We start from the raw sequence: 115,717 nt of genomic DNA, 5'->3' as shown, positions 1-115,717 counted from the left end.
GGCTCCTTTGCAACATGCTGCAGCAAAGGAACATTTGTCAACACAGCTCTAGATTATATCACAGCTGTTTGCAAAACACCTTACACAAACAAAGCCCTAGAAATGGGGGTGGCTGCTACCTTGCACCCCATCTGGGAGCGTGATGGAAAGACAATGCCTCCTGTCCACACATGGGCACAGAGCTCTCCACTGGAAAAGCAGAGTCAGAAGCCCAGCGTGCTGCAAATATCCTGTTTATTTGTTTTCATAGGGCACTGTACGGCTGATTTTTTGCTACTATAGCAGCAAAACAAACATATTGAAAGCAAGTTTTGTTTCAAGTAGATCTAAACATCTAATTTCAATATTTGCAGTTCTCCAGGGCTTCCCTGCTTCTGACTGAAGTTCTCACAAGTCATGATGAAGGAATGAATCTTAGGCCCCCTAAAAGGAAGGGATATAGGAGCTCTTCAGGCTCTGTCTGAACACTCACCAAGCAGTAGAGACCAAGAGAAAATGGATGCAGGGTGTATGTTAAGATGCTTGCCTGAGGGAACAGCAGCAGTCAGGTTTCCAGATGCTTCTGAACTTAGAATGTACTTGTAAAATGCTGAAGAAGTCCAGCTGGAGGGCTAGAGATATCCCCTTCCACACACCCTGCAGCCCAATAGCAGAGGGTCTTGAGACTTAAGAGACATTCCCATAAGGTCTCTGTATCAAGTAAATGCCTGTTAACAAACTGCAGTAAAAGATGGCCCTTTAGCACCTAGATTTGTCACTGAATGTAGCCTGGAGAATACCTCTATTTCTAAGAAAATAATCTGCTTTGTGAGATTGCAAATTAAGTATTTGAGTATTTTAAAAAAACCCAACCAAAAAAAACCCAACAAATCCAAATAACACTTGATTTTCCTTTTCAGATAAAGCATCTATTGAATTTGACCCAGCTGTGGACATGGTGTTTCTAAGTTTTCAGCCTCCAGCAGAGAAATTACTCCCCTATAATTCTTCTCACATGATGTTCTAGTCTCTTTTAGGGCACCTGTTTCTACTCCAAACTCTTCTGTACCTTATGTATGTGTCAGACCAGTGCATGTCTGACCTCGTCCTCCTCAGAGGGTCACCCACCCCTCATCCATTTCTCCTTCCCTCCCAACACCCCTTGTTTGGCTCTTTAGAAGATTAAAACCCTATCATTTTCCTATGCAGGACTAAAAAAGTCTTCCCAGCCATCACTACAGCTTGGGAACCTCCTGGTTCCCAGGGCACTTTGGTGGTCCATCACTCAGGGGGGCATGGCAGGGCTCCAGGGACACAGCCCAAATATCTGCTCCTACAAAAGCAGCACTAAGAGAGAAAGCCCCAGATCTTCTCCTTTCTATTGAGTTCCCCCACCACTCAAACATCAGGCAGCATGGATGAGCAGTGGTTCCCCCACACCCTCCTTCCTTGGACAGATGCTCTGGCACAGCTACTTTCTGGACACTCAGACCCAGCTGATCCTAGTTTGAAAAAGCTTCTGCCAGGTGAACTGGCAGGCTGTTAAGCTCTGATTTTAAAGTCTCCAAATTGGCTGGCTAGACTTCCTTTTTTCTCTCTTTTTTTCCCCTTTCTCTTGTTTTTTTCTTCTATCTCTCTTTTTCTTTTTGCCCTCTCTTTTTGTTTTAAATTATATGAGGTTAGAAAACCTTACCAGCCTCCTTGGGGAGTCACAATATTTGAAGCCCAGCAATGCATATGCTAGGAGACATCTGTGGGTGGTGATGCCTCTTTGCCCTCAAGCCAGAAGCAGAAGAAAGGTCTTTGGGAGGCTTATGTAAAAAATAGGCAGGCTGCTAGCTTAAGGAAAATATCAAGGAGGGGGTAACAGGAAGAATTAATTCCCCACAACCCCAGCTATTTCTTTCAGCTGAAAGTCAGCCCAAGAATTGCCAGGAAGGATGCCTGCCTCCCCACCCAGCTGAGAAGGACCATTCCAGTCCTTTTCAGCTGGCACACCCCTGCATGCCAGCAGCATCTCTCCTGAGGCAGCCCACACAGCCATGCAGGGACCTGCAGTCTGTGCACCTGGGAACAAACCCAGTGGGAGACAGAGCAGGCACCAGGCAAGAAAGAACACTCTTTTCCAGTAGAAGAAGCAAAGGGGAATAAGAATAGGCTGAAACACTTATTTCAAAATGGATTTTATTCCAGGCATTAAACAGATTCTGGCACATGCTTTTTTTTGAAGAAAAAGGAAAACTAATTTGGATTCCACATAAATTACATCTGGCAAAGTGCAACTTACAAGTGAGTGGGAAAAATAAACCTTTTGAATCCAATTTCTGTACAACAGTAGATTCAGCTCCTCTTAAATAAACTCCCATTGGTTCACAGCACAGGAAATTACAGGGGATGCTCTGATACAGTAACAGCTTTCTTTAAGGGTATTACCAATGCAAATTCTCTGTCTTGACAGTCTAGGGGGCTGTTTAAAATAAACAGAAAAACAAGAATGAGCAGCTGCTTGGTCTGACTGTTACATATAGTCAGTTTTCTTGAAGAAATCCTAACAGACACCTGTTACAAAACATGGCACTGGATGGACCTCGGGGAAAAAATAGAGATAACATTGTTCTTCCTTCCCTTCAGTGCAAGGGAAGTGTAGAGTATACTAATAATGAGTTTGAACAAGACTGTGTTTATTCCAAGAAGAAATTCAGTTTGCCCACACTTGACATCAGCCTTTTGTAATGTACCTCCTGTTCAGCAACTGCTAAAACACACTGGAAACCAACAGCTTCCAAAAGATGATGTGTGGGGAGGTCTGAGTTGAGCTAAAGCAATGCTTTAGCTGACAGAAGAGTGAGCAGTTGGGAGGTGACCTCAGGTGAACATGTCCAAAACCAGGTAGAATTAAAAAATGAAATTCCAAACTCCACAAGCAATTTGAGTTATTGACATCCAGCATATGTCCACCTTTGCCCTTCCTCCCCCAGGCCACAGCACCTGAAGAAGGAGTGTTCCATCTTCAGCAGCCCCAGCTTACAGCCCAGAAGGGTGCCAGTTCACGCTCTGCCAGGAGAGCAGTAGGAAAGAGGCACAAATAAATCAGCACAGCCAGTCCAGGTGTGTCTGCCCCAGGAGCAGTCAGCAACCTCCAGCACGGGGGCCAAACACACAGCCAAGGGCAGCAGCCACTGTGCTGGCAAGAGCCCTTGGCATTAGGGCTGGCCCAGAGCTTGGGGACTGTAAATAAGCAGAGCTTCTGTGGTCTGCAGCAGTCAGGAGCATTGTTTGTAGAGGAGCTGGGTCCTGGTCCCAGAGTGGTTATGAAGGAGGAACTGCAAGAAAGCTGCACACACACAGTGGGAGCAGGGAGCAAGGAGGCAGTACCTGGTAGAGGAGTGAACATGCTGTTAGCTGCAGCACAGAAGCTGCCAGAGAGTGAAATGGGGGGAGGTCAGATGGCCCACTTGGGCTGTGCTTTGATGAAAACATGTAATGCTTTCACACTTCATTGTATACAGAGCTTACAAACAGTACCTGCTCAGTGGCCCTTCATCTGTCTTTGCATAAATATTTTTCAAGTCAGGCAGGTAAAAACTTGACTGTTCCTATCTCCTACAGCATAATGATGCTATTCTGAAAGGACCATCTCCTGAAGATTCTTGTTAAAAATGCAGTAGCTAATAGGGTGGCATCTCTGCCCTCAATGGGTCTGTCTGGCCCGCTCTCATTCCATTCCTCAGCTATTTTCCTTCCTTCTCTGCCCTCTCCTAACCTCAGTGGTTCTGGCCCAAAGCATCTCTATATAGGAAAGAGAAATCACTGCAGTCAGTGCCCTCATTTCCACAGAGAAGAGCAGCTGCACCATTCTGTAAGGATCAAAAGGAACTCCCTTGTGAGTTTTCACAGTGCAGGCAGGTCATTCTTCTGGCTAATCAGGGCTGAGATGGGGATCTGATATCAAAGTGAAGGGGGAGACAGGATAAGAGCTCCTGCCACACGACGGATTTAATTTTTTTAAACCAAGAACAAAAAAACATTGTCCAGTTTTCACACTAAGCACATGCAATATACGAAGAACATTATCTGTTCTTTTGTCAAATGTTTGGGCTAATACCAAGCTAAGAGAAAGAAACCAAGCTAAGAGAAAGAATTAAAAACAGATACAAACATGATCAAAAGTAAACAGCTATTCAGAATCCAAATGAACAACCTGTTTCTTCTACACAGATCAGAAAGGATCCAGGCAAGCAACTGCCTAATGAAGATGGTCCCACCATCTGGTTCCCCTGTCAGGTTCTTGGAAAGGAGGGTTGATTTACAAAATCAGTCTCAAGAGGAAACTTTAACAGATGTAGTTAGGAGAAAGTAAAGTTGTGGGGACTTTATTTGAATAGGTGAGCATCCCTTGGCAGGTTTGAAAACCCACATGTGGCTAGAGCTGATTGGTAACTGGGAGCAGGATTTGGGATGCTAGCTAGAGACCACCAGTGCCTTTGGTATTTCCAGAACACAAAGGAGCCTCTCTCAGGGCAGCCCTACACTGTGGCAGCATTTGTGCAGGGGGCAGTTTCAGCTTCACCAGCTAACCTCTCCCCAGGGTGCTCATCAGGAAGAGAGGGGGGTGTCAAAAGTAGAGCAGCCCCAAGCCTTTTGGGGTTTTGTCTTTCTCAAAGAGAGAAGGAAAAGCAACTAGACAAGGGAGTGGGTGGTTTGTCACGCCAGGCTCTGTTCACAGGGGCTGTGCAGAGCTGGGGAGACAAGCATGAGAAGTGTGGCCCTGCCCAGCCAGCAGCAAGAAGTCTGCTATGGCCCCTTCTGTCTCTCACAGTGGGGATCTGGGTGGGCTCCTGCCACAGCCTGAGCCATGTGCAGCACCTCTGTCTGCGTGTGCTGCCCACCACCTTTGGGCAGTGGCTGGCAGCACCAGGAAGAGCAGCCAGAGAACAGCCCCAGCTCCCCTAACATCCCCAGGGGCTGGCCCCTGTCTCTGGCTCCACCAGAACATGGTACCCTGAACCTGTAGGATTGGGCCACTCTTGGAGGCAGGGCTGGCCTTCCACACATAAAAAAGCTGGAAGGAAGACTTCAACAGGGAATAGTCCCTGAAACAATCCCTGGTTAGGCTGGTAAAACAGTGTCCCTTTTCAATCTCTCTTGTCAGCACTGCCCAGCCTCAGCAGAGGAAGGAATGGGCCCACCAAAAAGAGGTGACAAACCTGCCCCCAGGATCTGCTAGCTCCTTCCCAGCCTCTCCACTGATCATGATGACTCTTCTGGACAGTCCTCACTGAGAGACATATAGGTGCATGACATTAGAGCAAAAAGCCAGGGAAGCCAAAGAGCTACCAGTGTTTGTACAAGCATAGCCTAAGCTGCTGGACTGAAGGTTGTGGACTCTGGATGCAGAGAAAGGAAAGGATGGGGAGAGCTGCAAGTATTGGGCTGGGTCCTCCTCCATCTCTAGGTGCAGCTGCGCACAGGCATCAGCTACAAAGGAGAACTTAAGACAAAAGATGGGAAGATTTTGACAACTGTCCTGATTGCTCTCACCCCCAGCTTCTTCTCTGAAAATCTCAAAACCATCAAGTGCTCAGCTGAAGTGGTGGCTTACTGATGAGCACAATGAAAACATTTAGGGTCAGACATACAAAACCATTCCTGCCTCCCTGATCCCCTCTGCTCCCAAAGTCTCATGCACAATGAAACAAGGAGATCTCTGTGCTACCATCATGTTGCTTGTAGCAGCTCCCACTGTTGGCCAGGTACACCTGCTTGGCAGGGGCTGGTCACCACTCTTCCAGTCTGGTTTTCCAGGCAGAGACCGCTGACAAAGTGTTGAATGAAACTGCCTTTCATCTTCCACTTCTGTGAGAAGACAGAAAAAACAGGATGTTACTTCCATTCCCCAACAGAACTGTGACTTCAAGTTGAGGGTAATCCCAAGTCAATTCCAACAGCTGGGGAAAATGAAAATCTGGGCACAGGGCAGCATCTCTAAATCACTGAGCTCCTGTACTAACAATAACTGCAGTTAGGTAGGGTTGGGGTTTAGCTGAGTTACAGGGCTGGATGCTCAGAAGCATCTAGAAAGCAAACAAAACTAGTGGTCACAGCACCAAGCTCGGGCTGAATTCAAGAGGCACCTGGACAATGCTCCCAGGCACATGATGTGACTCTTGGGGTGTCCTGTGATGGGCCAGGAACTGAATTCAGTGATCCAGATGGGTCTCTTCCAACCCAGTGTATTCTATGATTGTGTGATGCTTTCAACACAAAAATCAGCAAGCAATGGCATTTTTAAAGCACATTATAGTCACAATTTCTGGGTCATTCTCTGTCCTGGACACCAAGATACCCACCAAAACTTGAAACCCTCCTATGGTTGCTTCCCAGTCCAGGGAAAGCAAAGCACTGACATGCCTCCCAACAGTGAAAGCAACCTGTCCATATAAAGCAAGAATCACACTTCCTAATGTTTGACTGGATCTCTCTCTTATCCATTGTTCCCTCATCTGTTCTTTCATCAAATTCAAAAGGTCTCATATACAACCTTTTCCTGAAGGTCCACTTTGGCTGTGCTACTGACCAGGAACCAAGAACAAGTCCTAACCTTGAATTTAAAATTCTGCTGGGAAAGGGCTGTACCTTCCATCCCTGCTGGAAAAAAACCCAAACTGGGAACACTGTGAATGATAATGAAAAGTAGAAATGAGTCTGTGGATTTGGGATCTCCCAGATGAGGCAGTATAATTCATCTCCAGTGGGGCACAGCTGAGCTCAACAGGTTGAGAAGACTGAGGGGTCCAGGCTCCAGGGACCTTCCCTTTATTCTTTTCAGTCACAAAGATGACCTAGTTAGAATTGTGGTCTGAGTGCTCAGTCAGTAAAGAGCTCAGGAATATTATGAGGATGTTTTGGCTAACTCATGAGACTGATGAAGAAAAAGAAACAGTTTGACAATACTGATGGACTTCAAGAATATTGCAGAAAAGATATGCAATGGAATTTTAGAATTTCCTGCAATATCTGGACAATGTCAAAACCTACAAACATTTTAATTCTTGGGTAGCATAGCAAAAGGACTGCCACATGCTGTGTGGTTTCAGATATTCAGTTATGTTCACATATTGCTGGCAGCTGCTATGTGTCTTGGAGGGCAGGGCAGTTGCAAAGCCCACAGTAATCTGTTGCTCCTGTATCACATATTTCATCAAGTCTAAATACCAGAGGCAGCATCAATTTGCAGTATTGCCAGCCCTGTCTGACAGGACAACACTAAAGAAGAGCTGTTTGTGCAGCAGGAAGAAGCTGATTTTAACGGAGGAGGGGGCAGAGGAATGCAGTGATGATGGACAGGAAGATACAATGCAGTCTTTGCACTACAATGCCCTCACCAGCTGCTGCAACTCATTGCCTACACAGGTCCCAGAGCCATCTGGCTCCCATCTGGCAGAAGCCTCCCTACGAAGAGCTGAGGAAGAGTTAATATCATGCAGCAGCAGCTGTAATGATGGAGTGCAAAGGAGGGGGTCTCTCCCCCTGCAAGCTGTGCTCTGTGCCTGGCTGGTGCCATTGCTGCACAACAGCCTCCCCAGCAGCGTCTCCCAGTGCCACAGACACCCCACTGAAGAGCCTCTTGACCTTCTCCAAAACACACCTACTTCCCTGCCCTCCACTTTCCCACCACCTCTGTATTTGTGAATCCTCACTCTCCATGTTCCACTGTGCATGTGTGAGAGGAAGCTGCCAGCTGCCTCTCCCACACACCCCACAGCTCACCAAAGACCCTGCTGCAAAAGAATATGCTGAGATTTGAGATGGAGGACAAGGCCAATTAGCAAGAGGCACTGGTTTTCTTCTTTCTTAGCACCACTGGAGGCTTGCTCAAATTACTCCTTCAGAGGAGAGCCCTGCTCCTGTGGCAGCCATCCCTGCAGAGCAGGTACCCACTGTGACAGGGAGAGTCTGCAGCAACAGGCTCATCAGGACAGCAGCAAACACTCCCCAGAGCACATCTACTGCTGCTAACAAAATCAATCAGCTTCTCAGTGAGCCACACCACTGGAAAGCCCAGCATGTCAAGCCACCCCAGATCTTTTTGTTCAAAGTAAAGTGGGGTGGGATGGGGAAGGGAAGGAGGAGAGGGCAAGAGTTGAAGGTGAGGCTCATCTGGGCTGTGGGGAGGTGCCATGTATGTAGCTGTTATAAAGCACACCCACAGTAAAAGCCAAAGTAGGGCTCCTCATCTCAAATACATGGGTTACCAGAATGACAAATTTTACCTATTCTGATCACACACTCTGCTTTTCTGCCCTTCATGAGATACCAGAGCAACTCACCTGACTTCACCTGAACTTTTCACAAGGCCTGACTGCAGACCACAGGACTACCAAAGACAGCCCAACATCCTCCCCTGCAGGTACACAGGATATCTCAGAGCTCCCAGGAGGGTGGGCAGTGGCAATGGATGGAAACAGGAACCAGGACACTCATCTCCCACTGTCAGCCACCTCAGAAAGGAGCCATTTAGTCTAAACCAGTTACCCGGTGACAGAGTTATGGAGGGGTCCCATAGGGACAAGCCCCTTCTGGGAGGGCCCAGCTTTCTCACAGACCACAAGGGAAGCTTAGACTCGTAAGTTTTAAATGACAGCAGTAATGACCACCTTTAGCAAAAAAAAAAACAAAAACAGAGTAGACACCTCCTGCATACAGGGAGTAGTCTCTTCTCCTACACCCAGACATTATGACTGGACTGTACGTGGAAGGAAAGCTTTTGGAAGATACAGGCATTGCACAATCTGAGAAATTTTGGCTTGAAAATCTTCTTTGGTCTCCCTTTCTTGTACAATGGAGATAGTACAGTTTACTGGTCAGAGTAGGTTTGGAGTGAAGATGGAGGAAGAAAAAAAAGAAACCATTTTTTCTTTGAAATATTGTGTTTTGATCCTCTTCCCCAGTGTCAACTCAAAATTCCCCCCAGTTTTTTTGAGTATCTCTCCCTCCGTCTTTTTTATCTATCATTTCAAATTGGTTTTAGGTGGCTGGATAGAAGCATTCCACATGCAATAACTAAGAGAAAAGTCAGAAATAGCCAGTCTTCTTCTATCCAATATATACAAGAGCTGAAATTGTTTACACTAGTTTAATTTTTCAGGGTAATCAAAAGGTTTCTTTTAACCCCCAGTAATCCAGGTAGTGCAGGGTTTCTCTCCAAACCCTAACTGTGAAACAATGGAATTGGCCAAGTTCAGGAGGCACAGCTGAGAAAGGCAAATTTTGCTCATGAGGACTGAGATGCTTCAAACAGAAATGTATGGAGAGCTGATAAGTGGACTAGCCAAGGATGCTGTAAGTTGTAATTGACTGTATTTGCAGAGCCATGGGCAGCCTGAAGCTGGTCTTGAACACTAAATTTTAAATACACAAGCAGAGACAGAAGATGGAAAAGTTCACATCAGCATCCAGCAAGTACTGTCTTCCTTTGAGCACTTAAATTTGTAAAACTAAATCACAACTAAGAGAAACTCTTGTCTCCTAAAAACTACTTTCAAGGTATGGCACATTGCCAGTATTGTTTTACCTGCTTATTGTCATGAAGGTGCTGAGTCAGACAGGCTTTCTCTGCTTTTCTGTTTGGATACTCTATATAAAGTTGCATTCATCTTCAGGTAAAATTCACTGAGAAGTAAAGTGGGAAACATTTCCCAATGGCATACAAAGGGACACAGGATTTCAAATAGTGTTTGTCTCACAAGAACACTTAGTGTCCTCATTTTCAGGCTGAGGTCACATTCCTTCAGAACATTTTAATGAAATATAGCTGTTTAATAGGATTTCTCAGCATTTCTTGTTCTGTTGGGAAAAATTGTGCCAATGTTTCTCATTTTCATTCTCTTGTTTTAGAGTCTGACTCTCACTTTGCCTTCTATTTGTCCTCGCTATAACACAAATTAAAACACCACTCCTACTGTCAGTCAGAGCCAAAAACAAAGCTGAAGGCAATAATTTATTGTGCACTCAACTAAAAACGCTATTCTCCAAATAACATTATGGATAACATCCATCTGCTTTGAAATCTAGTTCTGATTATGCAGAATAGCTTTTGGCTGGTCTTCTGCTAGCAGTGCCAGCTGTTGCTGTTGAATGATCAACAGGATCATGTTGCCAAATAGATTTCATTTCTGGTTTCTTTCAGCCCAAGGGAGTCTGAGAGCACCAAAAATCATCTGAAGTGTGACTATTGTCTCATATCCTCCTGCTTAAAAATTCTAGACTTATTTTGAGGTAATAGTCTAAACACAAATCACAATACTCTAAAGTCTCTGCTAGAGTATTACCTATATGTCAAATGGACTGGTTTGAGTACTCAAAATTAACAAAAAATTATCTGTCCTTGGGACATGCTTAATGCAGAACAGCTGTGTAGCATGGGGACAGCTCCAGCATGTTTGAAGGCAGAAACCAACTTTAGGAGTTGTGTGATGCTGTCATAATGATCTAACCAATCTACTCCTGGGACACTAAAAACCAAAGCTACCACATATACCATCTTTTGTCAGAAATGTTGCTTTTTCATGACTCAGACACAGACATGAAATCTACATCCAGAAAAATCCAAACATCTTTCACCACAGATCTCTGATGACAGTGACAGGAAAGATGTTCAAAGCTGGACTTCCATTATTTAGGATGCTGTATGTGTGATGTGTGTGATGCAAGGTGCCCACGCTCACCCTCCTCCACTCAGACCACACCACATACTCAGGGCTCTTACTTGTCATTTCCAGCTCTGCAAAGGAGCTCAGCTGCCCTCCCTCCACCCAGCTCCTCTGACTTTCTGAGAAGCTCACTTGAACTGAGAAGTGGGTACACTCACGCACAGTTTGGCAGCACTGCTCTCCCCCAGCACTTGCACTTTGGGCTGTGAGTATCCGTGGGGAGACAAGGCAAGCTGCAGGGCAGCTGAGGGAATTTGTTCCTTCCAGCTTTGCTCTTTCTTGGAAATCAACCTCTCAAATATCAGGAGGAGAGAGAAAGGAATAGTTTACAAGATGACTGACTTCTAGCTAATTAAAATCCAATGTCAGTGTTAACAACAATTACTGCTGTGTTTATGAAAGAAAAGAACCATAACAACATTCCCTAGGAACATAACAAACTTGAGCATTGCAAGTAAAATTGGCTTTATAAGCAGAAATTTGAAATGGGAGTTTGGGACTACAAAAACGACCCAAATGTTTAAGAACATTTAAACTCAAATTACATTAAAAATTCAAATGCACCTCTCCCACTTCACTCCACCTTATCCATTCAGTTGCAAGGCAGTTAGAATGGCAGCTGTAATTCAAATCAGTCTCTAATTATTTGAAATGCTTAAACAAAATCCTTGCTTAGAGTCAGTTGGTTAAATCATCTGCTAGGTCGAGTCCTTGGTGTAAGTGCAGTTTGCTCACATAAGGTAATGGAAAACAACAGCTCACACTCTTAAGTGTGTGTATGTCTTTATAATGAGCCTGTAAATAATCAACACGTCAAGACTCAATAAATCCTATTCCAGCAGCAGAATAAGCCTGCTTGTGTTACTGTGAATTAATCTCTCTTCTGGCTTCTGATGCAGCCTGTCTCCACCCTCCTTGAGGGACCCTTGTCCTTCCATGACAGAGGAAGCAGGGAAAGGCAGCTGATTTTGGCAGCTGCTGAAGTCCTCTCTGCTGCCAGGGAAGAAAATACTGTGAAGCACATAAGGAGAAACTGAGTGACCTAATTACACAGCAATGGCATGAGTGATTGCCAACAAGAAAAAGGAGCAGGCAAGCACAGCCCACCTGGGATACCCTTGCAGATTAATCCAAACTCAGAGTTTTCCCAGTGTATTCATGGTGACAACTCTTCAAGGCATTTCTGCATTAACCAACCCTCCACAGGTCTACACAGGTTTTCCATAAATGGGCAGGACTGAATTTCAGTGCTTTCTTTCAGGAAAAACTAATTTCAAGGATTCATATAGTATTAGAAAGTACTGAAAAAATAAAATGCTGATGAGAACTTGTCAAAGCTGAGCTGTCTTCTACATTTGGGCTATCAAAACAACAGACATGTCAGAAAGCCGAGTCAGCACAGCCTTAGATGACAGAAAACTTGTTCTCTCTTGCTGTAGAGGGAAGCATGGGAACTTGGAATGAAACAAGTCCAATCTGCTGTCTGCCACGGTTGTGTTGCTCCCTTTTGTGCTTTGCCCAGTTCTGATAAAAAGACATCACATCTCTGCTGAGGGCACCCCAGCCATTGCAGAGGCCATCCCTTAGCTAGTGTTGAAGGCAAAAGGACTGATTTGTCCTGACAGATCAGGGATGCACATGTTGGAAACAGCACAAGTCAAAGAGCTGCATTTTGTTGGGAACATTGCTGCTGTGTATTTTTCCTCTAGGGAGCAGTTCAGGTGGAACATGCAGTGCTTTATGTCAGACAGTATCTCTTAAATGAGTTACATGCACTCAGTTTTAAAGGTCTGCTCAGCATGTCCAAAGACAGCACAAAGAATACAGGTATCTCACTTCAAATTAAATAACCAAATGATAGCACATACCACCCTTCCCTTAGGTATCCCAACGCAGTTGCCACACCTACCTCTCTTTGGTGCTATGCTTCACCCATGCACCAATCTGGCTGCACATAAACTCACCCAAGAAGCAAAGCTGGGGTGCTGCTGAGCTGGAGCCAGCCCTGCTGCCGAGGGCCCAGGCAGAGCACACACCCACACACTGCACCTCCTGCTTGGTCACACACTCTCTCATGCATCCAAGCTTACAAAACACACCAGAGAGGGAGATGCAGAAGATGGGAAGGACTTGAATGTGCTTTGGTAGTGCTGGGTTTGCCCCTGCTGAGAGAGAGGTGCACAGTTACCCACCTGTCTGCCGTCTTTTTGACTGCAAGCTTCCAGTGTGATTTGAGAACCAGTAGAGAAGGAGGCAATGGAAAGACACTTGTCCTGCTGTCTAATTAAAGGGTCACTGAATATCCACTCCTTTGGAATAAGAAAAAGGAAGGTTAGATTAGGATCCCAACAGTGATCAGATGAGGGAGAGAGAGCTTCTTGTATCAAATATTTTAAAAACCTCCATCTTTTATTCTCTTCCTACAAAAGGCTCCCTGGGAAGCACCTACCACAGCAGATGTCACTTGATCAGAAGTTTATGCTCAGGCTTGGTGCATCATCACCATTTCAAAGTCTGCAGCTGACTCCCCTCACTATCTGAGGTGCCTGATTAACCCATGATCCCATGCAATTCTCTGCTCTGCAGCTCTACAAAGCAAGGTGCCCTGACATACATGATGTGCAACTGCTTCTGCATATTTTACACACCAGATATGTTCTCTAACAGGTATCTGGGACCTATAAATTGTTAAGCAAAGCAGAACACATGCAAGCATATCCATATATCACCAGCATGCATAAGGGACATGTTGATTAATGTTTTCCTTCCTCTGACTAGATGAATACCTGATCCAATCAAATGTTACTACTATACTTTCCCCAAGGAAGAGATACAAAATGCAGTAGGTTTCAAAGATTTCAGATGGTAATGACACAGACCAATGAGTCAGGCTGAATGGCACACTGAATGCTGGCTGCAAACTAGTTTCCAATTGTTAACAGATGTGCATATGTGATAACAGATGCGAGTATGTATTTTCTGGCATAAAATACCCTACTGTGACCCTTAACTTTCTCAAGCTGCTCCCAGTCACCAACAGAGAGTCTGAGTGCAGATCTTCAGCTTGTATATACCATCACAGCTCCACTGCAGTTAGGAGAACTGCACCACATTACTGCCACTGGGGTCAGCTATCTAATTTCTATTTGTGCTTTATACTGGAACACATCTGCAATACAGCACAATTCAAGTCATCTGCAGCTACAACTGAGCTGGCAGAGCAAGGAATGCTGCTAATCCCAAAAAATCTCATACCCACATGCCAGGGTAGTAGCCACACACAGCCCCAAAATGATTCTCAATGAGTCTGTCACTCCCTGAGCATCTGAGCACCTGTTGTCCCTGGGAGATGAAAAACTTCACATTCTATGCCTGACTGCTGAGTCTGTTGAGCCAACAGAGCTCTGAGAAACGGGCTTCTTTTTCTGCTTACTACTGAAATCTTTACAGGGTCATATTCCTCCTTCCTTCACCTCCATATCAACCCACCAAGACCAGAGATGCCTCTTCATTCAGGTAATTAAAAGGGAAGGAGCAAACCAGCAAACTGAAGCCTGCCTTACCTGAGAGACAGGTGGATTGTTCACTGACCCTTTACAGTTTCCCATGCCAGCCAACACAGTCCCTGTGGTATCCTGTGCCTGAGACTCCAGACAGTTTCCTCCTTGTCTAATTATTCCTGGAATCAACTCTTTTTCAGGAATCCTTGAAATAAAATGACAGTTGCATAGTACTTCATACTAGAAGTGACCAAATTACTTCCACATTTATAAGGGCTTAATTGGCCCGACTGAACACAGTTCCCTATATTTGACAGAAAATGAACAATATCATGCTGTCCACTGGAAATATCTGGAGGAGGCAAAAATCAAGGGAGAACTTGGTCAGAGGACTAGTACTTTTGTTTCAGAAGGCATACCAAGCTCTTTAGGGGTACCCTAAGCAGTTTCATGTTATGATTCTGAAATTCTGAAAGAGGCTGTTTCCAGCAAAAAGCCATATCCACACTGATTTGCTCTGCTTCTTCCTCCCCCCTTTCCAGTCTTCTCCCCAGCTAACACATATTCTTGCCTCATTGGTAGGAATGCAGGAAAGATCTGTCAAGGCCAGACTGCAGCTGGATGTTTCAGCCTCCACTCACAGCCACAGACGGAGGTGTAAACATGTGTTGCCCTTCCTGAGCTATGCACATGTGTGCTGGTTTGCACATGCCAACAACACAGCTCTATCCAGGCTGCCTCCCAGCTGGGCAAGGACACAACACTTCTGTGTCCTGACCCAGGGCAGGGGAAGCCACAGGAACAGCTGGTTCTGGCATTCCTTAGAGCCTTCTCTGAACCACCCAAACCCCTGCACTACGGCTGTCCAGCTCTACATGGCTCAACTCCCTCCAGACTGAGCATCCAATGGGCAGAGACCAAGTCAAAACTGGGAGGGGTGTAGTGGACTGGCTCTTGTCTCCACCCTACATTCTGAAACCGCCACTGTTGCACATCTCCAAGGGACAGCTGTGTGGGGCAGAACAGAAGGCAGACCTTTTGCAGAGCTGTGACAATACAAGCCAAGAAAACACAGGAGGTTTCTCACCGAAAAGAAGAACAGAAAAAACCTTTTCCAAGCATAAGTCTCTCTTTTGCCCACTGCTGTCAAGGCTCACGTTTCCATTGTGACCCACTTCCCAAACCCCTCAGAGATTTCTACAAGCAAAGAACTGACTCACTTGAGCTCAGGGTAGACGTTCTCCAGATACCACTGGAAGGATTTACAGTTCAGTTTGTGTCGCAACTCCACTCGGTCTGCAACGCTGGAAACACAGGCAGTTTGCTGAGGATAAGGCAGTGAACAGGAGGGAGGGGAACCATGAACACTGGCCAGGAGGTTTGGGGGAAATTACATTACTTTTTGCCATTACTCATTCTCCCACATAACTGTTGCTGGTTTCAGAGCACTGGCAGTGACCTGAGGTGAAGACGAGGAGAGAGGCAAGTGGCAGGGAATAGAAATGGAAAGCAAACACCTTCAGAGAGCTGTTCTTGCACTTCCTTTGGCTCAGGGCAATGGCAGGGCCCAGGTCCTACCTCATTAAATAATACATTGCAGTAAAACTGCCGTAAGATCAGGAAAGTGTTTGTGCCTCTGGGTGTCCCTGTAGAGGCATACCATGAAACCTGCACAACAATCAGCTGCTGAAAAGGCCCAGAAAGCGTTTGTGCTCAGGTACATTCAGATGATTCATCCATGTGTGCTAAAACATGTCTCTAGCTCATGGCAGCAGGTCTAAGCTGAGGTTGGAGAACTGAGACCTGAAGAATTTAATTATTTATTCTTAACCAGTTTGGGGAGAGGGTGGGAGTAAAAGGGGACATTAACTCAACATCTCAGAAGCTGTCTGCTGTGGCAGTCCTGCTGATTTGTCTGGCTTTAGCTGGCTGAAGAAGAGGATTTCCCTCCAGCAGTCCTACTGAGCAGTGAAACCAGGAACTCTTGTCTTTAAGCTATAATACTACAATTGTGTGTTGGGAAGGAATTTCAGTGATACCTGTGTACCTGTCCATCCTCAGCCCACAGAGGCCACTGTACATATACATGAGGTCATATACCTCAGGGGAACGTTCTGAGATTTTATATCCACACTGGAATTGAGGGGAAGGAGGGTCCATTTTAGGGCCAATTGTCAGTGATGGTATCAAAGGTATTTGCACACTAAAATCTAAACTTAATGCAGGTTCACAGAGCTGTTACTACAGGAGATTACCTGAAGTCTTATGCTCTGCTCCAGCTTTTATTCAGCCAATGCTGCCAGTAAAGTCACTAGGAAGTCTGTGCAAACAAGAACTGCAGATTTTGCCACTACAACACATGAGCAATAGATCCACACACAATATGCAATAGTCTGTTTCCTTCACAAGCAGCAGGGTTACTTGCTATGTGGTCCCAAGTCCAGCTGCTGCAGTCAGCTCAAGGACTGATAAATTAGGTAGGCAAAGCTATTTTTATGAAGATATGTAATGCATCATGATAATAAAGCAAAGTGTACAGGAATAAAAGTGACCTGGTTATCATAAATAAGTAGGAGATGCATCATTATCCTGTGCAAACACATTTGAGATACAACCACATTTGCCAGGTCCCTACACTGATACAACAATAGCCTTTTGTTCAGTGGCAGATAAAACCCACAGAAATGCAGCACTCCTGGGATCTTTACATTTATTTGGGAGTCATTGGGAGTTTGAGAGCACAGACAGCAAGCTCTCCTCTCATCCTAGGTTTGGTGTCCATCACTGATTTCTGGGTCACAGAGAACTGTTAAGCTGATAACAATGAATCCCATGTGGCCTGAAAACAGCTTTAGCAAAGGTGCTGTAAGAAGCACAATTCTGCAGATTGTGTTTCTAAATCTTACCATCAGCCATGCTCTCTCCTGCTCTACAAACCAGGCAAACTGCCCTCCATCCATCAGGAAAGTGGGGAGTGCACCAAGTGCAACATGCCCCATGTGCCAGCCAGCCATGCTTGCCCTGGGATTCTCCATCTGCACAGGAATTTAGGCTCAAGATACAGCTCACATTTCCAAAACAGCTGCATGCTGTGATAGAAAAATATTCCTGTCTAGCCACTTCAAATGTCTGGTCTTTTAATTTCATTACAGATCCCTTTGGCCTTCTGCTAACAAATGATTTATGCAATGTTATCAGGGAAAAAATTAAGTGAATTAGAAGCAAACCTCATTAGCCAGACACTCAAGCTACAACCTCCTTGGCAAGGCAGGCATTTCAGAGCACCTCTCTTTCTCACACTTAGCCCCAGAGAAGACCTAAAAAGTGCTTCTTGCTACCAAGGGGTTTACCAGAGCCCTCCTAGCAAGGTCTGGGGCAGCTTACCTTCCAAAGGCCTTGCCGATAGCCGAGGGCCGGGCCTCGTAGTAGTACTGCTTGTACTCATCCATCCACACCTCCGCTGTGCGCTTGGTGTTCCTGCACCAAGGGGGAACAGATGCTGTGCTGAGGAGAAGCTCTGCCGCAGAACCTGCCCTCCCAGGAGCAGGCCCTGCATGGGCAGACCCCCTATACCTCAGCAGGTAGTGGGGGACAGTCCCAAACACAAAACTGAGTAGGCAGAATGGGTGGGTAGAGATTGATTGTGTTAAGTCTACGAAGCCTTGCAAGAACACTTCAGAAATTAAGCATTTATTAGCCATAGTTTACCATTACCTTTTTGCATGTACTTCCTCTGCAGAGACACCAGGCCTGATTGTCACCAACACACTTATTTACAGTATCTCTTTTCCCAGATTAGAATAACATTTTGGGATACTGTTTGGAAAGCAGCTCTGTCTAACCTCTAACCTCCTGTCCAAATCAGACTAGCTTCATATTGGGTCATGTTGTTCAGAGTCTTCACTGGTTGAGTTTTGAGATGTCCAATGATGGAAATTTCACCATATCCATGGGGCCCTGAAGCAGCACTTGACCACTTTCATTGTCAAGCCCTTTATCTCATCTCTCTTCTCTTCCCAGCTGTGCTGCAGTAGAAGCTGTCCTCAGGGTGTATCTTAGAGCATGTACAGCTCAGAGACAACAGAGATATCCAAGGGCTGCTGATATCTCCACACATGTCACAGGGCAGTATCTGTGAATGGCCAGGGTGTCTCTCTGGCATACTGTTCCCCATGCCCCTCACCAGAGACTGAGAAGGAATGAGAAACACTAATAGCAACAGCAGAAAAGGGAACAGGTTTTGTTCGCAGAAAACAGCAACTCATCCTTCCCTTGAGAACAGATGCTCAGCCACAAGCTGTTCTCCATTACCAGGGAAAAGCACAACAGAGAATTCAGACTTATTTAGACATGCCCAAGACAAAGGTGGCCTGGCTGCTCCTGGGAAGTACCCAACACCTACTTGATGTAAGTCAGCGCGTTGCCCTCAGGGAAGTCATAGGGATGGCGCTTCCTGAACACGTGTCCCACTCGACTGCAGGGAACAATCTCCAAGCTGCCACCACACATCCACACTCGGAAAGAGAGCTCTGGAAGAGACCCCAAGAGTCATACAGCTGCAACAGTCCCAAGAAGGGCAATTTTCTTGCCCTTCTGCTCTAGGTGTATTGCCTGCATCAGTAAAATCAGGGAAAGCAATGCCACGGTGAGAGCAGAGAAACTGTCCTCCCTTTGTTAAAACGGAGGCACCTATTGCAGCTCAGGGACTTCCAAGCCTTCTCCAGTCCTGCTCCTCTGTGGTCTCATTTCAGTGAGACACCTTTGCATTTGACCAGATCTTCAAGGCTGCTCAGGATGGCATCTGGCAACTGACTGAGACCAATCCTACACACAGCCCCTGTTTCAGACTTTGTTACAGTCATCCCTGCACACAAATAGAATTAGAAAGGAAAAACTTACTGTGTAAAGCAAATCATGTGAGGAAGAAAGGGAATTTAGAAGATCAGGGGAAAGAACAGAACAAGAGGGTACAGGGAGTCAATGTCTAGAGCTAAGTCCTCTCCCTCATACCTGTATGTTATCCACCCTGCAATAGCTCCTTCTTCTCATTTTGGTTGGCTCTATTACTAACAAACTAGAGCAACTGACTGTGTTGTAGTTGCCTCTGCTGGGGGAACTGCTCCGAGCAGATACCAGTCTCATATAGTATGACTATGAAAACACAGAGAGAATCCTGCTACTTGAAGAAATCCACCCTATCCTGAAACTAGATTCAACATTTTGCTAAAAGATTAGAAGAGCATGGAGCTTTGATGTGCAGGCACTTATTTGCATCACAGAAGGTATGTGACCTTGCTCAAGCTTTTGGGTCTGTCCTCACTGCTTTAATCACTGCCACACCAGCGGGGTTTTCCACTTTCAATTCATGTGGTGATGAAAAGAGAAGGAAGAAGGAAAATGAAAATTAGCTGGGTGGTTTGGTTGTCTTTACCAAGGGGGCTTCATATTGTATAGACTGATTACTTCAAAAACTTGACTCAGCGGGGAGCCCCCTCCAGTAATGCCCGATTTATGCAGCCCTGATGCTTAGAAATGAAAAAGAAATTATGTATCCAGATCTAATGGATGTTTGAAACCATGTATACACACTAACATCTTCCCAAGATCTTCATCTTTCTCCATAGCTTTCCTCTCTGCATAATGACAGTTAGTTTAAACAGTGAGTTGCAGGGTGGGGGGAGATGGTGCATCTAATGCAGCCTCTCAGTAAAATACCTCATTTGGTTAGAATGCATTTTGTAGTATTTCTTACTAGCACTTTTCTCTCCTGACTCTTATCCAGAAGTAATTATTTTCAGATTCTTTTTAACAGGGAGTTCCAGATTTGAAGAGAGGAAGGGTTTTAGGAATGAACAAGTTAAAAAAAAAAAACCCAAGACATAAGTTTCTGTGTGGTGATGTGTCCAGCTGACATCTGCTCTTCCTGGAATGAGCTTCTGACTCACTCTGGCCTACAACAAAACCAGAACTCTCAGTCTGGTATGTGTAACTTGAAAGTGATGTCCATTTCCAAAGAGAGGATTTCTCACACCATCTTAGACAGAACCACTCTCTCTAATGAGACCTAAGTCAAACAGTCCCTTTCCACCCAAAACTGTAGTATTTAGTATAAATAATGTTTCAGAACATAATCAATATTTTTCCTTGATCAGAAAACCCAGTTTTCAATTAAGTAAGGTAAACTGTTTTTTGAGAGGTTAAATTAACCATTCTGAATTCTTCAAGGAAAATTAATACATTTTGTTGTCAAATCCAGGTTGGTCTCTATCCCTCTGCTTTCAGCAGCAACAGACTTGATGGAGGATGAGGGACAAGTGACAGAAGACATTGAATTTACAAAAAAACCTCCTAACAAGGCAAAACTGGCAAGCTGAGTCACACATAGCCTGGCCCAGTCACTGCCAGGCTTTACAGGAGCTATTTCAAGGAGAATGAAGCAAATTTTGTGGAGTGATTCTGTGGTTTTGATCAGCTCTGTATAGAAGAATGGCTGTGAGCATGCAAATAATTTACTGCTGCTTATGGCAGAGAGCTCTACTTAGCATCATGCTACTGACATATGGACCAAACCACAACACTGGACTCCCAGGTGGGCAGAAGAATATTAAGAAATATTCCTTCTCCATCTTTGGGGTTTAGAGCTTCTACACAGTCCCAGCTCAGAGGCTGGCAGCATGGCCAAGTGGCTGGCTTTGCAGCTGGAGCAGGGCTAGTGATGGCAAGGAGCTGAGCTTGACTCTGCTCCTGAGGGACATAAGGGAGAGGATCTTCATGCCTGGGTTAAGGTTTCCTGTGACTTCTGCCACAGTGCTCAGCTGATGCTACTAGGACTGCTGAGATTCCTATGCAAGCACCATTTCATATCTCTTTTTAATATAATGAATACCATAAAACTGAATCAAGATTTGGGAAAACAGAACACTCATTATTAGACTTTTTTTTTTTAAAGGTGATACCTTGAGAGTGTATTATCAGCCCAAGATATTATTTAATGGTTTTAGAAAGCATCTCAGAAAGAGGCAGCTCTCCCAGCTGTGTTCAGAGAAACAAAGGTTTCCTCTTCCTATTTCATTTTTTCTAATTGGTTCTCCAGGTGCTACGAAACACCATACAAATCCTTCTTTGAGAGGTTTTATTTACATATCTGTGACATTTATGGAATCTATACAAAGAGATTTTTTTATTTTTTGCAGTGTCAGCTACAGAGAAATCTACTGAAGTTGGTTATAAAAAGCAAGGCTTTTTTCTTCTCAGCTCCATCTGCACCATTTCTAAATTAATGCCCCAAATACTTGAGGTATCCATGAACCTCTCTTTAACACTCACCTTGCTTTTGTCATTAACACCTGGTGACATTGCAGCATCCCTTCACGCGGGGCCAAGAGAGATGCCTGGCATATCTGTGCCACTATTAAGTGCAAGGAGATGGGTTTAAGCACCATAATCCAAAACAGCATGTGAGTGGACAGACTACACTGAATTCCTCAGATGTTTGTGATGCCCTAGTCTGCTTCTAAATTTTTGCATTCTGAGTCTATTTGTAACCAAACTCCACTTACAAAGAGGCTTGTTAAATTAGGAAAAATATCTCTCTGAGCTGTCAAGCTGAGAGAGCAATTCAGATTTATCTGCAAGAGAGGAACAGGTATAAGAAGAGGCTGCAGGAGTGGCAACACAGAATGTCATGTGAAGAACTGGAGGAATATTTTCCATAAACAAGCAACAATTTAAACATCAGGAGGCTCCTCTTTCTTTCTTGTACTGTGGAAGCTCCTGTATAATAGCACACATGCCTTTAGGAGAGTGTAGCCCTGACCACACACACTTTATGCTGACAGTGATTCAGATCTGACCCCCTTGGGGATTACCTGACCAGTCCCTAACCTTACACTGACATGCTGATTAGATCTCTCACAAAAAAAAAAAAAAAAAAAAAAAAAAAAAAAAAAAAAAAAAAAAGCTCTGGTAAGCAATGAAGACTGGGAAGCAGTTCTGCATTAGTGTGTCATTTCCTTGAAACATCCTAAACTTACCAAAATTTTCTCCTCCCCAGATGTCCATTTGAGTATCATATTTTCCCAGGTGGTTAAACCAGGACTTGTCAATCACAAAGATGCCTCCTGCTATGACAGGGGTTCTGGAGGAGAAAGCAGAAATCCAGAAAAAATAATCATGCTTATATGTAGCACCACAAACCTAATTTTAAGGGGCAGACAATTTGTCCAGGCACCACTAATCATACCTCATTTAAAAGAGAAAAACAGTAGAGCTGGAACGTGAGCCTGCTGCAGGTTTCTGAGATGCCTCTCACTAGATCATCCTCATGCCTTTGTTACTTGGTCTTGCAAGCACTACAAGAGTAATGCTGTGTCTTTTGCATTTATACAAATATGCACAGTGTGAAGGAATGATGAGCATTGTTTGATGACTGTGTTCACCAATTAGACATGGTGTGACAGGCTGCTGCATGTACTGCTCTGCTGTTAGCAAGCTGGTTGCCTCTGGAGTGTAAAACAGAGGCTCACAAATTACACAGAGGAATTAAATGATACTTTAAAATTACAAACAGGGAGCTGTCTGCCTATAAAGACAAGCACCATAACTCTTCATATCAGGATTTGTTACATTCTACATGTCTCAGAGCCATGTACCCTGCAGTGAGGCTGGCAACAACCGCTCCAGCCAACAGAACCTCTTTTGTCTGTGTACATGCAGATTTAGTAGTGGGAGTAATTCTATGCCCACATTACTAGGTAAGACTCAGTTTTCTGATCTGCTTTACCCATGCAGGATGACTGTTTATCTGCTTCATTCTTTAAGTTTTCATCTGAAAGATGGAGGCAATTAAAAACACCCAAAGCGATTTCTGAGGCATTCAGAGTGTTGAGTTAGGGAGAACACAAGAACAAACATGCACAAGAAGAGGTGGCTTGTAGAGGTGGTGTGCATGACAGTAAATAATCACTATTCTTACAAAATTCAGAGAGCAGTACTCTCACATTTAGGGTATAGACCTCAATGTATTCAGAAAATAACATGAAGAGTTTGTCATCATCAACATCACCAACACTGTGGCATTTTGTCCTCAGCAAGGCAGTCCCTGTACTCTCCTTGCCACACTGGTGAAGGCTTAGTAAAGGTATTTGGAGAAGTGTACCCCACATGTCAGGGTGTACCTTATAGACTGAGTTGGGTCTGTTCTGGACATCTTCTGCTCTATAGGAATCTGTTCCCACTTAAAGTGGAGGCTCCAGTCAAACCCTGAAAAGGAAAAAGACAAGCCAAATTGGTTTTCTTATTGTAAAGACAGTACTAATAGCTTTCAGTGATAGCCTGCACTGTTATATCACTGGCTGTCCCTACGTTCCTTCCCTGACCTCCCTCACAGACTTCCCAAAATGGCAATAGCCTATCCTAATGTAGACCTCTCCAGCTTCTGTCTTGGCACCATCATTCCTTAGCACTACAGATCTCTCCTCAACTTCACTCCACACCTTCAGGAGAGTGTTGTCAGGCTGAGATGCAATTCTGTTCTAGCCAGTTTGTTTTACCAAAGGCAAACCCTGCCTGCCAGAGTTATGAGGCTCTAATAAAGGACTTTGTAGGATGTGATATATTCTGGGAACAAATGCCTGCAGATCACTGTACCCACCATGTCTTTCAAGACTACAGTGTACTTACAGATGGCCTATGGTGGATAATACAGCACAGCACAGTCACTAACTTTATATCATTGTTAAGGATAGCCAAAGAACAGCTAGCCTTTGGCTGGCAAGCAGTGCAGAAGTGAGCCCCAGCCATAAAAGATGTAGAAGGGCACCAGGCAGTGTGGTGAACACAGGAACAGCTGCAAGGGGCTCAGCAGTGAGGGGAGAGGCGTAAATGTTTTCCAGGAGATGCCACGAGATAGCCTGGCAGATCAAAGCAGCAACTGGAAGCACCTGTCAGACTCCAGGGTCCATGCAACATAGTGAGGACACAGTGAGATATTTCATCAATTAACTAAGTCCTGAAATTGCTAAGTGTTATGACAGTGATTCAAGGTCAAGAGGAAAATACTATTTGAGTTTTGTTCTAACTCTTCAAAAGATCTGACTTTGCAAGTTGCAGAGAACAAGGGAGAGATAACCCATCAGAAAGATCATCACTCTATTTTTGTGGAAAGCTGAAGAGAACACAACTTATTTATCATGCACCATCCCTCAGGTCAAACTTACATAAGCCATTCATTATACCCACCTCCCCTCAAATCTGCTGATGCTGCCAAGTAGGCAAAATTATCCAGGCTGATAACATCAATGATTGGACTCACCACTCGGGTATAATCCTGAGGGAAAGAGAGAAAGGAGGGGGAATAAAGGGGTCAGGCTTTCTTCAATGTCAAGGAAAGCTGCCAGTGATCAGGAAACACAAAGTTGCACATGTAAATCTTTGTCTGGTTTCTCCAATATGGTTCAGGCAGCTGTGCAAGGGATCTGTGGCCACTAAATCCAAACATGGAGATGGTGGGTACCAGCCAGCTGCACTCCACGGATATGGGAAATGGAGTCAGACTCCAACACCTAGGGATGCTGCTAAGAAACAGCTCTTTATTTCCTGTGCAAGTCACAGGGCACCAATCACTGTCCCAAGGGTTTTGTGCTCACTTCTGATATCTATTGACAGCACATCTTCTGCTCAGCCATCCAAATTAGTTCATTATCATCAGCCTTGAAATTATCAAACCCCTAATAATGCATTTAGCTAATAATACATTTACCTAGGAAGTACTAGGAATCAAGGCCCCACATTTAAGATTCATAGTGCAAACTTTATAATACATATGACACATTGTATACATTATAATACCAAGATATTGTGAGTACTTTATTGCCATTAAGGCATATAGACATTTACATTTTTCTTTTGAAATCCTTTTAGTTCATAGAAGTCAAACAATTTTTCAACATCATGAGACAGAGCATTAAGGACAGTGTTGTGACAGCTGCCATGTAAGATGAAACTGAGCTAGAAATGCCAGAAACAGCACCTTGTTACTGGGCAGCTGCCAGTATCCATGCCCTTCCTTATCAAACCTTCATTTTGTGCCTTGCAATAGTTCCTCATGATGTACCACACTTGGCTAGCATGGGACATCCTTGGTAAGAGGATTCATGCTTTTTCCCCTCTGAGCTGTGATGGTGGCCCAGCCAGATGTGTCTGCCCAGCTTGAGAATCCAGCACCCACCTGGCAGCCTGGTGTGCCAGCCACTACTCCAACCTAGCGAGGACTGGCTAGGGCAAGACTGAAATCTATAACAGGATCTACATCAGAAATGTAGAAAGTAGGTCAGAAATAGGTTGACTTGAAATCTGCTCACTAAAAAATTTGTATACTAGAGTTAGCAGACAGGCTTTTGCATTTTAGATCCTTCTCTAAAGAAATGAATGAGCTTCTTTCTGCTTAGGAACCCCTGTGCTGGTGCTGCAGCTTGACTTAAAGACCAATAAGTAAAGTAAACACTTATGGGCTTTATTGAACAAGTATGAAAAGCAGAAGCTTTTAATTCATCAATTCTGAAGTTTCATCTTCTTCTGCTCTCTCATATTAAGCTAATCGGACATGCTTACAAAGCATCATTAAAGCCTCCATCCCTTCTCTTAAGGCCCATTACTTCAGGGTATCCTCCTTTCAGAGGGGAACAATCACAGCCACGTGCAAGCAGGACTTCTCCCATCACCTCTCCCCTGCCTTTTCTTACAGCAGAGCCTGTATGATCTCTCCCTCCACTCTGCAGTGCAGTCAGGGTGACAGCTGCTAATATTTCTGCCTCATTTTTATTCTTCCAGCCTTCCATCAATCCTTTGCCAAGTGAACCATCAAAGGGAACATCCCTGCAGTCACAAGAAACTTCTCTGTGACAGGAAGCTGCCTGCATGCAGGTGATGTATGGTGGCAGCTCAGTGGGAACATTAATAGAAGGAAAAATTTGGCAGTGACAAGGCAAAGAGGAGGGTCCAGCAGCAGGGGAGATGGAAACTATGGAAAAATTGCACCAGGTATGCTGCCCAAGGGGATGTCCTACATACAGGTGAACATGTCAAGGAAGCACAATGCCTACGAGGGACAAGAAGTACAGGTTGCTGGTTCCAGCATTCAGCATTGCATCCCATCACTCTGGACCTCCTGCCTTGTCACAGTGGCTGAACAGAATCCCATCAGGGATCTCTCACCCACCTAGCTCAGGCTGTACCTTCCTCTGCAACAGCCTGCCTGAGGAGTACCTTGTTCTCACCAGTTTTGCTGACACATGTGAGGGCAGAGGATCCAACAGCACAGGCCAGGCAGCTTCACCCATCCCAGAGCAGGACATGGTGCTCACCTCTTTCACTCTCTGAAGCATTGGCTGCAGCCACTCGCTGTTGACTTCACAGTGACTGTCCAAGAAGGTGAGGATGTCAGCAGCCGCCACTTCAGCTCCTCGCACCCGAGAGCGAATCAGCCCTACGAAGGGAAAAGGACAGCAAAGGAGCAGGAAGCTTAGAGGAAAGGAAACATTTGAGCCTCCTTCAGAAAAAATACTTTGTGTGGCCATACCCTGGGGACAGTCAGATGAGCCCTCCCAGCACACAATGAATGACCTCTCCTGTCACTTCTGTCCATAACACAGAACTTCCACCTGGCTCCTTGCCCTTCCCTTTCAGTCGTACCCACAGACACCTGGCTGCTGCCTGCTCACTCACTATCCCATTGAGCACCCTGCTGCCTACATTACCAATTCCCCATGGCCAAATTCTTCTCTCTGTTTTCTGGCTTCCTTACTGCTTATTTGCTTTATTCCCATTTATCCCTTATTCTGCCCTGCAGAGAGATCAGCCTGGCTCTCAGATGACTCCTTACTTTCTTACAGACCATCCAACTATGTGGGATGCTCTTTGTGAACTAAACAGTGATTTTTGTCTCTACTTCTAGATCGTAGCTCCAAACCGGCTGTGCATTGACAGCTTTAGAAATAAGCCAGCACATGTGGGTCAAACTAAAGAGCAGCTGGGAAAGTCATTTATGCATGTAGGAGATAGATGAGAAAAAACTTTCCTTAATTGTATCTCTTTATGATAGATACGTGATTGTTTTTCCTTCTCCCATGCCTCCTACACAGCTTGTTATCTTGCACTTGAAGGTGCAAGAGTTAGTTTGAGTTTAAAAGGATGAGACTTACATCTGGATCTTTGTTCATGAAGATCTTAAAATGTGGTCTTTGTTCCAGCCAAGGCCTCAGAACACCACTTCTCATTATTTAAGTATTACATGAGACCCCTGAAGCCTGAGAGTTGATAAGCTGTGTTCTCCCTCCACAGAACTTCCAAACGCTTAAAATGAAAAAATAAACTCTAATTGTAAGAAACAACAGCTGTAAGCAGCTGGGAGGCAACCAGGGCCATGTGGAAAAATAGGCAAGATCTTTGTACTTAGAAAGCTTCCCACGCTCACCTTCTCGATGGGTGTTTCGTAGACACTTGACCTTTGGGATCTTGGTAAGGAGCTGGCAATCCTCAGCTTGGGGAAGGCAAAAAAGACATTTAGTATACATGCATGAATTATTTGGCTTCAACAGAGAGCCCCAGCTAACTCCTGCTTCTCCATGGGAGGGGAAATTCGGCTTTCACTTAACATCGCAGTAATCGGTGTGATGGCCTCAATCCTGTTGTCTATAGAGCACACAGAAGAGCACTCCCTGCGGGCTGTCCTCCTCAGCAGTTGAGCCTATGTTTCCCAATCCTCTGAGCAGCCAGGCCTCCATCTCCCCTGCTCAGCACTTCCCAAGGACAATGAGACATGTGCTGGCAGCATGGCACTGGGCACTAATAAAAAGGAGGGAACACAGGGAAGTGGGACTGCAAATCACCAAAGTACCAAGGAAAGGAGAGTTCTGTAACATAAAGTGATCTTATCTGCTCTCTTTTCCTACAGTGGCTCATCTGGGCATCTCCTGCCATTTGTTCTCAGGGCAGTTTCCATCTGATTTATTTAATAAAGGCCACTGGGATGCAGCTTGCTTCCTTGGAGACACCAGCACATTGACACATGGATGCTTGACCAAGGACTTTGCTGGCAGCTTGCTAGAAACTCCTGGCATCCCTCATTTCCATTACCTAGGGAAGATGAGGGAGAGGAACAGTTACCTGCTCCAGCCAGACACCAATAACCACTGACTCTTTAATTCTCTGTCATCCTCTCTATTCCTGCCCCAGCAGATATCATAGGAACAGCAATTTCTAACTTGCTCTTTTTTCTTGCTCCATCAAATTCACCCCTATTTCCATGTTTATTCCATATGCCTTTACATGTCTCATGCCCCCTCTTTCCTGCTGTCATCTTCACACAGACTGAGCACTCTGGGGAGAATGCAAAGGCCCTTAGTCAAAGTGCACCTCTTAGCACGTTCCTGTACAAGCACTGCCATTCTCAAGGATCTGTGCAATCTGAAATACTGCTCTTACATTGGCACTTTGGCAGATGCTGCTTCATCCAAGGGAAGTGGCAGGTGCTCTGAATTACAGAGCATCAAGATTTTGCTGGAACTCTGCTACAAGGGAAGCCAATGCTCTTATCTTGGCCAAGTCACAAGTTCAGGTATGAGAATCCTTACTCAGTCGTTCACTCTGCAGGAGAGGAGCACATGGCTCTGCCTGTAGATACTTGCCAGAGATAACAAACTCTCAGTACATTAGGAGAAACTGAGGCAGGTATTAAAGCAAAGTGTCAGACCTCAAACATGTGCTGAAGTGCCTCCATGAACATGTCTCAGGGATGTGGCTATATCCATAAATATCCAGCTCCCAGTGAAAAAATAAGAGCTGTGACAGGATGGAGCCTTTAAAAAATCCTTCTATTTACTGAGGAGCCTAAATGGGAGTTTATGGTTGAGCCCTGTGCAGAAAAGGTACCAGAAATCCATCACTGTTTATCTGGAACACTTTCCCCCTTAAGAACTGAATTTTTAGGTGCAGAATGTGGAACACTTAGGATTGTTGGAAGTGCTCAGAAACACTAAAATTAAACAGCTGAGCACAGCTTGGTACTTATTCAAAACATACTGTAAGGCCCTCAGAAACTCAAATCCCTCATCTCAGCATCCATTTAAAAACCATTTAAAAAACCATTTAAAATGGTTTTTTGTGGCCAAAGCTACATAAGCATTGCAAAATCAAAACAGCATTGCTTCCTTACCTCAGCAGGCCAAGGTGGGCATTCACAGCTATCTGTAAAGTGTTCTGAAGGAGTAATTATTGGCCACTATAAATGGTACATAAGTAGATAATCCTTGAATCCAGAACACATAATGGGGGAAGCAGGAAGTCTTCTCTGCCCACCACCTCTGCAGCTTTGGTGGAACTGATGCAGTAGACACTCCATCCCCGTACCAAGCTGCAGAACAAAGTATGGGGCTGTCCAAAGCAGTAACTCTGCCACAGCTTCCCACAGGGACACGTGGGGTCCCAGGCACATGGAGACAGACAGCCTCAGCCTGCCAGCAGGACCCCAGGCAGCAATTTTCTGTATGCTCCACTGCATCCTCTTCTTGCCTCTTGGTCTGTAAGTACCTGCTCTGCTCACATACAGCATTGCTACATGGATATCTGTGCTAAACGGCTCACCAAATGGTGCATAATGAAACCTGACAGAGATCTCTGGCAACCTAGCAAAAACTGCCACACTGACAGAAATGGAAGACCCAACGGAAAGAAAAAGAGAGGAAGAAGCTCTGGCCTCTGCCATGCAGGGACATTAAACACACACTTTCTTTTCTTTTTCTCCTGCATACAGACATGAGGGAATCTGTGAGGAAGGGGGACTCAAGAGAGCAAACAAAAAATGGAAAAACAGAAAGAAAGAAAGAAATGTCAAGGAAATAGGTGCAGACTTACGATCTGAGCTGAAGTCATCTACCAAAATGATCTCCTGGATGAGACTGGGAGGGGTGCGGTTCAGAACACTGCAGGGACCCAGGAAAGAAAAAGCCACTTTGTGAGCTGCCATAACAATGACAATGTTAGGACTGATAGAAACCTGCTGTGCTATGCAATACAGCAGCAATCCTGAACTCCAGTAAAGTGGAAGCAGTGACCTTGCCCTTGTAACAGTGTTCATTGGCAGGACCAAACTACAAGTGAGAATATCCCAGAGAGCTGTGGCACTCAGCCAGACCTTACAAGGACCCACAGCCAGGAGCTGACTGTGAGACTTGCCTGGGACAGCTAGCAAATGATGCTGCAGCATGCTCTGCCCCTAAGCAGAGGTGAAATGGAGAGAACCACCTGCCCCAAGGCAGCCCAATGGCCATTCCCACCTGCCAGCCTCTGGGTGAAAGTCATCACGGCTGGAGGGCATAAAGAGATGCTACTTTCCCAGCAAGGAGCTCTACCTCAATGCAACAGGTGCAACCTGCTCAGCTTTCTCACCAATTCCCTTCTTTGGAAGGAAGCACTGTCCATATTTTGGATTTGGATTTTTTCCCCTCCTTTGCTTGTTACCTGTCTGTCTTTCAAACCAGCACCACACCCGCTGAAAGCACTCCATTTCCTCAGGCTGGTTGCACCATACCATGTAATACCCTTGGGTCTGCAGTGAGTTTGCATCTGCAGGACACACATGAGGAAAGCACAGAAAAGCTTCTGCCCTCCCCAGACACCAAAGCATTCTAGTACTTTGGAGTCTGAGCAGTTCAGTTCCGACCTCTTTACCCAGTCTCATTCATTTTAAATGCTTGAACTCTTTTTCCATGAGCTTCTTCAAATCTTTCTCTTGGCTTTACTACCATCAGACAGCATATTCCCCTCCAAGCCTCCTCCAATGCCTCTGTAGACAGGCAGGTCCTCATTACCTTCAACAAGGTTGCTCAGTGATGCTTAAGCAGTCCAATGAAGAGAGCAGTTATGCAAATTTTAATACTAAAAACAGAGGCAAACACTGTCCTCCTAGTTCTAGCAATCTGTCTCATTTCAGTGGCACCTGCTCTTTTGAGCAACACTGGAGAAAAATTTCTGGCTTTTTTTCTCTTTTGGATTTTGTTGTTGTTGTTTGATATAGGAAACAGACAACAAGAATAGTCCCATTCTCCTAGGAATGAAGGTGTAAAGAAATAAATTGCCATCTTGTTAAGTAACACCACCGATGGCTTTGCATACAGAGCCAAAGTTCCCTCAGTCTGGAAGTGTGTTCTGCTTTCTCATACAGCACAATTCTGACTGTTCTGCTGCTCAGTATCACATCCCACTCTACTTCAGATTCACATTGCTTTATACACCTCTCATAGTATTTGTATTTTGAGCTGACATGTCCCTAGATGACTGAGCTTGCATTTTCCAAAGCTGAATCTCATTTGCTTCTCTTGGCTTATGTCTCTCTGGATCCTTTAGTATGGTAGGGTGGGAGGTGGGGGGATGTTCCTGTGCCATTCTAAGGGCAGCTTCTCTCAGCACAACCACCATCTGCATATTTTACAGACAAGGTTGCCCTGCACTGAAATTCTTGTCTGTGCAAACACAATGCAAAACAACCCAGACAGACTGCAGTATAATGGCTGCAAAGTGGTATTCTGCACCTTCTTCCACTAGCTTGACTATTGGCAATGCTCACATTTTCTCCACAAGTTTCAGGTCTTTCAACTCAACATAAATGGGAAAAAAAGCCCCATTTTGTTCTCTGTTCTCTACCTGCCCACTGATTCCCCAGTAGAGAGAACACATCCCTTGAGGAGTTCACAGCTCATTGTACAGTGCCCTGTTCTCTCAGCTCTGCAATCACTTGCTGTAGATCCCTGGGAAAGGTACTTAATCTTCTTTGCACTTAGTCATACCTGTCCTTTTAACAAGGAACACAGTAATCCTAATGTTTCCCCTCACTAAGGTGCAGAGAATGCCATGACAAACACTTTCAGGCACAAAAATGTATTAGTAGAATTCCAAAATCCAAGTGACAATTGCCTTTTACAGCAGAAACATGGACTGTTCCCCCCTCATCTTTTGGATTCCCTATCTCCTTTGCCTTTTCTCACAGCTTCCTTCTTCTTTCAGTATCAGAATCCTTACTCTCTTGCATGAATGTGACATCAGCACTGCCAATGAGTTTCTCTCCTCTGTCCAGCCCCCACTAAGTTCCCAGATAATCTTGTTTATTCTGGATGTTAGCAGAAGAGTATATTTTTTCCCTTTGCTCTAACATAATATCCTTTTTTGCCATTCTTTAAATTGTCATTGTAATGAGATGCTACACCAATGCTCTAGCATTACAACACAATCCTCTTAATCAGGATTTTCACAGGCTCTCTGCATAGTCACTGACAGCTGTTCAAATCCAGTGACTTAGAGCCTCACAACTCACCTCCACATTTGCACCAAAACCAAAAGGCCACTGCAATCATGACTTTCTGAGATCAGAAAGAGAGGGACCAAACAACAAAGCACTTGACTTTTTCTTCTGCAAGAATGCTCCCAGCAGCAGACTGAAGGTATGGCTTAAAGATTAATCATGCATAGACATCAATGACATAAAATGCCTTTTGAGTGACAATTGTTTCTGAAGGAGCACAGGATGCCAAGCAAGTGACTGATTTGAGAGTGACAGCTATGTCGTAGCAAAGAAAAGAGATCAAAACAGGCAACAGCTCTTGACTGACACACATCTCCTGCAGGACTGAGGATGCCAGCAACAAGCCATTTGAACTGACACCTTCACAGGTTTTGTCTGATGGCCCATTTCCCATTTTTTTTCCACTATTCCCCTTCTTTAAACTCTTGCTGGATATTTTTAACCAGTTGTCTCCCTCTACACTGAAAACATATGGCTGGAGCCCACACTAGAAGGCAGGTATGCAGCCCATGCTGCCTCTGAAGACCAGGAGGAATAAGCAACAGGGTACTTGAGGGAATCTGTTACTCCTCTTCAAGGTCACTCTTCTCTTTCCCCCTCTCCCTCATACACAAACATTTCCCCCATCCTCAAGGAGCAACAACAGCACATCATTCCTCTTGCTTCCACCCAGCAGCAGAGATCCCAGAGACAGAAGGGAGAAGAAGGCAACTGCTGAGCTGCCAGAGGCGTTTAAGTCCATGTGCATGTGAGGTTAGCAAGAAGGATATGCAGATTAGGATCTGGCTCCTAGAGCTGCCAGGTTTAGATGACCCTGAATGTGATGCCTGTGATGCAGCAGTATCATCCCTGGGTCACTTCCCAAGACCTTTTGTACTAGCATTGCCACTTGGTTGAATTACCTTGCAATAAGGTAATTCTGGCCCAGGGGAGTGCATTTGGGCTCTCTCTAGGTTTAAGATCAGTTCAATCCCAGTACCCTTTTCCTGTATTTCATTCTAGAATTTCCCAAAGTCTTATGGCTGGTTTTTGAGTGCCTAAATTCAGATACTCAAAAGCCACATTTGCAAAGACCTCTTATGAAAATTTCAACTGGTAATACATTTTCAACCCACCTCAAAATATTAGGCCTCTAAAAATGTTTTCAGACAGAAAATTTTGCTTTTAGTGCTGCTCATTTTCATCACTTTTCCTCCTTCACACCCATTTCTCTTATAGCATTCCCACAGTGTAATCATGATAACTGAACTTGGGAAAAGGCCCATAATAACAGTGGAATCACATTTAACTTTGACCAGATGCATCCCAAATGGTTCATTCTAATTATACAAATAATCATGCTCTACCTGGTTTAAGAAAGCTCTTGCAGATGTAGAAATAACGACAAGCTGCAAGCTTGACTAGTCAGCAGGTAAGCAGGCAGAGCAATTTTATGCTTCCTGCTGCTTAATATTACTGTGGTCCTCAGCAGACTCACAGCCAGGTCATAAACCCAACAGAACAGAACAGTCCTGTCCCTTTGATACTTGACTTATCCCGAAGTGCCAGGGATGCAAAGTAATTACATAGTACTGGTGCACTGACTGTGTGTGTGACTTGAACAACAATTACTCTCACAGCAGTAATTCAGCCTGGCACATTCAGATGAGTTTTGCTGAAAGATGGGACTCTCAGGTTACAGAAGAGGCCCTGAAGAGCTCTGTCAAATCCCTCTATAGCATCAGTGTCAACCTGTAAGTCAGACTTATGCCTATGCCTCTTCTAGCAGCGCAGCCATGACGTGAACATTTACTTCTGTGTATGTATGTCAAATCTTCAGTGCTCAAAGACAAGGCTACTAGCCAATGCTTGCTTGTGTGGCAAATACTGTAGAGCCCAAGAAGGACTCAGCCTTCAGGATCTCTCATAAGACAGGGATAAATTATTGACACTTCTGATGTGATTTAAGGAAGGAGTAAATCCATCACATGCACTGGCCGTAAATCATCTGGCAGTGAAGACCCCATCTGTAGCCAGAGGTCTGGGAGGAAATCCCATTCACTACACCATTCACAGCAGAGTGCTGCCAGCTCCTCACAACAGCAGTCCTCCAGGGACAGCAGCATTGCAGGGATCAATCTGAACAGATGGGTCACCCATTTTTCAAGGTCTTTTTTGGGGGCTCTGGTTGCAGGAGACCACATCTGAGAGACTGGTAATACCACATCTTAAGTGCTGTATCCAGTTCTGGGCTTTCCGGGACAAGAAAAAAGTAGGACATACTACCATGGTTTTTCAGCATCTATCTACTGTCTGACCTATTACTGAAAAGGCAGAAATCTCCAGCAGCTGCTCTAGCAGCACCATGATTCCAAATAAGCCTGCTCATTTTCTGGACAGTGACTCTGCAGAACTCATTGTATGGTTCAAAGGAGAAGAAAATTATAGAAATAAAAAGGCAAAACATGTCAATGCAATATATACAGGTCTCTGGAAACACAATAGCACCAGACTTGGTGGCAGAAACCCAGCCTTCTAGACATGAGGCAAACTTGAAAAAGCCTGTTTCTTTATTCACATAGCACATTTCTTTAAGTCCACAGGACCTGTCAAGGGAAGAAGTGGCAATGATGAATAATGCATTTCTGTTAGTGATACCATCAGCTCAAACTGCTACACAGACAATTCACTCTTCCTTCAGCCTCAACGGCTATTCCCAGGCCTGCTTGCAGGCTTCAGAGACCCTCTGAGAAATTACTCAGTAAGTCAGAGGGCATTTTTTCCTGTGGGAACTAAAAGGAAAAGAGCCTCCCTGGGTTCTGTGGGGGTGATGGAAGAGGGCAGTGAAGGAGCAGCTGGAACATTGCTTTGTGGTACAGATGACTGCAAGCCTCCATCCATTTGGGCTTGCTGACAGGCCCTATGCCACCTATTTACTTAGCTAGATTTGGCCACTGCTGTTACTCAGATATGAGGAGACCAAAGTACAAGATAGCAAGTGTTCTGCAGGCTCAGCAGGAGCTGCGTGCAAAGCCCCAGGGTACACCTGGTGGGCCATCAGTTCAGCAACTGATTACCAGCAAGGGACCACGAGCAAGGGCTTGTCACTGCACCTAGCAGCACACAGTGTTCTCTTTAGTCCCCCCTCACTCTTCCAAACCAAGCTCATGTTTGGTTGAGACTTAAGACTGCTCTCACCTGTGGATGCAGGCCCAGCTACCTCTCGTACTTGCAGGGTGCCCCGAAGAAGGAAGGAATGATGAATCTGACTCCATGTTCTCAGAAGGCTAATTTATTATTTTATGATACTATATTATATAATATTAAAGAATACTATACTAAACTATACTAAAGAATACAGAAAGAATACTTACACCATGCTAAAAAGATAGTAATAAAAACTCGTGACTCTCCAGAGTCCTGACACAGCTTGACACTGATTGGCCAATGAGTGAAAGCAACTCACACCAGAACTCAATGAAACAATTACCTGTGGTAAACATCGCCAAAAACACTCCAGACAACCAAAACACAGGAGAAGCAAATGAGATAATAGTTGTTTTCCTTTTTCTCTGAGGTTCTCAGCTTCCCTGGAGAAAAATTCTGGGCAAAGAGATTTTTCAGAGAATGTCAATGTCACACTACCCTTTCTTGCTGCCTGTGATTCCCCCGATTGGAGCCCTACAGTGGCTAACTGCAGATGTGCTTCACATTTGAAGATATGCCCACAATGCCCATCCAAGCCTCTGGCCCATCCTAGTGGGCCATCTTGAGAGCAGAACGCTATCACTTGGGGAACTGCAGCCACCCTGCTTGTCTAGCTTGTCTAGCTGCTGTAAAATGCCTAAAATTCCCCCAGAGCACTCCCAGGCCCGGCACCCCAGCTGAGCTCACCTCTTCACCGTGCGGAGCAGCGTGGATCGCGCCTCGTTGTGGAAGGTGATGATGACACTGGTGGCTGGCAAGTCAGTGTCATAGCGTACAGAAGTGCACCTGCAGCACAGGACAGCAGGAGTGTAAGCCAAACATTACCCAGCAGTAGTACTGCAACAGTGTACCTGGAATTTCTAAAAAGAGAGTAACTTGCTAAAATCAGAACCAGCACAGTTGAGCTGCAGCATGGGAGGCCTCAGCAGCCCCTGCACCAAGGATGGCAGAGCTTTAAAAGAACTGCACCCATTGAAAAGCAACATTTGGAGGCTGTGATACCTAAACTCACAAACCTGCATGCTAAGGAGGCCATATGGGTTTTACAGTGAACTAAGTTCCAGTTCTGGATTCTAGTCCCTGGATTTACCTGTGATTTACATAAACTCTTGTTTATTCATGCACAGGACACGGACATGCTAAGGATGCATAGAGCTGGTAAACCCAGGCATTGCTGCATAAAGCACTTCAAATTCTTTGGACACAAACTTCACAGAAAGGAAAACACTAGCTAGTTCTATGATCTGTGCTGGGGAGTTGCTGAGGCTCAACACTAATGGACCTGCTGGCAATGAAGAGCAATTCTTTCTATCTTCTCATCTGACTTTGTGATGTTAGGTACATACACACATTCTCACACTCAGAACCAAGGATTAACCTGCACCAGGCTGCTTCTGCCTGTGGAGAGCAAAGTTTCTGTGACAGAAACAACTCACAGACCTGAATCCAACTCTGAGCACGGCTGATTTGGGCTGACCTGCTATCGAGAGTCCCTGTAAGATCTATGTGTGGGTCCTAGTTACTCCAAATGAGCCGCAGCTGCGAAGTCCTTAGTTGGGCAGCAGCTGTAGCTCGTGAAGGTAACTGGAAGAAATAGGGGTGAGTCGAGAGCCCAGGAGGAGCCCCTGAGAAAACATGAACAACTGTGCTGCAGAGAAGAACAGCTTGGTACAGTATGGGACTTGAGAAATATGAATACAACAACCTGCTCCTCCAAAGCATCTGCCTTCTTAACTTCCAGATGGTGCCAAACTGCAGTCAGTGTGCTCTAATTTCCTGTCTGATGAAGAAACTACACCTACTTTTAACAACTCAAGGCTTTGCATAGACTGAATCTCCATCCTGACAGGGAATGCAATTCACTTCTCAGACCCACTACTTGTGCTTCAACATTTACTTACTATTCTTTTACGGCTACTGCTGAACTGCAACTAGACTTTCATCATCACTTTCAATCCTACTGGTTTATGACTTTCATTGCAGTGTTTTATTAAGGGGACAGCTTCATAAAGCAATTTTCAAACATATAGAGAAACCTGATAAAGACTAAAGTGGACAATGTGAGAACAGACCTGAGACAGATCATATTTATTATTGTTTCAAAATAATTCCATGATGTAATGCACACAAAATGTATTAAGGAATCAGGAAGTGGAAAAGCAGAAGAGGCTGGTGTATGGGTTGTTTGGGGAAGCTTTCCCAGTATTTTAGCATTACCACAGCATCCCAGAGAACAAGGACAAGGTTTGTGCTTAAAAGTTGACCCTGTCTTTGCTTTGGATCAAAGAAACAGATGCATGCTAAGTCAGAAGGTGCTTGTAGAATGTAAAGTCAAGTATGTCCATGCTCTGGCTTGGGTGTCTGAAGAAAAATTTATGTTAGTGATCTACAGACTCCTCCCATTCCTTAAACAAAGAGCCAAGTCCACAATCTAACTTGTACCAGCTGAAGTAAGTTCTCATCCTGAGTTGCCATCCTAGCAACTATTCCAATATTGGTATAACATAAGACAGTCAAACACAGATTGCTCATTCCCAAATTACTCCCTGCAAAGGGGAGAAACATGGAAATAGGTTTATTTGTTCTGATTACATCCGACTTTGGACTCTCCTTTACTCAAAGGAATCCTTGAAAAGCTGGGTCTGAAATAGCTATACATTTGCAGGGAATCACATATATTTTGTTTTTCTGACTGAAGTGCAGAGATGAGGCTCTTCACAAAAAGCATGCTCTGCATGCTACCACAGATCAAAATAAACAATAATTTATCTTTGAAGTGAGCTGGTTTTAGGCCAGAACATGACAGCAGATTAACAGAAAACAGCAATTCTGCATTGCAGGGAGACTTGTCAGCAACATAGAACATGGCACTATTGCCTCTGGGTCACTAGGAAGCCAGTTCCAAATACTATGCTGGAGAACAGCAGCACAAGACTTGGATCCCACAACCATGGTCCTGACTGACTGCCTTCAAAAAACACTCTGAGGGCTGTCAGTGCTGGCAGGCTCACAGAGCTCCATGTCTCCTGGCATCCCTTTCACAATTTCAATCAAGTTAGATGCCTGGTTTCCTGCTCCCAGCTGCTGGGAAATGTTGCTTTGCAACCATATCATACCTAGAACCATACATATTTCTAGGTAGAGTCTAGGACTGAAGTAGACTATTGTACACTATCCTATTACTATTAAACCTAGAGTTTTCAATAATCTTTTTGTACTAAAGCATTACCTTTTTGTCCTCCAGAAACTACAAAATAGTTACCCAAGCACCATTAGCAATGTAAGGACAATTTTTTTTAGTAGAATAGATGACACAAGGACAGAATGACAAGCACTTTGCAAGGTACAGAACACTGAATTTGCATGTTAGTTTCATCCCTACCCCAGTAGCCCTCAGCCAGTGATGTTCAGGACAGAAATAAACACAAAACTAGCTTCCAACAGCCAGAGCACAGCAGGTGAGGAACACCAGAGCAAAGCAAGGCTGCAACAAAGGTGCACTTGGCAGCCAGGACAGAAGGATGACAAGGGAAGCCATGAGTGTAGGGGCAGTTGGGCAAAACACAACTGTCCAATGAGCAATCTGAGCTGCAGTGGAGGGGCTGTGCTAAAACAAGATGATGCTTGGACCTGAAAAAGAGGTGTTAGAAAAGTCTCAAGCTGGGACTGAATTTGTCAAGGCTCTCCAAGCATTTGAGACCTTTCCAGATAAACCATGAAATTCAGTGAAACAGTGGACCAAAGGAAAACCCCAAACATGCTTTGTCAGCGTTACAGACCGACAGCAGAGAGCAGCGGGCTCCTGCAGCAAGCCGCAGCACGGCTCGGAGCAGGGCTGCAGGGTACCTGTAGTGCCTGGTGTCCCGGATGGGCCGGTCGCTGCTGAGTTTGTCACTCTCCAGCTGGTTAAAAGCGTGCTGCCGGTAGGGGTCCTCTCCAGCCTTCAGCACCTTGGAGGACAAGTAAGCCTTCTCGTCAAAACCCCGCCGGCTGCTCTTCTCTCCCGGGGGAGCCCTCGTCATCTAGAGCAGAGACAAGCATCAGAGCATCAGGGACAGCAGCTGGCCCATGCTTAGACAGAGGTAATAAGTTCAGACATTGCCACACATCTGGAAGTTGCTCAGGTATGGGGGAAGGCAGGATAGGCAAGAGCTTGGAAAGGAAAGCAGGAGTCCCCACAGACAGGGTGTTAAAACTGCAGGCTTTGCTGTTTGCTGTCCTTACTGACTGAGCTTGGGATGGAAGCTGCTGTTCCTGATAGCACAGGCAGAGCCAAGTTCCCTTTAGCACCTGTTACACAGAATGTGTGAGACTGCAGGCATTTGGAAACCCTTCCAGGCAATGAATGTCTGAGAGCAGTCTCCAGCCAAGGTGGCTGAGACACCACATTTTGAGGAAAAGCAGTTTCAGCCATTCAACAATCATTGCATACAAACAGAGAGGCAGCTGATTAAACAGGTTCCCTGCTGTGCCTTGCTCAGACTTGCCCAGTCTCACAGATGTCCTTGACAGAGTTGAAAGCTGTCCATGACTGTCGCCAGTACCCAACAAGAGTTACAAGACCAGGGCTGTCCCTCTCCCCTCCTAATTTTCCCCTAACTTTCCTAGGCCACAGAGTTAGCACAATATCAGCACCTGAAAACCATTCCCAGGGTCATCAGGAGAGAGGACAGGCACAGCTCTGCCTCTCTCTTAGATACATGACTCTATGCGGAAACAACCCACAAACTCTAAAATACTTTCTTATAAAGCAATCAAGATTGTTTATAAAATAAAAGTAGTTTAACAAATTTTCTGTGGTAGCTGTTTGATAAACCAAATCATAAAGACAAAATACTCCCAGCTTTGCAAGGTAGTGCTCGAGCTCCCTAAAACTGCTGCAAGAGACAGATACTTGCACCTACAAATCTCATCCAAAGCACTGGGTAATTCCCATATCTTGAGATCCTTCTATGTAAAATAGCTTGATCGTGTTTCTCCTTCTGCTAAAGGTCTCCTTTTAGGAGTTACAGAGAGCAAGAGACCAGAAAACGGTCCTGAGTATCACAGAGCATGTTGGTTGGGCCAGAATTCAAGAGACCCAACACCACAGCAAATTCCTTAAGCAGGAGAGTGCTTAGAAGAACATTCATCTCTGCAACTTTCTCTGATAAGGGCTACCCTTCAGTGCAGACAGCCCTAGGAGAACCAGACAGTCAGATAAGATGATGGCAAATGAAATTCACCATAAAGAAGGGCAAGACAATGAACATTAGAAAAAATAAATTGAACTACTCATGTACATTGATGGATTTCAAATGAACCGTGACCACTCACGCTACAGATCTGAGCATCCCTGTGGACAGCTCAAATGAAACCCTGCACTCAGTCTGCCGAGATGGGAAATGCAGCAAATTGAGTGCACTGCAAATGGGACAGAGAAATCTGAAACCATCGTGAGCAGTTATATGGAATCAGTGGCAGCCCAGCAGCTGTGGCCAGAGCACAAGCTTTGTCCAGCCTGTATCTGGAAGGAAGCTACTGGAGGATGAAGAGAAATTAGAAGTTAGGACTGTTCCATTTGGAGAGGAGATGAATTAAGTCAGGGAAAAAAATTAAGCTGGGCCATAAAATTATGCCTAATACAGCCAAAGTTAGCCTGAGTTCACATTTCCCTTTCTCATCATACAAGAATGAGGCAAACATCTTTTCATGGGGGAAAGAAAAAGAGCTACTATTTTTAGCACTGAGAAATTCCTTCAGCCACTGCACAACCAAGCCAATGTTTATGGATCTGCCCTCGTGTAGGACAGATCCATCCAAACTCACTCCAGTGGGTGAGTTTGCCTCTGCTCTGCTCCTCCAGAGTCCTGCTCTGCCACCCCTTCTCCAGGGATGCTGCTGCCATCCCCTCTGCCCCTTGCAGCCACCACCACATCACCTGGGCATGGTGCTGGGTTACAGGAACATCTTGGCTACTTTATGGCTGCTTGCACAGCCTGCTGCCTAGAATCTTCCTCGAGTTTGTATTTTCAGTATGATGAGAAAACAACTACTTTCATAGCTCTAAAAACTGAAATGTTTTCTTTCCTTAAATCATACAAGGAGTTTTGCTGAACTCAGCTTCCATTTCTCTTTTTCCTTTTGCTCTAGAAAACAATGCTGATTTGAAGCAAAAGCCCAGCTTATCACACAGCTTTAAATACTTTGCAATCACACACTTGCCCTTTGATACTTATCTCTTGTCCCTCCAAGTCCCATAAAAGCAGCAGCTGGTTTTGGTTTATGTTGCCAGGAACATACTAGAAAATGCTAGAAATGACAAGATATCTTCAGGAGACATTTTTCCCAGGACAGTGAAAGGGCTGGGGAGCAGGGTCTGGCAGGCAGGAACAATCCTAGGCCGCAGCCAGAAATGGGTACCAGGGCAGCCCCAGGAATCGGGCACCTCTCTGGGGAAGGACAGGATGAGGGCCCACCTTGGCAGGGCCAGGCTATGAGGAGCTGGAGACCAGTCCTGCTGCAGCATCACTGGGGCAGGGCCTGTGAGACCTTGGGGAGACTCCTCCCAGTCCCAGGGAGTGGGCAGGGACAGGAAGGCCCTGTATTGCCCTAAAAGCCGTGACATTTAAACTTGAACTCTCGGGGCTAATTCTTCTAGATACTATGGTTCTCACATTACTTATACATCAAAAAGTGATAAAAGAGCACTAGGAATTGATTGACAGTTAAGAGTTAAGTCCCACTTGCAGTTTTATCTCAGACAGTATCTCTTTGTGCTCTCTTCAAAGGGAGGATTCAGAGCATGATAGCTAGGAGGGCCTGGCTTCAGCTTCCAGAAAGGCAGCTAATCGATAGATAATCAACAAGTAACCAAACATCCATCTATGAGCACCAAGAAGATAACAAGGTAATAAATAGGGGCTAACTGAGATTTGTCAAGACAGAGTCATGTCAGACTAATCTCATTTTCTCCTGTGATAGAGTAATCAGGCTCAAGGCTACTGAGAAGCAGGAGACAGATACATCATGAATTAGATGTTTTTGGTAGGGGCTGTTAAGATGCTGTCATTAGCAAGCTAGAAAAGTAATAGTCTGGGTGAAACTACTGCAGAATGTGTGAAACTGGTTGGAAAGTTACCTGCCAGAGCATAATTATTAGCTGTTACTAGAGCAGAGAGGTAAGAGCAGGTCTTTAGGGGTTTGTTCCCAATCCAGCACTATTCAGTATTTTCATAAATACCTTGGATTCAGACACAGTAAGTTTGTCAAATCCATAGGAAATCCAGAAAAAATGCCAGACACATTGGGTAACAGGGTTAGAACTCAAAATTATCTCAACACAGAAAATATGTCTGAAAACAGTAAAAGGAATTCAATAAGGGCACTGCAGACCTTTACAGTTCACCAGGTCTGTGCTGATACAAAATATGGCAGACACAGCACGGTAGCAACCCCTCAGAAAAGCCCTAGACATTACAGCTCATTACAAACCACATGACAGAAAAGTCAGATTAAAAAAGCAGAGCAAACACAATCCTGAGTGCAGCCTAGACAGTTATGAACTAGCCTGACAAAGTGAATATAAAGCTTATCTTTAAGGACTGACTTGCTTTATCAGATTATACTCTTAGAACATAGATGTTGCACTACAGGACATTTATTGCTGTGAAGTCAAATGATACTTGACAGGAACAGTGCTGGTTCTCTATGAAAACCCTGCCAAACCCTGTCTGAAGGGCAGACTAATATCTACCCTCCTCCTTCCTGTCTCCTCACCTTGACACCTCTCACTTCAGGAAGCAGTCAATATAAGCAGATATTAGCTTTAGTGTATTAAAGGCACATTATGTACAGCTGAGAGTCAAGACTTTTACCATAAACAGGACAGTTCATACCCCTCAGTCCTTGATGCAGTTACACACCCTCTATCCCCATGCTTGGGGCTGGAAGTGCAAGTTAGGGGAGCAGAAGAGCCCAGCTCCTTATGACTGCTGGTCTCTGATAGATTAAAACAAAAAAAAGCTACAATAAAGCAGAAATAAAGATGAATAGGCACTGGAAATGTGAGTGTCTAGACTAGGGATTAGCAAACAGTTTGCACAAATTAAGTTTTGTCCCAAACATTGCTGAGACCTCCAAAAAGATTCACATATGAAAATTTCAGGAAGTACTGTAAACCTTCTAATCTTATTTCACCATTTCTCATTTTCACATATACTTTTCCCTTTCAGTGACAGAATGGAATCAGATGCTCTTCTGCTGTGGAAAGCATGTTCTGATTTTGATATGGCCCAAGAGATGAGAAACTATTTAAATAGTAAAATTAACTTTGTAAGCAAGGGATTTAGGTAAAGGAATTAATGCTGTGCATGTCTATGAAAACTTGAGAGCCTCATTTCTCAACTAACACAGGGATGCTCCTCTAGGCCTGATTCCTTGTGAAACAGCAAGACTGTAATAGAGACAGTGCCATTCATCTCTGTACATTGTCATAGTCTGCCATCAGACACAGGCACATCAGCTGCCATGTGGTGCTAACAGCCACTAAAACCAGAGCTGGGGAATTCAGGGTCCCAAGGTGCACCCTTTTAAGAGCAGGCTTGGCCAAATTAAAAAAGAATAACCATACTCCAGGGGTCATGAGGAATCACTACTTAATTAGAATAAGGTATGTAAAACTCTCAAAGGTAAGTGCAATTATTAATTTTACAGTTACTGTGAAATTAGTCCAGCAGCAGTTTTGTGTGACAGGATATACACTTTGCAGCTCTTGCACTTCTTACAAGCATTTAGTGCCAGTAAAACAAATGGAGCAGGGGTTGCCATGCTTCTCCTTTGTTTTAAGCTCATTTTCACAATTGCCTCAGCTCTGTCAAACCCCAGAAGTGAAAAGCATCAATTGCAAGCCATCCCCACTAAGTGTCTTTCCACGGAAGACCTAACAGACCAGAAAGGTCTAATTGACCAATATGGACACAAAACAAGCCAGTGAGTAACAACTTGAGGCCCCCTTTCAATTTACCCTGCTGCCACAGCCTCAGACACTTGGACTGCCGTGAACCCCAACCCTGCCAGCGCCTCCCTCCCAATGAGCTCTGCGTGCCCAACTCCCCCCAGCAGACTTCTCTCCTCCGAACTGAGGAGTGTCCAGTTTAGTGTCAATTTCAACCCATCATATTGAGACACAAACTTGCTGGCTGTGCAAATTGTCGTTCCTCAGAACGAAGGCAAGAGCCAGCTCACCTCTGCAAACCCCCCTGGTGCTGTTGGGGCCTGCATGGTGCAACATTTCTCTGTAGGCTCACGCCACATGCTGCACACACTGTCCCAGTGATTTGAAGTCCCAAAGAAAACAAGCCAGCACAGCACTACCACCAGCAGTGAGATGCTGGGAAGCACAGCAGGGCCTGGGGATGCTACAGAAACAGGAGCTGCTCAGCTCTGTAACCCACATGCTGCACACAGATGGGCTAGGACTGGCACAGATCACAGGGCAGGACTGAGATCTGCAGCAAATCCCAAAGACTTCTGAGGGACCAAGCTACTCTCTATGGGTTGAACCTGCAAGATCATGTGAGCTAAATGCCTGTTGGCAAAAGCATTTGCTTTAGAGGGTGTGCTGCATTTCTAGTTTGCATTAGGAATCCCAGTGTACAAAAGGATTTTGTAATGTCTCATGAAAAATCTGCACACTTCTGCAAAAAACTGTTCCTAGTCCTCAGAGACAAAAGCCTGTGCCTGACAGCACAGGGCCTATTTTATTCATGCTTTGTTAAACTGTGTAAAGCACTTTAAATGTGGTTTGGGAACCATGCACTTAGGGAACTTCTAGTATGAAATTTAAAAAAAAATTACCACAGTTAAACAGAACCATCACTGTTCTTTGAGAAGTGCAAGTGCTAACAGTAGAGCCCAGAGACCAATTTGAATGTTTCATTTGTAGCTTGCACAAACTGGAGTAACACAATGGAAAAACTAAAGCAACTTGATCAGCTCCCATGGCACCTAGCTAGTCACAAAAGAATTTCTGCTGCCATTAACCCTGGGCAGTCTTGAGGTGTGCCGCCTGTTCCAAGCTGGAGAGCAGCAGCAGACACCCAGCAGGGCTATTTCCAATGCCCTCTGAGAAGAGCCCATGGTCACCAGCTCACAGGGATTCTCGAGGCCCTGTGACAGAGCTGTAGCTGCCATGGGATGGCAAAAGTTAGAAACAGAGGTTCTCTGCTGGGGTTTGCTTTCCAGTAGTTTTGCTTGCCCAAAGTGCCTCTCTACCTCCCTATTCTTTTCCATAGCCTCTGGGTGTTTATTGCCTTCTATGTGTGCAGAGGCAATTCTCTGTCAGCTCTGCAAGACTTGCATCTCAGCTCTCTTCTGGTTTTGCCCTGAGAAGCCTTTTCTCTCCATGCCTGTCTCATGACTAGAAAGTCATGCCATTCCACCAAATAATTTCTATTTTGCTCTTCTTTTCTTCCCTCACAGTTTTGCCAGACACGGAGTTGTTGACAAGGAAAGTGTCCTCAAGAATCTGACCTGCAAAGGTAGAAATTCCAAACAAGATAAAAAAGGAGAAACAACTACATTTCTATGTTTGGTTTCCATAGCAATGTTCTCCCCACAACCAGCAGTTTTTGGATGCAATATTCAGACCCTCCTCCGAGAGATACAGAAGATGGCACAATATATTCCATTTATTGCCTACATCATAGATTAGGTGAACATCACAGGCTTCTATGATGTCTGCTACAAGCAGACACAGGTGGTTGGTGTGAAGAGTTTAGAAACAGGATGTTCCTGACTTACAGGTCACAACAGTGTGTTGATGGACAAGGTTTGGCCACTAACCTTCAAGCAGACTTGCTGTGGTTTGTCAGCTGGTCTTTTGGGCAGTTTAAGGGAAGAAAGCAACACAAGAGAGCAACACAGCATGTGGGAAGTTTACAGGGGAACAGCAAAAAAAATCCCTTGAGTAATTAAATTACTGTCTCTACCATGAGCAGTGATTCTCTGATACTCTCATCCAACTTCTCAGCACAGAGAAGGGTGGTATCTGTCCCACCATATCATAGAAACAGGCAATCCCCCAGCCAGGGAATAATGTGCTCTGACTCCATGAATCAGAAGGCTGAACAAATGCTTTATTAAGCTATACTATATTACACTAATACTATACTAAATTGCATGCTAAAGAGATACTACACTAAAAGAATACTAAAGAAAAACCCATGACTGTCTGAGACAGTTAGGATCCAGCTTTGGCCCAATTGGCCAAGGAATCAAAACAACCTTCACCGGTGTCCAATTAACAAATCACTTGGGGTAAACAATCTCCATAACACATTCCCCATGTGCAAAACAGGAGCAGTGAATAGAGGTAAGAATTGTTTTCTCTTCTTCTCCTCTCTGTGCTTCTCACTGCCTTCCCCAGGAAAAATCCTGGGAGAAGGTTGTGCCTGCTACTTTCTGTGAAGAGTTGCAGCCACAACACCACACTCCCAACTCCCTGCTACCCTGTGTAAGTACTCGCAGTCTTGCTTCTGAGGCAGCCACGTGGCCTCTGCCTAATGGTCCTACTTCGCCATCTCTTATTGTCTCTGTGGAGAAGCATCCTTCCTGCAATTGTTCATCCAGATCCTGCACGTCCTTGTCTACAGGAGGGAAGAGATGCTTCCAGGAAGCCTGGCTGGATCACTTTGCCCAGATCTCAAGGACATGCAATGCAGCATGGGTTGACAACTGGAAGATGGCCAAAAGTAACACAGAGTGCACAAGTGCCAGCACTACAGCACACACATCAGTGTCATTCACTTTGCAAGTAGTAGCCCAAAGAGCATGGGATGCTTGTTGCTGTGCTGGTTACACGAGTTCAGCACCACACTGCATGCAAAGTTACTTCCACATGCAGTGACTGGCTTCCACACCAACTGGCCTCTCTCCATGCCCACCCAGATTAACAAATGCATAAATCCTGCCAATTTGGATTCCCCTCTGAATAGTCATGATTTATATTCATTGCAGAATGATAATCTGAGCAGCTGGAATTAATTATACAACCTCTCATGTGACAGGTGCACAATACTACTCTTTATCCTGCTCCACTGCTGACCAAGGGAGATATAGTTTATATAGATATAACATATAGCATAAAGACATGACTTCTATCAAGTGTGTCCACCTTTGACCCAGCTGTTCAATCGTGAAGCGACTTTCAGCAGTTAACAGGGATTAGACCCTAAACAGTGTTCTGGCCCAGATGCCCAGAGGCAGGAAGTCACTGTCCATAGCTGCAGGGAGGGGACATGATGCCCTAAGGTATCCTTCTGGCCTTTTGTTTTCAGGAGTGTTGAATAAAGCAAAGCAATGGAAGCAAAAAGGGCTTCAAAGATAGACGCCTAAAGGCATTCTCTTCCAAACAGCTTGGAGGAAATAAGTCTGCTCAGAACCATAGAGATTCAGACCCCAGATGAGGTAATGCAGTTGCCAAGGTGCATTTCTTCCCTCAGTTTTAAGTGTAATGCACACAAATGTCTATTATGAAACTGTACAATATAATATATTTATGATATTTACATACATTGATTTTGTATAAAAAAGACCCACATGTCCAGACTCACATACATCTGGTTTCTATATTTATTCAGTCATTATCTCATACTGGAATAATGCCATTTGTTCCCTATTCAGCAAACTTTGTCGTGACATGAACACTACCATTTTTGCTCATATGAACCTTTATGCTGTTGTATTCCACTCCAGCAGAAAACAATGTGGAAAACCCCATGAGAAATAGTGAGTAGATAGTTTTCAAAACTGCTGACTACCAGCACAGGTGGGGAGTGTGAGGTCTGCAGGGTTGCTGTTCCTCAAAACAGCACTTGTTTTCCAAGCACATTTCCCTGTATCCGTAAATATCCATGACAACATCTGGTGTCAGGGAGAAGACAGACAGGACAGCACACTCTTTGAATACCTAAGGGACTAGGCTGTTCATGCTGGCACTCACATCAAAGCAGCAGTACTGTCAGAAAGAGAGCCCAGCAGGTAGCTGGGGACGCAGCGCCTCTGGGTATGAAGGTTTTGCGCAGAGAAGATGGTCACATGGACATGAAGCTGTCTGCATCCAGACATCTGTTTAGTATTACACAGGAAACCTACTCAGCAAAAGCCATCCAGGTTACTTACTGTATGCAGGAATACTGCTCTGCTAAAGGTCATACCTACACAACCTTTAAAAATGTGTTTTGAGGTTCTTCAGAGTAAAAATGATGCTATGGGAAGCTTTTTTTTTCTTTTGGAAAAATAGCTTTGTCTTCATAGATATTTAAATATGCAATGAATGCCTTTGGTTTCCCAGTGATTTTGAACTAGGAAAACAAAGAAGAAAAAGGAACAGTATTCTGTTATTTGTCTTCTAACTGTTAGATACTCAGTGGCCACTTGGGTGTTACCTGAACCCTGATTTATAGCACCTGTATCAAGACAGACTGACATACAGCATTCTCTATCAAGATGATGCTCCCATGGCCACCTGGTAACAGCCAAGAAGCCAATTAGACAGTTCAAATGAGGGTGGTCCATGTCTTCATAAATCATCAGCCACAAACTGCATCTCTCCCTGCCCACTCCCCCACCTACACTGTCTGCACAGGCACAACATGTGTGTGTGCCTGCCTGCTGATTTACTAATCCATTCCCTTTGAACCCCAGTGACCTACATTCAGTCCTTTCCTCCCAGTGAATCACAACTGTCTGGAGTGACAGATGCCACCACACATTTTCAAAGAAAAGGAGAAAGCAACTTTAGGCCTCATAAGCTGCTAACACAGTAAGCAGTGAACTGGTTACCTAAGAGATGAGCAGAGGTCAGCTGGCACTGAGAAGCAGGCACCACTCACCCAAAGTATTAAAGTACTTAATTTAGTTAAACTCGCAGCTCATTTTCTTTGCCTTCAAGATCACACTGTAAGGGCTTTTTCTAAGGCTAGAGAAAGGAAGTTGAAGTACCTCTTTAATCATTCATCCTCAAGAGCTTTAAATTGAGATTAGAAGATTAAGCATAAAATAGTGCGGTTTTGCAACTGGCCAACATTCACACTCCACAAAAATACTGTGCACATGCACAGCTGAGCCAGGAAGACAAAGGGACACATCAGGACATTTCACACCCCCAGCAGGGACAAAGTCACCCCCACAGCAGGAGATGGGAATTTCTCCCTGTCTTCCAACAAGGAATTTTTTTTTTTCCTAATGTGTTTTTGTTGGCAGGTCTTGCTCAAACAGTCATGGTTTTAAATATAAACCAATTCTGCACCAACTCTCTTCCCTCTCCCCATGTTAGTCACCAGACTGACCCTGTCCCTCCTCTCACAGGTAGCTGCACCAGGCAGGTGAGAAGCACTGCACATCCTGCAGATGGAGCCGGGCGGCAGTCTGGACCCAGGAGCCACACTCCTTCCTGCCTTTGTGCCAGCTGGGCCCAGTACCATGCTGCTTCTGGAGGCTGGCCCACAGCCCCAGAGCCTGCAAGGACCTGTCTTCTCAGGAGATAACACCTGAACAGTTTCTGACCCTGATGAGTCAAGTAATTTGCCACAATGCTCCACACAGCTCCTCCTCCCATTAGCTTTGAACATCACAGAGAAAGGCTTTAGGCAGGAGATATCGTTTGGGAGTCAGACAGGCCCAATACGAAAATGCAAATTGTCTGTAAACCAACAACCAAAGTGACATTTAGCAGTGTGACTTAATATAGCTCCTCATGTCACTGCAGAATCATGACCTGGTTTCTTAGAGAATTTCAAGACTGACCTTCAGCTCACAATGTAAACTTGTATTTTGGAGATTTGAAGCTATGAGATCTACTCCCAAAGACTGTACAGACATTCCATCTGTAGTGACAATAGTGATGGTGCATATACATCCATGATTTATTACAAAAATGAGTCCCTTTGTAGAAGATCATCTTCACTCAGACATCTCTGCTAGGCATTCAGCCCTGCAGCATGCAACATTGTTTTCTAATAGTGGAAAAACTCACTGCCTATTCATCCATGAAGATTTGAGACTATCAGGCCATTGCCATTTTGTTTAGGAACCAAATGATATTCCATTTTAATTGATTAATTTTTCAGTTACTGCATTGCTCCAATTCCAGGACTTAGCAATCAATGGGAACTGACAAAACCCTCAGAGCTGCACTCTGCTTCTGTTTGGGTCTCCATTTGCAAAGGCATTAAATTCACCTCTCCAACAGCAAATTTAATCAAGGATGCATACCAATGAAGAATCACACAATGGGCTCATATATGCCTGTCAAATATGAAAAACACCTGTGTTATGCTATGCAGGCCTCTGTCATTCTAGACTTCAATCACACTAATAATAGAGGCTCCCTCAATAGCCCCTCAGCTCTGCCATTTAGTCACTGTCAACCAGGAAAGAGCTGGGCACATAAGGAAGAACAGAACCACAGAAGCATCACAAAAATACACTCAGGATATTATATATATAATATATATAATATTGCCACAACCACTGCTCATGGAAGTTCCACCCATCCACAAGTGCTGCAGCCCCTCACACAGCCCCTTGTCTCATTCTGCAGGTGCAAACTGCAGCAAAACAAAGTCAGTGATAATGAGGATTTTAAAAAATCCATTACTCAATCGATCCTTGTCCAATACAAAGGGCATCATCTGATTCTGCACACACAGTGCTCAAAGTTCTGTATTGTTAGAACATCTTGTAAAGATACAACTCCTGGGTTATGTTGTTAGGACAACTCACAGCTTTTCTATGGATAGGATAAATTTCTCCTGTCAAAGCTGCAAGAGCAAAAAAGGTGGATATCTAGAAATTCAAAACTCAGAAGGTAAAGAATACAGAACTTGATTTTCAAACCAAGTAATGTTTGAATGTTTTGTGGTCAGCAGTAACACCACTACAGAAACCTTGGGCTATAGCAGTTTCTTTTGGCCTGCCTTAACCATAAATCCAATCAGGCAGATTTTGGAAGCTGCTGGTTTTGAGTTCATTTATGAAAAGGTTTGTCTGGCATTTTTCTTCACATATTCAACTAATGACATTTTGCCCAAATTCAATTTTTAAAAAGCTCACAGTCACACAAACAAGTCCCACTTCCCTCTCACCCAAAAACTGCACTCCTAACATAGCAGACTCCTCTCCTGGACATCCAGCAGCTCAGCAGTTTCCACTCTGGAGCAAGATTTCACTTTTCAAAGTTCATGTACAGGTCACAGCAAGAAATGTGGGTATCTGTTTCTGATAGCTGGGGCTGTGATCCTAACCTTTGCTTCTCAAGGATGTTGCATGAGTATAACCAAAACTGTCAAGAAGACAGTTTTCCCATCTCAAGATCTGACCTTTTTTTAAATTCTCCTCTTCCAAAGTATGACAGCTGAGTGTAACCAATAGGACTGAATGATCTCCACTCACAGTCCTGGGCAACACAACAGCCTCACTTACCTCCCATAGCCTAAGGAGCACCAGGCAGGTGCATTTTCCACCACACAGACCAATTTCACCAAAGAGAAAGAGAATAGCTCCAAAAAGCCATTGGTCAAAGAACTTTGCCCTGGCCTTCAGCAGCCTTCCTAAATATGAATGAAAAATAAACATAGACACACCCAGTCCTGTAGGGGGATAGAATCTAAGAAAATAAAGATGGTGCAGAAGGTAATCTCACCCCTGAGGGGTTGCAGCTGCACTAATTAGCAAAGATCAGGAACAGACCTGCCCTTAACAGGCCACAGCTGTGTCTAATAAGGATGAGTGATATAAAAGAGTGGGTTAGCTGGGTGAGGAGAAAGCTGGAGTTTGTTGGTTGTACTGTGATGAAGTTGTCAGTGCTGTGAGGAGATGCCTATGAGAAATCACTGAGAAGGAATGGGACCTTTGCAATAAGATGACAACACAGTCCTGTCACAGCTCCATGAAACCCGCAGGGTTGCTCATGAGGATGAGCACTGCTCAGTGAGTTCTGCTTTTTCCTCTCCACAAAAAGCTGCATGAAGCACAAAGGCTTTGTTTGTGTTCAGAAAAACACAGTGTAAAAGTCTGAGTGATTGTAAATTACTAGTTAAATTCAGCGGTAAAATTGTCAGTGACATCAGCAGAATTTCAGCCACAACAAAAATACAAACAGGGAGAAAAACACAGAGTACTCAGAGAGGACTCAATTTCCTGCTATCTTTCAGAATTTTATTAAAATTAAACTGCTTAGCACACTAAGGTTCCCTTTCCTACAACTCTTTATTTGCTCTGGAAAATGGCTCATTTTTAGAAACCATTTTAACTATGTTGTAAATGGCATTCATTACCCAGAAGACAAATAACGTATAAATCTGTAGCTGGAAGTTGTGGTAGTGATGTAAAGATTAAAAGCAAAATAGCCTCTTTGAGGTATGGAGTAAATAAAACAGCTTTTTCTCCCAAACAGAAAAAAAAGTTGAGACATTCTTCACATTTCTGGCTTGCTCTTGTTGGGTCTCAGCATTTCTGGCTCCACAAGGGAACATGGACGATGAACAAACATGAACAAAGGAAATGTGCTGAGAGGTTTGTTCAAAGTAGATTGAAAAAAAAACCCCATAAAACCAAAAGCAGAACTGTTGTTTCAAGCATCAAAGATATCTCAAAATAAACTTTAAAAAACCTCCAAACCCTGATAACCCACAAAAACTTGAAAGGACTGTTATAGATATGGAGCAGGAAGCCTGTCCCTAGATTACAAAAGGTTAATGAGAAAGAAATTAGCTTGTAATTCTGCATCACGGTCTATAATAAGCATTTCTTACCTAAGCTGGTTGAAAGTAAAAAGTGTTCTGTAGCCTGACCATGGCAAGGCTGTGGACCAATGGCACACAGGCAGTGTATTCATCTCCATACCCTGTTCCAGGCAGTTTCTCTCTGCCAGTGTTGAAGGTGGATGGACCAGCAACACACCCAAATCCCAATAAAGAGCAACACTCTTCAGCACAGCACCTTATACTGAACAAAACAGACTTAACTGTTCAAATATTGTTTTTGATTAGCACAAAGGCAGCTGCCAGTGAGGTCCCTGCAACCACAATGTGAACATTAGCTCTCATGCCCAGTAGCATTCACCACTCACAATCCAGCCAACTGCCAGGATAGCATTCTTCAATCTTCCTCCCTAATTAAGATATTTAAGCAAGATGTACTGATGAAGCACTCTTCATGATCTGTTAATATATACAGCTCTTTATACAGCTGTCACTCATAAGCTTACAGCTCTCTCTCTTGTCCCTTCCTCCCCAAGCCAATATAAAAAAAGGCATATTTAAGGTTGTAGGGCTAGGCACTCAACAAAAAGGGCCATCCTGAATTGTAAGTGTCAATACAAAGCTACTTCTATCATGCATGTGCACTAAAAGCTTTAACTGGCAAGACTGCACATAATTACATGCCAATGTGTGCCCTCATGCAGGAGACTGAGCTCTCTGGAGCTCTACACATGACTTCAGGGAAGCAGAGGAAAAGTACAACAGAAACAAATGGTGTGCCAAAAGTGTCCAGACTAAGGCCCCACTGATATCTCACACAGCGCAGCTTGAAAAAATTTGAAGCCTGAAATCAGAGTCAGGCCTGTAACTTGGTCCCAAGGGGACCCAGAGCAGCACTAAGCCAAAGAAGTCTTTGCATTCCAAGAGGCAGCTTCCTTTATACATGCTAGGACCCTGGCAGGATCACCCTTAGGGAGGATGCAGGAAACCAGAGTTCTCTTTTTTAGGAGGCAGCATTTTCAGAGAATCACAGAATGGGTAAAGTTGGAAGGGATCATAGTGGGTGATCTGGTCAAACCTCCCAGCTCAAGCAGGGTGATCCTAGATCCACATGGCACAGGATTGTGTCCAACTGGTTCTTGTTTTTCCATTCTGTTTGATCAGAGAGCTGAGAGCATCTTTCTTCTCTATTGTCATAACAGTGTAATTAGACTGATGCTGAAACAATAAAAGCTCTAGAGACTGATTGCAGATGTCCCGTCCTGTTCACAGTTGTATTTAAGCTGCTGACGGCACAAAGGAAGCCTCCACAACCTCTTTGAGCAATCTGTTTCATGTGGATGGTCACCCACAGAGGACAGAAGTTCCTCCTCATGCTTAGGTGCATCACTTCCAGCCCATTGCCTCTTGTCCTATTGCTCAGCACCATCGAGCAGCACCTGGCTCCACCCTCTGACACTCTCCCTTCAAGAATGAAAAGGTCCCTTCTCAGTCATCTCTTCTAGAGGCTGAGCAGGTCCAGCTCTCTCAGCATTTCCTCACAAGAGAGATAGTCCAGTTCTCTCATTGTCTTTGTCATTTTGAGGTCTTGTCTCCTCTTCAAAGCCAGGCCTGCTCAGGACAGGTCTTTTCTTCTTCTAACATCAGCCTCTATAATTATAGCAGTGTCCCCTAGACCTCTGGAACTGCCACTCTGGAAGTTCCCTCCCTTCTCCTTATCTATTGCCCCATCCTGCAGTATTTCCCACTGGATGCTTGTGGACAGGAAAATGGCTATGTACCCAAACTACCAAGATACCCCATGCCATAGGCATGCTGTGGAAGGACATGCTCCATCTCTGCCAGAAACTCAACATACTCTGCTACTGGTACCTTCCCTCTAGTAGGATTTTGCCACTGCCCAAAACAGTGGAAAAATGGAAAACAAGAATGAAAACACAGCAAAACCCAGAACTACTGCACACACAAATAAGCACCGCACCAGGGAAGAAATTGAACTCTCTTTGCCTTTTCCCAGGCCTGCCATTGAATGTGCTGCAAATGATACCCATTTCCTTCAACTAGCCTAAGCCCTCCAAATGTCAGATGAAAGACTCAAGCTATTCTTAAACTCAAACTGCAGGATATTCCAGTGCTCCAGAATGCATTTAGCTGCTCATCTCTCATTGCCTGGATGGGTAGCAAACAGGCAGAGTCAGACACACGCCAACAGCCTGCAACTGCTCCTAGCCTGCTTCAGGCAGAGGGAGCAGTAGGTCTCATGTTTGGAAAGATCCTAAGGTATCATAAACCTGCTGCAGTTTCCCTTTACAGCACATTTCTACCTCTGATTGCATATGCAACACCAGGCCACAGGCTATAAAGTCCAAGTCTACAGTTAATATAGAGATATGCCTGCATTTCTAGATGTTTGTTACCACAGCAATACCACAGTACTTTCTAGCTTGTTTTGTTGCTTTTGGGTTTTTTAAAGCAAAGTCCTTATCCAGCGCACACAGAGCCAGTTCCCAGTTATGTGAGAAGGAAACCTCACAGTGTGCTGTGGATGTGGCAGAGCCTGCTGCCTGGGAGCAGGGTGCTGAGAGGAGATGCTCAGCTCCTGCCTCAGCCCCAGGGTGATTGCAGGGCTCTGCCCACTTCATTCACCAAAGCCGTTTCTGACGCCTGCACCCAGCACGGTGTTGCTTCCTACCCACGCTGATCAACACCACATCACTGCACTTCTTACCTCTTGGGGAGCTCTTGTGATTAACTTTCTCAGAACACCCATCAGATTCTTAGGAGCATCTACTTTCAGCTTCTTCCTCAGACAGCTCAGCCAAAAGCAGCTTACAAGACCAGCACAAATAAATAAAGCCAACTTTTCCTTCAATGCTAGAGTTTACTTTGGGTCTTGGTAGTGATTTACAGAAGCCTTAAAATGACCATCCTAAGACTGTTTTCCAGGCCTGCCATATCAACACACAGCTTGGACAACAGCTTGAAATTATTTTTCAGCATACCATTTACAGGCTACTCCAAAGCATGTGAAAAAGACAAAAAAAAGTTGACTAACAGCTATTTACTCCTCAAATATAACTAACTGTAGTCATATTCAGAATCAAGGCCACCCACAGGAGAATCCTTCCAGAAGCAGAAAGAAATACATTCTTTTGTCAGCAGATTTCTTACATCTTTTTTTAAGAGTCAAACAATTGGTACATTTGGGTAATTTTGGAAAGCTGGCACTTCAGCAACCAATGCCCCAAGCTAGCAGAGCAGAAGAGCTTAGAGGCACACTTCATTAGAAACCAGTGAAGTTAAACAATAAAAAATTGTCTCCCACCATCAAACCTGTTGTGAGGAATGTCCATCATAAAATGGAACAATTTTTGCACACCTGTCTTGCTGATGCACTTGGACTGCACACAACCCACATCTGTATGCCAGTTCACAGAAGGTGACTGCCTGGGACTGCTCCTGCAAATGAAGAATCATTCCTTAAACACAGGCAGCACAGGTTTGTACTGCAACACGAAAGGCCTGGAACTGATAGGTATCTGTCACTCATGCAGAACAAGAAAATTAATAATTTCATTGGAAGACAGCAGAAAGGTATCTTTCAAAAGTTCATTGATCTTTAGTCAGAGATTAAGGAAGAAATCATGTTTCTCATTGCAGAAAAGTGATTTTTCTCATTAAATGCAAAACTGTAATATGAGAAAGAATGCTTCAGAAATGGCTGCCTTTGAGAGAGACAATTGACACGGACCATGCACCGTGGTGAAGGCAATGCAATAGCAATTTATGTCTCTGCATTAAGCAGTGTCAACAGTTCAAATCCTACTGTGCCAGGCCTAAGACATGCTGATAGGTGTCAAGAGAAAAGATACCTATCTCAAGGAGTTGATTAACTTGGGAACACTAAAAAAAGCCATTAAAATCTCACGGGCAGAGGCATCTCTCATAGCAATCACGAGTAAATGCTCATTTATTGTAATTTTAATCAATGGAGTTGAAAGTGTTTCATTGGTTTTGCTGCTGGGGCCTCTGCTGCAAGGCTCAGAGATCACCTCCAGCTAAAGAGGGGTCTACCCACTGCAAGCCACTGGTGACTTTATTAAAGGATATATGTGTGAGGGATCACATCTTGAGCAAGCTCACACTCAGGAGGGTAACCTGGCTTGTCCCCAGCTCTTGGATGCCTCAAATCCTGCTTACCAGTGCCCAAGACAAGAGAAGCTGGAGAGGAAGGAAGGCAGTTAGGTCCCAGAGCTGCTTGCTCCACCATCCATTTCTGCAGGATACCTCTGGAGCTTTTAAATGAAAGGTATTCAAGACAAACCTCTGCTTGACAGAGATGAAAGTCTATCAGCCAACCAGAAATTGATCAGATTTGGCATCTTTTTAGGTATGTCAATTCTTTTGGTAAATACAGGGAGGCATTCTGATCTCCAGTGGTTTTGCTCAGGTGTCCAAATTTCTTGCCAGTATTTTGTTTGTAGCACTCAAAAAGTAGGAGAAACTACAGAACTGAATTAGTACTTTGAACAAAACAGGAAAGTAAGTACAAAGATGATAAAAAGCCTCTGTACTGGAAAAAAATATCTGCAACAAGAACCTCAAGGCTTTCAGTACATACAGACACAAATAACATGCACAAATCTCCCATACAATTCAGTTCAGAAACTGTGAATGTAGCCTTATCTTTGGTTTCCTAAAAAAAATTGTTCCTTTTTTCCTCATCTGAAAGTGAGGAAGATGTACAGGAATGTTAAATACCTGCTGTTCTCTGCAATCTAGACCCAAGCGGAAAAGCAAAAGAAAACAAAGCTGGTCCTATCTTGCTACTTGCAATGTACTTCCCCTCCAAATTAGTTTTCTTTATCCATCCTGCCAGGCCCCCTGTAAGCTCGTCCTTAGATCCCACGTCACTTAGATGCTCTGAGTCAGAGGCTGTCACACTTTTCTATCTACAGGTTAATATTCTTCCTGAGTTGTGCAGCCTTTTAGGCCAGCGGCTCAAACTGCAGGATATTCCCAGCAAGGCAAGGCTGCTCCAGCTGTCCTTGGAGCTGAACTGAGAGCTGCTAGTACAACTGGCACCTTTCTACCCTGTCCTCCACTCAGTGCTCAGCTGGAGCTGGGGGTGCAGCAACTGCCCCAGCAAACGGCCATCTCTAAGCTGGTAACATCTTCACAGATGAAAGATCCTACACTTACTCCCTCACTCATCAGTTATGCCCTTAACAGACTCCTCCTCTTATAACATAGAGAGCAATATTGCCAGAACCAATTTCCAAATGACTGATACATTTCATAGGGAAGCAGCAAGTGGGAAAACCATATATAGGAAAAGCACCCACCCCCACCCTCTGTTCTCCTACACACATTCATCCCTTCAAGCTCTTCCCAGAGCATTGTGTTAACCTGTGCGAAGCAGTAAGTGAGGGAAAACTCCCTCAACTTCTTTTAATTAATAATGACTATGTTACCCTTCACTGCATACTTTCATGTTACCAGGCAAGGAACAGACATCATCCCTCTCATACCCCAATGTTAATACCAGGCTAACAACAGGAATTTTCTTTGCAGTCAACACACCTGAAGCAAAACATTACTAGAATGGTGTCTTCACCTCCACCCAAGTGCTTTAACCTTGAGTACAAACATCATGGCAACAGAGCAAAAATAGGTTTCCTCAGGGACCACAGCTGGCATCTGGTAGAGATAACCTGGCTTTTGCTTCTCCTGTTTCCCCCCCACACTGCTTCCAAATACTACTAACATCCCTCAGTGTCTTCTGCCATCATCTTGTTGCAGGGGTTCCATACTGTTGTCTCCTTATCACAAAAGTTTCATACCTTCTTGGTGTTTCTCAGGGCAGCTCCTCAGAGCACTGACTCTTTCTTCTTCACAAAGCAGCCACTGACTCCAGTTCCCTTCTCACCCAGCCACCCCACTCTTTCATAGCACTCTTCTCATTGGTTACAGCTGTGGCCTGTTAAAGTCAGGCCTGTTCCTAATCCTTGATAATTGGCCCAGCTGCAACTCCTTAGGAGTAAGATTACTTTCTACACTATCTTTACTTTCATATATTCTATCCCCCTACATCTTCTTAGCCCAGCTACTGGAAGATGACCTCTGTCTCTAGACATAGCAGGGCCCACATCTCCTGCAGGTATGGGACTGCACTGGCTCAGCCTCTGCCTCTCTCACAGCCTAAAGGGGAGGCAGTACCCAGGGACAAGGAAACAGGCATTATTTGCAGACAGATGGAGGGATGTCTTGGTAAGACTAGTTTCTCCTGCATTTCACAACCATTCTAGCAGTGTCCCTACCAGCACCTGGCAAAATCTAGCAGAATGGCATAGTTGCTTATCCTAACCTGCAGAGCAAAATATAAGGTTAGTGCCTTCTCAGAGCAAGAGGAGCTTGTCTGCAGGCTCTCAAATCAAATATTCTCACTTCCAGCAAGCCATCACACTTGTCTACCATTTCTACCATTTGTGTGCTCCCAGAAAGATCTTTTAGAGGACGCAATCAGTGACGTTCACAAGACTGCAGTCATGTCTTGCAGTGCCCTTGAGAAATGATGAACACTCCCTTTCCATCTCAGCTTAAAGGGAAAACTGCAAAGCACAAAATGGCTTCATCAAACATCTACTTCCAGAGCTACACAAGTCCTTCACCCAAAAGGCCTTGCTTGTGTAAAACCCACAGTATTTTACTTAATTAACTGCTTCCAGCAGCCACTGAAGAGCAGGTCTTCATTAAAAACATTGACCTAGCTGTTATGCTTAAAGGACAGACACAGCTGAAAATACCAGCTTTGACATACTGAGAGAGCCAGAGTGAGATTTGGCCCAGTACAGTACGAGTGAGCCCACCTGCCACAACACTGGCCTTCTCAAAACACACTTACTCCATTCCCCTGTAAGCCGCCTATGTGGGCTTCCCCATCTGCCTCTGCCTGCCACACTGGCCCTCGAGGCTCCAGGGCTGAGGGCAAAGTCTTTGCCAAGTTAGAAAAGGGCTCAAAACTCACGTCTGAGACAGCTTCCATACGTACACTTCCTTTTTAGTCAGGGAAGGAAACGTTTCTCCTTCGCCATCTGTTAATACCATGATATCCATCTGGAGAGGAAGCAAGGAGAAAAACCAGCTAAAAGAAAATTCCCCCAAGGAGATAAATGGGGGTTATTGGCTAAAAAACCCACCAAAAATCAATTCTGCAGTAGTCCAACAGTTCCTAGCTTAGGACGAAGGCTCCGCTGCACCCCCAGCAAACATTTCAATGAGGCTGATGTGCTTGGCAGCCTGCAAGATGTTCTTGCTTTATTCTCTGCAAAAGACACAGACCTTTCAAAACCTGAAGGTAAGCAATTAATCCCTGGTGATGGAAGCTAGGGATTTCACGTAGAAGAACCTAATAAGCTATTTTGAACCTCTAATTCTCTGAACTTTGCACAGACAATGGACTTTCTCTTCTTTGAATTCTTCCAAAATGGCCACCTGAGGGAGGGCAGAGAGAAAAAGCAGGATGCAAGATGTACCCCAGGCCAAGCTGTTAATTTTTAAATTATCATAGCAAATTATTTTCTTGCACTCTATCCCTTCCTTTCTAGTGGCAGAAAAGCACATAGATGTTTTATGAGAGGGCAGCTGTTAAAGATTTCAACATGCTGTGATTTTTCCCTTTCATCCCTGCAGATCTAGATATTTTTGAATATGCAAGTTTTAAGCATTTGCTGATCAACAGATAGCAAGCTTTGTGGAAACTGCCTCAATTCAAAAGTCACTAGTTCATTAGCTAATTAAAAGCATAATAATGGGAGCACAGCAATACCATAAGGAACCTCATCTTTCAGCAGACATCAAGGATTGAAAGGATGTAGAAATAGTAAACAACAACAGACATTTCTGAGGAATTTCTGAGGATGTGATTAATCTTTATCCCCTGACATGATAACAAGATGCCCATGTTTATGATGAATTCTTCTAATTAAGAACCCTGTGCAAATGGCATGTGTTTCATATGAGGGATTTTGTCTGAACAAAAAACCAAGTTCAAGGATAAAATTCAATTGCATAGCTAGGTAAGCATAAATCACAGGGACAATTTTCCCTCTGTCAGGCAGGAGCCAGTGAACCATTCCTGGACAGCTCCTTACTGTCTGCCTCATTTGAGCCATTTCACCTCACAGCATTGCAAGATGTCCCACCTGCAAAGAGAGACCTGAGCACTCTCAATGCTGCCTCCTAAAGACACCCAGTGAGGAGAGGCATCATCCACAGGGGGCAAAGCATGCTGGCACTGTGCATCAGCAGGGTATATTCACTTGAATTTTCCTTGTTACCCCTGCCTTCCCTGCAGAAGAGCCACGGCTATTTAAACATGCACTGAAGCTCCAAGGAAGGGGATGTCAGTTGAATGCCCAGCAGGAAAGACATTCAAAGAGAAAGTCAATGGAGCCTGAGCAATCAGTGTAAATCAAGACTTTAACCTTTCTGAGCCTCCTTCAGACTCTTGATCTGTAAAAGAAGATGCTTAAACACTTACCACATTTCTGAAGAGTCAAGTGCACATGACCTGTCAATGCAAAAAATGTTTATTACTGAAAGTACCAATTGAAGTGTTTCAGTCTTATTGTCTGTGGGCTGTTTTCCCTGTAAAAACCATTGGGCAGAACAGATGCCACTACAAATCTGTTTAATGTAAATATATGGATTTGCTTTCAACGTGTACATCTCTAGTGGATGGAGCCTAGCTTGATGCAAAATCCAAGCCCTAACTAATCTGACAGAAGCAATTAAGTCATAACTACAGCAGCCAGTACCCCAGCTTCTGGTGCATAAAACCACAGTTTCTGTTTATTGACCAGCAGAGAGAAATGTGGCTGCCTAGCAGCTGAATCAGATGGGAGCAGTCCCCTTCTAATGCAGCAAAGAAAACTTCCAAGGAAAATCATCCTCTATCCAGTGCTCTCTGGGGTAACACAATTAGGCCATGACATACAGATAGGTCATTTAATACAATAGGAAAAAATCCACTGATAGCATTTCCCTTGCCTGAATGGAAGGCATGCTGTTAAATTACCTCTGAAGTAACAGACAGGCCTCTCTAACAGCAATCCTCTCTTCCCAAACCACAGATCTTTAAAGGGCAGCCAGCTCCAGCCCAGTCACATTGAATTCTACTCTGTAACCCCAGCATCCTCAGATAATCTTTCCTGCTGGTTCCAGACACTGGTTCCAATCTAGCTCAATATAGACAAATATAGATAAAACCATAGCATTGTGCTTACTACATCCTATATTGGCAACCTATTTAATGGGGCAGGGGGAAAGAAGAGCAATCAGATGGTTTTTGTACCTCCCAAAGCAAGCCAGGAGCTCCAGGAGCCATGGTGCCATTTCTGCAGGAAGCAGTCAGCATCTGCAGGGAGGCTGCAATCATTTTAAGGCAATATTAAGAATCTAGATTTCAGAAAACATTCAAATATTTAAAATGTATTGAAATTGTTTTAAATATATTTTAACACTTCCACACTTTCTCTATACTAGGAGAACACAAAGACAAAAAAAAAGTCCTGCACTCCAAAATTCTTTATATATCTTTCTCATCCCAAGGAAGCACCAAGCAAACTCCTCCAATTCAGAAAGCTAGTTCAGTAAATCAAGGAGAATATTGCCATCACACTCTCAGAAATGTACCAAATCAATTTCATTAAAGCTAACGGAGTTGTTTTAAAACATGCTTTTGGGAAATGCAGAGTGACAAGTTCTTTCAGGTCAACACTTACTAAAGCACAGTATAAATACCTTCCTCCTTGCCAGACTTGGTGTCTGTCCTGAGAACAGACAGCTGAGCTGCCCTCTAACATCAGAGACATTCCCATGCAGTTGTTTTTCACACACTCTTTGGTAACACTGGAGGTACTGAACTGGCAGGAGAATTGTACATAGTTCTACAGGAAGCACAGCCTGTAGAGAGTCGGATGGCACTACCAAACAAGTGGTGATTTTCTACTCACCCTTTTCAGGAGCAAAGGCATTTCTTCTAGATCATCAGGCTTTTGGTCTATTTTGGCCATATTTTCCCTTAATAAGTCCAAAGAGCCCATTTCTGCTTACATTGCAGAGCCACACTGAAAAATCAATTCTGCAGAACCAATTCTGTCCCACTACCCAATAGCACCATGGCAAATATGCAAGAAGCAACAGCAAGTCTGTGTTAAACAGGACAGACATACCAAAGGATGTTGCATTGCTTGTGCTTGTTAGGAGCTTTCTCGAGGTAGCATATTGCTTCTGACCTAGAAACATTACTCCTCACCCCTCTCATCAGGAGAAGGGCTCTCCAGCACAGCATGGGTTATCCAGCCCAGGTACAGGCTGTACCCTGGGGCCCCACACTTAGACTGCCAAGTTTTCCCTGCCTGCTTTACAGAATTATTGGCAATATGACCCAATATCACTCGCCAAAACAACGGTGTAAAGGCCTGGCCTGCCATTTGTAACTTTTTATCTTCCAGCTGATGTTGTCCACACTGCTGGAGCCTGAACTAGCCAAGTACGCCTTCTCAGCACAAAGCTGGGTCAGCAGTGGCAGCAGCAGATGTCTGACATTCAGACTCCTATCTGAAGGAAAATGAGAACAATCAGCTAAATTCACCCATGTAAAATTCTGCTCCTACAAAAGTAGACAATGTTGCTGTACTTGCATTTGACTATTAATAACCTGTGGGGAAAAGGCCACATGCCCAGTCAGATGGTAGTGCCCATGACAACTCATGCCACATGCCACCAACCAGGCATACAAGAATTTCAGCATCCAGCACTCAGTTCTATCTGTCTGCACAAAGAATAGGGCAGCAAGACAATAAATGAGTGCATGCTGCAAACTCCAGGAACATATTCCCTGATGAACACTTTTTTTCTGCAGAGAGAATGATTAAAAGCATTACAGTGTATTTTCCACTCACAAAAGCAATTTACACAGAACACTGGTTTAAGCACGTGGTTACAGATGTCATTTGGCATTGAAAACAATGTAGCACGGAGAACCTCACTTTACCCTGATAAAGTTGGGAACGTAAGTCTTCAAAAGCAGAATTCAGAATGAAGAAGCACCATCAGCCCCAAGGAGCCCTGCTGTTCACCACTCCAGCCAGTTAAGGAGTGCTTCAACACCATTCAGCAGTTGGACTGAGGTGGGAGAAGCTGAAGTCAGCTTCCAGAGCTCAGCAAACACCCCGAGATTTACTCCAGTACAGCCTGGGGAGGAAGTTAATCATTATGGGAAGTCATGGTGCTACGTGGAAACAGGTTTAATGATTAACATTTACACATCACCAGGAAGTTTTTTCTAACCTGTCTCGTGTCTTAGCAGCTTATTCTCAAATGCTACTTCTTCCCTCAAAATGAACATGCAGAAATAAATGCACACCAAAACCCAAGTTGGCATTTGAGGAAACTGAGGTAATCTAAAAGGGGATTTCCCAAAATGTTCGCTCCAGACACACGCCAAATTTGTTTCTCCCAAGGTGTCCCAGCCCATTCAGGTTACATACATTATGTGGCAAAGTGGTTTTAGGTGCCAACCCACCACTGGTCACAGAAATTACAGCAGGTGGGGAGGTGGCCCAAATATATTATCAATGCACAATGTAATGAGGGGTGGCCAGTCACAATAGGAGCTAGAACAGGACAAACCTTTAATTGTCTGTGGGGTAGTAACTGGAAGCCAGTAGCAAATTCATTGAATATGTGTTGGTACACAATTAATATCCAAGCTGTCTTAGCTTCACTGGTATTTTCATCAGAGTTAATAACCAGAGGTGAGCAGTTCTGAATAATGCTTTGTTTCCTTTCAGCAGAGCTCAAGGCTTAATGTCAGCTCTCCATCAGGGGAATGGGGGAAAGAATGCCATCTATTCCCAACTCTTTATCTCAGTCATGTCCAGAGGTTATAACCTCCAGGACAGAAGCTGTCTTTTCTGTTCATGTTTGCACAGAAGAGCCTGCAGCCTGGACAGCCAAAGAGATCTGCAGATAAACAGGAAGCACCCATACTACTGGCCTTGTGTGAGGTCTGGGATAGGAGCAAGACAAATGGGAGATCTCACACAACTCTTACATGCAAATTGCTTGAAAAAAGATGGCAAGGCAACTGGTGACTCCAAGCAGGCTTGTGGCAGCCCCTAATGGTTTAATTACTCAACTAGTCTCCCTATCTCACTCTCTCTTCACAGAAGGGCCCCAAACAAGTCCCCCACATACAGAAAGAACCTGCTACAGAGACACACATGCAGCTGTGAGCTGTGCACTCCCCTGGTACACAGAGTTACACCTAGGGCAGGGAAAAGGAGTTTTCATAGAGAACAGCTTCTCTCCATATATGTCCTTTGCACCTGAAAGCCTCAGTACCCTGCCAACCCTCACCCAGCTCCTGCCAAGCAGTTCCAGGTAATGGCTGGAGTCACCCCCATGCCAAACCCAGTGCAGATCTGGTTGCACAGCTGCTGAGCCCACCCCAGGATAGGCAGCATCTGACTCAGATGGGTCCCAGCTGACAGGCACTGATCAAAATGCATCTAAATTTACCCCTTTCAAATATAGGAGAGTGATACAGAAATTTACCTTGGGAAAAAAATATTGAACGGAATATTTAAAGCAAATTCTGACCTCAGTGGAAGTATTTTCCATTCAAATTCAACTCACCTACTCAAGACCACAAAGATACACATTGCCTCTAATGATTCAAAATAACCTTCTGGCAACATGCTTCTTGGCTGTCTTTGCCACAGAGAATGGTGAAGACCCCACTTTAAGTTCTGCACAGGGCCAGCAAATTAGGTGCAGCAGTGGGAGGTGTATTTCTAGCAGAACTATAAAAGTACCACCAGAAAGCTGGACAAGAAAATTGATGATGTATTGTGGATACTCAAAATTTGCCTAGTCTTTATGACTCTGTCACAAGGCTTAGTTTAGCAATTTCCTGGACATTTAATAAATACCATGTGCAGCATTATTTCCCAAGTTCTTAGGTTGACTGCTACACAAACTAGGGAATCCAAATGGTCACCCTGCATTTCTACTCCGTAACACTTTCAAGTATTCTTGAAGGGTGAAACAGCACCACCCAGCCATACCCCTCCCTCCTGTCCCCTCCAAAAAACAAGTCAGGATTGTTCACTTAAAGTTTAGATCTTGTATTCTGCTGAAGTCAAGATGAAGGACCTGTGCAGAACTGTGTACTGGGGTTTCTGAACATGCAGCCCACTGGCAGGAGCAAGTTCCTCTTGTACACTGGTGAACTGGGGAGCCTTTCACATCATCTGTGGTACAGAAGAATCCCTTCATACACCCATACACCCTGCAGCTGCTGGTCCTGCCCAGCTGTGTGCCCAAGTCCATGCCTCTGTCCCCAGGCCATCTGCAGACACAGAGCAATGCCAGTGTGTGGGGCAGCTGCCACAGCCCAGGAGGTGACCAGCACCCTGCTCAGACCCTGCATTAATGCAGGCACAACAGAGTGGGGGGAGTTTTCTCACCTTTTCTTCAGCACTTGCAGTGGTGTTAATACCTGTTTATCCATTCTTGGCCATTCTTTATGATGTCTCTTAGGAGCTATTGGGCAAAAGCAGAAGAAAAATACAGAGCATTCCAATCCGCTTTAAGCTCAATGCGACAATTTTAATCCTCTAACTAAAAGGAAAGAGGGGGAAAAATGAGATGGACTGTGACAGGTTGGAAGGACTAAATCCCCGTTAACTAGGGCATCAAGATTTAAAGGGCTCAGCTTTGCACACATCAAATGTCTCTCAGAAGGTCCTCACAGAACACTGTCCCCTCCAATTCCTCAGTGCCAATGGAGGCCCACTGCCCCAAGGATGCTGGCAGTGGGCAAGAGAACGCTACTGCCATGACAGTGCCATGCCATGTCTGGTGCATCCAAACCCATGGGGGTGTGGCAGAAGCACCCAGGTAGCCCTTCTGAGTCACAGATACAAAGGGTAGCAAAGGTACCAGCCACCCAGGGCAGTGATGCACAATTAACAGCTGAACGGCAGCAGAGAGAAGAATGTGGCCATAATCTGTATTTCACATTTGCCCTGCCACACACAATTATTTGTATCACCCCACCATGTTTCCTTTCAACTCTAACATGTCTTTCCTGAAAATGAGGCTCTAGGCCCAAGAAAATAAATGAGTAAATAATTTACAAATCATAACTTTTAATAATTTGCAATGCATAATTTTAATAATGCTATAAGGATGCAGGCAGACCAGCAGACTTTTCCTGTTACCTGATGTGACTCCATCTATATCCTGTGCTGTAAGGACAGTGTTTGCTTTCACTGTTAGCCACCTCCTCGTGGCTCACGTAACATGCAGCATGAGATGGATGTCTGTTCAAGGACCTGACCTGAGCCAGCAGTCCAACTGCTCACTTAAAATCCTTTCACACTCAGCCAAAGGTAGCTTTTGATAGGTGCTCGGGCAGCTTCTCCAAGGCCAGACCTCACTTGACCTCATCTCATCACTGCCTGGCCTGACAGATACACAGCTAGTCCTGATAGAATGCTGATTTCCCAACCCTTCCCAAAATTTCTTTTGGGCTGCCCAGCCAGCATGGTCCAGTTTTCCCAGCACAGACTGGAAATACCCTGAAATGTCCCATGGGGCCACTCAGCTAGCAGGCATGGCACAGCAATGTGGCATTCCAAGGCACGGCACAACCAAACACAGGGAGGATACAAACAGATGCCAAGTTCATTCAGATTTGTTCCAAGAGAATTTTTGAAAGGGTTACCTCATTGCAGAGCATCCATCCTTCTGCTGCCAACCCAAGCTCAGTATAAACACCACCCTGCACCTGAGCAATGAGAGAAACACCCATGTGCTCACCCCTGCCTGGCCCTGACAGAGGAGCCAGCTCTGCAAGTGAAGCACCAACAGGGATGTGGCAACTGAGCATCCCTAGGCCAGAAATGGGGCTATGCTCCTACCTGTTTCTCAGTGCTCCTGCCAACCCCTCAAGGTCATTGTGAGAGGCTGTTTCCTACCTTTAGGCATAAAACAGGCAGTTTAGCTAAATGGAGACATTTCAGAAGGTTGGGAGACAAACACAGCTTACTCCATCAGCAGCCTGGTGGCTGATAATTCCTAGCACACTTGTTGTCATCTTAATTGCAAAAGTTCCATACCTTCTTGGTGATTCCTCATGGACAGCTCCTCACAGCACTAACTCCTTCTTCATCACAGCACAACCAACAAACTCCAACTTCCACCTCACCCAGCTAAGCCACTCTTTTGTAGCACTTGTCTTCCCATTGGACACAGCTGTGGCCTATTAAGGGCAGGCCTGTTCCTAATCTTTGGTGATTAGTACAGCTGCAACTCCTCAGGTGTGAGACTGCCTTCTGCACTGTCTTTATCTTCTTATAGTCTTTACTTTCTTACATTCTTTATTTTTTTACATTCTGCACTATCTTTATTTCTTACATCCCTCTACACCACCCAACCAGATCTGAATCAATCTCACTGAAAGGTACAAAGAAAAAAAAAATCCACCAAAAATGACATGCATATTACAGCACCTGGGAAACACACAGCAGGACTTGGCAGTGAGCACTTGCACCATTCACAGTTTTTAACTCTAATACTTTACCATTATTTTTTACAATTTCAAAAGACTACAGGGAACTACATAGGAAGCAAACAATTATTTCAATTTCATTGTGTGGATGTGATGGCTCCTATTTGCACTGCCACTGTATCCAGATTCCTGTACCCTGAGACTAACTGACCAGTTACCCAAGGAGCTGCACTGCTTTTTGCAGCTCTTATACACTCTTCCATAATCATTACACTTTTTACTGCCTACTTGGTACCAAAAGGCACAAAGTTACAGCATGGCATTACTGGGCATGACACTCTCTGGCACCAAATACTTTGTTCAGGGCACTCAGCAGGCAAACAAGCTTTATTTTTCCAATTTTGTCCTGCAGAAAGATTTTTTTCAGAGAACCTCTGAAGACACTTTCATTGGTTAGAAGCACTTTTCCAGCCAAGCCCTAGCCGTTTCAGGGCAGTTATCCAAAACAATAAAGGCAAGAAAAATAGTCCTTTTTTTCCTCACAGGCCCATAAAATGTCTGATACAGATTTCAGCACAGGTGCTTTCTCTCTTTGCTGCTGTTAAACAAAACCTCCTCAAAAAGATAATATTACAGCTTACAAGATGAAAAATTTGTGAAGTGGGAGAATTGAAAAGAAGAGGTTAAAGCAGATAATTTTCTACAGCTTTAGCTGAGTGTCATCAGTGACCATGCTGGGACAGTCAGACGTTAGAGCACTGCCCCAGCCCACCATGGCAGCCTTGGAGCCTGAACTGCAAAGTCAACTCTTCAGCTCCACCATGCAGGCCAACCAAGCATCATCTCACCAGCCAAAACAGCTTCCCAGCCCAGGGGCAGCCTCACATGACAGCTTCATTCCCATCCTGGGGCACAGGGACAGGGACAGGGACCTGCAGTGGCACTGCAGAGGTGGCTGAGGCAGGTCTCTGCAGGGACAATGCCTCTCAAGAAAGCAAAAGAAAGTAGCGCCAAAGGGAGCGTGCAGCTGCCCATCAAAACCCTGGTCTCTACCAACACTGAGAAATTACCCTTATGCTCAAAGCACATCACAACATGGGTAATTTCTCTGCAGAGATAGGACCCAAGAGAACACTATATTCTTTTTTGCTTGTCTCCACAGCCCCAAACACAACTGGGACATGGAAATTTGAAGCGGACAGTCCACCTGCAGTCCTTCATCACTTTTATTAGTTGCAAGAATATGTGCTTGTAAAGACACAGCAAAAGACAGCAGTGGGTAATGCACAGCCTTTTCTAACAAATCCTGTTGTTCAGTGCATGAAGCAGCTCGTGCCATGCCTTCAACACCTTCCTCTTGCTGCAGATGGGCCCTGACCTGCTACATTTCTGCTAATCCCGTTCCTTGTTCAGAGGGCATACAAAGGGAGAACTCAAGGATGTTTTGCTAAGGTTACCTCTCTCATCTCCTGCCCTTCACAAAACTTGCAAGCTAAGCTGCCCAAAAGTCCTGTGAACTAGATAAAATTTTCATTTTAGACTTTGGGGAAACAGAGGCATATGGAGCCTGAAAGGAAGATGAGTTCAGCTCAGTCAATAAGGCAGCTCAGCTCCCACTCCACAGGTCTCACTGTGGTTCAATCTTAATGCAAGAGTATGGGATGTGCTGTGGATCATGGCCTCTGCACTTGGCACTGGACAGAGTGCCAGCAGTGCCAGCTGACAGGACAACCCCAAGGAGCCCACAAGCCTACTGCAGGAGCTGGCAGACAGGGCTGGAGCAGCACAGGAGAGCAGCACACACGAGCAAAACAGGAAGGAGAAAGCAAGGTCCTGGGACTTGCACATGGAATAGGAACAACCAGCTGGCATTCTATGGGGAGCCAAGGAAGAGCAAGAGATCCCAGTTTGCTGGGCTCTGCCCTGGGGCTTCCCCTGCAGATGTGAGACAATGCACAGGTGAGCCAGGGTCCCCTGCTGCCCCAAGTGCTTCATCCCCAGCACATTTGCCTCTGTTTGTTTCATTGCCTTTGTGCTCTGCAGAATTAAATCAGTTTTCAGTGCTCCAAAATGGGCGGTCCCAGTTCAGTGCCACAGAAACAAAACATTTCCCCCTGCCTTTTAAGTGACTCTCACCCTGCCAGACTTGGGATGAAGTGTCTGGACCAAGTTTCACTGTGGCAAACAGCAACCTGTGAGATATCTATCAAAGCTTTCTGTTTCCAGCAACACCGCTAAATTTTTAGGTTTTAAATCTTGAGACAGTTTTGTATATGCAAAGATCTAACTGAGGAAGCAGCTGCATACTAAAGAATGCTTCAGCTCACTAAAACTTGCAACTGCTTCACCCACTGATTTAAAGAAAAGGCTCTAGTAAAATAAATCATGTTCAGGAGCACTGCACTGGCCCTCCCCTCACTTCTACACACTCTCCCAGGCTGCCCAGACCACCACGCTCCCCAAGCCCGGCTACCTCACTGCAGCTACAGCATCATTTTGATTAACAATTAAGGCCAGTGCTGCCAGCTGGATTTTATTAACATCACTATTGTGAACAATTTCTTTCATTTTTATTTTATTTTAATGCATCACAAGGGCCACTGGGACAAATTAAAAATAAAATAATTTTCTGCCATTTAGGCAAACAGCAGCCATTCCCCCAGTTTTCAAACATAAACACTTTAAATAAAACATTACGCCATCAAGCTGTCACTGAATCTTCCTCTTGCAGTAATACCCTTAGAGAAAAAGTTACCAAGTCATCCTTTCCCAGGGAGCTGGCACAGGCCCCATGTACCATATGAGAGATGCCACAGAGATTAAAAAAAAAAATAAAAAAAAAAATCATGCTGGCCTCAGCATGAATGGCTGTCACAAAACCCCGAGCATTAAGGGCTGTGTCCCCCACCCTGATACAAACCGGGCAGAGCAGAGGCCATACAGGTGCTGGGAAAAGCCAGGCAGGTGCTGGATTTTGGCAGTGGAATGGGCCAGGCCGAACAGCACAGGCAAACCCGGCAACTGGCAGGTTCTTTTCTATCTCATTTCCAACACCCCAGATACCTGCAGAGCCACAGGGAGCAGAGCTGCTTTGCAGGATGGTAGGACAGAGAGATGAAGTTTCCTCCACTTTTCGTTTGACTTGAAAGGAAGATGTTTTAAGAAAACAAGAGCATTTAGTGAGCTGTTGAACGTGGCAGCTTCACTGGTTTGCTCACCAAGGTGTGAGCCTTACCTTCCTGGCCTCAGGGCGTGCTGCTGCTGCTGCTGCAGCCACGGGGGTCTGGCTTACAGGCAGGGGTCTGGCTTACAGGGTCTGGCTTACAGGGTCTGGCTTACAGGCAGCCCTGGGGAGACCCTGGGGAGACCACAGAGCCTCCCGTGCTCTGTCCACAGGTGTGCAAACTCAAACACAGACACTCAGCATAAGAGCAGAAAGAAACCTACAGGGCCATATGCGTGATCCTTGCCCCAAAAGGCAGGAGACTCAAGAGGGACCAACCTGCTTGGAGTAAAATGGTAAGGAAGCTGCTGGAATGAGCGGTGGCACCTCATTAAAAATTAGGCCTTTTCTCTTCATAGCACAGCATGTAATGAAATTAAGCTTGACAATATGCCAATGCAAGGAAATAGTGCTGATCCTCCTCTTGCTGTGTTTGTTAGGTTTTTTTTATTTATTTAGGATCCACCTCAGTTGCCAGAGTTACATGCCTGAGGCTACAAGACCTGCCTCCAGGGAGGCACACATGCCGGAGCCTCATGGGATGCAGGTCCCTGAAAAATGGTATCATTTAGCAAACCATTAAAATTGCATCCTTTCCCAGTTGTGAGGAAAACAGCATCCTCTGAGAGCTGCACACAGAGGAAATGTGATGAAGGGACGAGAATAAAATCATTCATGAATGCGCAGTGAACATCAGCCAGCACCTGCTCTGAGGGGTTCAGATACCCAGAAGACAAAGGCAACACAAAACAAAAGCAGCAGTGTGCTGTTAACTAGGTGTTCCAGGGTTTGAAGAGCGTATATCAGCGTGGTCTTACTTGGTGGCAAATACAAGCATGGCTAAATGTGCAAGTTGGGCAATTCAGAGAAGCAGGTAAAGCCCAGCCACTGCCTATCTTCTGGCTAAACAAGATGTGGGAATTAAACAATTGACATCTTTCCTCGCCAACTTGTTCTCTGCCTACACACACCACCTGTTCTGAGCCAAGCGTCCCAGTGGAGTCTCCTGCTTGCTGTCTCACCACAGGTGACACACAGTTCAGTGATGTTTGCAGAGCATTTAGAAACCCTTAGCTACAAGGAAAAAGGATGCCTTGTCTCATCTCCTCCGTGCTCATTTTACATGGCAGAGCACAGAGCTAGGGAGCAGCCAGGAGGGCTGAGCTCAGGTCACCTGAGCCAGCATTACACTACAGGGCTCTCCACTGCCAAACCGGCTGCAGTGGGCTCACAGAGCAACTACACAGGACACAAAAGGTGGCAGGACGAAGACAAGAGACCATATACCAAAATCCAAAGAGCAATTTAGAAAGATAAGAGGCATCATAGAGCAACAGGGCATCAGCCTAACACAATTCCGAGCATTTAAATAATGATACTTTTATCTCCACCTTCCAGGCATGTTGCTGCTTCCCTGGCACCCCAGAGAAGTCAGCAAGCTGGAGAACCCTGTGGGCAACCGCACATCCTGCTTTTGACTAGGGAACAGGAGAAAATACTCCTACCCTCAGCTCACAGTCAGCCAACAGAAAAATTTCTCTTTCAAAGCTGCCTACCAACCCTCCCTCTCACTAACAAGCCTTGCCCACGCTGCAGCACTGGCCCTGCTCTCTTCACTGGGACACAAGTGTGCTGGGCGAGCCTCCCATGCTGCAGTCTTTAGACAGGGAAGAACAGAGCCCTGGGCTTTGCCCATCAGTGCCATACTAAAGCAGATACGCAGCACGGGGTGAACAATTAACCACCTGGACATAGTGCAGGAATGATGCCAAAGCTCTTCTAAAGACACACAGCACAGCTTCTGGCCTTTGGAAATTTCCTGGAAACAGGAAACAACCTTTTGCCTAGAAGAGACAGAAGAGAGTCCAGGGAGGAAGCTCATCTTCCAAAAACACACAAGCTAACTGTCAGAGGTCTTAGGGCTCCTTCTAATCAATATGAAACTCTCCTGTGCTCCAGAGAAAAAATGCATTTCTAGGAGTGTAGTACTCACTTGTGCTTTTACCCTCCGTGGTAGGTGGAACGAGAAGCATGCAGGGGCTTGTCTTGTCACCAAGTGAGCCCTGCCATTTGCCAATATCTGAATTTTCATCTCAAGCACCTCTACAGCCTGTTTGTGAAGAGCCTATTGCAGAGAGGCCACATGTCAAGATTTCTATCTATAAAATACATATCTGTAGGATCACTATTAATGCACGAGCTGTTTCTGGGACACTGATCTCTGACAGCTCCATGCCTCAGCTTAAATATTCAAAGATTTCCCTGCTGACTCCAGGAATCAGACATCCAGGTTTTAAGTTCAAAGTTGTGCTAACAAATATGAGGTCAACAAACAAAAAACAGTTTCAAGCTGCGACTTGCAATTGACTACAGTGTTTACCTGAGACGATTTTTATTCTTCACATTAAGAGAGAATAAAGAAGAAAAACAAAAGCCCGAAAAGCACTTCAGTTTTTAAACCTATGCAATACACTTGCAGTTGCCCAGGATTTGAAATGTCATAGCATAGATGCAAGAGCAGGACTCTTGGACTCACTCACCCAAAAAAAAAAAAAAACTTTTTTCTTTTTCCCAGACAGAAAAGCAGCCAATTTTAGAAAACTGAAAAAATATTTTTCCAGAGACCCATAAGTCACATGAGTCACCCTTATTTGCAGATGAGCCCAAACCTGAACTCCAACATCATCACTCATGCAGAGCAGAGGAAACCAGAAGCTGGATCAAAATGGGCAGCTTGTCTCAGTGGCTCTGCAGAAAGCCAAGGGATAGAGAAGCATGCAGAGCACAAGCACGCTTCCCCTCATACATGACCGCCATCGTACATTAATTCAAATAATCTGACTTCAAGGGGAATGAACTCGGGGTTGAGGGCTCTGCACTGCCAAAGGACAGCTGCTTCTCTAGGTTTGCTATTTCACCAGTGGGGCAACAGAACTGGCACATTTCCTGTGCTGTGCTGGGGACAAGCTGAGGACAGTGTGCACAGCTACTGCACTGGCCTGAGCAGCCCTCAGGCTCACTCACACAGATCAGACCACGAGACCCCGTTCTCAGACCCTGCTAGATGCCACCCTGAGGGACAGCACTGTCCCCAGACCTCCACCAACCTTCTGGCCCTGTGCCCACACGCAGTCACTTCCCTGCTTCTGCCCCAGCAGTGCAGGCAGGGGCCAAGGCTGGGACAGCTCGTTGTGCACATCACTGCTAAGCCTGTTCGGCTCCCCCCAGCCAGAGCACTGCATAGTTACACGAGCACACACACTGCGTTTTACCACCTTGCCTCTCACAGCAACCCGCCAAACCCTTGGGAAACCTGCATGCATGAGGGAAAACCCAAACACCACAAATCCTTCCTGTTTCCTTCTCTATCCAAATACATCATGGCAGGTCAGGATGTGAAATTTCCACCATGTCCCACTACCAGGTGCATAAGGAGAGGGTGCTTCTTCATCTCAGCTGCTACTGAAAGCCCTAGTGCGAGGGCTGGCCCATCCTGGGACCCCAGTTACAGAGGGACTTGAGATGCAAAGGATGATTATTTTTCCTTGCTACGGGATTTCAGGCATGGAGCAGTGCTGGAATGATTTACACGGTTTTGAGAGCAGGACCAATTTGGAGTGGCTGTTGCAAGGCGGTGTATCTTGCAAGGAGAGGCTTTGTGGTTAGCCATGAGCAAATACTGCCCCCCCAAACAGCAGCAATATAATCACGTGTGGCACTGCCACAGCATCCTCCTCGTGAGGATTTTAAGGTGCTTGGCAGAAGATATGGATTCATGTAACCTCACAAGCCCTCTGAGAGGGAGTAAAGTAAATGCTATAAAAAACCAGAAGGGATAAGCGGGGGAACAGAGAAATAAAACTGCTACACCAGCATGTGCAAGCTCACACAAGAAATCAGAGACTCAGGGGCAGCTTCCTCTGCCACTAAGGTGGAATCAAAAAAGCAGGAGTGCTCTAAATCCTCTGTTCAACTCAGCCCTGGCCAGCCTAAGAGCATTTCCCAGCGTACCCAAAGGGCTTCAACAACAGCAGCACTCGCACAGAGCTCCTCACCGTGCTCATTTCCTGCTACATAAAGGGTCCAAAGCAGGGCAGCCTGAACTGCCGGCAGCCCCCAGCCCTAGTGAGCAGCAAATAACAGAAGTGCTGTGTCCAAGCTTTGACTTTTGAGTTTCAGCAGCTGCAAGCAATGGCCAAGGGGCTCAGCTAAAGAGTTTCCACCCTGCTGCCTGAGGGCTGGGACTGCTCTGACAGCATTTTCCAAACATTCACGGGGCTTCCCAAACACCTATAAACACTTCCCATGTCCGCTTTACAGGTGAAAAAAAGCGAGACACAGGCCAAAACCTCCCAGTGCCAGCCAAGGAGGGAGGCGGGCAGCCCTGGCGCCTGGCCCCTGCTCGACTCTGACCGGGCTGCTGCTTTTGTTCGCTTCCATGTGTGCATGACCAGCTGACAAATGGATTCGCAGCCAAAGAGTGACACACAGTGCAGCTCCCGAACAGCTTCAGCTGGATCACTCCTGGGAATGGTATTGCTGGGCCACTTCTTGCTCCAGGAGCTGATTTATTTTTTATGAAGCGATTGCCTAGAGTTGGGAGAGCTTTATTGATGCTATTATACAGGCTGAAGGGAGGACAAATCACTCCCACGGACAGAGCAGAAAGGTCCTCATCATCCTCAAGTCAGGACCTCGATTTTATCCCCCTACTGAGCCCACAGATACCCAAGGACGGCAGAGTGTGATGCTTTCAACAAAACTGAAGTAGCACATCAGGGCACTGCTACCACTCCTCAGGTTAGGAATGGAGCCCTGGGGGCTCCCGCCATCTCCCTGCCCAAACCCCAGCGTGAGCCCGCCTCAGACCGCTGCCTCTGGTTTGAAAGAGGCTGAAGTCTCATCGGGCAGCCAAGCGGAGGGGCAGAGGCTGGTACCAGCTTGTCCAGTCACTCGCATCCCCCCGGCCCGGTGCTCGGAGCCCAGCTGGCCGGAGGAAAGGCTTGTGAGAGGTCATGGCTCTCAGCTGGTCCTGACGGGAAAGCACACACATGCGTGTGTGCGTGCGTATCTGTATGTGAGCACCTTCTGAACGCGAACTAAAAACCTTCCAGCTGCTTCACCCGCCTTTTTCCCCGGCCAAGGGCAGCCGCTCTGAGCCGGAGGAGCAGAGCACGGGCTGAGAGCGGCGGAGACAACTCGCAAACACTTTACCCACGGCATTACTCTATTCCCCCGAGAGTGCCCACCCTGCTCCCCGAGTAGCGGCTGCCATGGTGACAAGCACGAATGCTAAAATAAACAGAAAGCAACCCGAAGGCAAAGCGCAGCCCTCCGCCGGCGTACCCCGCCGCGGCGGCGGCTCCCTCCCCGAGCATCCTCCCCGCCGCGGCAGGACGGGATGCCGGGGCCGCCGCTCACTCACGATGAGGGGGATGGTCCTCTCCTCCCGGCGCAGCTCCAGCCTGCCGGCCGCCCTCTGCCCGCTCCGGGCGCCGCCGCTACCGCCTCCGGCGGACCTGCCGGCAGCCGCCGAGCGGGGCTTGTTGTCCTGCCATAAGTAGTAGAAAGTGCCCAAGATCCAGGCGACAGTCAGGATGGCGATGGCATTAGCCCTGATCCTCCTCATGCCGAGCGCCCCGGAGAAGCCTGGGAGCGCTGCCTCGACGGGCAGGGGTGGCTGCGGGAGGAAGAAGAGGGAGAGCAGGAGGCGGTGGCGGCGGCACGGCTCCCCCGCCCCTCACGGCCCTGGCCCCGGCCCCGGCCCCGCACCGCCCAGCCGCCGCCGCCGGGTCCTAACGCCGGGCCCGCTCCGCCGCAGGGGGCGGAGGGCTCCGCGCCTCCTCCTGCTCCTCCTCCCGGCCGGGCCGGCGCGGGAAGCGGGAAGCGAGAAGCGAGGGCCGGCTGCCGGCGGGGATGCGCTCGGCGCCGCAGCTGCAGCGGGGACGGAGCGGCAGGGCCCCCGTGGCGGGGAGCGGGGGACACGGGCTCAGCCCAGGAGATGGCACCAGCCTGCCCTCCTGCACCGCTGCCCCTGAGGCACTCGTGACCCTACTGCCATAGTCGTGCCCGTAAGGCAGGCGGCCAGCGAACACACCGTGACAGCCCACGGCACACGGGATCTTGGCATCCGTGCAGATGAGCCCATCTCCCACTAAAGCTGTGGTGGTTGACGGGAGAAAGGCCCTTGGGCGGACAATGGAGCCGCCCAAGCACCCGCTCCCATCGCTGCCACACGCAACAGTCACACACTGGCACTAGGGCTGGGCGCCTGGGCCACCACCTCAGCCTCGAGGCCTTGCAAGCCCGGCAGCAGGACAAGCATGGCGGTGGAGAGGCAACGATGATACAATTCCACTTTACCGGGCACGGCTAAAGCTGTAGCGGTAAAAGGCTCACTGAATCCAGCCCTGCGGGCAGCTTAAACAGAGCACGCAGCTTGTGAAACCAAGTGACATTTAGGCACAGTGCAGCTGCTGAGCAACTACGGCTTTAAGGTTTGCGAGAGGTACCGAGAAAACTTACAGGGAAAACAAGTGTTTAGAAAACAGGTGGGTCCAAGGCACCTGATAATGGGGCTAGATGGAAAATGTGGGTGCTTCCAAGGCACCCGATGAGGGGATTCGAGTTTTTGCGTTACACTATGGAAAATGTCATCAGGGCTTCTAAATAACGTTTTGCCCTACTTTCCTCCTGACTACATGCATTTCAGTGTAATTGCAACCTGCCCTGCTAAATTACCCTTTGAGATTTACCTGCACACTGCTTGTTTCTTGAAGTACAGCACAGTACAAAATTCATTCGTCAGACTCGTTCTGTGGGCACTCAGGGCAGAATGCTGTTTCCAGAACCAGCACCTCCCAGGGCTCCACATCAACCTCCTTGCAAAGCACAATTCATGCCAGATGTAGAAAATGTTAGAAAGCATCTCACGTCCTCCTAGGTACGCTTCCCAGTGACCTGTCAACCACACACAGCTTCCCAGGCTGACTAGTCATAGTCAGTGCTAAGGGGAAGTTTGAGATATTTAAAAACCAAAGTCTTCCAAGGGATCATCAAAAACATAATTAGTCGAAGCTGCCCAGTCCACATCCTGTGGAAGCTAGACTCCCACTATTTTCAATCTCTTTCACAGTCTTACTGGAAAAAGAGCATCTGCTCTCCTGTGTGGGTTTGGATCCAGCAGCTGCCTGGGCTGCAGAGACACATGAAGAGAGGCAGAGGAGCTGTACCAAGGAATCAGAAAAGAGGAATTCAGGAAGTAAGATGTGTTCATATCCATGTGACAGCAGAGCTAGGCAGAGTGCCTTCTTTTTCACCACTGTACAGATCACACCAGACTATGCTTGATTCCTTCTTAGTCTTTCTCACCTTTTGGTGGGATTCACTACAGAAAAGCAAATAATAAACAGCAATGGAGACTTTTGTCTGAAATAGGAGAAAATCCTCTGCCCCAAGACTTGAACTAAGCAGACTGCCTTCTCCTGCTTTTCCAAGCACGCTGCTTCCCTTTTCCACTGCAGCCATTCATTTTCTTCCTTTGTGGCCCCCCTCACCCCGCTAGCACACCCTATAAGCTGCCATGCAATCACCATTGCCTCTTAAGGGGTGCCATGTAGGGAAGTCTCCGAAACTAGCAGAGTGCTCTGTAGGCAAGCTTCAGCAGGGCCCCAGACAGCAGCCAGGTCAAGAGGTCTTTCTCTATGGGGGCAGTTGTTTTCACTCCCCTCTCCCTGCAGGAATCAGCAGTAGAAAGCAGGGTCTGTTCCTGCAGAAGCACATTCAGAGTGCTGGGCAGGGAAGCTCTGCTCTAGCCCACAATCACAGTGAAGCGCACAGAAAAGCTGTGTTACCCACCCTCAGAGATGGTGGCAGAGCAGCTCCCCATGCCAGCAGATCCAGTTCAGCACAGACAACCCAGATTTGCAGGGGTCTTTTATTTATGTTGCCTAAGCTTTGGGACCAATTTGAGCAGAAGAGTGTTAGGGGCACTAGAGCTAGATGACCTGAAGGAGACAGGACCTTCAACACAGCTCCAGCAGAAAAAGCATGTACTTACATATCACCAGGCTTCCACATGCTTTAAAAGTAATGCAGCAATATTTCATCTCCAGGGCCCATATACCTCACTGTAGAATTACCAGCTTGCAGGTCCAAGCTATTGGTACTGAAGGTTCCATTTTCTGCAGCCAAAACTTGCAATGATTTAATTTCTGACCACTGAGCTTTGCTCCAGAATATCGTAGTTCTTTTAAAAGACAGCACACTTCTAACCTTATATTCTACAGGGATCTCTGACAATATAAATTGTTCTGTTCAGATATAGCTATACAGTAAGCTGCATGCAGATATTAGCAGCAGCCCATCAGAGAAAAGAATACCAGTAGCAGTCTGGCATGGAGATTGCTACACCACACAAGTGGCAAAGTAGACATACAATGAATATTAACAGTGATAATAAATACTTCAGTGATGATCATTGCAAAAGCATCAACTAATTCAATAAATGCCCTAAGAGGAGTGACCTGAGAAACATAATATAATAAACTAAACAAATCAAGATTATTCAAACTCCATAGCAGAATTATGGGATCTTATCACCACATTTGTTCTTTTTCAATTCCATCATAGAGATGTTAAATATTTTCTTCTTTTGTGACAAACTTTGCACAGTGGAATAAGGTGGCTGGTTTTCACAAACTAAGTATATGGTGAAAAATAAAGATAGAGAACAAGAGGAGGAATATAACCAACTAAAAGGAAAATTTTGTGTGGGGTTTTGAGAACTTTTTTTTTTTTTACAATCACCAAGGCCCTAGCCAGCATCACCTTCAATGGAAAGAGATCTCCTAAGGCTATGAATATTAAAAGGCGCTCTTGAGAAGCCAGTTTTGTCTTTGGCTGACAGATTAGGTCACATCATCTAGGAGAACACACATGGTGTTTGAAATTGCCCTGATAAAACTGAGATGATTGTTATTGCAGCGGAAAAGACAAGCATCATCCAGATTTGTCTTCAGAAAAATGAATTGTGGCTGCTTTATAGTTGTGGCGAGACACAGTGCATGTTTTTGCAGTCATCTGACTTAAAACGTGGCTGAGCTTTCAACTATGAAACATCTGGAGAACACCAAAAGGATTTTTCTTAGCACTACTCTGATCTGAGAAATCAGGTCTGCTAGATTTGTGGCCTCCAGGCAAGGAAGTGCCATCTGAAATATGAACATAAGGTCTGTCTGGACTCCTGAAACTGTTTAAGTAAATTCATCCAGAGTTTAGCTAAGAGCATTTGAGGAAAATTAGCATTAGAGTTCAGGGGCTGAAGCAGGTCATGCTCCAAAGAGAAACAAGAGTAGCCTGTTATGATGATGAGGTGGGATGAGAAGACTTGCTCAGAGAGAGGCAGCTCGGCCTCCCCACAGCCAGCCAGGAGCTGAGCTCCACCCTGCATCCAGGGAAGAGCTGAGCTCCACCCTGCATCCAGTTCAGAGACTTTTCAGGGATTTTTCACAAAAGATCGCTCTTCAGAGAGCTCCTCCTGCACAGGCAGAGCGGGTGTAAAGGAGTGGAGACATCTTAGGATGGTTTTCTCTGAACTTGCTGCTACCCAGTGACTCCTTCCTCTGGTCCACCCCTAGGCTGGACACTCACCCTCCTTGGTGAAGCTCCTGATCTTTCCCAAGCAGGGGCAGTGGTTTGCTTCCAGATCAAGAAGAGGTTGATAGGAGTGGGTGAAAACAATTGAAGGGAGAGAACTCACAGCTCATCCCTGATTTCAATTCAGGAAAAAGAGGGACAAGGGAAATTATTTGTTTCAATGGACAGAAAAAGCTGAAGTTCTTGTCCCATAATGGATGATAGGCACCTCTGACAGTCTGACCATGACATCTCACCATGCTCTTCATCCAGATCTTACCCTTATAAAACCTCTGAGACACATTCACCCATACTCTAATGCCAAGATGACAGTGTGTGCCATCATCCTTCACCACACAGCTGTTGAAAAGAAAAAGAAAAATGTTACCTTCATGACTCATCTACATTGGCCAAATTTCTACACTGCCTGGAGTACTCTCCTTGTCTGAAAAAGCTTTCTTATACTGATCAGAGGGCATGAGTGTGTGTGTGGGCTTCTGAAAATCCATATTGCTGTCATATATCATCCTCCACATCCCTGGCCTCAGACACCACTGGGAAACCACAAGGTGCACCAAAAGTCCAAAAGCTTGTCTTGGTCATGCCCTGCCTAGAGCTAGACACTGTTTAAGTAGTCTGCAGCCCTCTACTGCTGCAGGTATCATAAAAAGGCCAGTCAGATAACTTACTCCCCTAGGAGTGCCTCAGTTTATCCTGATGCCCATGGTAGATGCCAGTTAGTTCTGCATTTAACAGAAGATAAGGTGTCTGGGGTGCCATTTTTGCTGACCAGGACACAAATGTGTTCTGGGCCCTTGTTTCTGGCCAGCATGTAAACAAGTAAGGTGGTGGAGGGCAGCAACTCAGACCCAAGTTAAGGCAAATAGTACAGAGTTAACTGGGAACCAGGATTTCAGTTGCTTTAAATTGTACAATTAAACATTGTCTTAGGTGCTTTTAAGGTCACTGTAATCTTAACATAATTCCATGAGCATGTTTTTTAAAGGAAAATGAGAGTATAGAGAAGACTTCACAATAAGCTGTAATTAACAGTTGGTTTCACTTGTGCTCAAGTATGAAGAGAAAAAATCTGCTAAAAGGCTAACAGTGGCAACATGAATCTGCTTTGACAGTGTTTAAGAGCCAGGAAGGCCTTCAGAGTGTTTGGCTGGGATTCAGGATGGGAGATGATGCCATTAATCCCCTCTAAGCCAGGTAACTCCCTTGTCTGTCACCACCAGACAAGGTGGGCCTTAGTGAGGAGTGGAGTTAAGGTAGAATCAGGCAGAAGTGATCAACAGCCCAGAAAAATGCTCAAAGTTCATATAACCTTTTAAAAGTGTAGAAACAGAATACATATTTAAGTAGTAATAATTACATATGAATACAACTTTTGAATGTGAAGATCCACATAGAATCAACCTGATTAATTTTATGAGCCTGATACAAATTTTTGCTCTCCCTGCTACCTACTTTTCTTATTTCCTTTTCTTACCCCACATCATTTGCTTCACTCCCTTGCTGCATCTTTTCTAGGACAGAGATTTATTTCCCACCTTCATGGTAAAGCACGTAGCACATTTTCTGGTGCTCAGAATTAATTAACAATAAAAATCTTTTTATTACGATCCGAGGACAATTTGCTCTCCTTTACTGGCATCCCATCACAGCCCTGACTGTGACTTGAACTGCAATTTAATCCTCATAGAAATTCAAAGATTTTACAGCTCAGTGTAGCTCCCAGGTTAGTGCTTGTAACAGTCCTCTTGGCTGCAAAGGAGAAGCAGTTTGAAATGCTCATCTGGCAAAATGATGAAACTCCTGTCTTCCACTACAGAGGAATTTCATGTGAAAACACAACAGTCTGAGAAATAACCTGTGAAAAACATCCAACCCAGTTTCTCACACATCCCATAAAAGGAGCTTGCACCCTGCATAGCAGACTGGGTTTGAATAGAGTGCAATGAGAAATGTTTAGCTTTCCTAAAAATCACAGCAAAATGTTTATTTTTGAAGCTCTATCACTGAAAATAGATTGGATAATTAATGGAAAAATTTCCAAAACATTCCAGCCCTGGCACTAAGCATGAGAAACTCCAGGCTGAAGGATGGCCAGAAATAGGAGCCATGGATCAGTCAACTCCAGAGGCACTGAAGTGCTGTTTCAGTGAGCCCAATGCCATATCTGCCTACTGGGATATGGTCCATCTCCAGGTGGAACCTGGAATCTGTAAAAAAGCCAGGAAAGGGGTTGGAGTTCAGAGGACATCAGATATCCCTGAAATGTCAGGAGCACAGTCCAGGCAGATCAATGTAATATTAAATATTTATAAGTTTCTACCGTTTCCATTTGTGTTCTGTTGGAACATCTTTACTTCCAGGAAGGTGGGGGAAGCAGACATCAAGGATGGCAAAAGTATTTATTGAAATGACAGCTGTGGTGGAATTACAACCATTAAGAACTGCTGACCTGCATCAGGCCAGCAAGCAGCTATGTCAGTCTGGAAGGCTTCATGGGGCAGCACACAGACAACTCTCTCAGTCTGACACCACCTCTGGTTGAAGAATAAGGTACACAGTCTGAGCCTTGCAGCATTTCTCTCTATAAACAGCAATCCAGGTATTGCTAAACTTACACAAGCACGCTGCTAAATTCTTTTGAAGCTCTTGCAGAAATGGAGCTGCTGTCCTTTTCCTGACTTCAGAAAATACTTCTTTAAATATTCACACTTTAGGACAAATATTTTTATTCCCCACAAAAGGTAAATGCTTTAGATGTGCTGAACAAAATGGCCTCTACCACTTTGGCATGGAAGGGGGGATGGGAATTATGAAGTAAAAAATTTTACTCTTTAAAAAATTACCCCTAATTTTTCCTTGTAATTATCTTTAGTACCTGAATGCATGCTTTGGCAATGAAGAGCTGTCACTGTGCAGCACAGCAGCCAAAAAAAGGAGTGAGAAATGGCAGAAAATGCTTAAGCCAATGTGAATGGAAGTGGTACTCTGATCTGAACACTTGCATGTCTGCAGAGATGCTCAGCACATCACTGCAGCATTTTCAGATGCAGAGATCCATCCTGACATGCATATACAGGCATGCACATGTGTTCCACACCCTTAGATTTGTTTCAAGTCTAACTCAAGTTTGCAGCAGATACCACTTTCTCTGGCTGAAGACGAGGAAAATATCTCCCCCAGGAGCTAAAAACCATTGCAAGCCTAACCATTGCTGTTTGAAGGTCACAGCAAGGTCCAAGAAATGTGCCATATATAGCAAACAAATAACTCATTCCTTTACAAATGTGTCCACTGCAGCATACCTTTGCCCACAGAAGAAGATGAAAAAGGCTCTGTGCAACAATTATAACCATATTGCTTAATGGCATACTGATGTACACTGAATGGTTATTTTACTGCAGTAAAATCTATGCACACAAAAATAACCATATCAATAGGTCAAAGTTTTAAAGCCCCATGTACAACACACACAGTCTCAGCCTGCCAACAGTTATGCTACCATGCACACATGTCATGCTGGTCTTTCCTGCTTCACTGCCTGGCTTTGTTTCTGCTCCAAGCAGCCAGCTCAGCCAGGCAAGGCTTTGTCTAAACTCCAGCACAGAGCAAACTCAGACTCCACCATCACAGCACTCCATGGGCTCTTATACACACTGTTCCTGCCTCAGCTGGACAGCATCAGCCCCTGTACCTGTGTCTCTAGAGATGGGAGGCAGCTGTTCTCTACTTGGCAGCCCCAGGGGCAGCTGAGTGCACCAGGTTCTCTTTATCATGTACAGGGAGGAGCTCAACAGGACAGATGTGATTCATGGGGATGTTTGGCCCCCAACAAACTCTGAAAGATGAGTTTGCTTTGATACCTTTCCAGCCCTCAGGAACCTCTGCAACCTCCTTAAGCAGGAAGAAACACATGCTCCATGTCTTTCCATCTCCCTCTGCCTGCCTTATCCTTCCTCATATTCTTTGTAAAAAAAAAAGCTTAGAATAATCCAAGTGAAAGAGTGATAAACAGTGAAGGAAGAGACATGTTTTCTGCTTGCTAGCAGAAAACCAGCCTTAGATAGAAAACTAACATATCACAGGTTGAAGGCTCTCTGTGATGCAAGGAAGTGGGAAATCGAAGGTCTGAACCAGTAAAGCTGAGAATGTCAAATGGGAATCACAATGAAAAATATCAGTTGGATCTGGAAATTAAAGTCCAGCCTCACAGAGTCTCAGAGGGAGGTGCAAAAAGAAACTGCTCACCAGAGGAGGGATTTGGAGAAAACTAGGAATTCCTCAGTGAGGTGTCCTGTAGTTTGCAAGGAAAATCTAGGAGGCTGTTCCTCTCCCAGGTACTCTCAGTACTGCATTGGCTGTGTCAGAACAAGTCTGCTGTAAAGAGGAAGGGGTCCAGTTACAAAAGCGAATGAAGGTTAGTTGTATGGTAAGGAAGAGGAGGGAGAGCAGAAAGTGGACTGCTCTTACTGCAGATAAAACAGAATAAAGTGCCTTACAAAAACTCGGTGAATCTGGGGTCATATGGGAGAAGAAAAATAATGACAGACCATCTGTTATCTGGGGTGCAACTAGCACCATATTCATCTAAATCTGAAGTTGTTTTAAATCATCTGCAACAGAAATTATTTGTGATGACATCAGACTATTAGGTCATTGTCCATTCATCATGAGCTGGGGCTCACCCAAATTTCCATCCATAGTTAGACCACCAGCCACTACAGTATAAATAACAAAACCTGTATTTCATTGTTGGCTCATGCAGTTCTTTCACTAATAAAACATTGAAATCAGTGACCTGGCACTGTCCTGTTCAGACCTGTTCCATGGACTGAACTGAGCAGACTGTGCATATTCATTTTTTTGCCCCCAGACTGAGCAGAAGTCAATAAATCAGCTATAGCCAGTGCATTGAGATTTAGAAGAGTTTGATGATACTTTTACACCTCTGCCCTACCACCACCCCACCTGCTGAAGCATGAGCTCAGCTACTGAGGCGGCACCCCTTTCCAAGAACTTGAGGTTTTAGAAATGACAAGAACAGACTTCCCCATGGGAGCTGCCTGAAGGAGCAGTGATACATTTCCTGCACTCATTGTGTGTGTTTTGGGGCTCCTTGATATGAATTAACAGGGAACAAGAGCAACAGCTGAAATTGTGAGGTCTGCAATGACTGAAGTCAAGAGGTCCATTCCCTGCTGCTGCCCCTTACTCCCCTGCTCTTGCTGAGCCCCGATGATGTGACCACCTTCCACTTCAGTTCAGTGACACTCCAGTGCCCAATTCCCTAGCAGGCTCCTTTGTACCAGGCTGCTGTGTCTCAGCAGGAATCCAGGCTGCCAGCAGTGCATAAATGCTCATAGCCCAGAGCCTGAGGTGGAGACACACAGATGTAATGCCTTTTATTCTCTTTTGTCAGAAAAATGTAATTTATTTACTACTTCTATTCACTGTTAAAAGAGAGAGGAGCTTGTCGACACAAAAGTAATGCTGCTTTAGTACACTGATAGCATTAAACCAGTGCAGTTTCTTCAGGATGGACCCAGCTGCTGGATTCAAGGTATTTATAGCACAATATTGCCAGGGGAATTAGCTATAAACACATAACAAGCCTTTGCACCCCCCTTGACAGCATCAGGTCACATTTCAGTTAGATAAACAAAAAGACCATCCAGAAGTCCACCTCCAATCAAAATAATAATGCTATGCAAGCAGGGTCTGAATTTCTGCCTATCATGACAGAGACAGATGCATCCAGAGGGTCCTCTCCAGATGGTCTGTACTAGCTCAGAAAATAGGTCCCTCGATGCATCTCAGTGGGCATTAACAGGCCATAGCCAGTGAAGACCACTGACGTTTAAGTACTTCACTGCTGAAGACACAGCCATGATGTTCCTCAAGCCTGAACAATTGGTACCTGTTCATCTGTCTCCTTGCCACTAATGTCCATCTCCCCAGCTGGCTCATCATCCCACTACCTTGCAAGTGTCTGTTCACACAGTGCTGCTGTTGATAGGCAGGCCGTTTCAGCAGAGGCAATAAGGACCACAAAAGCAGATCTAATGCCTTCTTTGTCTCCTTCATGTCAAATCTGCAGAGCAGTGAGGTTAGCATGCATGGAATGAGTTTCTACTCCTCTGCCACACATTGAAATTGGGAAGTCTGGCTATGAGTTTCTGACAACGTTCCCCGACATCTTTTTATGTCACTATCACCACAATTCACTGACAAATACAGGAAGGAGGGTGCAGAAGCCCCTTTCTTCCTTACCAAATCAACACACCTAGAGCACTGAATCTTTGGGGTTAAAACACGTAAAATAGCTTGTTACCACCCAATCTACCTGAACACCATCATTTCATTGACAGACTGTACATTTACCATTAGTCTCTGCATTCCCCTCATCCTTGAAAGAAACAAAGTGTCAGCTAGAGCATAGAATACTTCAAAGTTCACTCTGCCTGAAGTCTTTGAAGTTCTGCCTTGTAAAACTCACTGTTAACTAACCCACAGTTCCTCTGTGCATGAGCCCTTCTGAAGCAAACTGAAGCAGTATTGTATCATCAGGGACTTTCTCCTCCCTCATCAAACCCTAAATGCAGTTTGGGAATTCATGTTGGCAGAAAAAGTGCAGTCACTTGACCTGACATTTTTCAGACAGGCGACTCATTGAGAGTCCACTCACTGCTGGGTGTTTAGAGAGGGGAAGGTGAAATTAAATCCTGCTGGCCATACAGCTCAGCCCCAGCAAAGCAGCACTGCCCCATGTCTTGGTGATAGGAGGTTTGTTAAAAAAATTCTGCCTATGTGTCCTCAAACTACCACAGGAACTATCAATCAGTTTTCACCCTGAAAACATAAAGTATGAAAAACAAACTATCAGGGGAGAACCAAGCTCTCACTACTGACTAGTAGGATCAGTGAAACTGTCTGGAACTAACTAGACTTTGGCTTCAGTCCAGCACAGTAATTCCTACATGTCCATCCTTGCCCTCAGGGATCATATGGGGTACTTTTCTTGTAGTGTGCCTAGCACACAGAACCCCATGGCTTTTGGAATTTCCTTCAAGTTGATTGTATTTTTCAGGCTTTCCCCTTCATCTTTGTTCAGGATGCAAGTGAGAAAATCCTGCTGGTTTTACTGGCATGTATTTCCCATCTTGATTCCAGTTCAATTTGTTTCTTTGTACAACAGTTCCATTTAACTTCATGGGGTGGAGGTGGTGGTGAAATCTCCCCAGCAAACTCTCGGGAATTTTATAGAAAAATAAGGCTGGTGAGGTTACTGACTCCATTGTCTCTGCTAAGTGAAGTTCTGAGATTTTTAAAAAAATGAGCACATACTTGGAAGAGAAAGATTATTTAGGTCTGGAGTTCTGGTTTTTTCTGTAATTTTTCTCTGTAATTTTTCTCAAGGAAGCAGGGATTTTTTGAAAGCTACTAAGTTGCATTAAAAAAATCCTCATTTGATTTGTGTCCTTTTTTTGAAGTGTTTGACTGGAAGTGCCAAGTGTGGTGTTAACACATAGCGTGAGGAGCGAAGGGGAGGGAACACGTGCCAAGGTCACCTCCTCAGCAGTAGCCATGGCAAGCTTCACAGCAGTGATATAAAAACTCCCTCTGATACAAGATACCACTCATAGCTACTTTTTAAGAGCTATAAAAATACAGAGCAGGCACATATTAATTAAAGTAGCTCAGAGAGAAGCTCTGCGTGTCTGTCTTGGCAGCGGGTGACTGAAGGGCACATAGCACGTAGGGGAGCAGGATGTCCATGCACAGAGTTAGCAAAAATATTTTAGTTTTTATCACCTCCAGGTTTGTCAGTGGGCAGCACAGATGGTTTGCAGCTGGGGAGCCAGTCAGCGTGCTGCTAAGAAAGCAATGTGACCTGTGTTGTGAAGCAGTGCATACTGTAAGGAAGCTTTTCTTCATGACCAGCACAAATCTCCTTTGTTGACATTTAAGTCCATTACCTCCTGTCCTAGCTAGACTAGAAAGCACACCACAAAAATCCCCCTCCTCTTCAGCACATTTCTTATTTACCTCTTTGTCCCTCCATTGTTTCCCCTAAACAAGACAAACGCAGTTCTTCTAGACTTTGCTCATAAGCCACACTTCCACACTGATGTTTCCTGCAGAGCACAGGACTCACCTTCAGAGTGGCAAGTTTTCAGCAGAAGAGGCAGTGATGAGGACAAGAACCCATTCAGGCTTCCCTCTGCTCTTTCCCTTCGAGATTAAGGCAAGGCAGGTCAAAAGACAACCAAGGTTACTAGCTGAGTGCCAACCCACCAGCTATGGCCATTTCTCTTCCTTGTCCCTGCTAGAGCCCACCATGTGAATAAGCTTTTGCTGTGAACTCACTGACTGGACACAGCTGGCAGTGAAACACACCCAGCAAGAGGTTGGTGGCTAGCAGGAAGTCTTTCTGGTTCTAATTAGTGATTATTCCAATTCAGTGAAATACAGATAACCCACCTTTTTTAGTTCTTACATTTATCTACCTGTATCTACCTCACCTGCTGCCTTCTTTGTCCAAAACTGGAGCAGGTCTTACACACTCCAATATTTCACTATACACTGGAAACCTTGAAAGCAGCAGAGCATAACTGGGGAATGGAGCCAATGTGGCCAGAGCTCAGTGACATTAAGAGTCCCAATGCCCATTTGCAAGGCAGGGAAAAAAGGGGTATTTGGGTATTCTTGAGGATCTAACATTCACCATCACTTATGGTGCACAAAAGATGCACTTGAAGGCAGTTTTCTCCCCCGTAAACACTTTGTCAAGAAACAGGCAGTCTAGTCTGATGTTTCCCAGAGCTCTGTAAGGATTTCTTAAGTTACAATTTTACTGCTTGGACCAACTCTACTTCTAGTGTAGAGAAAATATCTGTAAAATGGAGCTGGTCTTCAAAACACCACAGTGCTTTGAGACATGCAGCTGAACAACATCTAGTCCTGCTACTCATATATCACAGGAGTACCAGAGGGGTACAGAAGATAGCATAAAGCTTTGAAAACATATGGAAAGCATTATCTAAATAGCAAAAATATGACCTAAAACTATATACACATGCTTACAGCTCAGATTTGAACTCTCAATAGTCCTTGCTAGATAAGTAGGGATAATGATTTTTTTATTCATAATGCACTGAAAGGGAGTCCCACTCATATTTTCACACGCCCCAGCAGTCAGACAGTCTCTCTGCTTTTATTTACGGCTACAAGTTCTGGACAGAGTCGTGGCACAGAGGAAAAAGGAAAAGCAACTGGCAGATCTCAGCCAATGCAAAGTACTGTCTGACATTTTTCAAAGAACAATCAATTGCAAAGGACTTGCTGTTAATCACTGTGAAACAGATATATTTCAGATCCCCACAGAGCTTGATACAATTTGAAGCACCTTCTTAGAGCAGTAGGGTTTTTTTGTGAAGGGAGTTTGGACAGGCAGTTTTTCTCTTAAGCCTGCATTTCTGACAGCTGCCTAGTACCCTTTTCACAGGCTTGTCACATTGTACCGAGATATATAAATGCCTTCTCCTTTTTTCCTTCTTTTTTGCAAAATCTTTCACTTTTTTAAGAAAAGAAAGACAGAAGCCATATTTCCTATCATCCATAGATGAAGTGGAATTTTTCCTGTACAAGGAAATGGTTTCTTGTTATCTGAAGATGACATCTCCATTTTACAGTAAAAGCCTCCATCCTCTTTTTTTTCTGTTCTACTTACTCCCCCTGTCTCAAAGCTGAACTTATCCAATAGCTTGCAAAGGAAAGTAATAAGAGAAAGATGGTTTTGCTTTGTTTCCTGGCGACCAACACCACTGAGACCCCAGGTAGCATCACAGTGGCTAATTCAAGACAGAAACAAGTTCCATTACAGTTAAGTGGCAAGGGAGGATGCAGCACTAACCTTGGCACAGAAAATCCTTGCCAGAGCTGTCTGCTCTTCTTGGTAGAATTCACAGTGATAGAGGAATATGTTTTGATTAAGAGAAATTATGCTCCATGCATGTTTATTTGGCTTTTGGGGTTTTTTTCCCCTCTACGAAGCTTAACCATGTTGGCTCACTTGCCTTATCCTCTTTACCTGTAAAAGCATTTAACAAAACCCCCTTGATGCAGGGCTAATACAAGAGGGCTCACTCTGGCTCCTTGAATAAGTCCCAGGGAAAGCTGGATATATCTTCTTTGCATTTAGCTCAAACTGCCTCTGCCTTTCTCCAGAACAACGTAGCCCTCAGGGTGAGGAAAAGTCCTTATACCAGCAGTATGGTACTGAGTAGAAGAGAGAGAAAGTTATTTGTAATGGCCCCTACTCCCAAAGAACATCAAAGGGGATGGCTGCCTGTGGGAATGAAGAAGGTCTTACAGGTCTGGACAACTGTGGGGGTCCAAAAGAAGGAGATGAAGGAGCGATGATGAGAATTGACTTTCTGGTTCAGACCAGAGGTGCCTCTAAATCCATACAGAACACTGCAGACAGGTGAGTCCTTGTTACAGAGTCCTAGTTCCTCCAAGACATTCAGGCATGGGGCCAAGGCAGTGAGGTGCTTCTCAAGGCAACCACATTCCCTTCATGGAAAAACTCCCACCAAAACCATGTTACAGACAGTGCAGAGTTCAGATACTCCCTGAGGAGCCAGAGCAATAGAAATGCAACAGGAAGAGAGCTTCCCATGCCTGCCATTACTGAATACCAAACAGAGAATGCAAGCCCACAGGGATATGTTGTCTTCTGTCCTGTCAGTCACAGATGTGACAGCTGGGACCTTTACCGACTGTCAAAAGAGGAAAACCAAGGCACTCCAAATGCCAAGACTGTCAGCAGCATAATTAACATGTCATGTATGGTCTGCTCAAAAGTGCAACACCTACTGCACCTCCAACAGACAATGTTGCCCAGCTGGTAAATCCTGCACCTTGCAATAATGTCTAAGTTACTGAAGAAATTAAGAAAAAATACAAACTGTAGTGTTTAGAAAGACAGAAATCAGTTTGTAGCCCACGGAGGAAGGGTTTCAAGGGCATTGCTTCTCTCACTCCTGAGGCATGTCTTTGGAAATTCATACTCAGTCATATTCTTACAGAACATCTGTTTCACATGGGCAGAACATGTGAAACAAAAAGGATGGAAGCAAGTTCTGCAGGGAATTTATAAGCCAAGACATGTTTCGGGATCTCAGCAGATGTGGTGTGCTCCCTGCTAAACTGCAAGAACCAGGCAGGTGGCACCAAGCACCAGGTAAAAGGGAAAACTTCTCTCCCCCATCTCTGGCAGCATACTTTCGACAAACTTAAAAATGTGAAGTGAAAAGCAACAGAAAGAAAAACCACATGTTGTGAAAGCCAGCCCAAACAGAGAGCATTGCCAATTCTCCCCCTGCACAGATAAAATGGATGTGTGTGCTTAGGTGCAGGACTGTCCCAGTTAAGGTAAAATACTTGGTGCAACCTAGATGAATGCTCAGCCTGAGAAAAATCTAAGGTTTCATTTGAACAAATGTAGACCTGTAGCCATGACTGACCAAAATGACCAGGCCAAGGACAGCACCTGAACCCACTATTCAAACCTACCTGAGCAAGCTCACTATCCCAGTGCTTAGAAGTACAGAATTGGTGCCAGCATGGGCTCTGCACTGCTGATCTCTGACACACCAATCAGGGGAGGCACTGGAAAGGAAACTTGGAGGGGGAGGTCCAGGTGTTACTGTAAGGAACAGTGGACCTGTAAGGCCTGGGTAAGATACAAGGAAAGAAGAAAAAAAGCAAGCATGCAAGAAAGGAACAAGAGAACTTCAAAAGTGGTAAGTCTGGTAAAAGAGTAAATTTTTATAGAATGTAACAATTAGCAATGGAGACATACAAAGAAGTTTTATCTATAGACTAGTAGAAAATTGAAAATCATAATAAAATAAAGCAAATCTATTTCTGCATAATAAATATATTGCTTCCCCTCTTCTTTCAGATTTAATTAAAATTATGCAAGTTAAGGATATCTTACAAACAGTAAAGGATCTTAGTTTAGAAAATATTTGTGAAGGAAGTTCTCCTTGCTAGTTTCTGTTTCTGAACAAATGATTTGGAAAAAAACCCTCTTCAATGATACCACTGGCTCCTCAAAAATAGAGCATCTGCAGTCCAGTTCTTGTCCCCACATTACTTTCTTGTCTCACAAACAGAAAAGACCTGACCCTGTGGTCAGCCAATCCGTTCCATTAAAGAGTTTGATCAGGAGTTCCTATATCAGAACAAAGGGAGAAAAAACAAAGCAGAACAAAGAGGTGAAATGGACACCCTGCACGCCTGATGACAGAAAAGGAGTTTCTGAGTCACACAGAGCTCTCAACACCCCGATCAGATGGAGACAGGATATAGCACTAGCTGAACACATGCTCAAAATGCTTTGGAGAGAAAAAGTTATATCCAAACTGCTGCTGTAGGCAGGAAGGTCATGCTGGGATTATAATCAGCTGTGTGAAGGAGCACAGAGACATACCACATTTGGCTAGATGATTTTTTTGTTAAGACTTGCCAGTGGTACAGGGGAAAAAATTGCCCTTATAATGAAAATTATCTCATTTGCAGCTCTGTGACAAATAGTATTTATCATGAATCTTTGATTTCTCATGCTGCTATTGCAGCTCCTCTGGGATGGCATTAATGTACCATTTCTCTCCATGGCTCCTACTTATCTCAAACAGTCTCTGCTACAAACAGGGTTTTTACCCCTGGCCTGTGAAATTTCTTGAATTATCTGATAAGGGCCAGTTTCAGCCACAATCACAGCAGGTCCAGGATTCTGCCCAAATGTTATGAAAAAATTGGGTCAACTGCACTATACACAGCAGTGTGAAGATAAGGGTTTTACTGAAACTTCTTTGCAGAGGCATATAAAAGTTGAGCATAGCTTCATCATTCAGTAGAAGCACACTCATCTCATGCAATCAAAATCATCAAAAGGGATTGTACAGAAAGAAGTGTGTATTTTTAAAAAGTTATTTTTAACTAAGGTCTAGCACCAGACAAAAACCATGAATATTTAAGGAAGTTAGACAGCAGCACACCTTAAAAAACAATAATTAGCACACACTAGCTTATATTTTCAAAGCATTTTACAAAAACGTGAATTAATTAAGCCTCACAACACCCTTGTGAGATAGTTAAGTATTATTAGTCCCATTTTAGAGACAGACAAACAGGCATGAAGAGAGTATAACCTGCTCACCATCACACATGTCAAATCCAGGTAGAGAACATCAGATTTTCCATTTTTTGCCATGTGTGGTCAGATCTCTTAAAAGCTCCTGGTCTTTAATTTAAATGGTTTCCTCTCATCCCTTTTAAGACACCTGTACTTATTTCAGGCTGATATGAAAAGGTACTCACCAAGTGCTATTCAAAGAATCACTGAATCATTTGGGTTGGAAGGGACTCTAAAGAACATCCAGTTCCAACATCCCTGCCATGGACTGGGACACCTTCCACTAGACCAGGTTGCTCATAGCTCCATCCAACCTGGCTTTGAACACTTTCAGGGATAGGCATTCACAGTTTCTATGGCAAGCTGTTCCAGTGCCTCACCACCCTCACAGTAAGGAATTTCTTCCCAATATCTAATTTAAACATAGCGTCTTCCAGTTTAAAGACCTTAACCCTTGTTCTATCACTACACACTCTTGTAAAAAGTCATAGGAGAGGTGCTCCAGCCATCTGACAATCTTTGTAGTCCTCCTCTGGACTTGCTCTATTATGCTGGGGGCCACAGAGCTGGACACAATACTCCAGGTGGTCTCACAAGAGCAGAATAGAGGGGAAGAATCACCTCCCTTGTCCTGCTGGTCATGCCTCTTTTGATGTAGCCCATGATGCAGTTGGCTTTCTGGAAAAGTAATCAATGCATTCCAGGAACCTTCTGAATTGCTTATGCTCTGCTGTGCTGCCTCTTCAACAGATATGAGGTGGCTGAAGTCCCCCATGAAGACTAGGCCTTGTGAGCACAAGGCTGAGGGCTTCATCTACTGTCTTCCTGGCTCGGTTGTGTGTAGCAGATCCCCTCTGTCACCTGTCCCTGCCCTCCCTTTAATCCTGACCCATAAGCTCTTGATGGGCTCCTCATCCACTCCTAGGCTGAGCTCCATGCACTCGGGATGGAGCTCCATGCTCTCCAACCAATCACTGACATAGAAGGTGACACCTCCTCCTTGCCTCCAGTGCCTGCTCTTCCTAAAGGCTCTCCATCCTCCCATTCCAATATTCCAGCCACAGGAGTTATGCCACCCTGTCTCTGTAACAGCCCTGCATGCCTGAGCACACTGCTCACAACAAACAAGCAGAATTAGGAAAAACATTTTTTATAAACTCTGTGTTACTGGAAGCTGTTTAACAAAAGACTTGTCATGGGTATTTTCATACTGCCAGAGTGTCACTTCTCATCAGGCACTTGCCATCTGGAAACTTGCTGAGGCCTATCTGCAATGCTGGGACAGCTCAGAATCTGCAAAAAGTAAGGTTTCTTTGCTTCCTCCCTACAAGGAATCTCTCTCTGGCAAGGAGTCTTCTCTAGAAAGAACTCTTATGAACACAACTGCACTGAAAGCAAAGAAAGATTTTTACCAAGAAGACCCTCACCAAATCACTAGGCTGGAAGAGACCTTCAAGATCATCAAATCCAACCTGGCCCTAACACCTCAACTAGACCATGGCACTGAGTGCCACATCCAGTCTTTTTTTAAACATATCCAGGGATGGTAACTCCACTACCACCCCAGGCAAACTATTTCAATACTTTATGACCCTTTATGTAAAAAACGTTTTCCTAATACCCAACCTACATTTCCCTTGGCGCAGCTTGGGACTGTGACCTCTGGTTCTGTCAGTTCCTGCCTGGAGACCAACCTCCACCAGACTACAACCACCTTTCAGGGAGCTCTAGAGAGTGATAAGGTCACTTCTGAGCCTCCTTTTCTCCAGGCTAAGCACCCCCAGCTCTCTCAGTTGTTTCTCACAGGGCTTGTGTTCCAAGCCCCTCACCAGCCCCATTGTCCTCCCCTGGATGTGCTCAAGCATCTCAATGTCCTTCCCAAACTGAGGGGCCCAGAACTGGACACAAAACTCAAGGTGCCTCACCAGTGCCAAGCACAGGGGAAGGATGACCTCCCTGCTCCTGCTGGCCTCAAGGTAAAGCTAAGGGCACAAATGTATGTCAGAAAAATCCAGAAACATTAATCTATTGTGCTTTTGTTGCCTTTCTCTTACTTTACTAAAGAACTTACTTTATATGAGAAATGGTCTGGAGGCATCAGACATCCTGGGAGCAAGAAAATGATTCTTCATAGTCACTTTGAGAAGACAAGTTCCTTTATCATATCACTCTTGCCCTGAACTAGTAAGTGACCAAGTAGGATTAAACTTCCAAACTACCTGAAAGTTCAAAGATTTAACTCTACAAACCACCAAATTTAATTTTAACTGGCAAATCTGGCAGATCTACTGCTGCCTTTTTGCAAACCCAGGCCCCAGGTGTTAGTGGAGATGTAGAAATAAAAATAGTCTTTCCATCTTCAGTTACATATGTCCGTTAGACACTATCCAGAGTCCAGGAAGTTAGTTTCATGACAGCTTGATCTGAAGATCCTCCCCATACTTTTGGATCAACTTCACATGGTTATGGTCCACTGACCATTGCTCTGGGAGGTGTTTGGGCTTCATGCTGTCCAAGAAATGCTGCCGCCAGCGTCTTTCCAGCTGCATGAGAGAGCGCAGGCCTCCTTTAGCACAACACTGCACCACCTTCAGTCCATGTGGCACGTAGCTCTCATTGCAGATCCTGCCAGGACACAAGCACAATTTATTTTCGCACAAGCCCGCTGTCAGACTCCAGATCTGTCTCCAGTGAACAGCAAGACACTGAAGATACTTTCAGCTGCAGAGTTTAATTACAGAAAAAGGGTAAGCTAACCAAGAGGGAGAGTTTTAAGCTTTGCTTCAATGCCAGACTGCTTTCTGGAACACAGTTACACTGTAAAGCTGGTTTCTCTGAATGGAGAAAGTGTTCTTCTTTACAGCAACAATAAACAAAGCTCTTAAGGTCCATTACAAGCTCCTCAGGAGACTGAAAATTTCTCAAGGCAAGAATTATATGACCCTTCAGAGTTCTGAGCCTGTCACTGAATTCCCTGCCTGGATGAGTTCTGAGTTACAACATCTGCACTTTACAAACAACAGCGAGCACAACAAGGAGAAGATACTAATTTCAAACAGAGACTAGACACTTGTTAAGAAAAGATTTTTGGGGAGACTTTGAGAAAGTGAAGAAGACTTCTGATATGACTGTCCTTCAGACTCTTTTCCTGATCTGTCCTTCAAAAGAAGTACAAAAATGGAGGAGAAGATGGAGAGCAAGAACAGAAGACTGGTGAGGAAGAATAGAAAGAGGGAAAGAAACGAGAGCTGCAGTTCAGAGACAAATGGTGGGTTGAGGGGAGATGGGTATAAACAAAAACAAAACCAGTAAGAAACACAATACAAACAACTAAAACCCTTACACTCAGCCTACATGGGCTTGCTATACCTGGTTTCCAGATCAGCTGCTGCCTGGAGCATCTCTGGAGTGACACTGTCTGTGTTATAGAAGTCCTTGATGCCTTGCAGCAGCTCTGCCCTGCGGGGCTCAGGCAGGCTGTCTGCATTCAGCAGGGCGCGCGCCCCCGAGCGCACTTGCCTGCGCAGAGGGTCCTCCAGGAGACGCACGCCTTCCTCAGAGCCGATGGGAGCCCCGAACTCCTGGGCCAGCTGCTGCTTCAGGTGGTTGTCATAGTAATTGGAGATGGCATGGCAGGATGTGCAGAGGAGGAGCACATCGTGTGAGTTGTGGTCCTTCATCTGGATGGGGAAGTGTCTTCGGTATTCATGAGGAACAACATTCTTCCTAGAGAAGACAAAACAGGCAGCTCATTGCATTTGTCTGGAGCTGCTGCTACCCAGTTCCTCCTCCTCCTGCCTCAGAAAGGCTCAGCTAAAACTAGAAGTCCAGGTAAGCAAAGATTACCAGGACATATAGTACAGAAAGTGATTACTTTTATTATTTTCTGCATTTCTCTTTTTTCCTTTCCAAAAATTCATCACTTTCAATTAAAGATTCCTACTGTAAAAAAAAAAACAAACCTAAAAATCAAGTAATGCACTATGAGAAGTATACTTCTCAACTAATCAGTAGCAGACAAAAAGACAAAGAGAAAAATCTTGTTCTTTTTGACCTCATGAGCTTTAGGCTCACCTAAACCTTTCAAAAGTAAAGGATTAAGTAGTGGAAGGAATAGTACAGCTCTTTTCGGGTGGGTATGCCACCCACCCAGTGTGTGTCAGCACACGGCTGCCCCTGCCACTCAAACTGCAGCACATACATGTTCCACAGGCTTTGATGTCTCCTAGGATCAGTATCTCCTGCCTCTGTAAGAGGAAAGGCTGGTCTCTTCAGTGTCTCACACAGCCAAACAACTGCAGAGCACTCAAACAGTGTCCCATCCAGGACATGAAGAAGCACAATGAAGGCCACTAACCAAGCTTCTGGATGCCAAAGTTGATGCAGACCTCAGCCCTGTTTTAGAAGATGCAATTTTCTCCTACCCACTAAACAACTCACCGGATATAGGATTCTCGCTTGCCACACACAACACAGAGGTTTTCTTTGACTGTCAGATAATAATCAACCTGGGACTCGGGACGTCCTGAAGGCTCAAAACGCAGCTTCACAACAAAAGGGTCTGTGCTAACTAGCTCTAAAAGGATAAAGGCAAAGAGAAAATATTCAATACAAATTGTATTGGAGAGCTAAAATAACAATGCTACAATGTAAGAGTCATCCTAGTGAATCCCCAACAGTACTTCCAATAAGAAAGGATACCAAAAAAATTATGCTCCATTAGGAAGATGAGAGAGAGGAGAAAGAGGGGAGAAAGAGGAGAGAGAGGAGCATTTCAAATACCAACAGGAAAATGGTATGCCTACCTCCAATCCCCTTGTCCAAATACCACTGAGCCTTCTTGCGATCACAAGTGCACAGGGGCTGTCCATCTGGAGCATGCAGGAAGCAGTTGTCATACAGTGGAGATTTTCTATGAAACAAGGCCAGTATTGCAACAGCTATAATAGCATGCAAAAAACCCCAGAGCTTTCTATAACCCTGTGTGCCACACTGCAGTTCAGGCAGCTTCCTCTGAATCACAGGAGTACCCCTAAACACAAACTTGAGGCTGCTGAGACTCCACAGTCTGCTGCTTAGGGAAGCAGTACATCTGAAAATTTATCCAGGGCTCACCAACTGACTCTAAGGTATCTTTGCTCTCCTGCTGCCAAGAGAATTGTAATTCTTGAACCCCAATTTTCAAGAGATGCCACCAGTGAAGACAGCATTTAAAAAAAAAAATTGAAATAGAAAACAAAAGAGAATTAAAGTTACAAAAGATGATGAGCTAAGAGTAAGCTCAAAGAGAGCACTAACTTACAGGCAGGGCACTTTCAAGGATCGGCTGCCTAAGCTTACATTTTAGTGTTTTTTAATAAAAACTTTTCTAAAATTTAGTGTGAATAGCAATTACTTTATTCACTCAAGAGAAATGGTCCAAAACCACTCCTGCACTAGGAACCTGAGCACATGAGTTCAGCACTGGGAACTTGAACACATGAGTTCAGGAGAATAACAAAGCTGGGCTGATGCCTTCAAACACAATCTTTGGCAGTGACAAGAAGTCCTGTGTGAGCGGTGCCTGGCCGTTTGTGGCAGTGTGTGGAAGGGCTCTGTTTTGCAGAAAACATTCCTTACTCTGCCAACCTCCTTCAAACAAAATTGAAGCATGGAGCAGGCTGGGCTCAGAGAGGACCTGGGAGGAGCTGGCCAGAGATGTCACAATACACTGCAGAAAAGTTTCCTTTGCTCTCTACAGTGAGATTGTACAAATTAGTTCTCAGCAGAGCTCTACCAGTTAAAAAGGTTGATTCATAGGCTATCTCCTTCCACTGAGCATCCACAGCTCAACTCAGCCACCATGATAATTTCAGTACTTCCCAACTCTAAATGAATAAACATTAAAACTAAACAGACTTAAACAGAAAGGAAGAGTGAAAAAGGACTTTTGAAACCACATCCAGTGTTATCACAGACTAGAACCACATTGCAGTAAATACTGTAAAAAGCAGTGAGTCTACAGATCTCTCATGAAGTCAAGCACAGTTAAAAACAAAAAGTAAATAAACATATATGGAGAGATCTTAATTTATCTTGGAATGTAATTTTGTTTAAATTTTAATCCTCCCATGAGATGCAGTCCTCCTGTTTTGTATTACACAGCCTCCAAAAAAAATTTAAAATAAATATGAGGGACTTGCTCTGTAAAAGAGAATACTGTTAATCACCGCTAATGAAATCAATACTATTGACTACACTAAAATTTCTCCATTGCCAATCCTATAAACTTGAAAAAAAGAAAATAAATACAAAAATTTATTTCTTTCCCAATGATATTTTAATGTAATTTATGTCCAATGACAAATTTTATTAGATTGTATCCTAACAAAAGCAAACATACAGATACCCCAGATCTTCCACTGCACTGAGCTTAAAGCAACTTTTCCAACTTGTTTTTAATTTAAAAACAACTGAACTCTTGCTAGCAAAAGCTCCTAAGAATTTAGGATTCACTCCAAAAAATCATCTTCAAGAATGGTAATCCTGAATCCAGCAATAGCCGTCTCTGCAAGGTTAAAGCAGCACTATTGTTTCCTCTTGCCCCCTGGCCAACAGAGAAGGGCACTACTTTGCTGCTACCACAGGCTGTTCCTCCCTGTACCCTCTGGCTCCTCACACAGCATGTCTTACCCCTGCTAACCTCAGCTTTCAGCCCTGCTGTCTCTGTGGCCACAGTGACATGGGACAGCAAAGGGAAAACAACAGTCCACGAGGCAGATCCTGATGAAAGGACAAGCTCTGTGCAGTTGCCACCTTTTCCTTGGAGAAGACAGGGCACAGCTGTTTGAGCAGCAGAATCACAGAACATGCCAAGTTGGAAGGGACCCCCCAGGATCATTGAGTCCAACTCCTAGCCTTCCACACGGGAGGGAGGGAGGGAGGGAAGGACGGACGGAAGGAAGGACGGAAGGACGGAAGGACGGAAGGGTAAAGGAAGGGTAAAGGAAGGGTAAAGGAAGGAAAGAAGGGTAAAACTTAAAGACAACACCTCAGCTTGTTCATGATCTAAGTAGAGATCTAAGTGCTGCCTCCACTTTCGATATCACCTAGAGGAAAATGAGGAAAACAGAAACAGGATCTGACCCCCATGACTGTTAGGTCCTGTGTTGCCTTTCCTAGCTCACAGGAGCTATTTGTTTAATGACTAGAGCATGAGGCAACACTCAGGGTTTTCCACATGCAATGCAAAGAGTAAGATGTGCTCATACACTCACCTTGCAGAATATCCCACACCCAGAGGCTTTCGCTTCTGCCTCCGTGGATCTCTCATTTGCTGATTGCCAGAGGGCTGGCCGTTCATCCAAGACTTCCGATTCTTTGCTTTCTGAGGGGAACGTCCCTCTCCACTCTTCTCCTCTCCTGTGCTGCCACTCTTTTTTCCTCTAAATGGGATATCCACCAAGCCCTGGCATTTACCCCGGGCTTTCTCCCAAGCATTGACAGAGTTTTCACCTTCAGATGTAGCAGGGTGGCTGGTAAATCCCAGCAAACGGAAGAACAGAGCCACTGAGACCTGGGCATCCCTAGCAGCATAGAGAACCTGCAGAAAAGCACAGAAATTAAGATACTGACAAACAGCAAATACTCCCAACATTATCAGTCTTTAGCAGAAGGTACAGTAAAACCAGAAGCTGGATTCATTTCCTTTTTAATTTTGCCAGTTGAGTGGCACTTTCATAACAACACCACATCCCACTACCTTGGGGTAGTGCCCCCAGGAACTGCAAGGGACTGAAAATGTATTTAGGTCAGACATCCTCACATCCCACCAATCTCTCCTTCATAAAAAGTTCCCTTTTGGCCCACTGGCTAAGAGTATTCAGCACGGTTTTTTGTCCTGTCACTCCCTCTGCTGGTCATTGCTTCTGCAGGCATGTGCAGCTTGACTAAAGAAACTGGGCAGTCGGGGAAAAGTCAGTGCTCTAAAGAAGGTGAACAAGATTTCCAGGGTCTCTCTAATATTGCACTGACTGATACAGACTGAAGAAAATAATAAAAAGGTGAGGTTTTGGAAACACTTCTTCAAGGTATCTTGTCTCATAGATCTTTCAGGACTAAAGGAAAGCGGTAAAGAATCCAGGGAGAATAGCAGAAAATTATCTTAAAGGAAAAGGAGGGGAATGCCGACAGTGAGTCTGAAATTAACTTTAGGCCCCATCACACATAAGGGTTTGAGGAATAATTTGAAAAGGCTCAGATCTCCCTGTTGTAAAGCCTCTTTTGCAACTAAGAAGGTTACTTTTCTTCCCAAAACAGTAAGTTGAAGTGGGGAACACACCTGATCTTGTGTCAGTTCTTCTGCTTCCCAGTTGCTGCAACGCACATGAGGAGATTTATCAAGTGGGAAGTTCAGGACTTTTTCAGCTAAAGACTTAAGGCTAAGGCAGTTGTGAAGTAGATCCTTCCTTCAATTCAACAAAGAAAGTGAAACAAATATATTAAAAATGAAACTATACACTCATGCAAATTCAGATGGCCTCTGAAGAGAACCTGCGAGAACACAATGCACATGATGCATGACTCAAACAGCACACAGCTGCCTCTCAGCTTTACAGGCCCTCTCCCCCCCCTCTACTAAAATGTCCTTTCTAGATTTAGGAATTATGTCGTGTCTTCAATATGCAAAGCAGGCAAGGCTGGGAGTTAGTAACATGTAAGGCTGAAGTGTTTGGCTCTGAACTACTCCCTTCTGAACTGAAGAGGCCCATCACTCAGTGATGGACCACTTGTCGGAGGGATTCATGAGAAGCCCAAGAACCAGGAAGAATCCTGGCCACTGGAGACAAGAAGTCCATCCTCAGTGTTAAAAAGGCATCAATAGGTCAGAAAACGTGTGGCTCACATCACTAACACCACACCCAGGCACACATATAATTGTACATTAAGAATATTTGCAAGTAAAACATCTTGTTTCAGGAAGAGTAAAAGATAAGAAAATGGCATCACAAGTGTAACCTTTCCATAAAAGAATTGTTATTAAAAAATTGGAACTGGTTTATTTAGCAACATTTCAAGAAATCTTGAAATTCAACAGTTCCATTTACATGCCCTGTGCACATTTAACTCACACTTCTTGGCAGTGTATTCAAACATCTGCTAACACAGTGTTCATTCTTACTGCATTAAATCACTGTGCCTGGACTTCTTAAGAGCTGAAGCATGGTACACAGAGAAGTCCACAAAGGTATCAGTCTGTGAGAGAAGACTAACGGGCACAATTAGCAAATGAAATCCTCATTAAGATTTCATTTCCCTTAAGATCACAGAATAGAAGCATGACAGGCTCTTGGGCTACAGCTATCAATGCCCATTTTCTAAAGCCACCCTAAGAATTGCAGACATACCAGCCTGATATCATTCAGCTTATGCAAGTCACCTAAGATACATTTCCAACTTTCCAAAAAATGAGGACCTACCTCTGTGTTCAGGCACTTACCGCTGCCTCATGGCTAAATACCGGAGATCCATGCTCCCTTTGACTGGAAGACCATAATCATGAAGCAATTTGCAAGCATCTTCCCAGCATCCTACCCCAACTTTCAACACAGCACTATCTGCCATGATGTCCACCAGGGTCTTTGGAAGAGTCTGGCCACCGGCAACAAGCCTGGGCAACCGAACAAGAATGCAGAGGCCACTGGAAGAAGCCATCTGCAACAGGGATACAGGATTTGCTTTTCCCTCCACAGATACCTGTAATGAAATAAAAAATGAGAGTCCGGGTTATTGTATTATTAGTAATACCAGACCTGAAGCAAATTGCAAAAAAGGCCACTGAAAGCAGGAAATACTTATCAGTTTACACAGTAAAGTATTGTTACATGTCTCTAAAAATTCATGGCAAATTGTGTGGTCTTTTTCACAGTGTTACTGTGCCCAAGCTACTTCTTGCCACATTCCCACATGACAATCTTTCCCCCTTTCACCCTTCCCCTTCATAGCTGAGCTGGTAGAAGAAACCAGAAACATTATTGAATCCACATCAACACAAAGCCACCCACTATATGAATGTGTATGGCAAATATATTGCTTAGCTGTGGCTTACACTAACTCACTGTGGGGTGAGTAAATTTTCAGTAAAAACAATGCCAAAGCCAGGCTTTATAAATTACTTAAAGCCTGTTTGAGATATCACACATACCAATGTACAAGCAGAAGAGGAACTTTGTTTTCTGGTTGCCCCAGTGAATTTTATCTATGTATCAGCATTATCCTCCTTTTCGGACTTAACATTCTTAAGATATTGTTTCTTGAATACGTAGCTAGATTTAAAATAGCGTAAGCCAAGCTACTTTCTAGTAAATCACTTTTAAAGAGATATTACACAAAACACATAATGCTATATTTAGCCATACAACTGTTACTATATTTAGTAAAGTCGACTTATGACGGAACTCAGGAAACAAATACATCTGGTGAATCAAAAACTTAGCATATTTAAACGTAAGAAGAATCAAAATTAGCATCTGCTTCACTGCCATCATGACAGACAATCACAGTTTCAATAGTCAACACACCGTGGTATTTGTTTAAGCAAAGAAATTGCTCCACCTTCAATGATTTCCCCATGCAATTTGCAATCTAAAGGAAGGAGAGGCGCTTGTTGATCACTCACCCATTCACAATCAATTCCAAGAACCGGCCACTTCTCCAGCTCCTTCTTCAGCAATGGTTCAGCATGGTCCCACTCCTCCTGCTCTGAAACTATCACTATGTCTGCACCAAGGGTCTTCTCTATCCAGCAAAAGGTGGGAGATCTGAAGAAGGAAAGCACCTTCTTATCCTCTGCTTTAATGAGTTTCTCATCTCCTGACTTTCCTGCTGCTTCCTCTTGCTGACTGCTACAGCGTGTTTTTCCTTTCCGATGCTGGGTCGCTTTCCACAAAACCAGGCCCCCCAGTGCAACACCCAGCAGGGTCGCCAAAGTAATCGTCACGGCTGTTTGCTTGGCCATTTTTTATTGCCCTTTCTCCCTCTTCACCTCATCCTCTCAAAACAGCATTGTGGGATTTCATCATGCCTGCAGTGAAAAATAAGAGAAGAAGAAATTAAAGACAACATTAAAAAATGTGTTTAGATATATTAAACACATGCAATGCTATCACAATAAGGTTCTAGCCATAACTTGTAATCCTGACAGAAAAAAGTTCCGGGTCCCACTTTGATAGACTGGGGGCCTGGGGACAGACTGCTGCAGTGATGGATTGGGCAGGAAGAGGAGACTGAACGCTGCTGTCGATCACACCACTAAAAACTTTAAAGGGAATCGATTCAATTAAACTGGTGCAACTTCCACAAACTCTGCTATTCCAAAAATAACCTAGTCACAGTTATTATCAACATCTTTTAGTTCAGTTTGTAACTAGATCAACCTAAACAAGGCCAAAATGAAATTGCTGCAGAATAAGCACGTCCGTTCACGCATTAGTAAATAACAGGCATTTATCTGTCCATCACATTCACATCCATACTAGGGTCAAATGGTCTTTGGGCACTGAAAAGCCCTAAAACAGCAGCATCTTATTTACCTGTCCCTCTATCATATAGAAGCTTAGTACCCCTTCAACAAACTGAAATCAGTCCTGCTCCTCCATCCCAGCCCATCACGTTGTTTCTGAAGGGCTGTCCTTGCGCTCGCTTCCCCACAAGGAGAAGTTCGGGTGTCGATGCTACTCCAGCATCGATGCGGCACAGCCGCTCCCAGCACCCCGGCACGGCCCAGGGACCTGCCCGAGCACCCCCGAAGCAACAGGCGGTCTGCAGCCACCCCGTAAACTGAGTGCCAGCACCGGGGGCAACAAGCCCGCCCGCAGCCCTCTCCCTCGGTCCAACAGCCACTGCCCCTCAGGGAACCGGGGGTGCCTGTGATCCTTGTGCGGGTCCCCCGCCGGGGCAGGAGAAGCCCCGGTAAGACGCCCCGGCCCCCGCTCAGCCCCGGCGGCAGCGGCGCGCCGAGGCCCGGGGGCGGGCCCGGGATCCCAGCCGAGCGCTCCTCCGGGCCGCTGCCAGGCCCGCCGGGATGGGGCAGGCGGGGGCGTCCGCGGCTCCCCTCGGCATCAGGGGGAACGCGCTACCCGCTTTAGGTTCGGTCGCAGTTATCTACCCCGGGAAGAGGCCCGAACGCCAGGAGCGAGCATGCGGGAGGCCGCGGGCGCACCGGACCGCGCACCGGCGCACCTGCAGCCGCAGCCGCGGCCTCTCCGGGATGCGCGCAGCAGCCTCTCCCCCGCGCCCGGGCCCGCCGCCCGCCCGCGGCCTCGCCGAGCGCCCACCGATCCGCCCGCTGCCTGCGTCCCGCCGAACGGCTGCGTCCGGCCGCAGGAACGCCCCGCGGGGCAGTCGCCACACACACCGGGAGCCTTAGAGCGGCGGACGCTTCCTCTGTGCCGGCGGTGCGAGTGGGCGGCGGGCGCCGCCATGTTGTACGGCAACTAGCAGCGGGGCGGCTGGGCAGGCGCCAGCGTGCCTTCAGACGGGCAAAATGCTGGCAGGAACACTGAAAAGCCGGCTCTTTTCAAAGCGGGTTTTTGGAGTGAAATGTGCAGTGTGTTGTCTGCGACTAGGGAGGGCTTGAGCAGCGAGCCGCAGCGGGCTGGGGTGAAGTCACCCACACGCAGAGCACCGCGAAACCCCTGGGGCAGGAGGGACCAGATAGAGTGGGAAGTAAAGAACAAAGGCAGCCGGGAAAATAAATAGCGAATCGCAGCCACCTCCAAAGTGGCAAACTGGAAGAAAACAAAGAGGGAACAAATCAAATGGAGACCGTTAAGAAATTAACAGAGGAACATGTCACTTAATCATGACAAATGATTGTTCCCCCGTGTGTATGGAGAAATAGGAATGTTAGAAGAGTGACACCACAAAACCTGGACAGTGAGTGTACAGGCAGATGCTGTATCCAGAGTTACGATCGTCAAGGTTTGAGGTCATCCCTGTTAAAAAGCAAACGAGTTTCCAGCCCAAATTCCATTCCAAATGAGAGGATCTGAGCACCCAATTTCTTCAAATTCCTTTGCAATTCTCAGTAGCTCCCAGATTTTGTGCTGTTAGCTTTCCGCCAAGCTGTATCTATTTAGAGACTGAACCCACAAAAAATACTGTGCTAATTCAATTTAACGGCACCAAACTCTGTTTTGTTTTAACTTTGCCACTTGTCATCACAGTAGGAGGATCTCCCTAGCAGAGATTTGGTATTTAGCAGACCTGTTGTCAAAAGAGTGCAACAGAGAAGCTAATGGTTAGCACTGGCAAAAATATTCTATAGAAGCAGTATTTTTCTCAGTCTGTAACTCATCTTTATTTTCCCCCTTCTTTTTTTTCTTAATTCAGGAATGAGGTACTCAGACATCCTGATAGCTCACAAGGAAAACAGGTGATTTTCAGAACACTTTTCTGAGCAAATAAGGCCCTCTCCTTATCAGAAATAAGATGTCAAGGCTATTAAAGGTTAAGCAGCTACTTGTTCTAATGACCTGATCTATGCCAGCATGGTGTGGCTGTATCAGGTCTCATTGGTGCTGGGGTAGGATCAGAGTTTTGTTTTCCGTTGACTTCCATCTGTATTTTGAATGTACAAATACAAAATGTACAAATTCAAAATTCCAATGTACAATTACAAAAACAAGTGTTTCTGCAAAGCCTCTCAGTCTTGCTCTACAGTGACGAGACATGGATCCATTTTTGTATTAATTCGCGGAGTTACGAAGCATTGCAATCTCACTGCAGTAACTCACACCTTGTCTGTGCCTCATTCTCCTCTAGAGGGAAGGTCTGCATCTCCTTTTCAGTCCCAGCCTGGCCCCAGCTTCTCCATCCATCCCTGTGCTCTGATGCACCAGGCACAGCTGACCAGCTGAATTGCAGGTCACCATGCAGGAGCCAGCACGACTCTGAAGCTGCTCACATGACTTATGCTCAGGAGAGAAAGCTGGAGGGCTCTGGCAGTACCTGAGTTCCCACAGTCAGATGGACATGTTCTGCCTGTTTCTCTCCCTCTCTCTTCCCTTCACACATATCCCTTAAGGTATAGTGCTTTGTTTTGCATGGTCATTGAAATCTAGCATAAACCTGGATTGCCACTTGCATGGACAGTCTCACCTTTCCTGTTGTGCCTGTGACTGACTGCTCACTCCCTGCTCCCTGCACCCACATAACTGTAATGACAGGGTCAGAAAATCATGGAACTGATCCATCTGTAAACTAGTTCAAGGACAAAAGGTAACACCTGGGGGCACAACAGACATTTCAGGGCCCAAGTGATTGGAAAAAGAACCAAGATGATGCAGCTGGGCTCCAGGATCCAGCTGCCCTACTGTGGGGTAGGCAAGGCATCCTTAAGACAACTCTGTCAGAGCGCAAGATAAGCACAAAATGCTGAACAAATCTGCAAATAAATTGTTTATTTTCATTTCTAAAGTAATAGAAGCGTAAAGTTACAATGGAGAAAAATTAAAATACCGCAATATTTATTTTATATAAAAGAAATAATATTTCTATAAAATAATTTTATTTTATTACACAGTGAAAACCTCACAGAGAAGATGCTAGCTTTTCTCCAAGTAAAAGGAATGTATCCCTGGTTGCATTTAAAGCCTTTATTTTTCATGGCATCACTGACATTACAGTGTCCTGTGAGCCACAAGTCTTTTTAACACCTTGTCTTAATAGTCATTTATTCAAGTATAAAGATTAAATTAAAAATAAGTGAAAGCAACTGTTGCATGAAGGCACTCTGGCAAAAAACCAAACCAAAATCAAACCAAACCCCAAAAAACAAACCAACCAACCAAAAAACACCCAAAAACCAAACCAAACCAAAAAAAAAAAAAAACCAACCAAAAAAAAAAAAAAAAAGCCAAACCAAAACCAAACAAACCAAAAGTTCCCAAAACCTGATAGGGACATTGCAGAAGATGACAAGATAACCAAGTAAGTAAACACCAAATGCTGGCTTAGCCTTATAAGAAATCTGTTACAGCAGGTAAAGGGAAGCCTTTATATGGTAAACAGCAACATTTACTTTTCTGTGTCTGTAGCCTGATGTGAGGTCTCTGTCAAAAGACTAATTTTTAGCCTGATTTCCTAAGGAAAGAAGGGTTATGAAATTACTCTATGTTGGTGTTTCTGCCTCTGGGTCCCATTACTTCCCCCACTTTCCTTGCCAAAAAAGCATGTTTAAACCATTGCTAAATTCCTTCTAAATTTGTACAAAGGTAACAAGTGAAATGCAAAGCCAAATGGATGAAAAAGGTCCTAATAAAGCTGTCACTGATAAAATGGTAAGCATGCGCAGACGCTGCTTAGTATACATACGAGAATCCACAGAGCAGTACCACATCAGGACAAATCCATAGGAAACCAGGCTTCACTTGTTCTGCTGATCACAGAAAAAAGAATTATTTTTATAATGACATTAGCTCATCCTTTAGGAGGGAGACGACTAGGGTAAATGAGTCAGTGTTCAAAGGAAAATCAATGATCGTGGAATATCAAAGGAGAGAGGCTCCAGTGAAGACTTAAATTGCTGGTAGCAGACAATGAGCAGAGAGCTGCATGTAGTCCCCACTAGCTCATTAATAACACTCTCTTTGGGGCCCCATCCCAAGCTACAGAAAAAAGCCAAACTCCCATTTCAACTTCTAATGTGATTTATCTTCCTTCTGTCGATGCTGGTAACACCATGACTATATATGCAAACAAGCCATTTTGAGCAGGGTTTGTTTTAACAGGGTTGATACCAGGAAGGCAGTAGGGTTTCTTTCCTCAAGAAGTCAGAATGAGAGCAGTTTCAATCAACTGTGAAGCCCCATCCTAAAGATGGAGTCTTGTATTGCAAGATGGATAGAAGGTGAAGGTGGATAGAAGGTTTAGCTTCTGTTCAAAAGGCAATTCTGCTTCCCCCTTCTCCCTGTCAGCATTCTTCTCCAGCCTCAATTCTGCAAATACAGATGCCTGCTTGATTCAAGGAATTAAGTGAGCAGAAAGCCAGCACAGCAAAAGACTGTGTTTTCTTCTGGTTTAAACTCCTTGTACTAACCCATCATACAGCCAGATCTCAGTGAAGCTACGTCTTAAGCCAAAAGATGAGTCAGTGGTAGCTCACTGAAGGGATCTGACAGAGTTTGCAGGTTTTGCAAAGAATCTGAAAAAACTCAGAGGTGTAAAATGCCAGATAATCCCATGAGGATGAGTTGCATTAACATCAATCATCATCATCAATGCATTTCTCCCTTAATTGCCAACTCTTTTCATTACTTATATAGAAAGAGAGATTAATTTCACAATTCCATTTCTTGAAGAGCTTACCCCAGTAGTTCAGTCCAGAAGGCACACTGAGTCAGCCTCACTGTTTATGGCAGCTAAGAATATGACATCCCCCATCTCCAAAATTCATCTCCCAGCTGGGCACTCCAGACTAGTTTTGTGCTGATTTTGGCACTCATTGGGACGCTTCCATGAGCCAAATAAACACATGGCAGACAAACAGGTCCAGTAAGTAGCAGCATCAGCACAAAGAAAGGGACAGAACACAGTGCCACAAAAAAATAAAGCCACCTTTAAGTGACCACAAATCATTAGATTGCCTTAGCTGCATGTTAAACCTACATAGCAGAACAGCAAGGGGAGACATTTGAGAAAAAAGTCCTAGTTTTTCCTACCTTTCTGGTCTGTTGAAGTAAGCAAAGGGAGAAAAGCCCAGAAGCCACCAAATTTTTACTAGAGGGAATAAATTACACAAGCAAAACTATTTTAAAAAAATGATGGGGCTAAAATATGATGTAGTCTTCTTGGTTTATCCTTTCTTTCTATTGCCCCTCAAAAATAAAAAATATTGGTATAAATAAACAAATGAATAAAAGCCTTGACTCGGCTTCACTTTCCTAGTTACGCATTCACTCTCTCTGACTCACTCCACAGACATCCAACTATCAGTGTCCAAACTTCTCAGTTTCCACTCTGGATTAACCAAAGCAAATCAAAGGTTCAACAGAACCCCAAAAAGAGTATTTAAATCTCATCCTTTCTTGCCTGACACAATCATCATGCTTCACTTAAATCCTTGGTCTTCTGTTACCCTCATACATTATCTCTGAGTTAGCTCTGGGGAAAGAAGCAGATCCATAAATCATCTGCAGAGAGATATTAATGTATTTGTATTTCAGATGAGATACCTCCCCCTGTCCAAACTCAAAACATAGTCTTCTCTCTTCTGTGAATGACTAGCAGGAAATTAGAGCTCAGCAGAGCTAGAACTCTTCCCTGAAAGCCCTCTTATTATCTTCTTTGTGAGTGTCTGTGGATAGCATCACCAGTTTACCTGCCACTCAAGCTTGTTTGTCAGCTGTCAGGTCTGACTTAAATGTCTTTGTAGATCCTAGAACCCAGGGTATATACCAGTTTGGCAGCTCCAAAACATCCTTGCAGCTAAGACCCTTGTTCTCCTGTTGATATACAAAGACTGCCCTAATACCTCTCCCTCCAGTATTAACCAAAACAGCTCCTAACACAACAGCCATTGACCAGTGGAAATGCCACAGAGCAAAGCTGACTGTAGGCCTCCTATTAATGATCAAATACACCCCAGCTATCAAATGGAAACAATGAATGCAATTTAATCTCCTAATTCAAATTTGTTCAGAAAAATGTTGAAGGGATAACTTTGTACCAGTAGACAATAAGCACCAATCAGTTATTGTCAGTCCTTCCAGAGGCAGAACAAAAAATCTGTAGCATGAACAGAAGCTAATATGAGTGTAATGTGACACCATGGCCATACCTCATACAGATCAATTTAGTACTTCTGAGAGACTGAGCTCTGCACAACCTTGGAATTAACAACTCTAAAACTGCAACCCAAGATTTTTACATATATCATTAACCACATAACTTTTCTATTTTAGGGATTCTCCTAGTTCCCTCTTCTCTATTGCATCAAACATTATTTACTTACCTTCATTTCCAAGGGCATCTACAAGTCATCCTCCTGTTCATTATCTCCCATTTCCTTTCCAGTTGACTCCTCCACTCTGTTGCCTACTTGTTGAAATTCCAGACAAAACATTTGTTGTGCTTGATTTCATGCTGTTTTTGAGACATGGAGGAGACTATGAACATGCTACAGAATTAAGCAGCTCAAGCAGTGTGTGCAGACAGACTCTGGCTTCCTGTGCCCTTTGAGTCTGGCCAGGCTCAATCCAATTTGGTCTGTGACAACCAGTCACTGTACAGCACCAATTTGTTTGGTGACAACCAGTCTCAGTACAGCACCCCCATGCTAACATGTCCCCCAGAACAGCAACTCGATGAAGTTAGATCTGTTTGACTAACTCCTGTCAGTACATCGATTTCATTGCAAGCTGCAGAATGTTCCTGTTAAAGGAGACAAAGATGCTTCACTGATGCTACTTCAGAATGACTCAGGACAACAGTCTATGTGCTTTGGAGAGATAACAGCACTCTGGCTTTATTAACATAGACATCAGTCATTTTCCAAGGAAGATATCACCCTGTATAGGCTATGGTAACTTCCTTAGGTGTTATATTCAAAATTAATTCAAAGAAAGGAAACAAGAGAGTGAAAGGAATGCTTACCAGTACAGTTTTTTAACCTATATGTTAAAAATGTCATGTCATTGAGCAGAACAGATTGACAGTCTGCTATTATTTTTCTTTTAAATTCTGCCTGCTTAGAAATGTGATTTAAAAAACACCACAAAAACAAACAAGCAGAAAAACCCTAACAAAACAAAACAAAACCAAACTCAGTTAAATCTTTCTTAAAAATCCTGAACCAGGGGCTTAGGAAATAGTTTTATTTCTATGCAAAATCATTTAAGTATACAGCTTTCCTAGAGACTGGATCCAGAATGGGGAGTAAAAGCAACGGAGATTTTATTATATTGCATATTTCTTTCAGTACAGAAACCAAAGGTACTCAGATATTCGACCTGAACGATACTTTAGGAAAGGGGGAAAAGTGAAATCTTGCTGAGTGAGCAACAATTTCTGATATAATTGTAATGGTGCAGAATATCATGGCATGCAAGGAACAAAGATATGAAATGTGATTTTATAGCAATGTCTGAAGCTTACCTGTGTCTGAAGCTAAGGTAATAAACACAAACTATGATGGACAGTGTCTTTGCCTCTCTATAGTGAGGGTGGCTAGGCATGCTACATGGCAGTAGTTGGCCATCAACAACTGTAACTAGAAAACATCCTTATGTATGGTTCAGATTAGAAGAGATTAACTGCTTTGTTTTCACTTCAGTTGTGAAGCATTGTTAATTGTTAATGTTAACACTGTTAATGTAACTTCTTACATTCTTTTTTTATTCCCAATTAGAAGAGAAAGTTTTTTATTTACTTTTGTTATGTGTTAAAATTAAGGCTATAGTGTTGTCAAATAAAAAGCTTGGTCTATGCGGGGTTTAATGCTCTTTCTATAATCTTAACCAAGAAGAAACCCAAAGCACTTAAGTGACTTTTTATAATGAAATAATTTCTATTTCTATGGAAAAGCTGTCACCGGAATATGGCAGCAGTCTAAGAGTACTCAGTCATCTTGCCACATCACAGTTTATGTCAGGGAGGGTTTTCCCCACTGCTTATTTTAAAGTTTCAAGACTCCTAATTCCCAGCAGATGCAGTGCTACACAAAGATGGCCAGGATGGTCAGGCTAATTCCTCTCACCTTCTGAAAACTGGATCTTCCCTAGGTACTGTTGCCATGGGGAAATACAGACCTGAAAGTCCCAAGCTGCTCATTTTGTGCACAGGCAGCATGCAGTCAGCTGCAAGGTGGGACTGGGGGCCTGTGCAGCACCTCAGGGACATCACCCTTTGAATGACACTCCTGTTGCCTGACATGGTATCAGATGTTACCTGAGAAGTACAGGGTCTCGTGAAAGAGAAAAGATATTCTTATTCCAGTAAGGTAAAGGTTGGGGTATTGTTAAACAGTGAAGGACAACACAGGTCACTTCCACCTGGTTAGCCAGCTGGGTTTTAGGGGTTAGTTGACACTGCAGGATAAGAGAAGAAAATTTATCGGCACTTTGAGCAGTCTTCCAAGGGCTGCAGAAAGGTCTACTGACTCACTTGAGATGGGGCAGCCCTCCTGTTTTCAGTGTTGCTCGGGAAGGAGCAGCAGAAAGCAAGCTATGAAACCCATAATAACTATAATAGAGAAAACAACTACCACAACAACAAAAACCCCTTCAAACTAAATTCTAAAGCCATAATGCTTTGAATTCCCGTAGAAATCACTCAGCATTTATAGAGGACAAGCCCCACTGTAAACAGCCCCCGCACTTGAGTTGTTTTTCCCCTCATCCTCCCTCCGGTGCGTTGCCCGCCCGTTGCCTCCAGGCGGGCCGGCCGTGGCTCCGGAGCGCTGCCCTTCCATTCCCCGCTCCACGGGAGCACCTGCCTGCCCGCCCGCCGCCACCTCCCCGCCGGCCGCGGGGCTGCACCGGCACGGCTCACTCCGCCGGGCGGCCCGAGCGGCGGCGGGGCGCGTCCTCCCGCGGCTCC

General features: G+C 44.8%; 2 protein-coding genes across 13 annotated transcripts; both read right to left on the bottom strand.

Moving 5' to 3' along the window:
• Window positions 1-2,152: 2,152 nt before the first annotated feature.
• GALNT16 (polypeptide N-acetylgalactosaminyltransferase 16) lies at window positions 2,153-78,029 on the bottom strand. Of its 4 annotated transcripts, XM_064713746.1 has the most exons (16): window positions 77,708-78,029; window positions 39,576-39,751; window positions 36,417-36,515; window positions 30,101-30,168; window positions 27,663-27,728; window positions 26,554-26,675; window positions 24,431-24,518; window positions 23,368-23,452; window positions 22,225-22,328; window positions 18,594-18,720; window positions 17,576-17,668; window positions 15,412-15,495; window positions 14,255-14,396; window positions 12,884-13,000; window positions 5,696-5,835; window positions 2,153-3,354 (listed from the first exon to the last, which is right to left on the bottom strand). In XM_064713746.1, exons 1-15 carry the CDS (start codon window positions 77,909-77,911, stop codon window positions 5,698-5,700), a joined length of 1,713 nt encoding a protein of 570 aa, XP_064569816.1. In that variant the 5' UTR covers window positions 77,912-78,029; the 3' UTR covers window positions 2,153-3,354; window positions 5,696-5,697. The 4 variants fall into 4 exon arrangements, with proteins under 4 accessions (XP_064569816.1, XP_064569815.1, XP_064569818.1 ...); XM_064713745.1 differs by having other exon boundaries at window positions 2,153-5,835; XM_064713748.1 differs by lacking the exon at window positions 77,708-78,029 and adding an exon at window positions 59,317-59,356 and having other exon boundaries at window positions 2,153-5,835.
• Window positions 78,030-94,783: 16,754 nt separating this feature from the next.
• On the bottom strand, window positions 94,784-107,812 carry EXD2 (exonuclease 3'-5' domain containing 2). 9 transcript variants are annotated; one of them, XM_064713683.1, is made up of 9 exons: window positions 107,455-107,812; window positions 105,798-106,202; window positions 104,619-104,875; window positions 103,461-103,587; window positions 102,397-102,722; window positions 99,946-100,052; window positions 99,581-99,716; window positions 98,510-98,866; window positions 94,784-97,765 (listed from the first exon to the last, which is right to left on the bottom strand). In XM_064713683.1, the coding sequence occupies exons 2-9, from the start codon at window positions 106,134-106,136 to the stop codon at window positions 97,549-97,551; spliced, it is 1,866 nt and encodes a 621-aa protein (XP_064569753.1). In that variant the 5' UTR covers window positions 106,137-106,202; window positions 107,455-107,812; the 3' UTR covers window positions 94,784-97,548. The 9 variants fall into 9 exon arrangements, with proteins under 9 accessions (XP_064569753.1, XP_064569752.1, XP_064569759.1 ...); XM_064713682.1 differs by having other exon boundaries at window positions 107,535-107,812; XM_064713689.1 differs by having other exon boundaries at window positions 98,660-98,866; window positions 107,535-107,812.
• Window positions 107,813-115,717: the final 7,905 nt, after the last annotated feature.

This window comes from Zonotrichia leucophrys, chromosome 5 (assembly GCF_028769735.1).
Source record: "Zonotrichia leucophrys gambelii isolate GWCS_2022_RI chromosome 5, RI_Zleu_2.0, whole genome shotgun sequence".
In the NCBI taxonomy this organism is placed as follows: domain Eukaryota; kingdom Metazoa; phylum Chordata; class Aves; order Passeriformes; family Passerellidae; genus Zonotrichia; species Zonotrichia leucophrys.
The sequence above is the reverse complement of the archived record's forward strand: the minus strand, read 5'-3'. Positions and strand labels throughout refer to the sequence as shown.

What these genes read in the sequence shown, in the direction of transcription:
- GALNT16 (XM_064713745.1), bottom strand. Translation starts at nt 77,911, where the DNA reads ATGAGGAGGATCAGGGCTAATGCCATCGCCATCCTGACTGTCGCCTGG. An exon ending in CGGGACACCAGGCACTACAG is followed by an intron (nt 36,516 to 39,575) that starts GTACCCTGCAGC and finishes CCTGTGCTGCAG; the next exon opens with GTGCACTTCTGTACGCTATG. An exon ending in GACCCAACTCAGTCTATAAG is followed by an intron (nt 22,329 to 23,367) that starts GTACACCCTGAC and finishes TTTCTCCTCCAG; the next exon opens with AACCCCTGTCATAGCAGGAG.
- EXD2 (XM_064713683.1), bottom strand. Translation starts at nt 106,136, where the DNA reads ATGGCCAAGCAAACAGCCGTGACGATTACTTTGGCGACCCTGCTGGGT. An exon ending in TATTTAGCCATGAGGCAGCG is followed by an intron (nt 103,588 to 104,618) that starts GTAAGTGCCTGA and finishes GTTGAATTGAAG; the next exon opens with GAAGGATCTACTTCACAACT. An exon ending in GGTGTGGGATATTCTGCAAG is followed by an intron (nt 100,053 to 102,396) that starts GTGAGTGTATGA and finishes CTTGTTTCATAG; the next exon opens with AAAATCTCCACTGTATGACA.